The sequence below is a fragment of the Hemibagrus wyckioides genome, linkage group LG06, assembly GCF_019097595.1.
Source record: "Hemibagrus wyckioides isolate EC202008001 linkage group LG06, SWU_Hwy_1.0, whole genome shotgun sequence".
NCBI classification, from domain to species: Eukaryota; Metazoa; Chordata; class Actinopteri; order Siluriformes; family Bagridae; genus Hemibagrus; species Hemibagrus wyckioides.
In genome coordinates this window covers 31,607,543-31,749,884 of record NC_080715.1, presented here as the reverse complement: position 1 = coordinate 31,749,884, position 142,342 = coordinate 31,607,543, and the positions used below count along the sequence as shown (strand labels likewise).

Below are 142,342 nucleotides of genomic sequence, written 5' to 3'. Positions count from 1 at the left end.
AGATGAAATCCTTAACGCCATCAGCACTGTACAGCACAAAGGCGGGAGACGTGTCAACACAGGGTCAGCTCTCCAATATGTGAGAGAAAATGTCTTCACTGCCTCTGCTGGCAGTAGACATCAACAGGGTGTGCCTAATATTCTCATTCTGCTGAGGGGTTCAAGGTCAACGGATAACGTTGAACAACCGGCCTCCGCCCTGAAAGAGAGTGGGGTCATAATTTTTGGTGTTGGCCCCCGGAATTTGAGCAGTGAAATTCAGAGAATTGCAAATGGTCCGTCTTATGCTCAGACTGTTTCTGAGCTCTCCGACCTAGCCAGTGTCCAGCAGCAATTTTACACCTCCCTCAGCGGTGCGCTTCTAGACGTAACACCAGTGACACCTGCGGTGATAGGTAAGGTATATTTTAACAGCACTAATCAAATTGACTGCACAAACAGTTTTGGAATTCCACCATACCCTGTTCATGTATTTTTTTATGCATTCATTTATTTAATTATTTATTATGAATAAGCTCATTTTACAGATAATATTCCGTGGTTTTAGATTATTTTATTCCATTTTAAGATTACTGCAGTTACTTTTTTTTTTTTTTTACAAAATATCTATCGCTCATGTCCTAGATCTCAGAGGCAATCTATACAAATCTAGCCAAAGTGCAATTCTGTACTTCCTCTTGCTGTCAGGTCTCAGTTACGTAGCATGGTCGCCAAGGTGCTACTGCCAAGTTGGGTAAAAAGAAAACAGGACACGTCAGTTAAAGAAACTAGTGTACAATACAGACAATGGATAGGAGAGAGGTTACTTTTAGAATTGTCCCCCGAAGGTTTATATGACTTTTTTTTTTATGAATTTGACCTTCTGTAGTTGAACAAGGATTTGAATGGAGAGATGTCGTATTCCTCCTGGACGGTTCAGATGGCACTAAGAATTACTTCCCAGCAATGCGTGATTTCGTTCAAAGCATTGTGGAGAGATTAAATTTGTCAGAGGAGAGAGACCGTGTCTCTGTAGTCCAATTCAGCAGTGATCCAGAGGTGCATTTCTATCTTAACACATATGCAACAAAGGAGAGCATTCTAAACACCGTTAGAGGTCTGAGGCACAAAGGAGGGAGACCTCTCAACACAGGAATGGCTCTCCAGCATGTAAGAGACAGCGTTTTCAGCACCTCTTCTGGAAGCAGACGTTTACAGGGTGTTCCTCAGGTATTGATTTTGCTAAGTGGGGGGCAGTCGTTTGATAACGTTGACGTGCCAGCCGCTTCCCTGAAAGAGCTTGGAGTCTCGATCTTGTCAGTGGGAGCAGGAGGCTCAGATAGAAATGAATTGCAGAAGATCTCAAATGATCCTAGTTCCACACTCTCAGTGACAGACTTTACTTACCTCCCCAATGTACAAGAGCAGCTTCTCTCCATGATTAACACTGCACGTATGGGAACAACAAGTATCTCTCCGACAACAATAGGTAAGACGATCATTCTGGGCTACTTTTACCGCAAAAAGTTATTCTAAATTTTACTAGAGATGTCAGTAAACTCTGCCTAGCATGTGTTAGACTGTTGCTTAGCAGAAGGGGTCTGTTGTGACCTTGTTTACAATGCTGTGTATTTTTCAACCTTCATTATCCCTAGTTGAGACTCGTGTACCAAGGAGAGATGTTGTTTTCCTGCTGGATGGGTCAGACGGCAATAGAAATGGGTTCCCGTCAATGATAGACTTTGTGCATGGAGTGGTGGAGAGGTTGAACGTAGGCGAGAACAAAGACCGTGTTTCTGTGGTCCAGTTCAGCAGAGACGCCGATGTCAATTTCTATCTTAAGACATACACAGCAAAGGAGGACATTCTCGGCACAGTCAGAGGTTTGAGGTACAAAGGAGGAAGGCCCCGAAACACAGGGGCAGCGCTACAGTATGTCCGAGACAACGTATTTACTGCCTCCTCGGGTAGCAGACGACTGGAGGGTGTACCACAAATGCTGATCTTGCTGATTGCCGGAAGGTCGTTTGACAATGTCGATATCCCGGCTTCGGCGCTGAAGGATCTGGGAGTCTTGATTTTTGGAATTGGATCAAGGGACTCTGATAGCAATGAACTTGAGAGAATTTCATTTGACCCCAATTTTGCTCTGACTGTGTCAGATTTCACTGAGCTCCCAAATGTCCAAGAGCAAATTCTGACTTCTGTAGATGCTGTGACAGTTCCCATGACCAAACCCTCGCCACCTTCTCTCGGTATGACCGTCTGAGAGCAATAGATTAATTTGATTAACATGACTGTGCTTTGCATTAACTTGTGTGTCATCTTCATGAATAGATTTAACATTAGAAACTAAAACTGGTAATTTATTCAAATGGAGTTGGAAAATTATGATGAAAATATCGCTGTAGTTTGTTTTTCTGTTTCGTCAAACCCATGCATTTCACCCAAATATCTTGGTGTTAATGGATTTGTTTCTTTCTTAGTTGATTATGAGGTTCCCAGAAGGGATGTTGTCTTCCTGCTGGAGGGTTCAGATGGGACTAGGAATGGATTCCCTGCCATGCTTGACTTTGTACAAAGAATAGTAGAGAAATTTAACATTGAGCATGGCATGGACCATGTTTCAGTGGTGCAATACAGTACAAACGCTGTGGTGCATTTCCATCTGAATACCTATTCAACAAAAGATGAAATCCTTAACGCCATCAGCACTGTACAGCACAAAGGCGGGAGACGTGTCAACACAGGGTCAGCTCTCCAATATGTGAGAGAAAATGTCTTCACTGCCTCTGCTGGCAGTAGACATCAACAGGGTGTGCCTAATATTCTCATTCTGCTGAGGGGTTCAAGGTCAACGGATAACGTTGAACAACCGGCCTCCGCCCTGAAAGAGAGTGGGGTCATAATTTTTGGTGTTGGCCCCCGGAATTTGAGCAGTGAAATTCAGAGAATTGCAAATGGTCCGTCTTATGCTCAGACTGTTTCTGAGCTCTCCGACCTAGCCAGTGTCCAGCAGCAATTTTACACCTCCCTCAGCGGTGCGCTTCTAGACGTAACACCAGTGACACCTGCGGTGATAGGTAAGGTATATTTTAACAGCACTAATCAAATTGACTGCACAAACAGTTTTGGAATTCCACCATACCCTGTTCATGTATTTTTTTATGCATTCATTTATTTAATTATTTATTATGAATAAGCTCATTTTACAGATAATATTCCGTGGTTTTAGATTATTTTATTCCATTTTAAGATTACTGCAGTTACTTTTTTTTTTTTTTTACAAAATATCTATCGCTCATGTCCTAGATCTCAGAGGCAATCTATACAAATCTAGCCAAAGTGCAATTCTGTACTTCCTCTTGCTGTCAGGTCTCAGTTACGTAGCATGGTCGCCAAGGTGCTACTGCCAAGTTGGGTAAAAAGAAAACAGGACACGTCAGTTAAAGAAACTAGTGTACAATACAGACAATGGATAGGAGAGAGGTTACTTTTAGAATTGTCCACCGAAGGTTTATATGACTTTTTTTTTTATGAATTTGACCTTCTGTAGTTGAACAAGGATTTGAATGGAGAGATGTCGTATTCCTCCTGGACGGTTCAGATGGCACTAAGAATTACTTCCCAGCAATGCGTGATTTCGTTCAAAGCATTGTGGAGAGATTAAATTTGTCAGAGGAGAGAGACCGTGTCTCTGTAGTCCAATTCAGCAGTGATCCAGAGGTGCATTTCTATCTTAACACATATGCAACAAAGGAGAGCATTCTAAACACCGTTAGAGGTCTGAGGCACAAAGGAGGGAGACCTCTCAACACAGGAATGGCTCTCCAGCATGTAAGAGACAGCGTTTTCAGCACCTCTTCTGGAAGCAGACGTTTACAGGGTGTTCCTCAGGTATTGATTTTGCTAAGTGGGGGGCAGTCGTTTGATAACGTTGACGTGCCAGCCGCTTCCCTGAAAGAGCTTGGAGTCTCGATCTTGTCAGTGGGAGCAGGAGGCTCAGATAGAAATGAATTGCAGAAGATCTCAAATGATCCTAGTTCCACACTCTCAGTGACAGACTTTACTTACCTCCCCAATGTACAAGAGCAGCTTCTCTCCATGATTAACACTGCACGTATGGGAACAACAAGTATCTCTCCGACAACAATAGGTAAGACGATCATTCTGGGCTACTTTTACCGCAAAAAGTTATTCTAAATTTTACTAGAGATGTCAGTAAACTCTGCCTAGCATGTGTTAGACTGTTGCTTAGCAGAAGGGGTCTGTTGTGACCTTGTTTACAATGCTGTGTATTTTTCAACCTTCATTATCCCTAGTTGAGACTCGTGTACCAAGGAGAGATGTTGTTTTCCTGCTGGATGGGTCAGACGGCAATAGAAATGGGTTCCCGTCAATGATAGACTTTGTGCATGGAGTGGTGGAGAGGTTGAACGTAGGCGAGAACAAAGACCGTGTTTCTGTGGTCCAGTTCAGCAGAGACGCCGATGTCAATTTCTATCTTAAGACATACACAGCAAAGGAGGACATTCTCGGCACAGTCAGAGGTTTGAGGTACAAAGGAGGAAGGCCCCGAAACACAGGGGCAGCGCTACAGTATGTCCGAGACAACGTATTTACTGCCTCCTCGGGTAGCAGACGACTGGAGGGTGTACCACAAATGCTGATCTTGCTGATTGCCGGAAGGTCGTTTGACAATGTCGATATCCCGGCTTCGGCGCTGAAGGATCTGGGAGTCTTGATTTTTGGAATTGGATCAAGGGACTCTGATAGCAATGAACTTGAGAGAATTTCATTTGACCCCAATTTTGCTCTGACTGTGTCAGATTTCACTGAGCTCCCAAATGTCCAAGAGCAAATTCTGACTTCTGTAGATGCTGTGACAGTTCCCATGACCAAACCCTCGCCACCTTCTCTCGGTATGACCGTCTGAGAGCAATAGATTAATTTGATTAACATGACTGTGCTTTGCATTAACTTGTGTGTCATCTTCATGAATAGATTTAACATTAGAAACTAAAACTGGTAATTTATTCAAATGGAGTTGGAAAATTATGATGAAAATATCGCTGTAGTTTGTTTTTCTGTTTCGTCAAACCCATGCATTTCACCCAAATATCTTGGTGTTAATGGATTTGTTTCTTTCTTAGTTGATTATGAGGTTCCCAGAAGGGATGTTGTCTTCCTGCTGGAGGGTTCAGATGGGACTAGGAATGGATTCCCTGCCATGCTTGACTTTGTACAAAGAATAGTAGAGAAATTTAACATTGAGCATGGCATGGACCATGTTTCAGTGGTGCAATACAGTACAAACGCTGTGGTGCATTTCCATCTGAATACCTATTCAACAAAAGATGAAATCCTTAACGCCATCAGCACTGTACAGCACAAAGGCGGGAGACGTGTCAACACAGGGTCAGCTCTCCAATATGTGAGAGAAAATGTCTTCACTGCCTCTGCTGGCAGTAGACATCAACAGGGTGTGCCTAATATTCTCATTCTGCTGAGGGGTTCAAGGTCAACGGATAACGTTGAACAACCGGCCTCCGCCCTGAAAGAGAGTGGGGTCATAATTTTTGGTGTTGGCCCCCGGAATTTGAGCAGTGAAATTCAGAGAATTGCAAATGGTCCGTCTTATGCTCAGACTGTTTCTGAGCTCTCCGACCTAGCCAGTGTCCAGCAGCAATTTTACACCTCCCTCAGCGGTGCGCTTCTAGACGTAACACCAGTGACACCTGCGGTGATAGGTAAGGTATATTTTAACAGCACTAATCAAATTGACTGCACAAACAGTTTTGGAATTCCACCATACCCTGTTCATGTATTTTTTTATGCATTCATTTATTTAATTATTTATTATGAATAAGCTCATTTTACAGATAATATTCCGTGGTTTTAGATTATTTTATTCCATTTTAAGATTACTGCAGTTACTTTTTTTTTTTTTTACAAAATATCTATCGCTCATGTCCTAGATCTCAGAGGCAATCTATACAAATCTAGCCAAAGTGCAATTCTGTACTTCCTCTTGCTGTCAGGTCTCAGTTACGTAGCATGGTCGCCAAGGTGCTACTGCCAAGTTGGGTAAAAAGAAAACAGGACACGTCAGTTAAAGAAACTAGTGTACAATACAGACAATGGATAGGAGAGAGGTTACTTTTAGAATTGTCCACCGAAGGTTTATGTGACTTTTTTTTTTTTATGAATTTGACCTTCTGTAGTTGAACAAGGATTTGAAGGGAGAGATGTCGTATTCCTCCTGGACGGTTCAGATGGCACTAAGAATTACTTCCCAGCAATGCGTGATTTCGTTCAAAGCATTGTGGAGAGATTAAATTTGTCAGAGAAGAGAGACCGTGTCTCTGTAGTCCAATTCAGCAGTGATCCAGAGGTGCATTTCTATCTTAACACATATGCAACAAAGGAGAGCATTCTAAACACCGTTAGAGGTCTGAGGCACAAAGGAGGGAGACCTCTCAACACAGGAATGGCTCTCCAGCATGTAAGAGACAGCGTTTTCAGCACCTCTTCTGGAAGCAGACATTTACAGCGTGTTCCTCAGGTATTGATTTTGCTAAGTGCGGGGCAGTCGTTTGATAACGTTGACGTGCCAGCCTCTTCCCTGAAAGAGCTTGGAGTCTCGATCTTGTCAGTGGGAGCAGGAGGCTCAGATAGAAATGAATTGCAGAAGATCTCAAATGATCCTAGTTCCACACTCTCAGTGACAGACTTTACTTACCTCCCCAATGTACAAGAGCAGCTTCTCTCCATGATTAACACTGCACGTATGGGAACAACAAGTATCTCTCCAACAACAATAGGTAAGACGATCATTCTGGGCTACTTTTACCGCAAAAAGTTATTCTAAATTTTACTAGAGATGTCAGTAAACTCTGCCTAGCATGTGTTAGACTGTTGCTTAGCAGAAGGGGTCTTTTGTGACCTTGTTTACAATGCTGTGTATTTTTCAACCTTCATTATCCCTAGTTGAGACTCGTGTACCAAGGAGAGATGTTGTTTTCCTGCTGGATGGGTCAGACGGCAATAGAAATGGGTTCCCGTCAATGATAGACTTTGTTCATGGAGTGGTGGAGAGGTTGAACGTAGGCGAGAACAAAGACCGTGTTTCTGTGGTCCAGTTCAGCAGAGACGCCGATGTCAATTTCTATCTTAACACATACACAGCAAAGGAGGACATTCTCGGCACAGTCAGAGGTTTGAGGTACAAAGGAGGAAGGCCCCGAAACACAGGGGCAGCGCTACAGTATGTCCGAGACAACGTATTTACTGCCTCCTCGGGTAGCAGACGACTGGAGGGTGTACCACAAATGCTGATCTTGCTGATTGCCGGAAGGTCGTTTGACAATGTCGATATCCCGGCTTCGGCGCTGAAGGATCTGGGAGTCTTGATTTTTGGAATAGGATCAAGGGACTCTGATAGCAATGAACTTGAGAGAATTTCATTTGACCCCAATTTTGCTCTGACTGTGTCAGATTTCACTGAGCTCCCAAATGTCCAAGAGCAAATTCTGACTTCTGTAGATGCTGTGACAGTTCCCATGACCAAACCCTCGCCACCTTCTCTCGGTATGACCGTCTGAGAGCAATAGATTAATTTGATTAACATGACTGTGCTTTGCATTAACTTGTGTGTCATCTTCATGAATAGATTTAACATTAGAAACTAAAACTGGTAATTTATTCAAATGGAGTTGGAAAATTATGATGAAAATATCGCTGTAGTTTGTTTTTCTGTTTCGTCAAACCCATGCATTTCACCCAAATATCTTGGTGTTAATGGATTTGTTTCTTTCTTAGTTGATTATGAGGTTCCAGGAAGGGATGTTGTCTTCCTGCTGGAGGGTTCAGATGGGACTAGGAATGGATTCCCTGCCATGCTTGACTTTGTACAAAGAATAGTAGAGAAATTTAACATTGAGCATGGCATGGACCATGTTTCAGTGGTGCAATACAGTACAAACGCTGTGGTGCATTTCCATCTGAATACCTATTCAACAAAAGATGAAATCCTTAACGCCATCAGCACTGTACAGCACAAAGGCGGGAGACGTGTCAACACAGGGTCAGCTCTCCAATATGTGAGAGAAAATGTCTTCACTGCCTCTGCTGGCAGTAGACATCAACAGGGTGTGCCTAATATTCTCATTCTGCTGAGGGGTTCAAGGTCAACGGATAACGTTGATCAACCGGCCTCTGCCCTGAAAGAGAGTGGGGTCTTAATTTTTGGTGTTGGCCCCAGGAGTTTGAGCAGTGAAATTCAGAGAATTGCAAATGGTCCGTCTTATGCTCAGACTGTTTCTGAGCTCTCTGACATAGCCAGTGTCCAGCAGCAATTTTACACCTCCCTCAGCGGTGCGCTTCTAAACGTAACGCCAATGACACCTGCGGTGATAGGTAAGGTATATTTTAACAGTACAAATCAAATTAACTGCACAGTTTTGGAATTCCACCATGTTATTTATTTATTTCTTCATTTGTTTACTTATTTCTTTATTTGTTTATTCATTTTTTAATGACTTATTAGCTCATTTTATAGATCATACTCCATGTTTTTTTTTGTGGATGATTTTAGATTTGTCTCCACCTGTAATGTTCTGTAGCAAATACTGCAGAACAATTTAATATAACAATGAAAGTAAAGAAATATTGTTAAAAAATCCTGTAGATTATGGTCTCATCAAACTTCTCTCATCAATATGGCAGATCTCTTCACCAAACAGACCACTTTCTGGATGATTTCTCTTTAATACTCAAATTTGACTAAACCCGACAGACTGTTTATGAAAATACCATGTGATAAGCAATTTTAGAAATATTCATACCTTTCCTTGTTGCACCAACAATCATCACACAGTCAAAATCAAAGATAACATTTTTTTTTTGCATTCTGATGTTTGATGTAACTTGTTTACATGACTTGTTTATCCAGCACATCCCACAGATTCTCAATTGCCTTGAGATCTGGGGAATTTGGAGGACAAGTCAACACCTCTAACTGTTTGTTGTGCTCATCAAACCATTTCTGAACCATTTTTGCTTTGTGGCATGGCACATTATCCTGCTGAAACAGGCTACAGTCATCAGTGAATACTGTTTCCATGAAAGGGTATACATGGTCTGCAACAATGCTTAGGTAGGTGGTACATGTCAAAGTAACATCCACATGGATGGACCCAAGGTTTCTCAGCAGAACATTGCCCAAAGCATGACACTGCCTCCGCCGGTTCGCCTTCTTCCCGTAGTGCATCCTGGTGCTATGTGTTCCCCAGGTAAGAGACGCCCATGCACCTGGCCATCCATGTGATGTAAAAGAAAACATGATTCATCAGACCAGGTCACCTTCTTCCATTGCCCTGTGGTCCAGTTCTAATGCTCACATGCCCATTGTTGCCCATTGATGCACAGGGGTCAACATGAGCAGCCCCATACACAACAAACTGTGATACACTGTGTATTCTGACACCTTTCTATTAAAACTAGCATTAAGTTCTTCAGCAATTTGAGCAACAGTAGCTCGTCTGTTGGATCAAACCAAGCACATCAATGAGCCTTGACCTCCCATGACCCTGTTGCTGGTTTACCACTGTTCCTTGCTTGGACCACTTTTGATAGATACTGACCACTGCAGACCAGGAACACTAGCCATCACACTTTGGCCCTTGTCAAACTCGCTCAAATCCTTACGCTTGTCCATTTTTCCTGCTTCTATAACATCAACTTTGAGGACAAAATGTTCACTTGCTGCCTATTATATCCCACCCACTAACAGGTGCCATGATGAGGAGATCATCAGTGTTATTCACTAATGTTATGTTATAACGTTACGGCTGACCAGTGTATATTTAGGTGTATGTGGTATAAGGTGCATTATGAAACACCCCTGTGATGTCCTTCCCCAAACAGTCAATCTGCATAGAAATATGTTATTATTATTATTATTATTATTATTATTATTATTATTATTGTTATTATTATTATTATTATTATTATTATTAAATCACTGAGCAATAGCTTAGAAAATATAAAATTCTTCATATTTTCCTGTATATTTCCCTGTTTTTTGTCTATTTTTTTTTTCAGCATTGCCTCAGGGACCGAAAAAGGATGTTATCTTTTTGATTGATGGATCTGAAGGAGTTGGGAGAGATTTTCCCATTATCCAAGAATTTGTTCGTGGAGTTGTAGAGAACATGAATGTCGGTGAAAACAATATTCGTGTAAGTGTAGTGCAGTATGGAGACACTCCTCATGTGGACATGTATCTCAATTCCCACAAGACCAAAGAGGGGGTCTTAAATGCAATCAATGAACTCAGACAACATGGAGGTAGAAAGCGTAACCTAGGCAGGGCCATAGATTTTGTCCGTTTTAATGTCCTGGATTCAGTTCGTGGGAGCAGGAAGCAGGAGGGTGTCCCACAGTTTCTCATAGTAATCTCAGGAGGAAAAGCCACAGATAATGTAGAAACATCAGTAAATACACTGAAAGAGTCAGGAATTGTGCCTTTCAGTATAGGGACCAGAGACACTGGCCATCAAGAGCTGCATGTTGTCTCCTATGTGCCCACATTTTCTTACTTAGTGGAAGATTTGCCTGGCCTTCACACTGTCAAAGATCAATTCACCACTACACTGACAGAGTTGTCTGATGAAGAACTGAAGATAATGAAACCTTTTTTTTCCAAAGGTAATTATGTCATTAATGTACCATGTACAAAATGTTATTATTTACACTATATTTATTCGGCCTGTAGTTTACTATGAAGTCTCCTGTTACAACACTATACACAATGCATGGAACTTAGTATAATGTAACTATACACAATTTACATACCTTTGTGAACGTGCTATTTTGGTGACATATATCAGATGTAATGGTTTCACTCTTGATATATCAAATAACAATTTAATTCCATAATTCTTTTGTCCTATGTGTGTCACATAAAATAGTACCAACAGTACTAGCTGGAGAAAAGAAGGATGTGGTCTTCCTCATTGATGGAACAACTCTGATGCAGAGAGATTTCCCTGCTATACAAGACATGATTCTGAACATTGTGGAGAAGCTAGATGTTGGATTAAACAAGGTTAGGGTTTCAGTAGTACAATACAGTGAAGACTCCAAACTGGAGTTCCTCCTTAATGAGCATTCAACCAAAGAGGAGGTTCAGCAATCAGTGAGAAAAATGAGAAGTAAAGGTGGCAGAACACTTAATACTGGTCAAGCACTGGGCTGGGTCTCAAAGAACATCTACCAGCGATCAGCTGGCAGCCGAATTGAAGAGGGTGTGCCCCAGTTTCTCATCTTAGTGACTGGAGGAAAATCCAACGATGATGTATCTGGTCCTGCTAATCAGCTGAAGTTGAGTTATGTGGCTCCTATGGCAGTTGGGTCAGATAATGCTGATTCTGAGGAGCTGAAACTGATTTCTTTAAGGCCAGAACAGGCATACATCATTAGAGACTTCCAACAAAAACCAGGAGTGGAACAGCAACTTTTGTCTACAATTAACACCATGACTACAAAAGATATCGAAGAAGTTGTACTAACTACAGATATAGGTACATCAGTGTGTTTAATGTTAATTGACTATTTCATTTCAATTTAAGTTACTTTGCAGCATAATGACTTAAAAATAGCAAAATAATTGCATAAGAATTATTCTTCTTTGCCATACTAAATTAACCCATTTTGCCTTTAATTGCTAAATCGAAGTTCTATGAAGTTTAGATGTATTCAATTGTTTTTGCATTTTTTTAGGACTGCAGCTTGGAAGAAAGGACATTGTTTTCCTTATTGATGGTTCTGATAATGTTGGTCCAAATGGAATCGCTCATATCCGTGACTTTATCTTGAAGATTGTCCAACAACTCAATGTACATCCTGACCAAGTACGTGTGGCTGTGGTACAATATGCTGAGAGACCTAAGACTGAGTTCTCACTTATAAATCATGACAACAAAAAGGCAGTCACTTCAGCTATTAAGAGATTGCGTCAGATGGGTGGTCGTGGTGGAAACTTAGCTGAGGCTATTCAGTATGTGATTGATAATGAACTAAAGGAATCTGCAGGAGCTCGCCTGGACAAGGCCTCTCAGCATTTGGTGGTACTCACAGGTGGAAAGTCTACTTCTGATGTCTCTCGTTATGGACCAGTTCTCAAGAAATCTAAGGTGAAGTGCATAGGAATTGGTTCTGGGACAGCAGATTCAAGGCAACTCAGAGAGATTGCAACCACACCAGATGATGTCTTCCAAGTGTCAACCTTTCCATCACTGCCAGATTTAGAGGGCCAATTTATTGCAAGACTCAGTGGAACAGTGGTGGATACAACCACTGTGCCCCCCACACGTAAGTACAATTGTTTCTAATTATGTTGGCTACAGATATAATATATATATATATATATATATATATAACCATTTCTGTTTGTCTTTCCCTAGCTTCTGGTCCAAAGCCTAAGATTGCTGACATTGTTTTTTTGGTTGACGGTTCAATAAACCTTGGGAAGAGCAATTTTAAAGTGACCATGGAGTTCATCAGAGAGCTTATTGACCTCTTTGTCACAGACAGTGACAACCTTCAGATTGGTCTGGCACACTATGCCACAGATGTGACAGATGTTTTCTATTTTAATACATATAACAACAAGGATGACATTTTGGATGCTATCAGCAGAACAGAATACAAGGGTGGCTGGAGAATTAATACAGGCAATGCCATTAGGCATGTTCAGCAAACATACTTTGTGAAGGAGAGAGGTAGTCGGAAGGATGAGGGAGTTCCACAGATCCTGATGTTGCTGACGGGTGGACGTTCACAAGATGATGGTAAATCGGCAGCACTAGGGCTTAAAAATGCAGGTGTACGTATTTATGCCATTGGTGTGGGAGACATTGAGGAAGAGCTCAATAACTTGGGCAGTGAGACCACCACTGTGGCCCGGGCCAGTACATTCCAAGAGCTTTCTGAGCTGAATGAGCGGATTTTAGACACACTTGTAGATGATGTCATGGGAAAACTTTGTACAGGAGTGAAAGATGTAACAAAGGGTGAGACAAAAATTTATTGTTTTAATTTACCTTTCCCATCTATTTACAGTTATTTGAGACTCTTTAAATAAGTATTTGTTTATAAATTACTACTGAGAAATATGCTAAAAATCTTTTTTTTTCCCCAACAATGTTAGCTTGCAGCTTGGATGTTCTTGTGGGCTTTGATGTGTCTGCTAAGAATATATTTGCAACTCAGAGATCCTTGGAGTCTAAGGTGTCTGACATTCTGCAGCGAATAACCCAAATGCAGCCCATTAGCTGCTCTTCTGGTCAGGTTCCATCAGTTCAGGTGGGAATATCAGCATTGGACAGTGCACAGGAGCCTGTTCATCTGGACTTTACTGATAGCCACACCACACTTATTGAGTCCTTCAGGTCTCTGCATAGCCGCGGACCCTTCTTATTGAATGGCAAGACTATTGAGGCATATGGTGCACGGTTCAAGGACCGTCCTTCAGATAGAGTTAAGGTACACATGTTCTGAAAATATCTTTGAATGTAATTGATGTATGCTCTCAATTTGTTTAAAAAAAAAAAAGTAAATACAGGCTTGGTAAATTTCTTTATGATAACTAATGTAAATGTAAATGTAAATTTGCTTTTCTTAAAACTAAGGTTGTAATTCATCTCACTGATGGATTGGATGCCCAATATAATATAATGAAAGAGCGAGTTGAGCAGATGCATTCTGCAGGTAAGAATGACTAAAACAATTGTTTACAAAAATGTGAAAACAAACTAAGCCCTATATCATGCTTTGTTTATTCCTATATAAAAATAGTGTTTCTCAAACTGCACTAAGAAATTGGTATATGAATTATATTATATAAATTAATTTCAGAATGCTATAGCCTGCATCCCAAGCAAACAAAAAAGGGAATTACTCTCCCCTCAGCCAGGAGTGGTGTTTTCTTTAAGATCACTCATAAACTCTGGAAAAATAAAATGTACATCAATTATAATGTGTAAACAGCTTTTAATAATACAGTAGACATTGTCACAAACCACTTTTGCTAAAATTCAGATGTAGATGTAGAAGCAGAGGCAACAGTATCACGGAAGAACAAACTTCTTAGGAGGTGAAAATTTTTATAGTGTCTATGTTGGACCAACCACAGCAGCAGAAAGGGTCACAGACACAGAAATTCCAATCTGAGAGATGTGTCAGGATCAGGCAACACATCATGCAAAAGGAGTCAGTGTACTGCATGACAGAGAGAAAGAACAGATTATTAAACTTGCTCTTATTTAAGAGTTATTGAACTGGGTGTACAATGTGTTGTAAAAGTGGTAACTCCAAAAGATTAAAAGTTAAAAGTTTATTAAAAAATCAGACTTAATACTCTTTATTCTCTGTATAATGTTTTTAATTTAATGAAACAAAATCATAGTCATTGCTATTACACATTGCTGTTAGATTACTCAACTGCTGTGTTAAATAAGAATCCTGGATTATTTTTGTTGTTTCAGTAAGGGTGGAGATATACACTTATCTAGCATGTTTTTCTATCAAACATCTAGTGTAAAGTGAAACTAGCTCTCACTCTGTGAAATCACTGCCAAACCAGTCAAATTCAAAAAATCTGTTTATTTATTTGTTTAAATTGTGGTCCAGATATTGTTATTTGTTAATATTACTATTGGTAGTAGTAGTAGTAGAGTACAGTACCAGTGTGTGTGTGTGTGTGGTGTGGTGTAGTAAGTTCTTCATCAGCTATGTACAATTTATACATACCCTAGGAGTCAATGCTTTCATCTTGGTTGCACTGGAGAGGGTACCACAGTTTGAGAATGCAGTGTTACTGGAATTTGGACGGGGTTTTAGGACCAAACCTCTGCGTGTGAATCTGGTGGACTTGGACTATGAACTGCTAGAGGAACTGGTATGTCTGGATTGCAGACTTTGTAAAATGTATCAAACCATTTTCTAGTCATATAAAAACCATATCTAAATTTATATTTCCTATTTTGTGCAGGACAATATTGCTGAAATGGAGTGTTGCTCAGTCCCGTGCAAGTGCACTGGCCAGAGAGGCTACAGAGGAGCTGTTGGTCCTATAGGTCCAAAGGTTATTTTGTTTGTATTAACATGACAGTTCACATCTGAAATGGTTTAAACTATCTTATTTGTTAACATATTTATTTATTTATGTCAATTAAGTTTGTGGGTTTTTGTCATTTAAGGGATCACCTGGAAGCCAGGGATACAGAGGACATCCTGGTGATGAAGGTGGACCGGTATGTAGCAATAATGTTGATGCTTCACCAATTTTTGAGTCCATGAATATGCTAGCATGATTATTTACTAGTATATATTTTTCAAAACATAATCCTCCAGGGAGAAAGAGGCCACCCAGGTGTAAATGGAACTCAAGGTTTTCAAGGATGCCCAGGCCCAAGAGGTGCAAAGGTATGCTAATTGTGCTTTTTTGGAAACATAATTTGTCTAGTTGGTATTACAACCAAGCTAAAAACATGTGAAACATGTGACCCATATGTAAGACCCAGCATATTTAGCATGTTTTTGTTGTCTTTCAGGGTGCACATGGATATAATGGTGAAAAGGTAAGGAATTTGTTTCAAAAAGAGATTCAAATTATTATGTTTTATTGTATTTAGATGATATGTACATCTTTCAATGTCTAATGTACCCCAGGGAGAAATTGGAGAGATCGGTTTAGATGGCATCAATGGGGAAGAGGTATGTTGTTCTGTTATGTAAAAGCTTTAAGCTTATCTTAAAACATTGCTGGCAGGTTATCTATTGTAATGATATTATTGTTTGCTCAAATTCATTAAAATATGTAAACCTTATAGGGCACAAGTGGAGCTGCTGGATCTTCAGGTGACAGAGGCAACCCAGGGCAAAGGGTATTAAAATTTATTTTGTTTGGTTATTAAATTTGTTTTGTCATAATGACTAATAAGTTTGTCACTTTTAAAAATGAAACTGGTCTTCTATTTCACAACTTTTGTGTATCTAGGGCCCCAAAGGTGCCAAAGGCCAGGCAGGAGATATCGGTCAGACTGGCATTCGTGGAGATCCGGTAAGTAGGATGTAATTTTTTTTATTCCCAGTTTATAAGTCTGTAGAGCACATAGTATATGTTAAAATGTTTTTGGTTTGCCCCCCCACCCCCCAAAAAAAATTATAAATTCAATTTCAACATCAGTTACATGTTGTGGTGAACAAATTTGGTTTTCATCAAACTACTATGTTTTTTAACCAGAATACATGTAAAATACATTCAATTTAAGTGCAATACAATTTACAATGCTGTTGTGATTTGCTGTGTACATTTTGAAAAATCACTTCCAGTTAAACAAACCATTTAAGATATATGAATTGAAATGGTTTACACACAGACACACACACACACACACACACACACAAATATGTTAAGCTTTTGGTTTAAAAAAAATAGGAAAAGGATCAAGTAAATAATAACAATATATTTATATATCTATGTTAAATAGGGCATTGCAGGAAAGGACAATAATCAAAGAGGACCCAAAGGAGATCCAGGCGATGCTGGGCCACCGGTAAAATCTCTTATTGCTTACATGCAAATAAACTTTATTACTTCAAATACATTACTAACAAAATTAAAAACTCTATGGAGAGCTTTCTTACAGTTATATATTCAACCACCAATAAAAATAATTCTGTCTATCTGTATTTTTGTATATACACAAGAGAAAGTTTAAAATGCAAAAGATCTTCACAGTTTTTATTGCTTAAATTTTGCTCACCATTTTGTCTTTGATAGGGTGAGCCTGGAGAAGATGGTAAGAAAGGAGGTGCAGGAGAAGCAGGGGGACGGGTATGTTTTTCAATGTGCTTTTAAAGCAGGAATTGTTCGTTATTTCTTCTTCTTCTTCTTCTTCTTCTTCTTCTTCTTCTTCTTCTTCTTCTTCTCAGCTGTTCTGATATCTTGGGGAAGTTCATTCCACCACTTAGGTGCCAGAACAGAGAAGTGTCTTGAAGCATGCTTTCCTAGTGCTAGAGGATTTGAGGGAGCATGATGCAGTGCATGATGTGATAAGAGCTTTGAGGTGTGAGTGTGGCTTTTTTGGCTTTGAAGGCAAATATCAGTGTTTTAAATCTGATGCAGGGAGCTACCAGATGGCAGTACCAGTGCATGGGAATGGGTTGCTTGGGAGAACTTAGGAAGTTAAACCACTGTTCCACCACTGTCAATGTTCAAAACATGACATCATGACTGAATCTACAAATCTCTCTTGAATTCCTATGCCTAACATGGTTATGGTATTTCATGTGATTACTTATCACACTAACAATATCACAGAATCACACCTGTAAATATGCAGTCTTCTCTCTTTCCTTCCCCTTTATTCTCTTATTTTTCTTTAACTTTCCTTCTCTTTCTTTCAAACTCAACAAAACACAGATATTAAAATGAGAGAGAGAGAGAGAGAGAGAGAGAGACATAACATAAGCCAGGAGCGCCATATTAATTGCTCATTCCCCCACACTTCCACCTGCCACATGTTTCTTTCTTTCTTTCTTTCTTTCTTTCTTTCTTTCTTTCTTTCTTTCTTTCTTTCTTTCTTTCTTTCTTTCTTTCTCCTATTATTATGTTCCATTTTACATACCGTTTATTTTCTCATGGACAGTTTTTTTAATTTAATATAAAGGAATTGAATATGGTAAATGACTCATTTGTACATTTGTACATTGTACACATTTTTTTCAGGGTACTGATGGTAGAAGGGGTCCACCTGGACAAGCTGTGAGTAAAATATGTTGATGATGAAAAGAATTGTACAAGGTTCTGCAGTTTTAAAATGACACTTTTCTTTGTTTTAGGGTCCTGTTGGAAAGCCTGGAGCAGATGGTCTTGCAGGAGAGCAGGGAATTGGAGGGCCAAGAGTGAGTTTTTGTTTGCAACTCCAGCTACAGTGGTACAGGTTTCTTCAATGTCTACTTGGGTTTCCTTCTGCTTCTTCAGTTTCCACCCACTTCAGATGTTTATTATATCAGTAGCTGTGAAAGGGATTTTCGTAGTATTTGAAATGTACAAATAAGATGTAAGAATGAGAGACTGTTGTTTTTTAATAACTCAAAATGGTTTACTCTAATAATGTAATAGATTGTACTTGTGGTCTGTGTTAGCACTAGTGGGGGAACAAATACACCTCTACACCTCTACTGCCAGGACAGAGAGATTTTCTTTGGTACTCACTTATAATCCCACAGATAAAAACAGAAAAACCAAGTGGAGACTGACCGATTGTTTTGTCAGATACAAGTGCCATTGGAATAAAGGATTTCTCCTTGCCAGTGGCAAGAAACATTAACCGTGATGAACAGTGATAAAATATTATAGGTTTACAGTAATTACCAGAATAAGACATATGTGTGTATGTTTTTTTATGGCAGGGTTCTAGTGGACCAGGTGGAACCCCAGGAACCAGGGGAGAGGATGGTAATCCAGGACCAAGAGTAAGTGCCTGACATTCGTACTGCATGTGTAATATGTATGTCTATTTTTTTTATTTTTTTTATTTTAGCCATCAAATGTAAGTGTAGTAGACAGCAATGCAAATGAATGTCAATATAGTTTAATGATGATGTCAATGGTCAAAACACCATAAATGTACGGTTCAGTTTAATATTATTAAGTATAGCCATTTTTAACAATAAACACTATCACAATATAGCTTTAAAGGATACATGTCAAAGTAAATTTTGATCCCTACTGAGCAAGATGAGGATGGAAAAACACCCTGAGATGATGACAAAGACACCTTGAGTGGAACCAGACATAATAGGATTCTCTTTTTGGTAATACCAGATGTTAGAAATGTTTTTGGGCTTTTACAAATACTTCTCATACTTCTGAATGTTTCTTAATTGCTCTTACATATACACTTCTACTGGAAGAAGAAGAAGAAGAAGAAGAAGAAGAAAACAATAATAATAATAATAATAATAATAATAATAATAATAATAATAATAATAATAATTATAATAGTGCTCTGTGGACTGACCTTTGATCCAGGGTGTATTCCTGCCTCATGCCTAATGCCAAATGCTTAGGATTTCACATAGAAATATAGATTATGAAACAACCGATGTGATATGGAATTGGGTTCGCTGGGTAATGGTGTTACTTTGTCCTCCTTCCGGATGTTCTGATGATCTGGAACAGAGTTGTTAAGTGAAACACATGGTTATCTTTAATTACCTTTAGTTACCATTATTTAAAGGAGTGTTCATGTACTGAATGTTAAAAGTTAATTATTTACATCACTAATATTCTTTTCAGTTCAATTCAGTTTTATTTGTATGTAGGGCTTTATTTGTAGACATGAGGGCTAGCTGGCAAATAAAGCATCCAGCCTGTCAACAAACTTGAGTTAAATGCATGAGATTGGGGATGCAATCCAAACATCCCAGTTTACCAAAACACTCTATGCCCATGAACCCCACAGATCTGCTCCGTTACCCAAGAAAAACTATTCTTAAAAAGCTGAACTAAACAAGTGTGTTTTTTAGCCTGGACTTAAACAATGAGACTGTGTCCAAGTCCTGAACACCATTTGAAAGGCTGTTCCATTACTCTGGGGCTTTGTAAGAAAAAGCTCTGCCCCTGCTGTAGCTTTTGTTACTTGTGGTACTACCAAATAGACTGCACCTTCGTGCAGCACCTGCATTCAGTGCTTTATAAGTAAGTAATAGTATTTTATAATCAGTGTAAAATTTGACTGGGAGCCACTGCAGTGTGGCTAAGATAGGAGTGATGTGTTCATATCTTCTGGTTCTAGTTAGGACTCTAGCTGCTGCATTCTGCATTGCAGTAGTCCAGTTTCAAAATGACAAGAGACTGAACAAACATCTGAGCAGCATGTGTGGATAGAAATTGCCAAATCCTTCTGATGTTGTAGAGAAGAAACCAACATGAGTGTGTGACATTAGTAACATGGGCAGAAAAGGACAGTTGATTGTCCATGATTACTCCAAGGTTACAAGCAATTCCCACAGGGGAGATCAGCGTGTTGTGCAAAGATATCGCAAGATCCTGGCCTTTGGATGAATCACCTGGGATGACCAGCAGTTCAGTTTTGTTGGGATTGAGTTTTAGCTGATGAGCCGTCATCCACAATGATATGTTATCATGACACATATACATTACTGCACAGTGAAATTCTTTCTTCGCATATCCCATCCTTGAAGGGATAGGGTCAGAGTGCAGACTTCCAGTTTTAAGAACAAATCCAACAAAATTGTATGTTTTACGTTTGTAACTTTTCGTTGGTTATGGTATAACATTAAATGTGTAGATTTTTTTTATATCCGCAGTTTTATTATATAAAAACTGATCGATCTTACATCTGGTGATGCATTCATTCATTACCAAATGCCTTTAGGGCCCAGGAGGAGCCCCAGGACCAGCTGGGGAAAAGGGCAGACGAGGTGTTGTTGGCCGGAAGGTATGTCACATAGCTGAAAATGTGAAATGTAGCAAAGGTCATTAGATTTGTGATTGTTCATATATGACTGAATCTAAACTAATAAAATGTTTGGTATATGGTGGGGCAGAAAGTTGTCTAAAATATTCCTTTTATACTTGTTTAAGCAACCCTGCTCTCTAACTCATTTTAGGGTGAACCTGGAGACCCAGGACCTAAGGGTTCTATAGGACCGCCTGGACCCCGAGGTGAACCTGTAAGTCTAAGATGCCTTAAGTTTCTTTTTAAAACTTTTTTTTAATAAATACACTACCAGTCAAAAGTTTGGACACATCTTCTAATTCCATGGTCTTTCCTGATGTTTATTCTTTCTACATTGTAAAACAATGCTGAAGGCGGCCGAAATACACAGTAATGTCCTTTGAACAGTTGATATTGAGATATGTCTGCTACTGATGCTCTGTAAAGCCTTCATAACCGCTCTAATCTGAGGTGCTGTTAATTGGTGATTTCTGAGGCTGGTAACTCTAAATGAACTTCTCCTCTGCAGCAGAGGTCAGTTTTGGTCTTGCTTTACTGGGATGGTCTTCATGTGAGCCAGTTTCATCATGGTGCTTGATGGGTTTTGCAAATGCACTTAACAATACTGTTCTTGCAAGAACTATTCCAGAACACCTGACCTTCGTGTCTTAAAATAACAACTGACTGTTTTTTGTTGTCATTACATATGGATTACTTAAGTCCATGTGTGTTATTTCATAGTTTTGAAATCTCCAGTATTGTTCAAGAATGTAGAAAATAAATCCCTAAACAAAAAACATTGAATTAAAAGGTGTGTCCAAACTTTTGACTGGTAGTGTACATGCACTAATTGTACTCTAATTGTGAAAGATTTGTATGATGTTTAACACAGTGCCCTAAGTTAAATGTCTCTTAACAGGGAGATGATGGGCGAGATGGCTTTGGATTACCTGGTGCTAAGGGAAGAAAGGTCAGTTTTGTCTGTGCATTTGGTTTTCTACACAACCAAACTCCAAGTCTAGAGTTTACTATGTGATATTTACCTGAGAATGTTATTTGTAAAGTTTATTTATAATGTGCTTGTATATTTGTGTATACCTATACCAAATACTGTAAATCATATAATGAAAATTAAAATGAATAATTAACTATGTAGTGTTAACAACTGTCTTGCAGGGTGATGAAGGTTTCCCTGGATACCCAGGCCCAAAGGTAAGACTGGCATAGCAACAAAGCTTTACAGGTGTTTTTTCATTGTTCCTAGTGTAAGAGTAGAATAATGAAGATTCTATGTTTTGTTAATAATATTTTGTATCTATAAATGGACTTTTATTTTTACTGGGAAGATTCTAAGGGACTTTTATTTTGAGTGGAATTGGGGGAGCAGCAGTGACTTTTTGGGGGTTCAGTGTAATTAGGGAGAGAAAAGAAATAAAGAAAGAAAAAGGCTATAAATGAAGAGCTAGTCATCGTCTCCATGTTTTATTGTTGTTATTATGCCCCTTTAACACCCACAACACTGCAACTATTACACTAGCATTGGCCATTAAAAACACATCACAAAATTATAAGCAGGTGATTTTTACCTGTTTTTTCTTTGTTCACAGGGGGCAGCTGGTGAGCCTGGAACCAAGGGGGGACCTGGACCCAAAGGAAACAGTGGCCAGAGAGTGAGCTCTATGTCTACTCCTTATTTTATATATTTTTATATCTATGCTGTATATGTAACTGATTGTGATTTGTGCAATTTTTTTGCTAGGGTGTTTCAGGTGGAGCTGGTGAGCCAGGACAGAAGGGAGAGATTGGCTATCCTGGACCTTATGTAAGTACATAACATAAATTTAAATCACTGGAAATCTATAAATAAATGGAATGTATTATCAGTAAACAAATATGTCCAAACATCCTAATCAGTAGTTTTAAATTCATGCTGAAAACAAGCTTGCTAAGCCAGTTTAAACAGCCCAAAAACAGATGATGAGTCTCCTCGGATCCATTAAACTTGTTTTTGTTTCTGTTCACACAGGGACCAAAGGGACCCAGAGGACCAGGCGTATCAGTAAGGGCATGTTCTTGTTGCAGTTATTTTTTATAGCAGGAAAAAATGGGAAATCTGTGCTAACCTACTATATCCTGTTTTTACAGACTTGTGCTTTGGTCAAGAAAATCAGAGATAACTGTCGTATGTATTAGATTGCAGTATTAATCAATTTAATTCAAGGGGTGTTTTCTTGTTGTAAAAAAATAATAATAATAACTGTGCTGCCGGCAATTATATGACATTACTGATGTTTTTTTTTTTTTTGTTATTTTCTCTTTTAGCATGCTGTTATGGTAAGTGAAATATTATTTTATTTAAATATAGAACAGTAACTAATTTATTCATTTTGTGACTTGAAAATGCTTAAACCATTTCACTATCTGTTCTTCAGGTGCCCAGGAATGTCCTCTGTATCCCACTGAGCTGGCATTTGCCCTGGATGTATCGACAGGTGTATCAAGGGATAATTTTGACAGTATGAAGAACATTATACACCGCCTGGTGAATAACATTACCATCACTGAAAGCAACTGTCCACGAGGAGCACGAATGGCCCTCACGCTCTACAACAGTGAGATAACCACTGACATACGCTTTTCTGATGCATTGAAAAAACGTGCATTGTTGGAACGGGTGCAGGGCTTGCAGATTCTGAGGACCAACAAGAAGCGCAATTTGGAAACAGCCATGAACTTTTTGGCCCGAAACACTTTTAAGAGGGTGCGCAGTGGCTTCATGGTACGCAAGGTGGCTGTGTTCTTTGTGAATGAAGCTGTGGATCTCACAACAGAGTTCACAAATGCTGCTTTGCGACTCTATGATGCTGGAATCACCACTGTCTTCCTCATGCCTCGTCCAACAAGGAAGGTCCTGCAGGTGGGGGAAGTAGAACAAAGAACGCAATCAAGACAATTTAAATAAATCTGTTAAAAAAATTAACAGTGCATAGCTAGATCATTAAGCTTACCTGCAGAATACATTCTGACTGTCCAAGCTTTATTTTCACTCTTACATATATATATTTTTTTTTCAGGTAAATAACACTATATTAGCCCATTTCAAGGATCTCTCTCCAGGAAGTGCAAATTACAACACAGTTATTAAGGAGATACTTGATTGTCACATCTGTCTAGGTAAAATCACATCATATGCACCGAATTTTTTACCTAAGAAACACCCGCCATATATGCATGGTTTTTGAGCTATACATACGGTAGCTCAAAAACAGACATATGATGAAAATTACTGTTATTGAAAGATCTTTTATTTTTGCAGATGTCTGCACTCCTAATCAGCTGTGTGATTATAAGCCTTCTCTGGGCACGAGGGAAAGAAGGGCCTCCACCACAGACTTAGATGTTGATATGGCTTTCATCATCGATAGCTCTGAAAGCACTTGGCCGTCTGTGTTTACAGAAATGAAGCGGTATATTTCTCACATGGTTAACCATTTGGAAATCGCTACGGAACCAGCGACAAGCTCCCATCACGCTAGAGTTGCATTGGTTCAGCATTGCCCATATGAGTATTTGTCCAATGATAGCAATACGCCTATTAGCATGGCGTTTGGCCTGACAGACCACAATTCAGTTCAAAAAATCCAGAGCTTCTTACTGGACAAGGTGCAGCAACTAGAAGGGAGCCGTGCTCTGGCAGCAGCTCTGGAGAGTACGGTGGAGCAGGTGTTTGAGAAAGCACCACATCCACGGCAACTGAAGGTGCTCATTCTGCTTGTGACTGGTCCAGTGGAAGAGAATAAGGAGAAGCTGCTTAAGGCTGCCATTGATGCCAAATGCAAAGGATATTTCATTGTGGTGTTAGGAGTGGGTAAGCAGCTCAGTGCTGGAGATGCTCATATCCTGGCCCAGGTGGCTAGCGAGCCTTCAGATGTGTTCTACAAAAGTGTAGATGGACCTCGAGGCTTCTATGATGACCACCTTCAAAGGTTTGCCCAACTGTTGCCCAAGTACCTTAGCTGTAAGTATAAATCTTTAACAAAAGAGTATGCATTAATCAGTCACGTCATATGCTTTTTTCATTTTAATTTTCATTACATTTTTGAAACCCACTGCAGTGAAGGATGCCTTCTACTTATCTGATGAAGTCTCAAAGCATTGCCAGTGGTACCAAAGTGACCAACCAGACAGGTCACAAAACACTTACACGTAAGCCTTCTGACATTACTCCTTATACACATAATACCTCCTGCCTATAATTTTAAGAATTAAGTTATTTTTTAAGAAATTTTATTTGTGCAGAATCCATATTTTCTACTATTATAACATTTTATTCTAGGAACAACGATACGCAGAATGAGCAGCAACTGAAAGAAGATAAGGAACAAAAGCTTAAAGGTTTGGGCATTTTTAAATGAATGTATAGTTACTCATGTTCATGTAGTAACGGATATATAATATAAAGTTTGAACTCTAGCTTAATAATAATATAGTCTAAATGTCACTTCTATCAAGGCCTGGATCTATAATAAAAAAGATAACTGTTCTGTGCATGTGTGTCCCCAGAAAGCTGAACTTTTATTCAGAGAAAATTTCTAAGAAAATTCTTCCTCATCATTATGCCAGTCTTGTAAACAGTTACTGGAAACATTCAGTGTAGATTGTAAATAAACATTTGAGAAGTACTAGTTTATGTGTAGATAATCTATTTACTAGTTTGTTTGTTTTTTTTAGATAATCACAACCACTTTTTCAGACCACTTTTGTAATATCCAATGCAAAAACCTTTGTAAACCCATAGGGGTTCACAACTGTAAATGCATAATTAACTGTAATGTACTGTATTTTTTTAGATCTTCACTGTTAAATACTCACTTTAAAATATGAGAGAAAAGCTTATCAATCGCCTGATTAGTAAAAATTGTGCTGTATTTTATTGGAAGTTTGTCAGTTTAGCCACTGTTAGTTGTGGTTTATTTAGGTTATAAGAAAAAAACACAAATTACGTTATAGCAGCGTGTGCTTTTCTCATTATGTCCAGTTCATTCTTTTAGTAGCCACCTCGGTCTCAGCTAAGACAATGCTTACTCTCTCCCCCAGAAAAGTTTGATTTGTTTAATTGCTAAATCTTGATGCTTGTTAAAAGGACTATATAAAAAAAAATTGAATTCATTTTGTGTGGCCAAATTTTAGTATTGTCCTTTGAAATGCATCACAGTATCACATCCATAACACCAGTGTTCCTGAGCAGCAACAGTTTCATTATAGTTGCCTAAAGGTTTTACAGGTTCTTGAATGTGTGCTTAATACAAAATACTGCCAGACACAGACTGAAAAGTATCCCAAGTAGCAATTCATAACAATACATCAGCATGGTTAGTGTAGAATTAACATTGTATTATAAAACCTAATTTCAAAAGGTTGAACTCAGGACTTTTCATGACTTTCACCAGCTGTGTTCTGTGCTAGATGCATTACGCATACCAGAGCAGTAAGATCATTGTCCATGTGGATCAATGACACATTAGCTTATCACCACTCACCATATATTTTGTTTTATTTAACTTTGGCCAAAAGATAGGCTGACAGCTCTTAATAGCTTTGAAACCACTAACACATAATAGCAATAACCCAGACAAACTTTTAGTTTTTTAGGCTGCATGCTTTATGTCCTCTCAGTACCCACAATAAACAAGCAAAACAGAGTCTAATTAGTTTCAGGTGGTGGGTTTGCTGCATGATGCTCATAGCTCGAGCTAGTCAATAGATTTTGTTTTGCATTTTTAAGATGAGCTGAAAGTTAACACTCATTCAACATTCTGATGTTCCTTATACACTGAAGACATTCAGGTTTGAGATAAAAAAAAATGAATATGAGCTCAGTAGATCAGAATAAATCAGAATTTCAGCTCTCATGTCCTGATATCTCATCAGGATGTTTTAAACAATTTAGAATATGGCACCTTTGATGGCAGACAACTCAGTTTTGGTAAGCAAAAGTACAGAAACAGATAGTCTTAAAATAATTTAAAGTAAATTATACTTATCCCTTTTTTGCAATAACAGTAAACTGTTGCATATTTCTTTCTGATGCTTTCCCAGGCTTGTACTGCAGCTTCTTTCAATTGTTGTTTGTTTTGTTGAGGAGACTCTTCAGGAGGTGAAATGCTGTTCAGTTGGATAAAGGTCTAGTGTTTGACTTGGCCATTGTAAAACCTTTCGGTTTTTCCTCCTTTGTTTTGCTGGATGTTTGTTTTGACTCAGTTGTCTTCCTTCATGTTGAAGGTCCTCACAATTAGATTGGATGTTTCTCTCTGTAGACTTCTGGCTTAGTTCTGTACTCCAGTGTTTGTTTTTTTTTCTTTTACAGAATATTTCACATTGTTTTATTAGCTATTCTCACTGCTTGTGCAATGACTCTGATAGATTTTTCCTCATTTCTCTGCATTGTTTTCTTTTTTTTTAACAACAAATACAGTCTTTATATGCCTATTTACAAAGCTTGGTATAGGATTCATACAGAGATATTAATTGTTTAAAAGTCAATAGAACCTGGCACACCTTGTCAACAAGAAACACCAGTCAGACACGTGTTCCAATATTTTTGATAACTTTTGAAAACTCTGTGACTTTAAACCAAAGTTGTCATTTTCTAAGTTGCTTAACACATCTACATGAAGAAATGAAAGATGAAATTCTGATCTGTTGTCTCATAATCATCCTTTGATGTTAAAACTGAATATGTTCAGTGTATAGCAAAAAATCTAAATTATTACAATATGTTTCTCTTATCTATATGTAAAAAATCTGTGGAAGTATGTGGCAGTATGTCACTCCATTACTGAATGCTTACACCAGAAGTTCAAAACAATAGCAAGTACAGTTACACCAAGATAACACATAGCTAGTATTTCAGCTCATCTAAAAGGGAATTATTTGACCCATTCAGATATTTACCCTTAAATGTTCTTCATTTGCAAAACTCAGCTGCCATTACTAACATGCTCCTTTTCATAATCTAACACCTCATTTTTTGCATGTTCTAGTTAATGAGTTTGCAGACCCATGCTCACTTGACATTGACACTGGACTACCATGCAAAGACTATGAGGCTAAGTGGTACTTTGACAAAAAGAATGGATTCTGTGCCCAGTTCTGGTATGGAGGTTGTGGAGGCAATGAAAATAGGTTTGAGACTGAGGCACAATGCCTAAAACACTGCATCAATACAGGTACGTGTATTTTGCCCCACTGAACCTTGTACATGAGAGGCAACCTAGGAAGCTTTACTTAGATCTTGGATGGTATACAGTTAGAGGTACCTATGGATATGCTGTGAACCGTGAATTTAGTGTTGTGTCAAAGCAGCATAAGATAAAGATTTACTCAATCAAACGATTCTAAATAGTGCAACATTGCAATAACACTGAACAACTCAAATGGGCCATTGCAAATGTAAGAGATATTATTTAAGAAGCTGCCAAAAACATTTAAAAAATTCTTCTGGTATTTCCCGAAGCTTTTTTGGTATCGTGAAACTTAAATATTTAAGGTTTTTTTTTTCTGACTCCCACAGTGGAGCAGCAGCCATACCTGAGTGTCGACAAGATCAATTCAGAGGACCCTCCTGCTCCAGGTTAGTCTGCTCTGCTAAGCTGATTCATGATAAGCACTGACAGGGATTTTTTTTTTTCCTTTTTTTTCCAAAAAAAAAGTATTGCCCAGTTTGATTAAGGGCAATCCTTTCTCTATGATTTAAAGCTTATTACGTTTTTAAACATACTGATATAAAATGCGTAAACCTAACCCTTCTGCAGTGTCTTACTAGTCATACTTACTAGCATGTTTCACCTTTTTCACATTTATTTTGCCAACAAGAATCAGAATAGAAAGAGAAACGTTTCTAAAAATGTTTCTAAAATAATAGCTAGCCTGTTTTTGTAATTATTTTCATAGTAAGGCATGTGTGATTTTGTCACCTGGGCTTTCGGTTTTTAAATGCAGTTTCTCAGTTTCATTTTATGAGTCCCTTAGTGTATATGGAAAAGACACAAAAAATATTTTGAAACCTCAAGTGCATTTCCAATGCTTAACAATAAGCTCTCTGTGATCTTATTTATTGCGTCTGGGAAAAAATAATCTTTGTTTATAGAAAAGGGATATTTTTAGGGTATGAGATGAAGTCATCGTATGAGTAAAACCTTTTTCTTTTTCTTAGGAATATGTCAGAAGTGGTATGAATAAATTTTGTATGAGGAGGAGTAGGAGGAAAAAACATTTAGATGTCATTTCCCCATAATCTTCCTTTACCCTGAAACAGTTATTTACAGTACATATCCACAAATACAACTTTTTTAATAAGGCATGAAATTAATCCTAAAATCATTTTCAGTATCTCTAGTTATTCAGCAATAAACATGCCTGACCCTGTTACCCCCAGTATGTGGGCCGTTGTTTCCTGAATGTCTTATTAGTTTATTAGTATTTCTCACTAGTTTGCTGCTCTCTTCAAACAGCTCCCTGGCTTTCAGTGGTGGACATCTGTAAACTTCCAAAAGAAGAAGGCACCTGTGCTAAGTTTGTATTAAAATGGCATTTCGACTCCACTGAGAAGAGCTGTAAACGATTCTGGTATGGAGGCTGCGGTGGCAACCAAAATCGTTTTGACACAGAAAAGGAGTGTGAAATAGCATGTGGAAAAGCAGGTGAGACTCTGAGGGATTCCCCCAGGATTTGGGGAAATACTCCCAATGCTAAAGAATGATGAATGCACTTCATCATGTGTTAATTTATTAAGAAAGTGATATCTCTCAATCACTTAACTAATCTCATCTCATAGTCACATTTGTTTTGGATTTCCTATTAAAATATTGCAGTGAAACAAATATGATTATTAAACCTATTTCTTCTGCTTTTAACTAACTTCAAAAAATCTAACGTCGTTTCTATAAATAAATGTTCAAATGAGTCTGGAAATAAATAATTTTTTTAATATTTTTTTATTGCATGTGCTTGATTGCAAAAAATGAGAGTCGTAAATGTCATTAACATGCAACTAATATCTAATGAACTTTTCTTTTTTGTGTGTGTCTCATGCTGTCAAGTTGCATCATATTAATTTTAACAGAAAAGCAACACTTCTTTCTTCAGAAAAATAAATCAAGTGAATGGTAAATTATATAGTATAAATTATACATAAGATAATGAATGAAGAAAAGCTGAAATGTAATCAGAATTAATGCTCTGATCTTACATAATGTTGTACAATATCCCAGTATTTGCATGCTTTTTTACTTTCACAAAAGTACATAATATAATTAGGAAAATTGAGATGTAGCATTGTATTTACTTAGCAGCTTTTTCCATTGCAACTTACATTTGATCTCATTTTAAGCATTTAAACATCTCATTAAAAAGTTGAGTTGTGGGTTAAGGACCTTGCCCAGAGTCTCAGCCCAGGGATTCAAACTTATAACCTTCTAACCAGTAGTCCAAGGCCTTACCCACACTCATGTCTGCTAAGCTCAGTATAACAAACATACATCTGTATCTGCTGCATCTGCTGCCTAACAGGTGAAAATTATCACCCATAAAGCTTTCAATTGGCCCAAGACCTTAGAGTTCAAAATGAAAAAAAGACAAGTGTTTATTAATGTATTTTAATTATAAAAAGATTCATTCAGCTTTATTTGTATAGCACTTATAGACATTTTCACAAAGCAGCTTTACATGAATTTATGTAAATTCATGTAAAATGAATGCTTTATTTAATGTTGATTAAATGGGCAAGCCAGAACACAGTAGTAAGGAAAAACTCCATGAAATGTTATTAGAAAGACACCTCGAGAGGAGCCAGACTCAAAAAGGATCCCACCCTCATTTGGGCGACACTGGAGGGCAGTTGTACATAATTTCCTTTCTATAACAGTAAACTATAACCAGGCAATTTGAGCAACTCATGAATATAAAGAAATGTTTACTGATGGACACTTGAGTACAAAACTAATTGTGGAAATTGCAGTCTCCATGGTCTCAATTGGGGCTATACACAGCAGTCTCCTGGCTGTCCAAGTGGTTCATTCTCAGCAGCAGTAAGTGGCCTCCAAGTGATGAGACTCCAACCAGAAGTAGGGCATAGGATGGATCAGACAGGTCTTGTGAACAGAAGCAATTAAGAACACTGGGAGCTCGCAAATGTAACTTGCAGAGAGAGAGAGAGAGAGAGAGAGAGAGAGAGAGAGAGAGAGACAGACAGACAGACAGACAGACAGACAGAAAGGCAAGCACAGAGAGAAAGTGCGAAACACAGAATTTTAGGTATACTTGTGATCACATAATGGTTAAGGACAATGTACACTGACCACATGAGGACTTCTTGGGACATAAAGCATTCAGCCATTCAACCATCAACAAACCTGAGTGGAAGCGTGAGAGTGGAGGCGACAACATCTAAACATCCCAGTTCACCAAAACATTCCATGTCCATGATCCCTCCAGATCTGCTTCTACTATTCATAAAAGGCTTAACTAAACAAATGTGTTTTCAGCCTAGACTTAAACACTGCTGTAACCTGAACACTATTACTTGTGACACCAACCAATAGTGCTCAAAGTAGGCATGACAAAAGTTAGCTCAGACCATTACAATAATTCGTGGAGTGCCATTATATTTCTCATCTTACAAATATTTTTGAGATGAAAGAAAGATATCTACATGATCTATCTACATATTATCTATATGTGCTTTATGTAAAAGACTGTAGTCAATAATCACACCATGGTCTTTTACTCCTGCACATGATGAAACAGAAAGACCTTCCAGAGTCACGCTGCATGTGGTCCTAGTACAAGCACAGGATTAAAGAACATTAAGTTAGTGACCATCCACTGTCTAGTGTTCTTTACACATTCTTCAATCCTATTAAGCTTATGCCTCTTGTCAGGCTTTGCTTTTTTAATACCATGTTTATGGATAATTTTACCTTGAGGCAGCATATATAAGGAGAAAAGTAGAGGGCCTAAACCTTTCAGAACAACAAACTGTACTCTGGAAAAGTTTGCATTGTGATAAAAGTGATAAAGTGATAACCATCTATATAAGTCCTGAGCCAGGAGAGGGCTGTTCCCTTAACTCCAACAACATGTTCTAGCCTATCAAGTAGAATAGTAGGATCAGTGGTGTCAAAAGCTGCACTAAGCTGCAACAAAAGCAAGAAGACACAAACCTGGTCAGTGGGCAGTAAAAGGTCATTTACCTCTTTAACCAGTGCTGTCTCTGTGCTATGATTAGGCCTAAATCCTGGTTGGTACATTTCATGAACGTTATTCCTATGTATGAGTATAACAGCCTTTTCTAGGATAAAGGAGAGGATTGATTTTGGTCAGTTGGACAGCTGACAGGGTTCAAGGCCAAGTTTGCAAAAAACTGACTATTTTTGGTTTTTTAGTTGCTATTGGTATTAGAAAATGTAGGTTAGGGATTTTATGTTGTTTGACACAGTGTTGATGATTTTGAAGAAGAAATGAGTGAAATTCAGTCAGTCTCCTGAAGGGGACTGAAACAGTTTAAGGACTGATTTAAAATAGCATTGTATATAGTCAAGTTTGCTACAATATTAAATAAAAATCTAGGAATATTTTTTATCTTTGTTTAGGGTGGAGAGATACAATGATCTAGTAGCACTTATTTAGTGCTCTGGAGGCTTTTCTTCAGTGCTATTTGAAATGCTACCAATTTAGTTTACCTTCATTTATGCTGTAATTTTCTGGTGTGTTTGTTATAGGCTGCTTGTTTTTCTCTCTAATTAATTTCCTTCTAATTAGAAAATCTGAAAGATTTCTTGGGTTAAATTTCTTTGTTAGATGCAATGTAATGAAAGTGTTTGTGATACTTGACTAGGGCTGTGTAACAAATGCAGTATTAAAACACATAGTTTCCTACATTCTGTATTATTGTTGTACATAAGTGTCATACTTAAAGGACGCCAGTGAGAATAGACCAGTAGTTCTACACTTGACAAAAAGGGTTACATATGAGGATTTTACATATAATTAATGTAAACCACTCTGAGGTAGAAAGTTTAGTTATTAGTCATTATTTCAGCTTTAAAGCTGTCCATACAAACTAAATGCAAAAATTATTTGGTATGCCTGTATACAAGTATACAAGATATATATATTTGTATACAAGATGTTACATGGGCAAGTAAATGTTTTTTGTTTGTTTGTTTTTTCCTTTGACAGCTGCTGTTAAGCAGGCACCTGTGATTGCTGCAGTAAGAACATGAACGAACACTGATGATTCAAGGTTCACCTCTGAGGAGAAATTATGAAAACCAAGTTGCCTGCACTGGATTCTGCCAGAGGAAGCCTTCAATATAGTCCTTTTTTGCATTTGGGGGTTGGGGGGGCAAGCCAAACAGGTCATTGCATGATATTTTTGTACCGGTGCTTTGTATATGTTTTTTTTTTGTTGTTGTTGTTGTTGTTGTTGTTGTTTTTTGTTTGTTTCTTTGGTCATTTTTCCAAAATGCAATACAATGTCTAAATAGCTAAATTCCAGGAAAAAACTATTTGGTTATTGCTGTTTTGTCCTTGACATGTATGAACTGCTTGATGGAAAATTATAATATCTTTTGAGGGTTATAGGGATCACTACATTTTTTGTGCCTAGTTTTTAGTCATTAGTGTATGTTTTAACTCACAAAGGTACTCTCAAGTGCCCTCATTATGCTTTCACTGCTTGTTTGCACAAAGTCTCTTCCGTATTCTCTGATCAAATATTGGAATCACACTTGTTCATAAAAGATCAAAATGTTCTCAGTAAAAGAATCCGCTCTAATGATTTATGATTTATCCATTTAAAAGAATTTGGCGGACTAAATCATAAGATAATCTTATCCATTTATAAAGCCAACACAATTCAGATGTTACATGAAAAAACTTTGAATACTTTCTGGAACAGTTGTGCAAAACAGAAGTAAAAATGCTTGTGTGCGAATCAGGCAAGACTTATTTTTGGTGTGTGTGTGTGTGTGAGAGAGAGAGAGAGAGAGAGAGAGAGAGGGAGAGAGAGAGAGAGAGAAAGAAAGAAAGAAAGAAAGAGAGAGAGAGGGGTACAATGTTTTTCACCTTTGTGTTTCTTAAAGAAATCTGAAGACATTAATAAATTAGTCTTTATACTTTGGCCTAGCTTGTCTTTCTGACTATTAATTGTTGAAGGAATGGTCCAAGGAATCTGTGGCACAGCTTACCTCAGACAAGATGTGAGTGCTTTTTGCCATTACTTTGTATTTACTGGTCTGTTCAAGAACAAATCTGTTCCACAGCTTGTGTTGAGCCTGGCTTTTCAAGTAGTGACTCATTTTAGGCGGAATATCCTTTTATGGCAAAGATTACTTGGCTCTGGAACTGGCGAAAAAAAAAAGGATGGATAAGAGTTAGTCTTTACAAGGAGAATAAAATGATATGGAATAAAATCTTTTTAAAACTATGAATTTTTGTCATGACTTGGATGGTAGATTTGCTATTCTAACTCACACTGACATTTTCCAAAAGTCTCAGTTGAAAGATTTTAATATAAGTCCTGGGTCTGCTCTGGGGTCAATTTTCAGTGGGGCATGCCAGATTCAGCTCTAGCAGAAATAAAACAATGGCTCTCAATGGCTCTCCTTGATTCAGAGGAGCAGCACCATGCATACACCCTAACACAGAGGGGAAAACTACCATGTTTTTCAACTGTGGGAGTAAACTAAAGAATGCACACAAGCTCAACCAGTCCAGGAAAACTGTGAGGCTTCAACACTATCTGCTGCACAACCGTGCCACCCCTGTGAGAAAAAATAAACAAAAGTGGAACAAAATAGAAAAAGTGGAACAGAATATTTAGATCCTAGCTTAAATAAGTATGCTCGAGAAAATGTTTCGTCTCTAATTAAAGGGGAATGCACAAATCACTTGCTATTATATTCATTTACATGTTTACTGAATATAAAATGACATGAAAGTCAAAAGGCTTTTATGATCTGAACAAGGCTTTTGGGTCCTTTAGAAACTGTGCCACTTGGTTTATGTGCTTTACGTTTCAAGTTACACAAACAATTAGGCATGAGTTCTGAAGATGATATGATTAGTCTTTCCAACAGAAGAAGATATCATTAATCATAAGCTGATCAGAGCTACATGCAGCAAAAAATAAAAAGTGAGGTACAAATGCATTTTTCATAGTAAAAGAGCTTTTCTATCCAAAAACAATAAGAAATCACAAGGCAGATGCAGTTACATGGAATAATTCCCCTGTTTGTACCAAAATGGCCTTTTTCCTGCAGCGCATCTGTTCACCCAACTTCCTCCAGGCCGAGGAATCATGACTCATTGCAGAGGCATTTTGGCTCTCAAAGATCCCATAAATCCTTAAGTACTTTATTTATTTACGGTCTCCTGACAGAAGAGAAATCTACTTTTGATCACTGACATTTTACACTACTTTAAATTTTAAATGGAATAGTTTTTAAACTATTAAACAGGGCATTGGTTTCTACATTTATTAATAACATTTCTCACTCTACACCATAGTTAGCTATTTAGGGTTTATCCCCATTTTATTCATAAAGGCAATGGTGGTGAGGAAAAACTCCCTGAGATGATATGAGGAAGAAACCTTGAGAGAAACCAGACTCAGAAGGGAACCCATCTTCATTTGGGTGGTACTGCACAGTAAATAATGTAATTGTTACTAAATAATGTCCTTTCTACAACAGCAATCAAGGGTCTACTGTAACTGTTACAAACTACTGAATTTAATTTAGAACATTTTATGCAATATTTATATATTTGTGTGTCATAACTGAGAAAAAAGCTTAGCTTTTATGAAAGGTTGTTCTTTTACCAGAATTCATTTATTAAAGACTGTAAAAGAAACATATTAAAACACTAAATAAAAAACAGAAATTAATTAGAAAAGGGTGTAGAAAAAACTAGATATCTATAAACACCATATCATATTTAAACAGATGTGCAACTTGTGTTATAAAATAAAGCCAAAACACACTGCTTAAAGAGAATGCAGAATCAAGGTTTTTGAATGAATGCACTCTTGATTAAGTTAACACACAGAATCCTTGTGCGGTCCGCTGTGGTCAAGTTTGCATGTAAAACACAGATTAAACCAGTGTGACATTTTTGCTGATGCTTTGATGTTGCTTAATAACCTTGGGAACTAGTCAGTCACATTTTGCATTATGGGAATGTTGTGCTGTTTTGGTGTTCTTTGTTCAATGCTGCAAATACATTCACACACAATGTTAGACCCTTAAAGATTCTGCGTTTATCTTTAAATTGCTTTGCAGGAAACATACTAAAAAAACTAATCTTAGTGACTTTGTGGATCTGCATGCTAATGATCCACGTGCTACCTCCACTTACATTTTTATATCTTTTCTTATCTGGTGTGTGCTCAAGGCTCTGTGAGCCTCTTTTTTCGAGAAATCAACAATTTCAAGTTACTTGAAGCATATGTACACAATCTGCTTATAGTGTATAAATAAATAGAGCATGTTTGATATTAAATATCACTAAGATGATATTCTGACATGATAAAGAGGAAATCATTGATTTGAGTAGAGAAGTCCCTAGAGTAGAGTAGAAGTCCCTAGTAGAAGTCCCTAGAACAACTACAGCATGTTCTCTAAAATGCATGGAAAACCTAACAAACTACATATACTGTGTAAACACACACACACATTATGGGATATATTAGGCAGCAAGTGAACAGTCAATTTTTGAAGTTGATGTGTTGGAAGCTGGAAAAATGGTCAAGCATAAGGATCTGAGCAACTCTGGGATGAAATTGTGATGGCTAGACAGCTGTATCTCCAAAACAATAGGTCTCCTGTTATGCAGTGGTACCACAATTGATCTAAGGACAGGTAAATGGATGTCACTTTTTCACAAAACACCAATCCTCTCATGTCACTGTCTTTCCTTATAACATTATAAAGGTAAATTAAATCGTTGAACCTCGAGCTAACCACTCTGTGAGGCCTAACCCTAGACTGGGTTAGTCTCTTGATATTTTTTTTTATTTTAATTTAATTTTATTTTTTTTTAAATACAAACTCATACCCAGTAATAAAGACATTGTTGTTTCTGGTCTGAATGTTTGTACTCATTTCAGTTACAGTATTTTCTTTTGGATCTGCCAAGGAAACCCATATAGACGCAAGAAGAGCCTCAAACCCTGGACCCTGGAGCAGTGAGTCATCAGTACTACCCACTGCTCTATTAAATAGTTTTTTCCAAAGACACTTACTAATACCATGCCATTTTTTGTATAAGTTTTGAATAAGTTTATATTGTTCTGTTGTATAAAATAAGTATAATGTATAAAATAACATGCATTATAAGAAAGTAACACATACGCAAATAATTAGAATGGGTTTAGCATGCTGATTATGTTCATTATGAAGTATTGAAGGTTAATATAACTCTCCATGTAAGGCAGATGTCTTTGCTACTGTTTATATGACTGCTTCTTTTGTTTGCTTTTAGAGAGACATGACCCAAATCATGTAGGGCACCAAATGCTGTGGCGAATATTTCCCAGGCGTAGACCTAGTGCAGAGAGGAGCTTACACACTAAATAAAACCAGTCAACAGCTGGAGTCACCTGGAGGTGATTAGACATATGTCAGATCAAACACCTACAGATTTATACTAACGTACCATATAAAGTACGTGACTTCAAGAAACTAAATTAATGCATCAAGTTAGCGTGACTGTTAGGACAGGAAAAAAGAAAATGATTAACTCTCTCCATAACCAAACTTATTCAATCTCTGTTTATCCTCATTACCCAGTTCCAACTTCGGCCTGTGACTCATCTTTCCACATGGAAACATTTTCCCTCATGATGCAGTAAGGGAAGCATTTACTCATTCATTTGGAAAGGGGGTTTCAATGCTTCTCTGTATATTCAAGTAACATGCAGCATCAGCACTTTGACTGGAGTATTTTGTATAATGTGACAAACATTAACAAACTAGAAAACTGTTAAAACTTCCGCATGATGTCTGAACAAAAGATTATGTAGAGTCCCTAGATGATGTAATTTCATTTCACATGCATGAATACTTTGTTTAGATGATTTTTACCAATAGTGCAAAATTCAATACAGCTATTTAGCAATAGTTTTAACCACTGAATAATTGAGACTATGTAATAGCATTTAATTAAGACTAGGGCTGAAACGATTCCTCGAGTAACTCGAATACAAAAAATCATCGAAGCAAATTAGTTGCCTCGAAGCTTCGTTTAGTCCATTTACTGTAACTACACACAGAGAAGATTCAGGCCAGGGAAAGTTTCAAAGTTTGGGATCATTTCAAAGTAAAACAGACAGAAAACTCTCTACAGTGTAATTACTGTAAGACTGAACTGGCGTAGCATAACAGTACAAGATCCATACTTCAACATGTCAACCGCGGTGAAGTCAGTTTGATATTCGGACATTAGACATTCGGAAGCGGTATTTTAGGGACCGTCGACAAATAAAAATCAGTGAAGACATATTTTGGGATAACAAGAGCTGTACCTCGTGGGGGTTTCCAATTAGATTAATTTGGTACTAGTTTTGGATCACATGGCAAATGTATATTTAAGAAGAAATTAGAATAACTGGGGTACGTAGTCAGGTAAGTACCAAGTACCACATTTCAGTCGTACAAACATTTGTCGACGGTCCCTAAAATACCGCTTCCGAATGTATGTCCGAATATCTTCACCGCGTTAATATCTCATTAACACAGTCCCCGCTTTCAGATTAGCTTAAAACAATATGAACGTTTGCACTTAGCTTAAACCAATATGATTGCTAGTTGAAATTAAGGCTCGTAAGGATCGTAGGATTGTGGCTACATGCATTTAAGACCATAAATCAGTATGGTGGCTAGTTATGATGTCCCTAATTTAGTTAAGTTTTGTAAGAGCCTAAGCGTCATTCATTTTGATAGCCTCACTCTCTCTGTCACACACACACACACACACACACACCAGTATTTAGAGAGACATTTAAGAGGGTTTATTCTCCAAATAACTCTAATTTCATGTTAAATGTGTTAAGAAATTTTGTGTATGGACTCTTATTCTTGTTCCAAGTTACCTTCCTGTCCACTAATTTTTGCCATTAGTGTCCAGGAGGACAGTAAAGGCTTATGCTTGAGCTGTAGTTACACTGAAACGTCAAAGTTAAGTTGCACAACATAAATGCAATGTTTAGGTATTATTATTATTATTATGTTTTAGGTTTGTACTATTTTGACCTTCTTTTGAAGTAAAGTTTTTTTTTATTATTTATATATGTATTTGCATTTTGAATGTCACTTAAATGCATTAAATGGGTTTAGATATTATTTTCATTTTTCTAAATAGGAAACAACTTAGTTGTTCATTTTAAGAGACCCGTCTTATTTTCTCTTACATATTTAGTATTCCTCTTTAAAGAAAAAGTACTTCTTATTCGATTACTCGATGGAACAATCAGTAGAATATTCGATTACTAATATAATCAATAGCTGCAGCCCTAATTAAGACTATGTAAAAATATAACAAATTTTAGACTGAGTAATAATAATGAACATCTTGCAAAGGATAACATTCACAGAGTAACATGTATGCTTTGGTCTACAATAAATAATGCTGTACTGGACCAAATTTGACAAACAGCACTTGTCCATAATACCCTGCAGATCTTTTGCCTGCACATGTGTACCAGATGCGTCGGCTGTCTGTGACCCCCTGACATCTTCCAAGTTCAAAGTTTTTGTCAGCTGCTCTCTTCTTTGATCAGTGTCAGAGTTGCATTATAGTAAATTAACATTTCATTGGCATTGACTCAACAGTTGAAGACATTTATGCATCAAGACAGTTTTAGTGCTGAAGCTATGGTATGGCTTAAACTGTTAAAAGTGTTTCTAAGGTTACAAACACTGGGGTGTTGTCTTTAAGTTTACATTAGCAGGAAGATGACTACAGTTCAAACGTGCATGTATATGACACAGTGAAAATGTTCCAGATGTGCTGGAGAAAACAGCAGTCCCACTGCCCATTGCTTAATGTGATTTTTACATTACTGACTTCAGAAACAGATACAGCTTACAAATGGATCTGGATGAAACTTTTATTTCTCCATTTATCATTTGCTTCTGTTGAACCTGCAAATAAAACTCCAAGAATATAAATGCATTTGCTTTCACATGAAAACAGATCTAGATTTTGCGTGGTAATAGCTTCCTTTGCCTGCCAAAGCCAGATGTCCAAGCCACCCCAACCCCCTTCGGAAAAGAGTGATAAAACCCAACAGCTTGATGTAGCACTATTTTCATTCTACAGTCAGTTTACATCAACACAGACTTGGTTCATTTTATGTTCATGCTTATGTGCTTATTCCTAATGGAAAAAAAACAACTATCAAGAGAGTAAAACAAGAAACATGACAATCACATACATGTAACAGGTTAAAAAAAAAAAAAAAAACTTCCTCAGGAAGGATGAAGTATTCTATGAATGCTGGCCAATTACATTAAACATTAAACCTTATTTCAGTACATTCACCACTGAACACCATTAGCCTCTGTGTTCATATTCCAGTTCAAGTTTGCAAGTATGACATGCCATTTGGGGTTTTCCCAAAAGTGGACTCTCATTAAACATGCAGAGTTTTTGCTCCTACTTCATAGCATGGCATTTAAGGAAAATTGTGATTCTTAACTGTGATACATGAAAATCATTATGTTGAATTTAAACAACTGCAAAATAAAATCCAACTTCAACAAACACATGCATAGTGAAAGATTAGCATCTGGGAGAGTCCTGTAAGTCACTCTCTGTCAAAAACAGGAAGAACATACTTAAGACCTTTGAAATCACACAGTTTAACTGAGAAGATGGAAAAAGGCGGGGTGGTTAAGGGTAGGGGGATCAGTTCTCAAGGAAAGCCACGTAGTCAGTGAGTCTGGCCAGCTGCTGCTCGTTTGGAACCAAAGAGACAGGGGGAGGATCTGGAGAGAAAGAACAGCAAAAAAGGAAGCATAAGCCTGACACGGGTATATAAATTTCATAAAACCTCCCCATTCTTTACACAGCTTCGAATGCAAAGAATCCTTTAAACAGAATGTGACCAAACGCATATAGCTGAACTTTGCGCAAAATGAACCATGTTAAAATGCGCCCAATACAGCAGCGCATAAAAAAATTAAACAAGCTGCCAGGGAATAAGTGAGTGAAATGTGTGAGCAATACGTTATGTGGTTACCATGGAGAACGGTTTGTTTTTCTACATAAAAGAGGATTATAACTGGAACATTACATACAGATGATTCAGACCTACACAAGGAGTGAAAAGGAAGCCTTTTTCTTTAAACCAAAAAGAAAGAGTGCCCCCACCTGGTTTCTGTGGTAATATCATCCTGGCATTGGGATCCGCCTGCCATCCATGACTGATTACACCTTAAGAAAGCAAACAAAGACTGGATTGGTTTCTTACATGACGAATTTCACCTTTTCTGTTATAGCACGTTGTGAAACCATAACACAACAATGAACTGGTGAGAGAAAGAAAGAGAGAGAGGGAGAGATGGAGAGAGATACTGAGATTTATTCTGAAGATTTATAATTTATGACCAATGCCATGCAAGAGCCAAAACACAAGAATCTTGAAGAACACACAGTTCCTGGAATGATGGAAAGTTATTGTAGATTAATAAATTAAATCTGACTGTTATAAGGAAGAGTGTGGGTTGGGGCTCAGGGAAACACATCCAAAAATGATGATCAAAAATTTTTAACTGTTCTCACAATGACTGTCACAATGACATTTGCTCTTTGATTATAAATTGAATCTTACCCTTTACTGCTTCTTCCACAGAATATCCCACAAAGGAGGCAAAGTCCTCTGCACTGATTGAGGTGTATGCTTGGGCTACAAGGCCATATGCCCTCCTGCGGGTCGACTCTAGTTGGGGATAAAACACAACTCCTTGTGATCGTGATGATCGAACGTCAAGTGCAAAGTGTGAATCTGTAGATAATCTGAATCACACTCAATAACCAACAATCTGCAAAAATGTCTGCCCAGAGAATCTACTTGCATTTTATATATCCAAGAATGAAACAGCACCTTTCCTCCAAGAAAAATTCAGGCACCACATTTAAATCTTTCAGTAAAGCAATTTATGACGGAGGGAGAAACTTTACTGGGTCCTTTACTTTACCAGGTTCCTCTCTTTCCATGTTAGGTAACTGTCAATCTCCTCAGTTCTCTTCTCTCATTCGCCCTCCACAAGCCCACCCCAGCATTTCCAGGCCTAGCTTCAAATTCTATTATCACCACACCCAAAGTAGTTGCTTCTTTTCACAAAACAGATTCATAAACAAAAGGAGAAGATATTTTTTCTGGCAGATAGTATGTATATGTAACACATACATAGATAGATACATCTAGTCTGATATACAAGTAAAAAACACTGAAGTTTTCTCACACTTGGTTTCTCGGGTCAGTTCAGTGGGAATCTTTTTAAACCTGCATTCTGGAGATTATTTCAGCTCAAGTCACAAAGTGTTAGCAAAACATGACTCAAAGAAACTGGCTGCTTAGTAGCGCTCTTTAACTTGGAGAATGAGCAGCTGAAAAATCAGAGGGGCAGAAATAGGAGGTCAGTTTATATGTCCTACACTCACATCCTAAAAATAGGCCATGCTGTCTTTCATAAGCAAAGAAAGCTCAAAAGCTCAAGCATACAATCTGAAGACAGAGAAAAGAACGATGCTAACTTGTTTTCTTTATGCATACACTTCTTAAACATAAATAAAACTGGCTCTAGATCTCAGTGTAATGCTTTATTAAAGATTTTATTGTCATGCAGCAGAATAACCACAGAAATCACAAAAACTGACAAACTTATTATACAGTGAAAAATAAGTTTGTATGATTATCTGTTAATTTGACATCCAAGTAAATGAACAGTATGTTAATGTCTTCGCTCGACATAAGATTCACATAGAAACATACATATATAAACTATCATTATAAAAGTATAAAAATGGCAGTATTTTATCAGAATGTAGCTTTGTTATTTTCAGTACTGTTTAGCAGCACTCTGTAAAACCACTTAAAATGTGTTAAAAATACATTATTTAGCAACATATTTTAAATTGTCCTTTGCTTCTCCTTCACACACACTAACACTCCAAACACCATGTGTCCAGTTCACTCCTCTTCATCTTCCTCTGCATCTTCAAATTCTTCATCATCGTCTACCCCAAAGTCCATCTTGGAAAATAATGCCTCGATATGGTCTGTGAAAAGAGTAAAATGGTCCATTCTCTCAAAACCAGCTTCAGGTCTTTCCTCAGCAAGGGAACTCTTGGCTGCATCCTTTGTCTGTGCAATGAGACCCTTGGAGGACTGCAGGAAGTCTGCAGCACTGCTTTGTTCAAGGGCCTGAACTGCTGTATCAGTGAGCTCTGTGCATGCTTGTAGCCGGTCTCCATAACGTCTAGCTAGTTTTCGTAAGACTGCCACCTTCTCATCTTGCTCTTTGCTTATACGCTCCAAGAGGGCATTTTTTCGTTCCTCTAGAGCCACATATAGAGCATCAAATCGCTCACCAAGCTTTTGCTTAGAATGTTGGGCATTGTCCTGAACAGCTTTGCAAGCTTCCTCCATCTGGTTTAGCAGGGCCTGCAGCCGCCCATTACTTGCAACCAGAGCATCAATGGCATTGCTCATCTCACCCTTTTGGGCCTGGTAAACACTAGCAATGGGGGAAACTTCACAGTCCTTGTGCTGACCAAACACTTTACACAGTGAGCAAGTGGGAACCTGGTGGGTCACACAGTAGATGTTGATCTTTTCATCCTTGTGCTCCTCACACAGTGGTTCAGTGGAGACCTTAGGTTTTACAGGCGCCGCTGTGGTTCCAGAGCCCTCTTGCTGCTGTTTGTAAAGGTCAATAATGTTCTCTACTAGAATATTCCTTTGAAGTCCATGTACACCATGCCGATCAAGAACCACCTCAAAACGACATGTTGGACACCTGAACACCCCCCCCGAAAACCTGTAAGGGTTTCGAGAGTCATAAAGGTCACTAGCACATCCACGGCACAGGTTATGTTGGCAGGGGAGGATCACTACTGGCTTGGTAAACATATCAAGACAGATTGGACAACTAAGCTGTTTTTCCAGACTCTCCATAGAGTTAGGTGACCCCCTCAGTGAGCCAGTCCTCTGGATTTCCATGCTAGCTACCGGTGGTGTCTAATGCTTGCCGCAGTATCAGAAGTAATTATAGTAACACAGCACAAACATGTCCCATCAGCTGTCAATTCTGCGGAAGCACAGCAGCCAAAGGTTTTATACCATCCTCTTGCTGCTCGTGACGCTCAGTCAGACCAACCAATCAGGGTACATGGCTTGTTTTTAAGTCTGTTTTTGGAGAAGCAACACCCCCACTTCTCAGCCCCCATATGTCACATGGCTCGAAGAGTCCAGGACACAACTGTTAAGCCTTTCCAGCAACAAATTCTTTTCGATTAAATACTTCAGCAGTGATAAACAAGGCCCATCTGCTGAGCCATGGACACACAGTCATATGGTTATTTTATTAGTTATTACAATAACAAATATTTTATTTGTTTATTTTTCTGAATGTTCATTTTGTAGTACTGTAGCTTTGTCCTTATAAAGAGAAAGCACAGCTTAAATTTAAATTAGAAAACATTACAGAATGCAAAACAAAAATAATTTTTAATATTGTTATATTTTCTTATACCATTGTTATATGCCATCTTTTTTTAACTGTACAGCAATGGACAATGTTCTGACCAGACAGTTAATGTTAACTACATCTTTACTATAAAAAGAAATATCACTAAATTTCACTGAACATTAAAAAACCTAAAGCATTTTAGACTATACTGAAAAACAGTGTTCCTTTAGCATAACCTTATCCTCACATTATGTCAAGCTGACCAACATCCAATTGGTTCTAGAACAGAAAACATGTAAATGTCTAGAAATACATAGACACACTGCTACATGAGCAAAGAACTATTTTTAACTTCTTGCCTTGGTCTGGGCGAATCATGTGCACACGCATGGGGATCAAGTGGATAGTGTGTGTAAATGATTCCTTCACTTAGAAATAAGTTTCAGAGAAATGTTTTGCTTTTCTACCAAAGCAATTGTGTATGTCTACCTAATTTGTCAGGAAACCAAGTCTTTCCTACATCCTACATGCATTATAACAAAAGCAAGAAACTACACTCAAGTCTGAAATGAGAAATAATCTCACACACTTTATAACGCTGCACAAGTGTCTCCATATCAGCTTCAGCTTGTGAAATAATGACAGCTGAATTACATAAAGCACAGAAGGAATGAACAGCTTTACATGGTTCCCAGGAGCTCAGAACATGTATGTCATCACTGACGGATAAACAGGTATCCATATGAAATTCCCAAAGTTCAACAAAAGCACAGCAAACTAAAACAAATCCTAATTAAAGGAGCAGATGATAAGCACATGCCCAAAGCCTTGAACTGAGCTTACCACACCCCCTGCTGCTGCAAGCTGCTACGTTCAAGACTGATTAGGTTACATGACTCAGCCATACTCCCCAAGACTTCTACACAAGCTTTGTTCTCTACACTAGGCTTATCTTTCATTAAACAGTTAAGCTTATTTTGAGACTTTGATTGCTGAAAAATGCATCCAGAGGAAGCAGGAAACTGCATGTAATGAACACATATAAAGCTGCTTTTGATCTAATTTGATTAGCTTTGATAAAACCACAAAACAGTGTGCTGACTGTAACAGAAGTTCTTGACATGGTGCATATTTTATTTGCCTAAAAATACATTAATACTGAGAGATAAGAACCACATACCCTTACACATTCATGCACCTAGTCAGTCTAGTCAGCCAATCAAGTGGTAGCAGTACAGTGCATAAAATCATGCAGATACAGATCAAGAGCTTCAGTTAATGTTCACACTGAACAACAGAACGAAAAAAAGTCTGATCTCTGTGACTTTGATCGTGCCATGGTTGTTGGTACCAGGTGTATGTGATGAATGAATGACTGATGATGATATTAGGAATTTTGCTGGGTCCCAGAGTGTGCATTTCTTTTAGCCCAGTCATTAGTTCTGTATAGAAAACTTAGAAGCCTATGTTGTGTGAATGCAGACCAACAAAATATCTTTCTCTGATGCATGATCATTTCCTCTGTCCAGGCTGCCAAACAGATAAAGCTTTCAGTAAATTAGGAAAATGCCATGTTTATTAAGACTACTTTGGCATACAAAAATGCAATACATATCGAAGCTTCTACTGACCTCAATTTACACACACACACACACACACACAGGGGTTGGACAATGAAACTGAAACGCCTGGTTTTAGACCACAATAATTCATTAGTATGGTGTAGGGCCTCCTTTTGCAGCCAATACAGCATCAATTCGTCTTGGGAATGACAGATACAAGTCCTGCACAGTGGCCAGAGGGATTTTGAGCCATTCTTCTTGCAGAATAGTGGCCAGGTCACTACGTGATGCTGGTGGAGGAAAACGTTTCCTGACTCGCTCCTCCAAAACACCCCAAAGTGGCTCAATAATATTTAGATCTGGTGACTGTGCAGGCCATGGGAGATGTTCAACTTCACTTTCATGTTCATCAACCCACTCTGTCACCAGTCTTGCTGTGTGTACTGGTGCATTATCATCCTGATACACGGCACCGCCTTCAGGATACAATGTTTGAACCATTGGGTGCACATGGTCCTCCAGAATGGTTCGGTAGTCCTTGGCAGTGACGCGCCCATCTAGCACAAGTATTGGGCCTAGGGAATGCCATGATATTGCAGCCCACACCATCACTGATCCACCCCCATGCTTCACTCTGGGCATGCAACAGTCTGGGTGGTATGCTTCTTTGGGGCTTCTCCACACCGTAACCGAGAACAATACATGTTTCACATTGTCCACAGCCCAAGATTTTCACTGCTGGCACCATTGAAACCGACGTCTGGCATTGGCACGAGTGACCAAAGGTTTGGGTATAGCAGCCCGGCCATGTACATTGACCCTGTGGAGCTCCCGACGGACAGTTTTGGTGGAAACAGGAGAGATGAGGTGCACATTTAATTCTGTAGTGAGTTGGGCAGCTGTGGTTTTATGTTTTTTGGATACAATCCAGGTTAGCACCCGGACATCCCTTTCAGACGGCTTCCTCTTGTGTCCACAGTTACTCCTGTTGGATGTGGTTCGTCCTTCTTGGTGGTATGCTGACATTACCCTGGATACCGTGGCTCTTGATACATCACAAAGACTTGCTGTCTTAGTCACGGATGCGCCAGCGAGACGTGCACCAACAATTTGTTTGATATGTCAATTTGTTTGATATGTCAATTTGATATGTCACCCATAATGTTGTGTGCATTGCAATATTTTAAGCAAAACTGTGCTATTACTCTGCTAATTAAACCTTCACACTCTGCTCTTACTGGTGGAATGTGCAATCAATGAAGATTGGCCACCAGGCTGGTCAAATTTAGCCATGAAACCTCCAACACTAAATTGGCCAGTGTTTCAGTTTCATTGTCCAACCCCTGTATATGTGTATATATATATATATATATATATATATATATATGTGTGTGTGTGTGTGTGTGTGTGTGTATACCGATTGTGTTGGTTCCCCTTATGCTGTTAGAACAGCCCTGACCCGTCATGCACTGTGTATTCTGACACCTTTCTATCAGAACCAGCATTAACTTCTTCAGCAGTTTGAGCAACAGTAGCTTGTCTGTTGGATCGGATCACACGGACCAGCCTTCACTCCAAAGATCAATGATCCTTGATATATATACACTACTCACAAAAAGTTAAGGATATTCAGCTTTCGGGTGAAATTTCAGGATGCACCTAAAATGCACTATAACCTTTACAGGTGAACTTAATTTGACCTTCTCTACACTTTTGAATGCACATGTCCAACTGTTCAGTGTTTCAGTACTTTTTGCATAACTTGCTGTTCTCTAACAAGGTGCTTAACGGCAAAATTCACAACTGGTGTTTGATCCATGAATCGACCAATAAATTTTCTGGTTCAATTAGAATTGGTATTTAAACAGTTCTCTTCATCATGCTGTTCACATTTTGACATCATGAAACCAAGACCACACCTAACAGTTGATCAACAGTACCTTGCCATTGCAAGGCTTCAAACAGGATGTTCTCAGAGGGAAGTGGCCACTGAGCTTAGAGTGTCACAGAGTGTCATCAGCAGGTTGTGACAGAGATACAGAGAGACTGGAAGAGTCACAGAAAGGCATAGAAGTGGACGTCCTTTGGCCACATCCCATGTTGATGACCACTTCATTGAGAACAGTGCCCTGAGGAACCGGATGATGAATGCCACTCAACTCCAGGCACATTTAAGGGAGATGAGAGGCACCCAAGGGTACCTGACCACACCACCACCTCAGTGCTTTTCTCTGATGAAAGTCGATTCACGTTGAGCAGAAATGATGGTCGCCAACAATGTTGGAGACGTCAAGGAGAGCGCTATGCAACAGCCACTGTTGTGGTGGTGTTACAGTCTGGGCAGGTGTGTCTACTCAATACAGAACTGCCCTACATCTTGTGAATGGTACAGTGACAAACCAATACTACCTGAATAACATCATTAATCCAGTCATTGTGCCCCTGCATGAACAACACAGGCCTAATTTCATCTTCATGGACGACAATGCTCCAGATCATCGAGGTTGCATCATTAGGGAACGGCTGCTGGAGGCTGGGGTACCTCAAATGGAGTGGCCTGCACTTTCTCCAGACCTGAATCCCATAAAAAACCTATGGGATCAGCTGAGTCACCGTGTAGAGGCTCGTAACCTTGCACCCCAGAACCTCAATGACCTGAGGGCCGCCCTTCAAGAAGAGTGGAATGCCATGCCTCAGCAGACAATAAGTCGACTCATGAACAGCATGAGACGTCGTTGTCAAGCTGTAATTGATGGTCAAGGGCACATGACAAATTATTGAGACATTGACATTTTTTGTTGTGGTATACCCACCACTGTTGTTGGCTTTTGTTTCAGTAAATTGTTTGAGATGAGGAAATCACCATTACATGCTTCTACTTAAATGCCCTACTTTCATGATATTATATCACTGTAGCGTGAACTTTTTACATTTTCCATAAATTTCACCCAAAAGCCAAATATCCTTAACTTTTTGTGAGTAGTCGTTCTGGATAAAGGTGACTGCCAAATGCCCTGTGTGCACGTATGTAAGCCATCACCTTCAATAAAACAGGTGAAATCCTTTCCAGAACTGAAAGCTTTTATCAGAAATGCAAATAGTTTAAGAAGTAATACAGTAAATGTGCTACCTCCAGTTCTCATTGCCCTGTTGATCTGGTTCTAAATGAAGATGTAAAAGCCATCACAAAACTGTTCGCCATAATAATAATAAAAATAATAATAGTAATATTATTATTTTATTAATTGTGTGGAGATCTAATAAAACCGAAATTTGTATTTATACACTCCCAAAGTGAAGAAGTAGTCTCAAACAGACATGAATCTGTCAGTAGTCAGTACGTTAGATATCTCAGGTATTGTTAAGTAAATTTTGTTGTCTTTACAGTCCTTCATATCCTGCTGGCATTACTTGGCACTATATTGTTGTACAAAAAGCCATTTAAATTGTATAAACAAAGCACTACCAACATCTATAGACTGTTCATTTGCTTTGCTTATTAGTATTGAGTGAATAGACATGATATCCAACGTCCTCATAATCAACATACTCCAAATGTACATTGTCACATAGACCCAGTTTGACAAAGTACCTCTTAGAGATTCCATTACAGGAAGAATTGGTTCTGACCACTGATGGGCAGCAATCGCACTGTAGATGCCTGGGAAATCTCGCTGCCAGATACACTGTCCTACTGTCCATATAGCTGACAGTTCTGGGGTTGCCTGTGCAAATACATAACAATCTAATTAAAACAACAGATTAAGAATATATTAATATTTTAATAACAGTTGTATAAATCATTTTCATGATTCTGTTCATCTCAGTCCTAGAATTTATTTATCTATTTAGGATTTATTATATAATATTGCCCAAGCTTTTAAAATTCAGATATATCACTCGGCAGTAGACGTGCTGATTACACTTCTGAAAGAAAATGGAAATATTTCCATGTGTTATTTTTACAGTTTGTTTCTATATATGCCAACACATTAGATTCTGTTTATGTAAAAACAACTATGATGTGTTTTATGACACTAAACATAATTAACTAAAATATATGGTCAGGCTCCTGTTTTGAAGGAGCAAGTCTGGAAACATTTTCCATAGTAAACACTAACAGGTGCCATGATGAGGAGATCATCAGTCTTATTCACTTCATTACATACTAATTAGTCCCCTCTTAGTAACATCCAACACGAAAAGCCACAAAGAGCTTACAAAGCAGAACAAGATCTCATTTTTGAAAAATACAAAAACATACCAGACATTGAATACATACAACAGTGAAATGACAATAAGCAACACATGGAGAAATTATGGCACAACAGTGACACTCTACATGCGACTATAATCTCCCGAATTCTTCATATGCCTGGGCTACAGAAAAAAGCTTGAAAATATAATCCATCCCTTCTCCCAGAACCATGTGGAATAATGTGCTATGGTTTGATGAAAGTTGAACGTTTTGCCCATAAAAACACCATTCTCACATTGAAGCATGGGACTGGCAGCATCATACTTTTTAGACTGCCTTTAGTGAGGTGGAAGTGGGTGGAGGGAATAATGAATAGCTCCAAATACCAGTCAATTCTGGCACAAAACCTTAAAGGTTCTGCTAAAACCTTCCAGCATGACAATGACCTGAAGCACACACACAAAACAACAAAGGAATGGGTTCACCAAAACAAGATCAAGGTTTTGTAAGATCTAAATCCAATCCAATATCTCTGGGGTGACCTAGAGAGGGCTGTGCACAGGAGAAGGCCAAATAATTTCACAGAGTTAACATGGAGTGAAGAATTGCAAAATATTGATCAATATTCAAAGTCAAGACAAACTGATCGACTTTCACCCAAAAAAGAGTTGAATTCTGTGATGAACATCTAAAGGTGCTTCAAGTATTGAGTTTAGGGGTGTGCACACTTATGCAACCAGTTAATTGTATGTTTTTTCTTTTGATTCTTATTGTTTTTCACTTTAATATATAGCTTGCAATTTCACAATAAATGTGGAAATGGTTCTGACAGGATTTATTACAAAAACATACCATTTTAGCAGGGGTGTGTAGACTTTTCATATCCTCTGACTTTATTCACCATTTCATTAATTTTCACTGCCCCAACCTCCTTTAATTAGTTCATTCATCCAATTAATTAATTAATTTGTTTATTTACAACCAACACTGAAAAAAGTAGCTAATGATCTCATTTAAGACTATTTGAATATTACCGTTTTAATTGCTTGTGGAATCCGCTTCCAAAGATACCTGGCATTGTTCCTGCAGAGATGTAATAATATTTTTATTATTATTATTGTGATTGTTAAGAAGTAGAAGAAGAAGAAGAAGAAGAAGAAGAAGAATACTTACATGTCATTGTGCAGCAGGTAGAGGGCCAGTAACTGAGCATACACTTGTGGAGTTGCGATGCCACCTGGAGCCTGTAACAGTTACTTACAGATTAACACATCTCAAAACATTTTCTGGACAGAAACTTGGAAACAACTAAACCTACTCAATAAATATATATATATTGTTTAGACCAGCTATGTCCAGTCTTTGCAATGGCACAAAATTCACAGATAGATAAGCAATGACAAGCAAAATCCTGTTTGCACAACCTGGGTAGCTCATATGAACTTGTAAAGTGATCGATAGCTTCAAATCACAACTAGTGACTCATACTGTACGATATGACCAAAAAATAATGGTTAAAAGAGCTCTTCAATCACTTCAACTCAACATCAGTCCCAACACGGTCCAATGGACACTGGACATCTTAGCTGATTTGGAGATGCTATGGAGCTTATTATGTGTCAGTCATACATTTTACCCAGGTTAAAGACTTTTATTTATTTAATCAAATATTAGGGAGCATTTCTAAATGTATTTATTATTAAGGTACTGATAAAATCTCTTTTGATTGCAATGTCTGATGTATTTTTTTTACAAACAGAAATGGACCTTCACTTGCAATGTTTTGATTCAGAAATCTTTTACATTTTTCTTACTTTCTCAATTTTTTTTCCCAGAAATCCTGAGAACCAAACGGATTTAAATCAGGAAGCCAGTCCTGTGAATCACATCAAATCCTGTGTCTGTATCACACTTTAACAAATACATGATTACATGATTTTCAAGGATTTTCTCCTTTCACTGACAGGACAGAAATGTTTATGACAGACAAATCTCGATTTCTGTGCTGATGTCTGAAAATCTCTGAATCAGCAAAAATATTACTCCATCTGTAATACGTCTGTTTTCCTCACTGTTGTACTAGGTGATGTTTTCCTGTCACTGAGAACATGTACACTGAACTGTGCAGGAGGAAGAACTGCAGTTACCATCAGTTAGGATTACTCTCATCCTTCCCACACACTCCTACCTGGAAGAAGGCCACGGCTCATCCAGGACCAAGTACGGAAGATTCATGAATATTGACTATTGGGCTAAACAAAAGCACCTGGTGAATATTCCATTACGTTTCACTACTATCAACAGTACTTTGTAGTAAACTGTACCTGTTGGAGTGTGACAGTATAGTTTCTGTAGGTTACTGTGTTTTTACTGTATTTATATTGTATGTATTTAATGTGTGTCACTGTGTTGCTCATCCTCTCACCTGTCTGTGATGAGTGGACAATCAGTCCTGACTGAGTGGACAATCAGTCCTGACTGAGTGGACAATCAGTCCTGACTGAGTGGACAATCAGTCCTGACTGAGTGGACATTAAAAAAAATGTAGGATCTCTGTTTTGTAGCATCTTTGCATGAGTGAAAACTGCCTGCTCACTGCATTAAAATACTGACAAGTGTGTATGCTCTTCTCCATATTAGCACGGTTACAGTGAGTAGCTCACCCAGTGTCTTCTCCAGAGTCAGCACAAGCTACATGCATTTTATCCACCTGGTAGGTTTATTTCTTAATAGCATAAAAGCTCATCTCATCTGTGTCGCTGTACTGACAGTGAAGCTTCACTCTGTAAATGTGTACAGGTTAACTGATCTCAACTCAAAGCTAAGCTGTTTCTCCAGGAACCGGACCCCAGTCTTCTAAGCGCTCAGTCTTACCTCCAGCTCCTGAGTTTCACATTGTTCCAGAAGCTTCTCGTAATGCTCTCCCAGCATGACCGCCACTGGCATCTTCAGGAAACTGTATACAAAACACAACGGTAATATTTCTGCCAACCGGGAAGGAGAACGCGCAGTGCTAAAGGATGTTCTGTTTTCTTCTTTGTTTTGCTAACACAGTCCTGTCAACGAACATCGCCACCTATTGACCAGATCCATTTGGACAGTAACTGGACTGTTTCCTCGTCTGCTCATCCCCAATGCTGGAGCAATACTGACACCTGCTGGTCTGGAGTGAGGAGGTCTTTCCATGGTCAACATATATAACAACAAGAGAATTACAAGGTAACTTATATAAATGCCATCGATACATAAGATTACAATTAAAATAAATTTTATATAGAATATAAAGAGAACACAAAAAAAAACACAAAGAAAACAGAAAGAAAAAGAAAAAAAGAGACCGGTACAGTTTACCTGTCATTTCAAATTTGCAGATAATATTAGAAGTCCTGATAGCTTTTTTTGTGCTTTACATTTATATACCAAATTGCAGTAAATTTATTGATAAAATGAAAGAAATTTGGCTTACCCCCTGACCACTTCATTTTGTGTATATGAAACTTCCCCATTACAACTAATAATTGAATAATATATGCTTTATCCTTTTCTATCACATAGTCATTAATATATATCATTATATCAGACCCACCCAATTTAACAACTCTATTAAGTTTTCTTGTAATGAAATTCTCGACATCAGCCCAAAATATCTTTGTATAAATGCAATGAAAAAGTAAATGAAAAATTGTTTCTTTTTCATTACTACAAAATACACGAGAAGTCAATATTCAATTTAAAACGTTCCAATACATGTTTCACTGGATAAATTCTATGCAATATTTTATACGAAACTTCCTTTATTTTATTATTAACCAAGAATTTATCAACCATTTTCCAGGCCTTATGCCAATTTAAATCTCCAAATATTGATGACCAGAACAATCTAACTGGAGGATATGTAACATCATTTACTAATTTTCTAATGTATATATTTGGTATGTTGTTTTTTTAAACCATTAATATTACCAATAAAAATTGTATTAATTGTATCGACCAATTTAGGGCTTTCATTGCATTCATTTTTACGAAGATATAATACCTTACTAGGTATAGTATGTGTATGATAATCAGACCAGAGACCTTCATCATTTTCAGTGAGAGCTGGTGACGTGAGAGACAACAACCTTTGGCGATTAGTTGTGGGCGTATCCACTGACGCAAAAAAAAAAAAAGTTGAGAAAAGTTTAACTTCATGCAAATATGGTGTGTAGAGAGCACACTCCTTTATCTCCTGATATGATGCTGATACACTGCTGAATTTTATACATGAATGCCAAATTTCCCTCCAGAATGTTTCATTTTAGTTTACTTTCGTGTGAAACTCTGGTCACTGATGAACATTAGTACCCAGTAACAGGAGCCTACTGATGATTTCGGAGCACAGCGACTGGTGATTTGTGGTGATAAAATCGGTGCATGTGTGAATGCAGCTTCAAGCATACACTTACAGTTCTAGTGAGTTAAATTCATTCATTTATCCTAAATGTTTATCCTAGACAGTGTCACGGTACATCCAGACCCCATACCCGGAACACTAAGGGTACTCATTTCAGGTTTCAGGACTCTTTCCTGAGGGACAGTATTTACCTTGACAGAAAGCAAGGGTAGGGGAGATCACATGAGATCACATGAGAGCACTGGGCTTCCAGGCAGTGTTGGATTGTAGCTGAGAGTTCAAAACTATCAATCATCTCCCTTCAGTCAAATGTCTTCAGTCAGTCTCTGTGTCAGCTGCAAAACTCAGAGTTCTAAGCTCCATTTGTGAACCATGTCAGCAATCCTCTATTCTTGACACTTGACACAAGCTTAAGTTATTTATTTAAGCCAGGTTGAGAATAAAATGAATAGGAGCTACTCTACACAGTTAGACTTTACATGGGTGCTTAACGTATTTGGAATGCATTTAATCTCCCACAGTAAACCCTGAGGGGGGTCACACTGTTGGAAGGTCTACTGTCAAATTGTTTGAGTGTAGCTTTGATGATGACAAACAAAAAGCTATTTTTAATCAGGTCATTTTGTAGGGAGCAGATGTATTATCCTAATCACTCGTAGATACCAGTTAAAATGCAGCAGGTAGGTTTTTTTTTAATGTAATATCTTAAAATCAAAACCTATAAAGAAGAATAAAGGCTGGGGTGGTTTAACCTGTTTACAAATGACTTCAAATGAAGATTTATTAATCTGAAGCAAATCAGATGCTAAACAGGGTCTACAATTTCCTGCTTGTGTAGCACTATAAGTTCTTTTTTATGCCCATAGCTTTTGTTCAGTCCTAGGTAGTTAAAAAAACAAAAAAACAACAACATCAGTGACACAGACTTGTTTCTTTGCTTCTTGTGGCTCTGTTTCAGAAAATTATCGCTCTCCTTTTACTATCACTGGACTGACTAACAGTGACAATGAAAGAGTTCATATTTGCTTTATGTGCACCTACATCTGAGGTGATGATTTGGCCAGATATTAAATTTGTTCTGACACTGCACATACAGAGAAGAGAGAACGATTCATAAATAGCAACATTTTTCTACAATACAGACATCTTCTGTTTCATCCACACTCCTCTGTTTAAAAGCTAATATGACCTTATCAAGATAATGAATAAAAGGCACTGACTGCCCTCTGTCACCTTACTGGGAAATCATGTCACCTTACTGGGAAATCACTTAAACCATCACTGACTAATTAAGGGTATAGTCAATTTAGATTATAAAGTTACCTAATCTCATTAGCAGTAAATAACATATAGACTAGTTTACGTATTTATATAGTGCTATTTATATGAGTCTCACCTCAGTAGATAAACATTTATTGCTTTTGTCAGTTTATCATACTGTATGTCATTACATTTCACTTACCCAGAGCGTTGCATTGTCTAATCATGTTACGCTTGGTAAGGAGTAGCATCAGAATCAAAGCCATGTCTCCTGGTGTTAACATTTTTGTTTGTGTTGCTAGCTAGGTCATTCAACTTCCTGATAAAAGTTATAGTGCTAGGAACATGATATTCTGCTCTTACCCATTTATGAGAACAAATGAGTACATTTATTTTAGTTAGTTTTTTTATTTTATAATGCGCATATTAAGCAGAGTTGAAGATTATATGCACCTTATACATTTACAATCAGCAGATTGCAGCACTTGTGTAGAATAAACCAGACCAGGGATATTTTAAGACATCTGCTCAGCTGACACTCCGCTTGCTCTATTCTTAGCTGCATGTCTGGAGAATGAAAACAAACCTTCACAATGTTAAAACCATTTCAGTCATAGTATTATTTAACTAATGTTTAAGTATTAATGGTACTATAAAGTATAGATGTAAAATAATGTCCAGAATAACGGTGGATTACCCGCTTCACTCGGACATTGTACAGACATTGAAAGGTGCCCAGGAAAAGAAGGACTTCAAAAGTGTGGAACGCCTCCTCAAAGATCTGACCAAAGAAAACCCAGATGCTGTTATTGAGTTGTCCAATGATGACTGGCTAAAAGACCCCACAGTTCAGCTTCCACCAGCTGTGTTGGTCGGTGAGTCCTAGCATACCTCTGACACATAATTTTGATTATTACTTATTTTTAGTTCCCTGTTTAAAGTAAAGCAAATGTGGAATATTGTCCCTGTTAACTGCTTTAACCATTGATTATTATCCATTTCATAGCTCATGTTAAGTTGATACTCCAATGGATTTGATGTAGCATGAACCATTAGGTTTTACAAACTAGTAGAATCCATGGCAGCTCAAATACACTGTGGTTATAGCAAGTGGGGGAAAAAACAAATACTAAAAAATTCTGAAAATCATTCAGGTTACTGCAGATAATATCAGTAAATTATTAGTAATAGTAGTTTTTTTTATTACACAAGCCTCCAGTTAGACAGAGACTGGAGTCCTCCAGTATTAAATGCACCAAAGACTAACAAAAGAGAGTTTCAAAATAAATAAATAAATAAATCAGATAAATAATGACAAAATGTAAAATGATAAAACAATGACTTTGAACACTTAACCACCTTTGGTGGAATATGAACATTATTAAGAAATGAGGGTCATAGTGTATCAGTGTCTTTCATTTAAAAAAGCATTGTACAATCACACACTTACATATAAATTTTACAGTGCTCTCTCTCTCTGTCTCTCTCTCTCTCTCAGTAGCTTGTGTTGGTGCAGTGTATTTGCAGTCTAGGTTAAGTGTACACCTCCTATTTCTAAGAGTATAATATGAATATAATATAAAAGGGGGATGTGGTAGCTTTGTGGTAGAAGGTTGTGAGTTCAAATCCCAGATCCAGCAAGCTACCATCACTGGCTCCTCTGAGACACTTAACCCTCAGTTGTATAAATTGAGAGATAAATTGTAAGTGGCTCTAGATAAGAGCACCTGCCAAATAGCCGAAATGTAAATGTAAATTATGCAAGTTGCAGTGTCTGTGATTCTGTGTACATTTCTTACACTTGTAGGCAAGAGAAGGTTGTGAATCTCTCAAAATAAAACTCCATGATGATGATGATGATGATGATGTGGCTTGGGAAGACAATTGTCAGCCAGTCAGTCAAATTTTGCTCAGAAGTGGTATTGATTTAAGTCTTTTGGTTGCAGTGTCAAGATAGGCTGCCCTGGTATTTTGTCTGATTGGTCCAGCTTATCGTGCTTATGTTGGGCCTCAACAGTTGACCATTAACTGTAACATCCATGCAGCCCATGTAGAAATCAGAGATGAGAGAGAAATTAGAATGGACACCAAAGGAAATATGAGAACTCCAGAGGCTCCAAATTCCCCAAAGATTTATTGAGGCCCAGCTGCATGAGGGGAGAGAGAGAGAGAGAGAGAGAGAGAGAGAGAGTGAAATAGAATAATGCTTGGTATCACATAATGCTTGAGGATAATTGTGTGCAGACTGATGGAAGACATCACCAAAACATCCTAGGTCACCAACACCCTGCTGTAGGAGAACTTCGGCGGGCTGAAAACAAGTCGTGGAGCAGCATTTAGGAGCAGAGGTCAAATTGCGTTCAGAGGTAGACCTGCAAGCAGAGAGTTGTAATAGTCCAGTCTCGAAATGACAAGAAACTGAACAGGTACCTGAGGGGCCTGTATGGAAAAAAAAAATCCAAATCCTTCTAATGTTGTAAAGAAGAAACTGACATGAGCATATCAATTTAGCAATATACAAGGAAACGGACAGACATAGAAACACATGTATGTATGTATGTATGTATGTTTGTGCACTTAAGCCCTAAATTATCCATACCCAGGCCAAATTTTGAGTGAATAACTGAATTACAGTTTCATTTTAAGTGTGCTTGCCCCAGCCCAACCCCCCAACACACACACACACCCCTTTTTCAACTTGCTTTGGGGGAGTTTTTCAGGCAGTGGGCCAGGCAACCTTGTAACAGTAAATAGCATTATGAAAAAAGAAGACTACGTAAATATTCTGTAGCATAATGTCAGACAGTCTGCAGAAGAAAGGGGACCTTCTAACAAGATAACAGAAGTGGTCAAGAAATGGTTTACAGAGGAGTGGCCATTCCTGTGAAGTGGCCAAGCCAGAGTCTAGACCTGAATCCAATTGAGAATTTGTGGCAATAACTGAAGATGGCAGGAAGGCATATTCCTTTAACTCAATATCTGGCCCGGGTGTATATACTGAGCTGTTAAGGGCTGTTCCCTTAACTCCAACAACATTTTCCTTTATCAAGTAGAATATTATCATCAGTGGTGTCAAAACCTGCACTGAGGTCAAGCAGCACCAGCAAGGAGACACAACCCTGATCAGAGGACAGTAGTAGGTAATTTACCCCTTTAATCAATGCTGTCTCTGTGCTTGGAAAAGGGAAGGTTTGGTATTGGCCTGTAGGATGGCTGACAGGGTTTGAAGGTCAGTTTTTTTTTTTATCTTGGGTACATCACTTCTGGTACAGCGTTAATTTTGACAGGAAATTTTGATTTAGTTTTAGTCATAGTCTTTTGCCTAAAATGTAATTAGTTTTAGTGTTAATTTAGTCATCTAAATTACTTTAGATTAGAAATGGTATTGAAGTTTTAAAGTACAATACACATACAGTCTTCAAATCTGACTAAGTCAACCATCAATAATTTTGTATACATCTTCAATTATTTTAACAGCTGAAATTCTGAAAAGCAACTCAGAGAAAAAGTGCATAGGCTGTACTGCCTGCAGGCCTGCTCCACCTGAATAATTAGTGTAACCATTAGTTGTGTTGTTCCCTGTTATTTATTTCAGCCTAAATTCAGCTCAAATATACTGTATTCAAAGAAAAAGATCTATAATACCATCAGGGATTTAAACTTAATATAAAGAAAAATAATAATATATTAAAATGCCAAGCATTACTAGCAGAAAGTGCAAGTATTCCTTTTATTTAGAAGTACTTTTATTTTTAAGTATTTCCAAGTATTCCTGCAACATCAAAATAATAACTGCTAAGCTACAGTTCTACTCGTACATTATATGGCCGAACATACCTGGACATCTGACCATAACCCCCATATGTGTGCATCCCCAAACTTTAATCCCTGAAAACAAAGCAAGGTCACAGAATGCACAGAATCCTGACCCCAAACCCCACTGACTACATTTTAGATTAACTGAAACTCTGACTGCATAACAGGCCTGACATCAGTTTCTGACCACACTAATGCTCTTGTAGCTAAATGGGCAAATCGCCCAAGCCACACTTTGACATGTAATGGAATATACAGGGGTTGGACAATGAAACTGAAACACTGGCCAATTTAGTGTTGGAGGTTTCATGGCTAAATTTGACCAGCCTGGTGGCCAATCTTCATTGATTGCACATTCCACCAGCAAGAGCAGAGTGTGAAGGTTTAATTAGCAGAGTAATAGCACAGTTTTGCTTAAAATATTGCAATGCACACAACATTATGGGTGACATATCAAAGTTCAAAAGAGGACAAATTGTTGGTGCACGTCTCGCTGGTGCATCTGTGACTAAGACAGCAAGTCTTTGTGATGTATCAAGAGCCACGGTATCCAGGGTAATGTCAGAATACCACCAAGAAGGACGAACCACATCCAACAGGAGTAACGCAAGAGGAAGCTGTCTGAAAGGGATGTCCGGGTGCTAACCTGGATTGTATCCAAAAAACAAAACCACAGCTGCCCAACTCACTACAGAATTAAATGTGCACCTCATCTCTCCTGTTTCCACCAAAACTGTCCGTCGGGAGCTCCACAGGGTCAATGTACATGGCCGGGCTGCTATAGCCAGGTATAGCAAAGGTATAGCCAAACCTTTGGTCACTCGTGCCAATGCCAAATGTCGGTTTCAATGGTGCCAGCAGCGAAAATCTTGGGCTGTGGACAATGTGAAACGTATTGTTCTCTGATGAGTCCACCTTCACTGTCCTTCCCACATCCAGGAGAGGTACGGTGTGGAGAAGCCCCAAAGAAGCGTACCACCCAGACTGTTGCATGCCCAGAGTGAAGCATGGGGGTGGATCAGTGATGGTTTGGGCTGCAATATCATGGCATTCCCTAGGCCCAATACTTGTGCTAGATGGGCGCGTCACTGCCAAGGACTACCGAACCATTCTGGAGGACCATGTGCACCCAATGGTTCAAACATTGTATCCTGAAGGCGGTGCCGTGTATCAGGATGATAATGCACCAGTACACACAGCAAGACTGGTGACAGAGTGGGTTGATGAACATGAAAGTGAAGTTGAACATCTCCCATGGCCTGCACAGTCACCGGATCTAAATATTATTGAGCCACTTTGGGGTGTCAGGAAACAGGAGGAGCGAGTCAGGAAACGTTTTCCTCCACCAGCATCACGTAGTGACCTGGCCACTATTCTGCAAGAAGAATGGCTCAAAATCCCTCTGGCCACTGTGCAGGACTTGTATCTGTCATTCCCAAGACAAATTGATGCTGTATTGGCTGCAAAAGGAGGCCCTACACCATGCTAATGTTTTATTGTGGTCTAAAACCAGGCGTTTCAGTTTCATTGTCCAACCCCTGTATATGGAATAGGATGTTCAAAAAGCCCATATGGTGTATTATAATGTACCTTAATCTGCTTATTAAAATATCATATTTTAATATACCATTATTAATAGGTGGTTAAAATTCTCAGTCACTCCTATTATAAAAAATGTTCAAAGTGGCAAGAAAGGTCTTATTTCTTTAAGTGGGAAAATTTAAAAAATGCAGGATAAAAATAGAATATGCTGGAATTTTTATAGCCCTGTCTATCCATGCATTGGGTGATGATTTACTGTAATCCAACCTCTGTGTAAAACACAACATTTGTTAATGGTTTGTTTTGTGCATATCTTAAGTCAATTAAAGTCAAATATTTGCTTTCACTTTTCACTGGAATGTGATGTTGACTATTTTTAAGGCTGTTAAATGAGGGGTCAGAATGTTGCATATGTGCTAGGATCACGGTCCAGATTCTTCAGCAGCTAGTTGACCAATATGATTGGAGGACATTTCTGTCCCTCTGGTATTTTTTTACTTGTCTGTTACTATTTATAGAGGAATGCAGGGGTGATATCAGCGCTAATGCACCCCTCTCAACCTTAGATGTTTACAACGATGCCCTGCTGTTTTTTATATTGTTTCCAATACAAAGCACTGAGGGATAAAAATGATCGCCTGTGTCTGTCACTGGAATTGTTTGACCTTCCTACAATCACGTCATGTAATCTAAAAATACATGATGTAGGACAACAATGGGAATATAAATAGCCATGTTGACAAGTCGGTAACGATCACACAGACTGAAAAACTTTCTCTTTAGTAATTATGATCTCACAGGATGGAGAGTCGTATATTATGAGTCATGTTGCTGCATCTGCATGCCTCAAAGACACAAAATGGTGTGCTTTAACGCCTACAAAGACTAAAAGTAGCAAAGAGAAGAAAAGCAGTAAGCAGCCAGGGATGGACTTTTTGTGTCCCCCCGTGCTGCTCGACATGCTCCGTCATCACTGGAGGGACATACAGGATGGCTTCTCTGACCCTGCTGAGCTCAATAAGATTCTAGTGTTTCAGAGTGATGAGCTGAGGTGGACTGCACAGAAACGTGGTGAGTTTGAGCTGGAAGACGAAGTTGTTGATAATGTATAATAATTATATAAATCAAGTTTGAAAACACTTGGTATAAACAGATGAGTATCAAAGAATGTATGTAGGTGAGTATGAGAAAAGAAGGAAGGAGAAGTAGTAGTTTGGGAGCAAGACTTCCAGACTAGAGGTAGCATTTTATACAGAAACAACTTGCATAAATTTGCTTTTCCACACCATAAATCAAACTTGTCTTATCTTATGCAAAACTTCATGCTGAACTGCAATCAATATTTGGTAGCAAATGGCCTGTGATGCAAATGCATTTGTGATATATAGCATAAACTCATGTCCCCATGAGATCTACTTCATTGTCATGATTATGTCATTATTTTTGTACATACTGTTATGCAGGGTAATATTTCAACACTGCTGCATAATCGAGCTCACTCGAGCACAGTCCTTCATGCTTCCAGACTGTTGTGCAGTGCCTCTGGAACTAAATACTCTAGCATTTGGTTATCCCAAAAAAAGAAAGAAAGAAAATAAAGAAAAAGAACAAATAAACAAATGGAATAATAAATAAATAAATAAATAAATAAATAAATAAATAAATAAATACATTTTGAAGTCAATATGAACACGCAGGCGTTTCTTGGGACATACGTATATACTGTACACTAGATGGCAGTATACACTTCAGAACTAAGCAAGTTAGTGTGAGTTGTCTATTAGTAACTCATGAAAAAATGGGAAGAGCACTTTAAAAAAAAACTGCACAAAGGCATATCATTTCTAACGACTGATGAAAGTTCCAGAATCAGATTAGAATCTCCAAGTATGAGGCAAACAAGGACAAATCCAAAATCAGAATCAAAATCAGGCAAAGATTTGGGAGATCTTCCAAAAATTCCCAGACTAATCTAGAACAGACTAAGCAATATCCAACTAGACCAGGCTATGGGTCAAAGCACATGAATAACAGATCAAATGCTTGGAATCACACATACAAGAATGCTTATGAGAAATCAGTTTTTTTTAAACATTTGGTTGTTGAAATAAGTATTGTCTCTGCCTCCACTATACTATCGATCCATTGGCCTCCAAAAGTATAGCCACCCTTCTGTCCACTCACCTCAAAAGTATAGCCACCCTGTCAATAAATAAGCAATAAATCCAATAGGCAGAACAAACAGTCCTACACAACGGCAAACAATCCATTGTTTGGATTGAGGGGAAGCTGTGGGTGATGTAACAGAAATTACAGTGTGAAGCATTGTGGTCTCAACAAGTTTCAAACTCAATCTTGACCAGCATGAGAAACTTACCTGCATCAAGTGTATGTAATGTACCAAAATAAGTGGATACTTAATTTCAAGGCTATCTGTTGTAATAAGATAACATCACATAGTCTGGAATGAGACGGATGCTACGATTTCTGTACATGAATTACAATAGCATCTAACTGATGATTAATGAACAGACATTATGACACCTATTATAGGCCTCTGGTCTTTGGAATACAAGCAGGAGCTGACAAGTCCACTGTGCATTGCTGCAGCACAGGGTTTTACTGACTGCTTACTGTACCTGCTTGAGCATGGAGCACATCCTAATCTCAGTGCAGGAGGAAAGGCGTCGCTTCACGAGGCATGCAGCAATGGCAACACTGAGTGTGCAGAACTACTTCTAGAGCATGGAGCCAATCCCAATCAGCTCACAGAGGATGGTCTGGCACCTTTACATTTGTGCAGGACACCCCAATCACTCCGGTATGACTTCTTTCATTTAAAAATGATTATTATTTATTCAAAAATATAAATTCCAATCTGTTTAATGTTTGATATTCTGCTATGGCCCTTTTATTGTTCATTTACTAGAGTTCACCAATCAAACTACAATATAACAGAATAGAACATTTTTGGTGATTTTTATTATACCTCTTATGTTGATCAACATGATCAAACTGATATTCTAGTAATCAATTGCCACAACAGCTGTGCCAAGGCCCTGGTGCGTCATGGTGCCAATGTAGACCTTCCTACTGAGGAAGAAGAGGATACTCCATTACTTATTGCTGCAAGGCATGGCCTGCCACACCATGCGCAACTGTTCCTGCGATATGGAGCAAACATCAACCACACCAGCAGCTCAGGAGAAACGGCATTAGGTGCTGCTTGTTTGGAAGCTCAGCAACAGCTGGGAGAAGATCAGAATGAGGGACACCTTCAGGTCTGCAGGCTTCTGTTGAGTTATGGAGCTAGTGTGAATCTAGCTGACAATGAACACCGCACCCCTCTTCATAAGGCAGCCCGCAATGTCCAGATCAGCTTGGTACAGCTTCTTCTGGATCATGGGGCAGATATCAATGCCATTGATTATAATGGCTGTTCACCACTGTCCAACGTGCTACAAAACGCTATATTACGTCAGGAATGGCAGCCAGACATTGTGGTTCAGACCCTATTAAACCACGGCTCCATTAAAGTCTGGCCACAGGCATTGCTCAAGGTTGGTAACCTGTAATTGAGAATGTATTTAATTTTTGCTAATCTAATACTTTATTTGCAAATAAAGATTCTCTTCCTTTCTCAAACTTTAAAAATAGTTTGCACAATGATAGTTAAAATATCAAGCCATGTTTTGTTTATCTTCATTTTTGAAGGTATTAGCAGCCTGTGCAGCTGCTCCGAAAACTGTGGAGATTCTTTTCAACTCCTACACTCTTGTTCCTGTAACATATAAATGGGTTGAAGCTATACCTGAAGACATTTTCAAAGTAGGTACTTCAGAGAATTGGAAAACTCTACAGTATGCACTATAGAGTTGTTTATGTCACTACCTAAAACACTTTTATTAATTTCTCTAGCTTCACAGGTCATTTTATGACTCTCTTTTTGCTCTGGAATATAAACCACGCTCCCTGCAGCACTTGTGTAGATCTGCACTAAGAAAGGTCTTTGGGAAATACTGTTACTTATTTATCCCCCGGCTTCCTGTCCCAAAGATGCTACAAGACTATCTCCTTCTGAAACCTGAAGGCTACATCAACTAGAAGCGTGGAGGTTGACACTTTAAATAACACAACAAAATACTGAAATTGATCTGAAATTGCATTTTTTTCATTGTAAAGCTGTTAACATTAATCCACCAAACAAGAATCTAGCAATTGTTTGATTTTTGTGTTTTTTTGACCATGTGTACATAATAGAGAGTTTGGTTCTTTAGTGGATGTGTGGTGTTAATGTTTGTGATCTGCTGGAGGTGTCTTTTTAGAGCCACATATTGTTGACTGGTAAACAGTTTTGCTAAAACTATCTGGGATTTTCCTCTAACACTGCATGTCATTTATAAAAAGCAATATCAGATTCTTGGGTTTTGTATTTGTGTGTGTGTGTGTGTGTGTAAGATACTGCACTTTTTTCACATTTTTTATTAAGTACTACAGTCAGCAACTGTACACATACAAAGTCCAGTAGGCGTGCCAAACAACACGGCTAGATTTACTGATGAAATCATAACCACTGACTATTTGTATTCTTATTAAAATAGAATAGTAATTTTCCCCTGAGTATTTGCCCCTTTATATTCGATTATCACAGACAAAAATTTTGTCATGTTTAAAAAAGAATGGAAAGTTTTGGCACACTTAATAACTTCATGATGACTTCGGTTAAGTGAATTTCAAATAAAATGTAAAATGTGCCTGAAAATGCAAACCCTTTAGTCTATAGCCATGGACTTAAGAATTTATCTATGGATGTCTTCTCTTGCCTATCCAGAAATAAATCCCTTTTCCACAGTTGACAGTGTTTGAGGTGCTCTGTGCATATAGCAGATTTATCATGGATTTATTTGTACAGCTATTGCAAATGGACTCTCTAGGACTACTTTAAGATTTATGTGGTCTCAGGGAAAACTGCTCACCCCATTAAATGCTAAAGCTGATAAAATCTACAAACACACAGGAAGAGAGAGAGAAAGATGACAACATTGGAAATGTCTTGTGTCTGTGTGTTGTAATCTTGACACCCTTGTTCTAAATATTGAGATTTAAAATGGTTGTTGTTAAAGGAACAGCACTTTCCTGAGCTGAGATCTTATTTGACTGATCGTTATCAGGTTTTAAATGTTAATACTGGCTTCTCTCTGCATACAGAAGTTTGGTACAGGGAATATTTAATTAGAAAACCATTATTAGCTTCCACTTTTATGCCAATGACACATCTGTAACTGTCATTTCGATCATATAGCTAGTGCAGTACACAGTGATATGAAACGATATATATATATATAAACATATATAGCTGGTGCAGTACACAGTGATATGAAACGACATTCCTCCAGGCCCCTGGTGCTACATAAAGACACAGAGCTACACAATACAACACAGAACTAAAGGCTAAAGAGTACAAAGAAAAAAGATGCTGACTTTCCTTCACCTACATAATTCCAGCAAGACAGAAGTACTTCTACTAGGACCACATCAGTTACATAATGTGCAGCAGTGAGCTGTGTAAGATCTTGGTGTCATTAAAGCTGGAAACTGTAGACTGAGAAGGTGACCAGAATATTATACCCAGTGTCACATGAGCCATCAGATTTAAATAAACAAATATAATATTCTATCATCCCCTAGTGGAGATCACCAAGTTTGAGATTTTTTTTATATTTCCACAGCAGAGTTGATGTCTGACGTGTTCATTCGAAGGCTTATCATCATTTTGCTGAAACACATATTCAGCAATACCTTTGAGTGTTCATGCCTGTAGGTCAGTCTTGCTGATACAATCTACAAACATATAGAAATAAAATACCAGGGTAATAACTTTAATTAGAAAATAAAACAGCACCATATTTAAGTGCATGGTTAAAATGAGTGGCGTGTATGCAAATGTAATGAAATGTCAGTAAATATTATAAATTTTATTTAGATCAATTAGGTAGAGAGAGAGAGAGAGAGAGAGAGAGAGAGAGAGAGACGCCACAGCTATCCCAAAGAGGACAAAAAAGAAAACAAATAAATTAAATAAGCACAAGAAATCTGAACGGAACTGAGTCGTAATTTTTTGACCACGTTTAACCTCCAGATGGCGTCAGCAGGTGGTCAGCGGAGCAGCGCGCGCCCTGGGCTTGCTCAGATACAGGGTAGGCGATGTCCAAACTGCATCTTAACCTGAACGTTTCGCTTATATAGGATCCAATTCACGAGGTACAGCGTGAACTGTTTCACCGGGGAAAGTTGCGGGAAAGTTTCAGATTTGTGAGGGAATAAACCCAAGAGAATCGTGCTCCACAAAGGCCAGAAATGTTTGCATCTGAAATGGAGAGGATTTCAACCGAGCGCGCAGATCCTGGAGTACTGACCGCTGGGTAAGAGTTACAGCGCAGCAGCCTGGAGTGTTCATGTAAAACAACAGGATGTGTGATGTGAATAATAATAATAATAATAATAATAATAATAATAATAATAATCACAGGTGTGATGTGAACAGTTTCTTTTCGTTTGTGGTCAAGTCACCAGAAATGAATTACAGCAGGATGGCCATTTCTGTTTCCCTCTTGAACAGACTGTGTATCTCTTATGTACAGTTAAAGATGCTTTTTGGATCATTTCTTATTTCCGCTTTATGCTTTAGTGGTCATAACATTATTCTTGATCCGTTTTTCTTGTTTTTGTGTTATGTCATATTCACAAGAGTCTCACAGAGTTGGTGTGTATATGTCTGTCTGTCTGTCTCCAGGGAAGACTACAGTCCAGAGTCATCTGCAAGCAGTAAGTAAATCTCTCTCTTTGTCTCTGTCTATCAGAGCTTCGTGGGTGTTGCACCTCTGTTTACATGACCTTACCCTAATTCTCTTTAAGGTTTATTATGTGTTTCCCAGTGGAGGGGATTATATCCAATATTAGCCCTTTAATCTGCAACTGTACAAGGTTGCTCATAAAGACACACACACACACTTATATGAACACAAGAACACATGTACATTTTTTAATGCTCTCTTATATGAACAGTGCTGAGTGAAGGAAGGGAAGAAAGCAAATGCTGTCATGGGGAAATGAAAGTACAGCCTCCTTCAGTTCTGTCTTTTTATTTATCAGGCTCTTCATCAACTTCTATACACAAACAAATAACCCTATGTGACAATAACAAACAAACAATAACTTAATTAATAAATATCAGAAACCAGATGGGGCAAAATAAGTACACTCTGTAATTAAGTAACATGTTGAACCACTTTTAGCAACAATAACTGGAATTAAACCTTTTCTGTAGGAGTTTATCAGCCTCTCTCAACATCTTGGAGAAAGATTGGCTTCAGTTCATTGATGTTTGAGGACATATGTAATCAATAAACATTTAATGTGCTTACAGAGGCTCTTGTTGAATTTTTCATTAAATCTCTGAGCATGAAATAGTCTGACCTTGGATTGAATTTGCTTGAAGGCTCACTCTATGGGGATTTACTGCTGTCTTGAAGACAATCCTTTCATGGTAGAATGGTAAATTTTAAAATGTTTGGAGATGTTGGATATGTTAGGCCAGGGGTGACAAACCGTATCCACAAAGGGCCGGTGTGGGTGCAGGTCTTCATTCCAACCGAGCAGAAGCCACACCTGAGTCTACTGAAAGCCAAGATCAGTTCATTAAACAGGTGGAATCAGGTGTGGCTTCTGCTCGGTTGGAATGAAAACCTGCACCCACACCGGCCCTTTGTGGATACGGTTGGACACCTATGTGTTAGGCCTTATAACCCTTCCCAGATTACTGAGCAGCAACAAGTGCTGAGGCCTTGGCTGAGGTCCATTCCCCTTGTTATGGTGTAGACATTACCAGAATATTTTGATGATGAACCAATCTTATGTATTTCATTAGTAACACCTGACTGTTAATTACTGTCTTAATGATGTAAAAGTATGATGGCTGCAAGTATTTTTCCCCACCTTTTTTCTGAATGTTATTTTACTTTTTGGGAATACATATTAAAATCTGTTGTGTGTTTTTGTTGTCACTTGGGCTGATTTGTTTCTTTTGATTTGTTTCTTGAACTCTCTTATGGCTGTAAGATATGAGAACTAGTAAAGATAATTAAAAATGGTACTGCAGTGAAAAGGATACTTTTTACTTGTTTCCAGCTTCACCTGAAGGATGGTTTTCTCCTTCTCCTTTTAACTCATTTTCTCTTCAATAGATTAGATCTACATTTTAGAGAAGTTCTCTTTGTACAAATGTATTTGCGGAATCCACAAAACACAACCAGTAAACTGACTGCAGTGCAAGACAAAACAATCCTGCAGATAGAAATGTGATCTCTGTGATTGTGGCATGGGTGTTGCTGGTTTGATTAAGTATTTAAAACAATAAAAAAAAACTTATTTTATATATATATATATATATATATATATATATATATATATATATATATATATATATATATATATATATATATATATAATTGTACATTTTATTAAAGGACATATTTGTCACAACCTTGGATATAGTCCATCATAAAGTGGGACATTAAGTCCTTAATATTCTTGCAGTTTATATGGAACTGTTATTGAACTCTGGCCATAAAACTATGTTACCTTTTCCTGTTATGAAGTATTGTTTATTTAAATAGTCTGCTCTGGGTCTCTGTTCACCTTCAGACTACTAAATAAAAGCAGTGGAAGTGGAAGGACAGACAACTCAGGAAATGGAAAGTGTCATTGTAAATTTCTCACAACTTTGTTATAATAAGCACTTAATAAATATTTCAGGCTTTTTCTTTTTGTTTAATCGCCAGCTTTGTCTCATCAGACTTACATTAACATATTTAACCTGATCTTGCCAGGAAGCCAGATAACTATATTTTCTTGTCTATTTTCCATCCCATGGCAAAAGAGTACAGCGGGGGGCTGCAGAGCAACAGATGGGCTATATTCAGTAATATTTAGTATTTGTTCAGTAATTATTTATTAATTATAAAGCAACAAAGTGACCTGTATTTAAAGTTGACCTAATTAAAGGTCCAGTGATTGTAGCTACTAAGTAGGTGTACCTACACTGAGCACTGTCTAAATGTCCAGAGGTTGAAAACTTCAAATGTCTGAAGACAAAAATTAAATGTTTTTACACATTCCTCTGAATTTCTCCTCTCTTTTCACCTCTTTTCACCTCTCTCAGTGTTAATTCAGTGCAGGTAAGGCAACCCAGTTGTGTCAGTAACAGTGCTGAGGTCTGAGTTTGTGTATGGGGGGTGTTCTGTTTGTGTGTGTAAGTTTGTAAGAGCACAGCGTTCCCTCGCCCCATCATGACCTCAACCTTGAACAACAAACAAAGTAGGACAAGTCCCCTGAGTGAGGAGGGCGCAAAAAAAAGAATGAGTTAGAGAAAAGGGGAATGAGGAAAAGGTGTAAGTAATCCCATGTACTGTACTCATCAGTGCACAAGAAATCATTTAAAGCAGAATTTTAACTACTTTTCTTATTTTATAATAAAGAAGTAAATCATGATATATATATATATATATATATATATATATATATATATATATATATATATATATATATATATATATATATATACATATATATATATATACATATATATATATATATACATATATATATATATATATATATATATATATATATATATATATATATATATGTGTGTGTGTGTGTGTGTGTGTGTGTGTGTGCTTTGGAATTTGTTAATGCAAAAAGCAAGAAACATGGCATATAGAAAAATACATTCACTCAGTTTTTTTGTTTCCAAAGGAAAGAATATTTGTGCAAGTAAAAGTGGGAACAGATAATTAACTCCTTTTCACTGCAGAAATATTTTCAGGTTTTTTTTTTGTTTGTATGTTTTTTGCTCTTTTAAATGATTCATTCAAGAAGAAGACTGGGGAAGAAACAGACAGTGTTTTTCCAATTTTTACCTGTAAATCTGTAGTTTTGGCAAGCCTGTACATCCATTTCAGGTTCTGGCTAATTAGAGGGAAACCTAATGGGATGTGTTGTGTTCTGAGATACCTTTCTGCTCACCATTGCTGTAAACATTACCATATCATTCCTGTCTGCTGAAACCAGTCTGGTCATTCTCTTCTGAACTCTCTCTTCAACACAACATTTCTGCCCTTCAGCACTCCTGCTAACTGGATGTTTTTGCACAGTTCTATGTAAACTCTAGAGACTGGTCACTGAAATCATATTTTTTCCCATTCTGATGATTGATGTGAACATTTATTCTTATATACACTCTCACTATCACTTGTGATCCTGCTGATTCATTCAGTTATTTAATCAGCCAATCATTTGATCACAGCACAATACATAAAACTCATTGTTTTTTTGTTTTGTTTTTTTGCACCGCTCTATATAAAGTCTAGAAACTGTCGTGTGTGAAATTCCCGGACGCTCAGCAGATTCTGAAATACTTAAAGTATAATTTACGCAAATGTGATCTCTGTGACTTTAACAGTGACAAGCATGCCACCGTTAAAGTCACAGAGACGACATTTTTCTTCATTCTGATGTTTGATGTGAACATTAACAGAAGCTCCTGACTTGTATCTGTAAGATGTTATCCTCTGTGCTGCTGCCACATAATTGGCTGATAAGATCCATAAATGTGTGCATGTGTTCTTATTAAATTGGCCTGTGTGTGTGTATCTTTATATACTATATTGCCAAAAGTATTCTCTCACCCATCCAAATAATCAGAATCAGGTGTTCCAATCACTTCCATGGCCACAGGTGTATAAAATCAAGCACCTAGGCATGCAGACTGTTTTTACAAACATTTGTGAGAGAATGGGTCGCTCTCAGGAGCTCAGTGAATTCCAGCATGGAACTGTGATAGGATGCCACCTGTGCAACAAATCCAGTCGTGAAATTTCCTCGCTCCTAAATATTCCACAGTCAACTGTCAGCTGTATTATAAGAACGTGGAAGTGTTTGGGAACGACAGCAACTCAGCCACGAAGTGGTAGGCCACGTAAACTGACGGAGCGGGGTCAGCGGATGCTGAGGCGCATAGTGCGAAGAGGTCACCAACTTTCTGCAGAGTCAATCGCTACAGACCTCCAAACTTCATGTGGCCTTCAGATTAGCTCAAGAACAGTGCGCAGAGAGCTTCATGGAATGGGTTTCCATGGCCGAGCAGCTGCATCCAAGCCGTACATCACCAAGTGTAATGCAAAGCGTCGGATGCAGTGGTGTAAAGCACGCCGCCACTGGACTCTAGAGCAGTGGAGACGCGTTCTCTGGAGTGACGAATCACGCTTCTCCATCTGGCAATCTGATGGAGTCAGATCGAGTCTGGGTTTGGCGGTTGCCAGGAGAACGGTACTTGTCTGACTGCATTGTGCCAAGTGTAAAGTTTGGTGGAGGGGGGATTATGGTGTGGGGTTGTTTTTCAGGAGCTGGGCTTGGCCCCTTAGTTCCAGTGAAAGGAACTCTGAATGCTTCAGCATACCAAGACATTTTGGACAATTCCATGCTCCCAACTTTGTGGGAACAGTTTGGAGCTGGCCCCTTCCTCTTCCAACATGACTGTGCACCAGTGCACAAAGCAAGGTCCATAAAGACATGGATGACAGAGTCTGGTGTGGATGAACTTGATTGGCCTGCACAGAGTCCTGACCTCAACCCGATAGAACACCTTTGGGATGAATTAGAGTGGAGACTGAGAGCCAGGCCTTCTCGTCCAACATCAGTGTGTGACCTCACAAATGCGCTTCTGGAAGAATGGTCAAAAATTCCCATAAACACACTCCTAAACCTTGTGGACAGCCTTCCCAGAAGAGTTGAAGCTGTTATAGCTGCAAAGGGTGGACCGACGTTATATTGAACCCTATGGATTAGGAATGGGATGTCACTTAAGTTCATATGCGAGTCAAGGCAGGTGAGCGAATACTTTTGGCAATATAGTGTATGTCCATCAGAATGTAAACAAACGACCCCATAATATGAGGACTGGGGGGATCAATATAGTTTTCAAATTATTTACAAATGCTGAATGTCAAAGATTTCAGAAGGACCTCTTGCTGTAAAACCTCTAAATTGTGATGGAAAGCCTAAATTCTTTTGTTAAGCCAAATCAGAACATTTCTGAGGGTGGTACTGGCCTGCAGGCCATGTCTTTGACACCCTAACCTATGGGAATGTAAAGTTTTCCCTGAAAGCATTGTTTTATTGTTTTAATGTTTTGTTTTTCTAAAATCTGTCTATTTGTCTATTTGTCTATGGGAGACCTCCTGCAAGATCCCTTCCTCGTTTCTATTCACATCATAACAGATCCAGGTGAGGCGAAAACACTCCAAAGTGCTGCTGACCGACTCCTCTCCCTCCTCCATCCACAACTGACCCTCTTCAGAGTGTCAGAGCGAGCAGAAGGGCCCCAGCTGAAGCCCCAGTGCCCCACAGACCTCCCTCTATCCCTTTGTCCATGCCTATCTGTCATCCTCTTCCTGCAAGATTATGGAGGGGAAGAGAGCCATGAGCAGCAGCTGAGGCGACCTCCATGGCGTTACCACCACTCAGAGCAAGTACAAGGCTTAGCTTTTTCCCCAGCAAGGCAGGATTTCTTTATGCTAGCCCCTGGTACACCACTCTGGGCTCTGCGGAAAGTACGTTATGGAAAGGAGATTGTACGATTCACAATATATTGTCGATATGAGACCTACAGTGATCAGGTGCGGCTCTACAGACTGCTACTGCGTCGCCCTTTTGCAAAGAGGAACCGGCATTATAGCTTCTGTGTGGTCTACTCCAATGACCATATGGAGATTCAGCTATCATTTAAGCGGTCACCAGAAGGACAGGATCCTACCCCCACAGAATGCACTTTTATGGAGATACGGGTGAGAAATATGGGTGGGCTCATACCACTTCTGCCCCATCCCTGTAGACCAATCAGTGACATACGTTGGCAAACCAAGGATTACGATGGGAATAAGATATTGCTGCAGGTGAGAGTCTGTGAGTTGTGTACCTATTATACTGATGTTTGTGGGGTATCAATATAATTTTGCAGAATAATTTACAGTTAAAAAAAAAAAGAAGTAGAAGTAGCCCTTTTGTTATGAAACCTTTAAATTGGTGTGTGTGTTCCATATGACAGCAGGGCATATAACCAAGACCATTGGGAAATAAGGGTGTGGACATGGAATGGTCTAGTAGATATTAAGTTATCAGGTTTGATTGGCTGGAAATTTCAAATGAGCGTGTCATATGCCGGCTCAGATATATCCACCATTGCAAATTTCTGAAATTACTTAACAGAGCTGCAAGTATCATAACAGAGAAATCTTTTCCTTTCAACTGTCTTTAAGCCAAATAGCTTGCAATAATCTGTCTCAGAGACACACAGACCCCAAAAGACAACATTTTAAACATTTCAAAAAACAAAATTTTGCACAGACCTGGATGAAAACATATTAACAGCATTTCTCCTTCACTTTAACTTAGCGTATATGTCCCAAAGTCTTTAAAACCTCGCTGACTTCCGAAAGCTATACACAAATGAAAAATACTGTGTTGTTTATACCTGTTTAATGTTAGGAGGTTATTAGTACCTATTAGGTGAGGGAGCAGAAGAGGAGGAGCTGGACATTACAGGAAAAGTAAAAGAAGTTATGAAGATGATAAAGGAAAGAGCAAATATGAGGTCCAGTTATAATAAAACATAACTGGTGATCCTGATTAATAATTAGGGAGATGGAGAGGTGCTGATGGAGAGGATGGCAGTTAGATGTGTGTAACATCCGGGAATAAGACATGGGGCGAATAAACCATAACATGAGCATGGAAACCTATGGCATGACAGCACCTGAACAAACGAACAAATAAACAAACAAACACCAAACAAACAAATGGCTAGACAGACGAACGGACAAACAATGACTGATGAAGACAAAACAAAAGGGCTCATATAAATATATATACAGGTCAGAACATTAGGGTAAATTGGGAACAGGTGACATGGTGGAAAAGCAGAACAATAGGAGGGGCGTGGCACAAAACACGTGGGGAATAAACAAACAACAAGGCAGGCTATAATGAATCACCTGCCAGCACACCCTCTGGTGGTCTGATAGGGAAATGTCCCAGTGGCAACGGGGGGGAAAAAAAAACTGAGAAGGAGATAGGGAGAAGTAGAGGTGGGGGGTGGGATTTAAAAGGTCCTACAGAAAAAGGACAGCAAATTCCCAGCTCTCAGTGCAGCGAGGTGTGGAGTAGAAAAACAGTGGACTTTTGTCACATTCTAACATCCCTCCCTACCTACTGCTACTCCAAAAAACACACATGCGCACACACACACTCTTTAGTCTGATAGAAAACAGCAGTCAGAATAAACGTTGTTTTAAATTTAATAAGTGTGACCTGTCAAATAAAAATGTATGAGAGTAAAATATGTTTAAGATGATGAGAATTCAAGACCTACACTTTTCAGTTGTGTCCAAACGTCCAAGCACTGTAACCACATTTATACACTGGGACTGAATACTAAATTTAAAATTTAATCCTAAATGCCTAAAAAAGATTATACATTACCCAAATATACAAAAAGAGGATCTGTACAAGGACAAGTTTGGTATGTACAGTTACTTTACAAACACCAGTGATCAGGAAAAAGTCTCACTACTAAATTGATTCAGCTTAGATAGTCACATTTGGAGAAATTCAGAATGTATTAGATTAGATTAGATTAGATTAGATTAGATTAGATTAGATTATTTTATTGTCATTGTGCAGATTACATGTATAGGGCCAATGAAATGTAGTACAGTAATCCCCCTCTATATCACGGTCCTGGTATATCACAGATTTTTATTTGGAACATAACTAATTTTTTTGTGGATTTTCCCGGTATATCGTGGTATCCGCAAACCTTATAGTGAATTGTTTTTATGTTGAAATAAGGTAATTTATTAATAAAAATATAATTATTAATTACAAAATATAAACATTATCTAAAATAAAGTAAAATGTTAATAATATATAAAATACTGTACAGCATAGCGTTGTTTAGGAAAGCACGGTGCGGGGATGCTGAAAATCAAAATACATTGCCGCTGGAGGAACCAGTCTGGCCAATCGGAATGCCCCATTTATTTAATGCATGCAGCTGGGGAAAGGGAAGCAGAATTCTCCAGCATCCCAGTTCTTTGCATGTCACTGTCCCGAGTATTTCGTGTTGTTCAGTGTACGCTGTATTTTTACGTTTTTTCTGCAAGCCCTATTATGTCACCCAAACCCTCTGCACCTTCTAAGGCTTCTGGCAAGGAAAATACATACATACAGTACTCACTATACATGTGATATTTCTATGAATTTACCCAAAATTCATCTCACTATATGCTTGCAAATGTTTTCTGTGTGTGTTTGAAGAGTGTGGGAAGGTCATTTATGGCTTAAACAGTAAAAAAAAAAGCATTAAAAAGGATCAGTTTAAAACACAGGTAATGGACTTCCGTGTCCCCAAGTGTAAGGAAGTGTAAATGTTCTAAGGCTTAGGTGCAGATCTTTATCAGCTCACTAGTCCATACCAAAACAAACAATTGAACAAGGCATGGTGAAGATGAGTCTTGTTGGACAGGCATGTTATTCAAAGACAGTTAGATTTTTTTAGGTTATTGCAGAACTCTAAAACAGGATGTGATTTTACTCATGATTGTAGTCTACTTTTCAGTATTTTAAATACAGACCATATTATACATAAAACATATATTTCTTTCTTTGCTGTCCACAGTGAATGGCAGACAAGTACAAAAACTATGTAAAAAATAAATAAATAAAATAAAATAAACACACACACGTAAATGTACACACAAACATAATAAACAATAAAACTATATAAAACTATGCAGTAGATATATAGTATGTAAATATAGGAATATAGAATATGTATATCTGTTTGTCTGTATGTGAACATGTACTTATGTTGCAAAAAATATTCAATTATGTGCAAAACAATGTTACAGTAACGTGCAAATTGAATACAACTGTAGATAATAATAATAATAGCAGCAGTAACATTAACAAATGTGCAATATAATAAGGAGCAATTTAGTCCAACTAATCTATGAGATAGTTGAACCTAGTCTAAGTCCTCTGGCTACCTGTTTAAAAGGCTAATGGCTGAGGGAAAGAAGGAGTCCCTTAATCTGGAGGTCCTGCATTTCACACTCCTGTACCTCCGTCCTGAGGGTAGGAGTGTGAACAGTCCATGGTGGGGATGGGTGGGGTCTTTAAGGATGGAGGCCGCTCTCCTGTGGACTGTACGGTGGTAAATCGTCTGCAGAGAGGGCAGTGGAGTCCTGATGATCTTCTCAGTAGTCTTCTAAGTAGTCTTCTAAGTAGTCCCTCACAGTAGTGCTGCTATACCACACAGTGATGTAGTTGGTCAAGATACTCTCAATAACACAGCTGTAGAAGTTGTTGAAGATATTAAGTGACATGCCAAACATCCTCAGCCTCCTCATGAAGTACAGCCACTGTTGTACATCCCTCCTGTAGACCGCTTCATCCCCGCCAGTGATCCGTCCTATCACTGCAGTGTTGACAGCACACTAGTTCTTATAGGACTCAAGTTCATGTGTAAGGCAGAACAGAATGGCACAATCATCAAACAAAACATGACAAAGAAAATAATCAATAATTAAAAGTTTGCATACCTTTAGTTCTTAATGCTGCGTTTTGCCCCCTTTAGCATAAATGATGGCATGCAGTCTTTTGTAACAATTGTGTATGAGGTCCTTAATTCTCTCAGGTGGTATAGCTGCCCATTCTTCTTGGCAAAAATGCCCCCAGTTCCTGTAAATTCTTTGGTTGTCTTGCACAAACTGCATGTTTGAGATCTCTCCAAAATAGCTCAATGACATTGAGGTCAGGAGACTGCTTCCTTCAGCTTTTTTTTGCTATAGCCATTGGAGGGTCAATTTGGCCTTGTGCTTTGGGTCATTGTCATGTTGGAACATCCAAGAGCGTCTCATGTGCAGCTTTCGTGCTGTAGAATGCAAATTGTCTGCCAGTATTTTCTGATAACATGCTGTATTCATCTTGCCATCAATTTTCCATCAACTTCCCTGTGCCACTGGAGCTCACACAGCACCAAAACATAAGAGATCCACCAGCATGCTTTACAGTAGGGATGGTGTATTTTTCACTGAAGGCATTGTTGACTCCTCTCCAAACATAGCGTTTATGTTTGTGACTATAAAGTTCAATTTTGGTCTCATCACTCCAAATGGCATGGACACAGTAACAGCTTTCTCCTGGCAACTCGACCATGCAGGTCATTTGTGTTCAAGTACCTCCTTATTGTGCTCCTTGAAACTGCAAGACCACTTTTTTCCTGAGCAGCCTGTATTTCTCTCGAAGTTGTTTGTGGGTTTTTCTTTGCGTCCCGAACAATTCTTCTGGCAGTAGTGGGTGAAATCTATCTATTGTGAAGAGTGATTTTGCTTTGCATGACTAATTATGCTATCCATCCATCCATCCATCCATCCCTGCCATTACAATGTTTTTATAAAATAGGTTGTGAAGAGTGATTTTGCTTTGCATGACTAATTATGCTATTTATGAAATCTCATTTGTTTCTGAATAGCTAAACTACATTTTTAAGTAACCACTCATCTGATTTAAAATTAAACAAGGTTGCAGGTGAGTTATACAAAGGTTTTCACATATTCCACAGGGCTTGCTTTAATTATTTATCTGATTCCTATATATTGGATTAAATGAAAGAAAACTTTTACAAGTATTTTATGTGCCTTGTTTTCCATATACAAATATATACACAGTGGAGATTGAAATTAAAGAACAATTTATAAACACTTTATTTTTTTATGAAATATTGTTAATCTTTTGTCATGGGTAACCATGACACTTTCAGCATGTTGTGTGGACAGAGGAAAACTGGTCCAAAATTCATTTTAGTGATGAGAGCAAGTCTTATTTTTTTTTAGGTCCACTGTTTAGCTCCAATGGGAAACATCGTTACCTCATATACCTCATCAGTTCAGGATTTTTACTAGATTTTTACTAGAGGGTGGAACTCGATAATAAAACAGCAATAAGATCCCTTATATAGCATGTTATTGTCAGTCACCATGACTTTTAACAAAGTGTTAACTTTTCTGTGTGCTGTTTTACTTCAGGTACATGGCTCAAAGGAAATCACTCTGTCCTCTCCATCCTCAGACACACCCTCTTTTGCAACATCGAATGGTCATGGCCCTGATGTCTATCGGAAGTGTTGCTGCCAAAGTACCTCCCACTCTCATACTCAGAATCCACTCAGGCAGTCTTCTCAGATTCCCCTAGCACTGCAGCGTAAGCAGGAAGATATAGAGAGTGTTCAGTGTAGCCAGGAAATTGTATGTGCTGGATGGACAGACCTCCACACTCACTCTCTAATCTCAATGGCAACCGAAGCATTTCATTCAGTAAGCAGCTATCCTTCCACCTCCCATCCATGCAGGTCCTTCTCTCTGACAATGCCAAGGTTTCGGATAAATGTAGACACACTAGTGGGAGCTGAAGAGACAGATGTCGACACAGGTCAAGCAGTAATCAGCAGATCTGTAGATCTTTCGGTGGTCTCAGCTTATATGCTCCCACAGAGACAAATTCATTCAAAAGCTATAGTCCCACAGCCTCTATCTGAGCATCTAATCTCAAATAAAATGACGTCACTTCCAAGAGGTGTGTGCTCTCTTCAGGCCAATTCAAAGTGGAGTAGAGGGGTGCATAGAAGGAATGGCTCAGATAGAATTAAAGACATCGCTTTGGAGGACAAACAGGAGTTCTTCATCTGATGTACAGTCACTCGATTATGAAACTTTTATTCATCTTCAATAACTGCTTTATCCTACACGTCATGCAGACTAATTCACTGGAGTCATGCACCATCTAATTATGTTGTAATGATGTAAAATTACCTAAGTGAGCATGTGCTATTTGAAAAGAAAATAATTACATTTGCAAGTTTACCAAAGGATGAATATATATATTTTTTAAAACTTTTTCTGAAATGCCTGATGACACTGGACCTATTTTCAGCCCTAAGCCAGCAGATGTGGTGTTGTGAGTACTGATCATCTAGAGCTCTGCTCCTTAAAATATTTTGTAAATAAGTCTTTTGTATATACACAAGTGGACAAAATTGTTAGTACCCTTCTATTAAAGAAAGAAAAACCCAGAATGGTCAGTGAAATAACCTGAAACTGACAAAAGTAATAATAAATAAAAAATTGACTGCTGAAAATCAGACATTGCTTTGAAATGTGGTTCAACAGAAGCATTTAAAAAACACAAACTAATGAAACTGGCCTGGACAAAAATGATGGTATTCTTAACTTAATATTTTGTTGCACAAACCTTTGAGATTGAATCACTGCAATCAAGTGCAGAAGTCTCACTGAGAGTTACAGAAATCGCACGACACATTTCAAAGCAATGTCTGATTTTCATTAGTCAATTTTCAGTAATTTTTTTATTTATTATTACTTTTGTCAGTTTCAGGTTATTTCACTGACCATTGTGGGTTTTTCTCTCTTTAACGGAGGGACACAAACCATTTTACCCATGTGTGTATTTATGCAATATGCTGCATATATTTAGCAAAGTTATTTAACACAAAGTTTTTTTGTTTGTAGTCGAAGCATTTGTTCTAAATGTTCTCAAATTTGCTAAGATATTTATTTATACCCACAAGATTTATGATGATTTTGTAATATGTGGTGGTGATATATAACTGATAAACGGTTGTTTGGCTAAAAGAAATAAACTCTGTACTGCCTTTTTTATAAGATCATTTACAAGACAATTTTGTGTTTGTTTGTTTTTTGGCTGCCGGCACTCTGTAGTGCCTATAACTGAAAGAAAATAAAGTTGAACTAGTTGAGAGTGTTTTTGGATGCTAATCAAAGCAAAATTTGAAAACCGTACAGGCGCCTAAGTATTAAACAATTTTAACCAAACTTATCCTGGGTTAGGTTTAAACATTTCCATTGTGAAATAAATATCAGTAAAGCTAAGCAGATAAAACAGGAGTAGTCAGAATAAATGACCTAAGACTGGTCAGGAAACATTTTGCGTTTTTATGTATTTATTTCTTTATGTTATGTATTTTTAATTTTTTGTATTTTTATATATGGCCTCTACCTGTATGTGGGACCTTTTTGGGACCGTTTTCCCTTTATTTTCTTATTTACGTGCATATTTTAGGTGGCACATTTTGCAGCATTGCCTGGTTCAAACCTGATTTTAGGATAAATCTAACAGATATTGTCAAATAGAAAGAAAAAAAAACAACTAATAAGTGTCACTTTTATTTTGTATAATTCTGCTTTTATGGTATAACCATGTGTTTATTGTGATTACTTGTTTTACCATATTAAACTTTATATGCAAGAAAAAGTACTAACACTGAAAGACAAAAAAAAAATGATTTACTGTCAAATTTTTTACTGCAAAATAAGGTACAGTGAAAACTTGAATTTTTTTTATATAGAACTTTTCACAAAAGATATTCTCATAAAGCAGCTTTACAGAAACCCAGATTCATATTCCTAATTATCAAACCAGTGTGGATAGTGTCAAGGAATATAGATGTAGGAATTTAAACGAGAGGAACAATTAAAACCCATCCTGCACTGAATGACACCAGATTGTAAATCATTACTTTGCACAAGCATAGAAGAGTTAAGACACTAAGGGGGTGTTTTTGTTTGCTTTTTAACAGCATCCAAACAACCCTGTTTAGCCGTGCTCTCAGTGTCCATGAACTCCCCAGATCAGTGCTTTTATCTAAGACAAAGGCCAATAACAATGAACAATTAGTCTTGGTAAACAAATAGGTTTCCAGTCTAGAATAAACTTAAATATTGAGAGTATGGGTTGTGGGCCCAAACAGATCAAATAAAGGGCACACTGTCCAGCAAATGTCAAGATACACTCAACAATCATGTTGTGGGTAGAGCCACCTTTTTGCAAAACAGCCTCAATTCTTCATGGCAAAAGTGTTGCACTGGATTTAGATGGAGTGACCGAGGAAGCCACTGAAGAACATTAAGGACTCATTGTCATGGTCATGAAACCAGTTTGATATGTTTGCTTCATGACATAATCCAGTATTATGCTGGAAGTAACCATCAAAAGATCAACAGTAGCCATCAGCAGCAATACTCAAGTAATCTCTGGCATTCAGATGATTAATTGATTAGTATTAAAGGAACAAAACCCCACAGCATTAAACCACCATCAGACTGGACTGCTGACACAAGGTAGGTTAGGTCCATGCTTTTGGTGCCACAATTCATCAGAAAAGTCCAAGTTCTGTGAACCACAAATGTACAGAGTGATTATTTGAGTTACTGTAGCAGTTCGGTCAGCTCAAAACTCATCTCAACAAAAGATTACTGTTTGCAGAACTAACGCTCTCTGGTTGTTTTTCCTTAAGTGCAGCATTCCAAATAAACTCTACAGAACGTTGTGTGTGTGAAATTCCCAGATCAGCAGTTATAAATCAGCCCATCTGGCACCAACATTAATGCCACAGTTAAAACGGCAGCAGTTTCATTTCACTGCTGCCACACAGTTGGCTGATTTGATGAATGAATGGATGAGATGATGTACCGGTGTTCCTAATAAAATGTTCTGTGAGTCCCCAATGCAAAACCCACCCCCCACACTCCCATTTACCCATGAAGCAGTGTGCCTAATGAAGAACCAGGCTTTTATCTCTAGGTTAAAACAGTATACTTGGATCTGCTATAAAAGTTGTCTTTGTAACATATACACATTAATGCACGGTGAAATTCTTTCTTCGCATATCCCATCCTTGGAGGTTGGGGTCAGAGCGCAGGGTCAGCCATAATGCAGCGCCACTGGAGCAGGGTGGGTTGAGGGCCTTGCTCAAGGGCCCAACAGTGGCAACTTGGCAGTGCTGGGGCTTGAACCCAGATCTTCCAGTCACTGATCCAGAGCCATTGAAGCCATGGGTCAGTAGAGTAAGAGCAGTGGGCCACTGACCAGATGAAACAGCTTGCAGCAGTGTGAACAGACATGTTTTGCTGAAATATTGAATTCTACCAAGAGTGATGAATTATATAAGCACATTAGGCACTATTACGTTTCAGAAGTACAATTAAATGACATTTTAGGAGAAGCCAGGCTTCTCCTGTAATTTTGAAGCTTCACCTGAGGTTTAAAATATCTATAATGAAATATTGGTTTTATTTTTTATTTCATTTATAAATATGAAAATATTGTATAAAATAACCCTTTCTAACAGCATGGCTAATAGAAGAGGGTCTCAGCTATTTGGCAAATCTTCCATTAATGGAAGCAATGCTCTACTTCCTCCAGCTCAACAACTCAAATCTGAGATTAAAGCTACAAGTAATATGCATTAAAATAATTTCTGCATTGTTGGTGGGCGGGGTTGTAAGGAGAAAATAAAAAAAAAAACACAAAGAAAGACAAAACTCAGTGTTCAACCTTTAATATTGGCAAAAAGCAGAAAATGTTGAATTCACAATGCTGTAAAAAGCCGAATTTCCAGAAATCTATACAGAGTAAAAACACACAAAATGTACTGTTTAAGATTATCCAGATTTGTTGCTGCTTAATTCATCTGTGTAAATTAATCAAATCTGCAGTGCTAGGGCTTTCACCACACAGCCCAATGAATCCCCTGCAGTTTGCTTGGAAAAAAACAGCAGGAAGTCAGGATATTAAGTCTAATCATTTAGCATCATTTTCATAACAGCTGGTTTAAACAAATGCCTATCCAACACATCGGAAAACACATCAATCCAGTCACTGGCTATTCTCTGTATGAAGTGCCTGACCACCCTTCTCATATCTTTAGGAAGGTCTATTCCATCATTAGTGCTGTATTAACGTATTGGGGAAAAAAAACAAAACAAAACAAAACAAAACAAAACTCTTCTGACCTTTGGTCATGCCTTGGTCACATTTCTAATAATGAGACATTCATTACTCCACAAAAAAAACAAACAAACAAACAAACAAACAAACAAACAAACAAACAAACAAAAAACCATATACTTAAAGAATAAAGAATAGATCTACAGCTCTCCACAGTCTTCAATTGTTATCTTTTTGCTTGTTTCACCTTTCTTGGAGCCCAGCTGTCCCATTTGCTCCACCACGTCCATGCCGTCTTTGACGATGCCAAAAACAACATGTTTGTAGTCCAAATGCTCAGTTTTTTTTAACGTGATGAAAAACTGAGAGTTGTTTGTGTTTTTGCCACGATTGGCCATGGACAATATACCTGGTACTGTATGTAGAAACTCAAAGCTCTCGTCCTCAAACTTGTCACCGTAGATACTCTTTCCCCCCGTACCATCATGATTAGTAATATCACCACCCTAAACACAAAACATAGATGAAATGATCTTAAGGATTAGTCAGTTTACTCAAAACGTTCAGCAACTTCAATAAAAAGGACTAAAACTATATACACTTACTCTTCATCAGAACAGAACCATATGTATTTTAGCAAAAGTTCAATAAAACAAAAATGTTGCAGACTAAATTCAAAACACATGGTAGAAGAGTTAGTCTTTGTTTCTACTGGCCAAAGTTACCACATTTTGTCAATAGCAGCATTCAGTCCTGAAAAATCTGCCTGTAAAATTTGTCTTGTTTACATGCATACATCACTTTACATTGATCTTTTTTACATGTGTCCCTTGTGTCAACTCTTTGCACTCACTGTCAACATTATTCTTCTGCACAGAGTCTGCGTTATGTCCTGTTTGTCTGCACGGTCTTGTCTTGTCATCCTGTGCACTTCTAAAGAATTGCACCTTAAGTATAGTTTAGCTCTATGTTTGTCTGCATCACCTGTACTTTGTTTTTGTTCTGTGTAGCACCTCTGGTCTTGGAGGAACGTTGTTTCACTTCACTGTGTACTGCATCAGCTATATATGGTTGAAGTGACAATAAAGCTTCTTTGACAAAAATGTCTCTTTTTTTCAACAGAACTAATTTAGGGGTTTCACAGTGAAGGCCGTGAATACTCGTGTATTTTTTCTTGTTAAAAAAATATATAACTATATTTCCCCTCTTTTCTCTCCTATTTAGTCCTGGTCACTTTTCGCCAGCCAGTTCTCCCACGTCACATGACAGCTTGCTAGCAGGGGGAGAGAAGGCCATCATGTGCTTCCTCTGAGAGACAAGCTGGTGTAACAGGTCTAAAAGCTGGTGTAAAAGGGCTACCTGCCCTCTTCCTGAAAGATAGTGCTCTTGTGATAAACAGGGAAGCTGAAGGACATTTGACGTCTACATGATGATTTTTTCCTCTCTTGGACTCCCACCAGTGAAAAGGCTGTGCCATTGTTGGAATTCAAACTCGCAACCTCTGGAAAATAAGGTGATTGCTTTTCTGTTGTTCCACTTTGGGAGCCCTTTATTGTTTTTTTTATTTTTCAGGTGAATGTTTATAAAAAATAACACTCAAGTAAAGTTATTCATGTTATACTGGTCTACCAATCTGATTATTCTGGTTCCGACCCAGCTGGCACTTGAGTCATGTGTCCCTAAAATGAGCTTGACCGCCCTGACCTAACCGAATAATAGAACATAAATGAAAGGTTACCTGACACATGAAATCAGGGATGATCCTGTGGAATATGGAATTCCGGTAGCCAAATCCTTTCTCTCCAGTGCACAAAGCTCTGAAATTTTCTGCAGTTCTTGGGACGATGTTGGCAAAAAGCTCTATTGTGATCTTGCCGATTAGCTCATTGTCAGCAGCTATAGTGAGATATACTACTGGGTTGCCTGCTTTAGAATGTTCCTTGACTTTAGAAGACTGGGCTGTGTCCACTTGGGATATGCACCTTTGACAATCTGTAAAGGTTTTTCTGAAGGATTCTGCGACTTCAGGTGTCTTAAACTTGGCAGCAAGCTGCTCCACCTTGGCATTACCCTCTAAAAAAAAAAAAAAAAATATTCAATCTTTTTCAACACACTGAAGAAAAATAAAGGTGAATAACAGAACAAATACATTCAAGTGTTCTAACCTGCATAGTCGTTAGCCGTCCAAACCATTGCGTTAGCAGAGGCGTTCATGGGTTTTAGCTCGATATCCGCGGTGATGGTGTGGTTAGCGCAAACTTTTAAAACCTGTTCACGCCTCATCAGGACACGGTAGTACTTTTTCACTGGGTGGAAGAGGATCTTCAGATCACCAACTCCACGCTCTTTCCATTGGCTCAAATCACGATCGAATCTGTACAGTTTTGCCCTCTGCTTGAAAAGAATTTCCTCCTCTTCTTCACCAGACTTCACCTCCACCTGAGAATAGAAGAAAACATGTTAACAGCTTACTGATTTTAGTTGTGTACTTAGTTAGTATTCTTTTAAATATATAGTGATAGCTAAACTCAATCATTTCAAACTTATTTAGAATGGTTTTTGGCATGTTTATTTGACTTCAGCAGGACAAATTTGATTTACTATTTATTATGTTAAAAGGTCCTTCCTGATTCTTCCTGACTCTGAGTATGTTGGCCTTGTTGAACATTTAAGGACACCACACATTCAGGTGACAATGACATGAATGCACAATTGCATGTGCATTCACTCCTGCTCAAACTACGCATAAACAAACAGGACTTGTACTAGTTGAGCATTTGTCCTAGCTTAAAAAAACCATGCAGCTTATCTGTTTCAGATACTTTTCAGCTGATCCAAAATACAAATAATTTTGGGCTTTAATCCATGAAACTACTTGAATATTACCACCATACCTCAGGTAATGAAACAATGGGCTCAAAATGAATGTCATTGTTAGAAACATCTTCGTCGCTTCTCTCATCATCTTCCTCATTTTGAGGAGCTGTTGCAGTGGTGCTAAAGAGTGGTGTCCCAGCATTGGCCCAGGAGAAATTGGAGTCTTAAAAATAAATAAATAAGAGTTTCTCAGTTAAAGATTTGCTTTATTCTGTAAATTATGTGAATTTATTCAAATGTTACCCCAGGAGCAGAAGATGACAAATGTCACAACTATAATAGAGACTTTAAAGGCATTACAATAGCCAAAACTAATCATATTCAAGACTTGGATATAACAGTGTCCCATTTTTTTCTGTACATCATTTGAGAGATTTAAAGTGTTTTTCAGTCTGGTCCATGAACATACTCCTCATGCTGTCAAGAAGCAGCTTATTTAAAACATGATTTGATTCAAATGAATAAATGATAAAGATTTCTGCTCTATTATTATTTTTTTTTTTGTGAAAATGTTTTTTAAATTGTGTAAATGTCCCAACATTCCTAACAGGTCACAAAAGGTAAGGAAACTAGTTAAAGCAAACCTTTTTTTCCAAAGACAAATTCCCCAGAATTCTTTGCCAAGTCTGCAAATGTAAATGTACTTTGAGAATCAAATCTGAAAGCTGAATGGGCGTCTGTGGGCAGAGGAAAAGACACATTAGGAGAAACATCAAAGATGCACAGGTATACTGGTGAAATATTATACTATAGCTATACTGGTAAATAATAAACCTGTATCCTCCCTAAAATCTCAGTGACTGGAATAGGATTTCTGAGTGAAACAAACACCATTCCAAAACAAACATGGACTACAAGGACTACTGATTATTAAACAATCATTCAAGTAAAGATTTATTAGTCCTTTATTAAACTCTTTTGTTACTTTCCCTACAAGTCATTAGGTCAATAAAAGGAGTAATTTATATCTAGTAGAAAAACTACGTGTCAAGAACATGAGAGTGTGAGAGAGACAGACTTCAAAATACAGGTATATTTCACTTCTGTATTAGGTTTAATCATTATGTGTTACAAGTAAATGATGATGCAAATGTTATGACATTACTTAAGACTATTAAGGTATTAATGAGAAAAAAAAATGTTTTGTTTTTTTTTAATTAAAATAATAATAAAAGGTCAGTACTTTTATTCCTAACAAAGTTTACCTTGAGTGGTATTTGAGTCGGTTAGCGTTTCAGTGTCCTGGATCTTTGTAGACAGGTCAATGGGACGACCATTATCAGCTGTATCGGGCTGTTCAGAGCAGATCTCGCTGGTTTTCTCTTGCCCGATTTCTCTTTCCCTTGCTTCACTCTGAAACAAAAGACTTTTATAAAGCCTACGGAGCAACATGAAATACTAACATAACTGTGAAAGGAAATTGCAATGTCTGTGTGCTATAGCATTACAATTTTCCTTTCACTGAAACTCTGAAACTAGGAGACCCGGACACTGTTCCAGCATGACAATTCCCCCATGTACAAAGCAATTAACTTTACAGTAATTAACTTTGTCAACATTATTTTTATTGTGTAAAAAGTATCCACTATTCCAAACACAATTTCATCATTGTCAGTGTACAACAGTCATTCCAGTGTCAAGCATCAGCTGCAAGAGAGTTCTTCACAATGAGCAGGGCATGGCAGTATGACTGAAGCTGCTTAATGTGTGCCAAACATTTAACCCCATTACATTTACATGACTAAAAGAAGAGTACAAGTAGTGTACTCTAAATGCACCTTTTATTTTCAATCATTTGGCTAATTGCAGTCACCTTCATTTTCAGGACAAATCAGACCTTCATAACAGGCTCTGAGGGGAGCACCTGGCTGCCTGCCTGAGGGTCTCCATCAATGGACTGAGCCCCAGGGAATTAAACTACAAAAGGGTTTCAGAACCATACCTCAAAGCCCAGGCAAGTTAAACTGTTAAAACTGCCACAGCGCCATTCATATCTATACAACCAATGTGTTTATGATTAAATTACTACTAGAACACAAAATTGTTTACAAAGGCACAAAGTTTTTCATAGATCTGGCTTCTTAATTTTTGCAACAGATAGACACATTTAACTTCATAATGTACAATATATTCTTTTGGGCACCATGCTCCCAGAACCCCTACCACCACAGTCACACAGCAGAGTACCCTGTGTATTATAACTACAAAGCAGAGCACAGCAGAGTACCCTGTGTATTATAACTACAAACGGGAAAAATCTGGCATAGGTGAGGACATGAAGGTCAGGACATACTTTTGGCAATACAGTTTTCGTTTATAATTAATTAAATAGTAATACCTTAAACATTTAAACAGTAACAGGCATTTAAAATAACTTACATTAAGCATAGTTTCTCGAGCATATAAGAAAGTACATGCGAGAATGCTCTAAAGGAAACAAACACCACAAAGTCTGCTTTACAGTTCTGCTCATGACACTCACCTGAGCTTGCTGGACCTTTTGTAGCTCTGTTCCAAAGTCCTCTGGCCTGTCAGGCTCAGAGTCTACATCAGCACTACCATCACAGAAGAAGGTAAGAGGCAGCTGAAGACTCTTGGCCTTTCTCTCCTCCTCCAGTGTTGGTTTTTTCTCCCACACAAGCACACACTCCTCTGCATCTCTACTAGCTTGAGCTGTGAGACACAAGACATCCAAGACTCATTAGACACCCAAACCTACTGTACTCTGTAGAGAGCATTCAGAGATCTTCGGTTTTACACTTCATAGTAGAAAAGATTTTTTTTTTTTTTTTAATAAAATGATTTGTCCATTAATAAAAACTAGTTTTGTAGAAATTTCTGATTGGACAGGATTTAGAAAGGCACCTTCCTGTGTGTATACGGCCCCACAATTTACACTGCATGTCAGACCAAGTCATTCAGTCCAAGCAACTCTCTGCAGACTATACTGTGATGCATGGTATGGGATTTGTTAATCAGCATTTGAATAATAATAAAAAGGAACTTGTCAAAGATGGCAAGAGGGAAAGATGTTCGTTCCTTCCTTTAGAGTCCACACAAGAGCGCTCAGACTGAAGTGAAAGTTCAAAACAACTTGTTTTTCTTTGCCAATGTGCTACAGTGTGTAAACTGATGGTACAAAATTAACACTTAATATATTTTTGAAAATGCAAACGATAACACCGTGTGCACTCTGAGGGAGTCTGAATACTGTCATGATGTTTTACTGTTTTTATATTAGCTCTGGTTTTATTGTTCTTTTACTGTTATTGCTCCTGTGTGTGCTATGGTGCATTGTGATGCGAGAAACCTAGAAAGACTGTAACAGTACAGAATAAACTGCGGCTGAACTTTACTTTTAATCTACATGTTAAATGGATTTATTGAAAGAGTTGATCAATATAACTTACCAGGGCCGGGTGTGGCAGAATCAGGATACAGATTTCCCTTCAGATTTCTTACAGCCGTCTCATAATCTTCATCTGCATGACAGATGCATGTTGCGGTCATTAAAATGTAGCTATGACTGATGCAGTAATTAACACCGAATCATAAAACAGATCTTTGTCTCCAGTGGCCTTTACATGAATACAGTTGTGTGTTAAGGAAACTGGCCCAATGAACAAAACTGGCCCTATGTCAATTTGCTACCTAAAGCCTACAAGCCTACTGATGTGCCCATAGAGAAAGTTTGAGGACTTTATCCAGGTAGTGAAACAACACTAATCTAACAGGCAGTCTTCTGCAAGTACTAAACATTGCTGTATTAAATCTTTATACTAGAATTTTTAAACAATATAGTTCATGGCATGGGCTAACAATTTGTTTTGCACAACTTGTTTTTCACTTAAGTGATAGATTTCTAACCAACAATAAGGAAACGCTTACCATCGCTATCATCACTCACATATCCTGGTTTATTTTTGTACATAAAAAAGGTTGGGGGCAGCATTAGCTTTCGTGCGAGTTCTGCCTGCTCCTTAGTTGGCTGTTGTTCAAACACAATTTCAATATCAGAGTCACCACTGTCGGCAGCACTCCTTACATCCTCATGGGTCTTAGAAGAAACTAAAATGGGACACAAAACAAGAATTAAAACTAATACTCTATGACAAAGCAAGTAAAAGCATTAAAGCAGCTTCTGGCCAAAGAACATAAAAACAAAACAGATGCTAAATTGTTTTCTATAGAACCAGTACAGACTTGAATAAATATACGGCAATTTGCAGTCATGCAATGTAGAATGATTCCATAAGCATCAGTTTGTCAGAAAAATAAAATATTTAGCTAATATATCATATGACAAAAGCTCCTGTCCACTAATTATGGAACCTATGTGTACACACACACACAAACTTTCATGCACTTCACTAGAAAGGTGATGATTTGGTGTGAGCAGGCGTGAAACCCCAGTCAGGATAATTTTACTTTTTAATGTCTTTCAGTATTTCTGAGCGTGTCTTTTCTAATTTAGCTGAAACTAAATTCTGGTAGGTCTGGAAATTTCTCATCAATATATAATCCTTAAACAATAATATGAAATAACAGGCCCATTTTTAAGATAATTCCAGTACATGCATGTAGCATGTACTTACACAATAATCCAGATTCACATGTAGCAAATTAACTGCATTATGAAATAAACGTATCCCAACTGGGGCTTTACGACAAAGCAGTGGTTCTCCACAGGGGTAAAGGGCTACTTCCTGATGGATTTAAATCACAAAATGCTTGTACACTCTCTTGGGTGTTATTTAAAAGAATGACCATTTTGTTTCAGGAAACATGTACCCGATAAGAAAACAAGAGATGGCAGATTCTGCATCGAGCATCAACAAATTACGTGCAGGAAAATTTCCTACATCTGTAAATTTGCTTAAAACTCTATAATATAATATATTATATTAATATATAATGTATATATATGCAATATAATAGTCATGTAACTACTTAGCCCTACTTGAGCATTAGTGATAAATGCTGCTTTGCACGTACACGTCGGTGAACTATGCCAATAGCATTTGTTAATGTGTGTTTTATAGGTAGATAAATATCATACCTGACTAAATCTGAAGGATGCAAAGACTAACAAAAATTAAAACATGAAACCAGCAGCATGATTAGGAAGTATGTCATATCAGTCAGACATCAAAAGGCATGCTTGTTATTTTAAACACATTTTCTGGTTGTTGTTATTGTTTTTGTTTATCCAGGGTTAGGTAGGTCAGCACAGACTCATTGGTGACAGCAGTGTCCCACGTCTCAAAGAACACAACGTGCGGTGAAAAAGTACCTTGAGGTTCAAACTGGGTAGCTGATGTACACGCCCAAAAAGCCATAGGGTTATCTTTAAAAAGCCTAAAATCCAAGCCTAAAAGAGTGGGTGGTAGGTGAGATGGCTTTAAGTGAGGAAATGAGATATCTGGGACAGAGTTTGGTAGTTTTAAAACAAACAAACAAACAAACAAAAAACAAAGATATCCTTCATCTTGTGCAGGTCAACCACAGTTGGTTCTTTTTGTGTGTGTCTCCCCGTGCTAATGTGGAAAAAAAGTAGGGCAAAAAAGGACAACCTAAAAGCCCTGCAGAAGATGAGTAAACAAGACAGAAAAAATGTTTCCTATTTACTAAAAATAATTAAACAATGTTAAAAAAAAAAATAAATAAATAAAGTATTTATCAATATTTCTTATATTCAGGAAATATTGATTGATCAGCCTCATTATACAAAATCCTTGCAATAAATTGATGGAATTAATTTACTGTTTTCATATTTGCCTTTTCACTGTTATTTGCTTTAAAGACATTTTCATTTTATTTATTTTCAGATATTCTTCAGTGGTGCCAAAAGAAGTTAGAGTAAAGAGAACATGCAGGTTCATTTGTGCCTGTTCTCTGGAAGTGTGCCGTAATGAAGCTGACTATATGGTTGAAGAGCCTTAACCTTTTAACAGATAATGGTAAACAACCAAAAGCGAAGCATTCTCAAAATGTCAGGAGAATATATACATGGGACTTCAAGTCAACAACAGCTCACATGTTAATGTGGCACTTTGGTGGACACTGAGCACCTCACACAGAGAAACTGCACTGGTTTTATTAAAAGTGAATAAGTACAAGGTGCACTCCAGATGCAGTGTTAGAAAAGAGCAGAAGGGCAAGTGTCCAGAGGAAGTGAATGGTCTGCATAACACTAGGAAGTACACAACCAGTCCTCCTTTTACACAGCGGCACATAGCATAACTAAATGCTTAAATTATGGATTCATTTCTATCTTGCCTTCTTTTACTTTTCCTAAGTAAACTTTTTTACTTTACCCTATTTAATATTCCTTTAGTTACTTTAAACTTAACTGTGCAATTCGTATACAGTGCAGCACATTAACTAATTAATTAATAATTAATTAGTTAATTAAGTAAGTGGTTAACAAGATTATGGGATTTTCATAAATACCTATTTTTTGTATAAATGTTATCATAAACAGTTTACATATAAACTGTTCATATCCAGCTTGATAAATGAGACCCAACTCTTTACAACTATAATCAGTGGATTAGACCTTTTGGTTTCCTTTTGGTTCTTGTTGTACATACAGATGGATGTGCTATTTTATTCTGCATTATTTTTTCACAAATGACTCGTGTGATTTTAAATATTCACGGATAGGGCCTGAAAGAGCAAGAAAAAAAAAATTGTCTTAGAAATGGTGAAAGGTCCCAAAAGAAAAAGAATAAGAGAAAAAGAGAACAGACAGAGCATTGTGTAGAATCAAGACGAATTCAAGTCATTTGCAAATATCTCCCCTTTTGAGTATACTTCACCAGAACTCATTTTTAAGTATCAATCACAATTAATCAGTTTAAAAAAAAAAAAGTCATAGAAACGGCATGAGGTTTAACCATAGCAAAAATCTCACCTCTTTCTGGCAATTTGAATGGAGTTACTGTCTGTCTTTCAGCTGCTCTGGAGCTTGAAGCACTGCCTGATGCCTGATCCTCAGGACTTGCAGCTGGACTAGGCATCTGTTTAGAGGACACTGGGCTTCCAAATATTTTCTGCACAGAATCTGTCCCAAAGACAAACTTGGGGGGAGAGACCACTGTTTTCGCCGTGCTGTGTGGACTGAGAGACACTGTAGGTTCATTACTGCTTTCAGAAGGTTGTTCAGTCTTTTCTGTAGTCGTTTCTTCAAGCACCGCAATTGCAGCTTTACCACACTGGGACCTGGGGGAGGTCAAGATTTCTCTAGGAGAAGCAGGCACAAGAAGGACTTGCTTTTCCTGGGCATCTTTGGCTTGCTCAAAAAATTCTTTAAAAGAATTTGCAGTCTCTGTCAATTTAAAGCGCACAGCCAACTGTTCAACTTTTCCTTCTCCTTCAGCAAAGTCAAAAGCACTCCAGATCCATGCCTTTTCTGTTCCTTTCATCAGATCAAGTTTCATATCTGAGGTTATCCAGTGGTTGGCACATAATTTAAGAACCTGGTCACGTCTCATCACAAGCCTGGTGCGCTTTGTATCAAAGTTTTGCAAAATTTTGATGTCCCCTATTCCCCTTTCTTTCCACTGGCTGAGCTCTTTATCATAGCGATACAGCTTTGCTCGGTGACTGAACACTACCTGCTCATTCTCTTCTCCATTTAAAAGCTCAACCACGTCAGGCATTGGTACGACTGGTTCAAAGTACTGGCCATCTCTTTCCTCTTCTTGACTGACTTCTTGTTCATCGTCCGTTCCCACAGATGCCACACTTTGATTCAGCTTAGCTGGGGATTTCGATGGACTAGGAATAGGCTGGAAGCTGAAACTAAACCTAGTAGATGGTTCTCCGAAACGGAACAAATTTTTTTGCAACGGGCTGCTTGCTAGTGGAGAAGCATATATAGACGTGTCAGCACTGTCATCATGAACATCATCTTGCAAATCATAATTATCCCATTCCAAGGTGGGTTTGAGTGCTGAGCTATTGTTTGCTGTTGTAACACTGCTTTCCTCATTCTTGCCTTTCGTTCCGTCATAAGTCAAGAATGATTTGAGGTCCATAAGACCATATTTCATTTCCTCGGCTTTCTGTATGAGATTTGCTGTTCGGTCTGAATTAGTCAGCTTATGAGGAGTCTGTAAAGGAATGTCCAAAAGGAGCCGTTGATACTCCTCAAACTTTCGCTTAAACTCTTCTGCAAGTTCTGGGGTTTTAAACTTAGCAGCCAACTGTTCCAACTTGGGATCTCCATCTGAAGAGTCATTTGCTAACCATACCCAGGCACGATCCGAGCCAGAAAGGGGCTTCAAGTTCATTGTAGTAGTGATCCAGTGATTAGCACACACCTTCAGCACTTGCTCTCGCCTCATTAGAACTCGAAGCCTTCCATTTTGATTATTTTTAAGAAATTTTAGGTTTCCGACCCCTCGTTCTTTCCACTGATGAGTTTCATTATCGAACCTGAAAAGCTTAACACGTACTGTGTACAGACATTCCTCATCCTCTTCCCCCGTAACAAGGTCAACTTTCTCAGGCATCTTAACCACAGGTTCAAACTGAATATCGTCATTTTCTTCAGTTTTATACATATCTTCCTCTTCATGATCAACAGAGGTTTCTGCTTTTTGGTTTTGCAGAAATGAGGTAAAAAGTTGCTCTCCAGCTCCTTCAAAGCCTTTAAAACTAGGATCCTTCTGGCCAAATTGAAAGGTACCATGTGAAGACTCTGCCAAGTCTGCAAAACTGAATGCATTCTGCTTTCCTGTAATCAGTGGGCAGTCATTACTCAATGACTTGACAGATGAGGATACATCTTTTTCTTTTTCTCTGTGTTGTTCGGCAATGTTTTTCAGTAGGAATGCAGCAGATGCACTGTCAGATGGTTTTGATTCAGGTCCCTTTAGACCAAATTTGAATTCACTAGTTAACTCTGGTGGCACTGAAAAAGAGAATTTTGAACTGCTTGAAGACTTTTCAACTAACGTAACCCCTGTACTTGCAGGATGGTTAGCCTGATGGTCAGTACCAAACTTAAATGAGGAGGGTGCTGCTGCTACTGTGACCTTAGTGGTGTCTACATTTGGATTAGGTTTCTGGCAGGACACACAATGACCAGATGTGCCTTCATTTTTGACAAGACAGGCATCACAAATCCACTGTGCTTCATTATTTCTGCTGCTACATGGTGCTTTACAAGAAACACAGTTTGTTGCAGCTGGCTCATTCCTGACCAAACAGGTATCACAATCCCACGGACCCACTTTTTTGGCAAACTTATCAAGTTCAGAGGTAAATGAGCTGACAGAGCTAACAGACTGTTTGGGCCCAAAGGGAAAACTTGGAATACTTGAAGAGCTGTTCAGTTTTTGGTTAGAGAAATTTGAACTTTGCTGAGATTTTGAATCACCTTGACTTTCAAATTTAAAGGAGAAGGGAATTTGGGATTCAAATCCCTTGAAGCTAGCATCCTTAGCACTTTCAACAAGTCCAAATTTAAAGGGTCCTGCTTGGGGAGCAGCAGTATTTTTCAATCCCTCGGCTGGTTTCATTGCAGGTTTTGAATCACCACAAGGATTGGGACTGCTACAAGCAACACATTCTTTAGATGAGGACTTATTTCTTACACAGCAGACGTTACAATCCCATTCACCTTCCTTCTTTGCAAAAAGGGTTTTCAGATCAGCATTTTTGTTCGAATCACTTTCCTTTAATTTACTTGGAAAAGCCATAGACAGAGTGGTAGATTCTGGAGCAGCCGTGTTTTTCGGATTTAAGGTTTGACATGCAACACAAATGCTTGTGGAAGCCTCATTCCTCACTGCACATGTGGAACAATTCCACTGTCCTGGTTTCATACCAAACTGAGCACTCCATTCAGGACTAAATGAAAATCCTTGAACACCGGTAGAGCTACTAGGTTTCTGGACAGCGGAATCTGAACTCTGCACAGACATAGGACGATCGGCTGAAGCTTCTAAATGACCAGACTTTGTGTCACCCTGGCTGGACGGAGTAACAGTTGGCTGTGTTTCAAATTTAAAGGAAAAGAGACTCTGCGGTCCAAATGCCTTGAAGCTGGCACCATCACTGTCATCCTTAGAACTAAGTCCAAACTGAAACGGTCCTGCTTGGGGAGCAGCAGTACTTTTAAATCCTTCAGCTGATTTACTTTGAGATTTTGAATCAACAGAAGGATTAGGATTGCTACAAGCAACACATTCTTTAGATGAAGCGTTATTTCTTATACAGCAGACATTGCAATCCCATTCACCTTCCTTCTTTGCAAAAAGGGTTTTCAGATCAACTTTTTTTCTAGAGTCCTCAAAGACAGAAGGCTTGGAGTCATGTTCCTTCATTTGACTTTGAATTTTTGGATGTTTAAGTATAGCTCTCTGAGCTTCCTCAAATCTTTGTTTGAATAATGCTGCTTCATCTGCAGTCTTAAAGCGAATAGCCAGTTGTTCAGTCTTTGGCATTTCATCAGCATAGTCCATAGCATGCCACACCCATGATTTATCGGACCCAGCATTTGGTTTCAGAACCATGTCTGCAGTGATGTAGTGATTTGCACATATTTTCAGAACTTGTTCTCTCCTCATCAACAATCGATATTTACCTGATGTTTTGTGCTTCAGGATTTTGATAGAACCAATGCCTCTTTCTTTCCATTCTTTTGTTTCTGTCTCAAAGCGGAAGAGTTTTGCTCTGTTGCAGAACATTTCTTCTTCTTCCTCCTCCCCAGTTTTTACATCAATTTTATTGGGCAGAGGAACAATGGGTTCAAAATGGGGACCATCCTCATCCTCTTCAACATGGGTACTGTCATCGCTTTCGACACATTTCTCATCACTTTCCTCCTGAGTCACTGGCTTGCTCACATTTGCCAAGTCAAATGCTTGGTCAGATTTTCCAGTTGTTTTACCCTGTGCCCCATCAACAAATGTAAAACCATTTTTACTCCTAAAAGTAAAGACCTCAGAATGACTTGATGCTGGGTCTTGCGACTGAGACAGTAGGGCTGAATGGCCTTCGGTTCGGGGAGGAATATCTGAGGTTAGAAGTCCCAAAAGGCTTTCACTTCTTTTCACCTCTGCAGATGAGAAAGTAAAGTCACCATCATTAGATTTGAAATTCGAATTGAACTTGAAAGCAGCTGCTGCTGGAGTTTGGGAGGCAGCTCCAGGGCCAACCTTAGAAGTTTCAGCTGTAATTTGCGGACCAAAGTTCATCTTTAAGTCCACTGACTTGCCTTCACCGCTCTTACAGGACTGAGCAGGTATTACAGGTGGCTTAGTGAAGTACCCAGGCTCTGGCAACGACGGATTGGTAGATGGTTGAGAAACATTATGACTGCTGTATTCTTCATTGTATGGGGACAGCAAGCTTGTAGCTGGCGACTCAAACCTAAGCGGGGTACCAAAAACCTGATCTTGAGGGTACATGCATGCTGCTGTTTGAGGAGGTGGTGTGTGTGTTGGCTGCTGGTAGGCATACATATGTGGCTGAGGGAGACGATTCATTGCATAGACAGGGGCCTATTGGAAAGATATGTTAGAAATTTTGTAGGCAAGTTAAAAAACTGAAGCATTCATGAGAGATTAATACACATAATTGTCAAAATATCTTGTACATCCATTATTAGCTTTGAAAGAATAACTCGGAAATTAAATCTTACTTTACTGTATTTAACTACAAAGCTTGTTTCACATAAGGCAGTTGTTGGGTCAGTAATAAACTTAAGAGATCCACTTTAAAGGACTGTTTTATTTTTTTGTTTTTACAGGGAAACATATCTAAATTATTGCTGATGGTAAGTTTTAAAACAGTGTTGTCATCAGTGATTCAGCTGCAGTCCTGGTCCGTGTTACCTACCTTGGATGGTGTTACATTAGCAGCAGTGCGAAGAAGATACTGTGAATTATATGCTGGGGATTGGTTGTAGTATACTGAAGGCCCTGTAGTGGCAACTGAAAAAAAAAAGGAAATGTGAAGGGCAAAAAATAAAAAAATAAAGGGGAAAAAATTATTTTAAGTAATCTTGTTAGACTGACCAGTAAGTGGCACTCCGTGAAATGACTGTGCCGTTGAAAAGGGCTCCTGAAACGCCTCCGCTGTGTAATTCCCTTCATACACTCGATGAAATGGGGACTCTGAACTCGATGAAGTGTGCCTCAGATCATGAACCTCATTCTGCAAACAGATGTGTTGTGTATGACCTCTTGGATATTTTCTCAGTTAAGGTTTATAATTGTCTCCATGTACTGAAATATATAATTTTCTACCTTCCATGTTTACCAGACCTTAAGCAAAAAACTAGGCGATATACAAGAGATATTTCACAGAATTTACAGTATAACTGTGGTGGTGGCTTGGCACAGTAAAATCCACCATCCCTGTATGGCATCTTACTCAGATGTCATGCATCTAAGATGTATGACATCTTAATATTTGCTTTTTAGAATTATTCAATGGACTGAATTTACGAATTGTAAACTGACCTTCAAGGCCTCGACTTGTTGACAGAGCATCTGCAAAAGTGACTTCTGATCCTCCGCCCAGTGAGGTGGAGTTTTGGGAGAAAACTATTACAAAAAAAAAGAACATCTTAATAATGTAAACAACAAAGCATGCACCTTGGGGAAAATAAAAAGACAAAAGCATTAACCTACCACTGATCTCTTAGAGGGGGAGAGTACACTTTTGGCTGGAGAGGACATTGAGAATTTATTAGAAGCAGCCACAGCAGGTTCTCTTCGTGATCGTGGGCTTGAAGTCATTGGAAGTCTTTCATCAATTCCATCCACAGCATCTCCACACTCTCCAAGCTGCTGATTGACATCATTGAGCAAGTCCATAATTTCCTCTAGTGACACAGGCAGCTGTAATAAAATGTGATTGAATCATGAATCAATCTTGTGTAAAGCCTGATCAATAAAGACAAACGAATGTTGATTGGAATTAGATCCTGTACCTTCTCCATGTCATCTGCACTGGCATGGTAGACCTTTGACAAGTACTTCTTAAACTGCTGGAGAAAGTTGATGCACATGTCTTGCGTTTCCTCAATTCCATTTCCTGCCTCTTCAGAAAGTCTCTGATAGATCTGTGATTAATCAAAAAAGAAAAATGCATGGATGTACATGAATTACCTAGATAAATACTACTGACTATACTATTGGACAAAAATAGGGTTTATGAAATTCCCCTTAATGGAAGCAGCCATAACAATCATTTAAAGCTTCCTACATTGTGAGCTATCAAAAAATGAACTAGATTACCCGAGCAAGATGCCAGTAGGAAGAGATGCAGTTGAGCTTCTCAAGCTTCAAGATCGCCTGATCTGTTTTGCCTTCAATGTCAAGAAGAGTAGCGAATGCAATCATAGCCCCCTCTTCATAGCTTTTAATTTCAGAAACCTAACAAAAAGAGAAAGGGAAAACTCACATTGTTCAACCAGTTCAAGTTAAAGCTAAATCAGAAATGCAAGCAGAAGAAAGTGTGTTCAACTTACCTGTATGTCCTTACTAGTAAAATGCATGAATAACGGATCAAGAGGTTCAGGAATTCTGCGTCTCTTTTCAATTTTCTCGAGCAAGGGGAGTACGACATTCCAGTAATGCACACTACGGGACAGATATTCTTTTTGGTCATAGTAGGAGTTCACACCATCACCCTGCAGGGAATTTTGTCATGTTAAATAATTACTAACAGTGGCTTTAATCAGTCCCAGCTAACAACAAATAGGTGTGATCAAAATACATTTCATTTGGCTTTTTTATTTGCCTAACAAATTTAGGGGGAATGTTTAAGCATAAGATAATTATTTAGTACTGCCCTGAAAAAGCTACTTTACATTGCAGATGGTGACCTACATTTACACAAATGATCCAGTAGAAATTAACATTTCTGCAGACAGGAACAAGTAAACTTAAGACCTCTAACTGTATCTATAATCGTATATTTAAAACAAAACATGTAATAAAAACAAAAAAGTTAAATGGTTACCATTACACTAAGATGTTGGGCCCAGTGGATGAGCAGTGCAGGCTGAAGACCATGCTTCTCTCTTGCTCGCAGTGTGCTCAGACCATGTTGGACAATCATTCGCAGTTTGGCAGATGTATTGGGTCTATAATGAAGACAAAAAAAATTAAAAAATAAAACAAGATCTAAATAAACATACTGCAACAAAAACTATTCTTCATAATAGTGATTTTATTTACATACCTTAATGAACTTAACTAAACCTTGTTAGGCTAACATTGAGCTAACTTATATACACAATATAAACTCAACAGATACACTGATCATCCATAACATTATGACCAATAACACTGAGGACAAAATGTTCACTCGTTGCCTAATATATCCCATTCACTAACATGTGCCATGATGAGCAGATCATCAAAGTTGATGTGTTAGAAGCAGGAAAAATGGACAAGCGTAAGAATTTGAGCGAGTTTGACGAAGGGCCAAATTGTGATGGCTAGACCACTGGATCAGAGCATCTCCAAAACTGCAGCTCTTGTGGGGTATTCCCGGTCTGCAGTGGTCAGTATCTATCAAAAGTGGTCCAAGGAAAAAACAGGGGTGAACCAGTGACAGGGTCATAGGCGGTCAAGGTTCACTGTTGCACGAGGGGAGCGAAGGCTGCCCCGTGTGATCTGATCCAACAGACGAGCCACTGTTGCTCAAATTGCTAAAGAAGTTAATGCTGGTTCTGACAGAAAGGTTTCAGAATACACAGTGCAGGACAGGTCAGGGCGGACCAACACAATATTAGGCAGGTGGTCATAATGTTATGCCTGACCAGTGTAGTTAGTTACAACCTTTTTTTTTTTTTAAAGCCAACTTTAAGCCTTAGCATTTAGATAGATTCATTTGATCAATCTAGATCAAATCTATTTTTTGCAGTGAAGAGTGTAATAAAATTGTTAAATCAAAATGTGACAAGCTGCTCAGACTCTTACCCAAAAAAGTGTTAAAGCACATTTTGTATGTAATACAGTCCTCAAAGTATTAATAACATCTACTGTAAAATCCCTGTACAAAAAAAGTTTTCATAAAATAGGATCCACTGTAGCGTCTTTTGCTGACTCACATTGCTTTTTTATAAATGAGGCTGTAGACTGCATCCCACCACTCTCGCTGTCTCTCTGAAGACAAGAGTTTCATAAGCTGCAATGGTAAACATCTTGGCTCATGCAGCTGTGAAGACGCAGAAATCTTTGCCATTTCTTGCAGTTGAGTGTGACTTGTGAACACCACACCACACAGAAACACCTGAAATGATTAAAAGTAGAGGTAAATCCTTACTGAATGACAAATTCAACTCAGTATACACACAAGGAGCAACACACAAGATTGTGCTGTTCTACAAAAATAATGCCCACTGTGGGGGTTAATGTGGGATTGATTTTCCAACAATTACAATGTTTATTAATGAATGAGGACAGTGTAATCAAGACTTCGAGCTCTTGCAACCAAAACCCATAAATGTTCAATAAGTCTCAAACTTCCACATAAATTAAAATTACTTTGTTAAAGAATACAATTTATTTATTTTATTATCATATATTATTAGTAATATCATTTATTATTATTTGTAGCATGTTATTTGGTGAGTTTGCTGTAAGTTCAAGCAACACAACATGTCTATCACTGGAATAAACCAGTTAGCAAAGTTTCCACTGCCATGAAATACCTGCAATTACTTAGACGTACACTTTTTAACCAATACATAAATGAAAACGTGAATGAATAAATTAAACTGGACTTCACCTCAAGGTCAAGCAGACAGATTGACTCTGGAGTGTTGGTGTCCAGTTTGAAAGTCTCCAGAGTGAGACGAGGAAAGATTTGCTTGAGCCAGTCTTTCACTGCAGGTTTCTGGCCCATCATTGACCACTGCAATCCAAGCCATGTTAGGTGTTGTAAATCCCCACAGTGCAAGATGGAACCTAAGAACATAAATATGGAAAAGCTCATGCTGAAGATTAATTTTTTGCATTTGCCTGGTACTGACAAACCGGTTTGTAACGGCAACTGCAGCTATAATGATTGAACAATGAAAATTTATCAACCTATGTGACATGTACACAAACTGTCATGTGACCGATTTAACGAAATAACTCCATCATTCAGTGATCTCTAGGCAGCCCACTTCCAAATCTTGCTCTTTTTCACTGTGTTTTCATTAAGCTTAGACTGGATTGTGTGACCAGCTCAACCAGAGGGAAAATCTCCTTTAAAACGCTGGGCACAGTGATGATTGAGACGCTGTTTTTCTGTGGGATCCTATGGTAGATTCAAGTAAAATGTTTTCTACTGGGACAAAAAAAATTTATGCTCATTAAACAAGCAATAATTATGCAATTTAGTGACCCACCCAATTTTTTTTTTTTTTACATATGTTCACAACGTTAAACTTACAACAGTTGTGTTGTGCTATCTATTGTTGTGTACTGTCACTTTATGTCATCTACATATTGTCAGGTGAGTTCACAATCAGAAACATCGCACAAAGATCTTGGTAAATGCCATTTCATAATACTGTACTACGCATATGGCACATCTAATATGTAATGTGTGTCATTACTTGCTGGCTGGTCATGAGTCTTGAATGTGAAAGAGACCTAAATATAAGTGGTGTTTTTCATTTCAATTCCACTCAACATATGATTTCTTAACTCCAGTGTTTACTGTGTGCCTGTAGGTTGCATACCACAGTCCCACTTCGCCAGCTCTTGTATGTCCGGTGACTGTGTGCTGATGGAGGAGATGTTGTCATTGCCAATGAACGAGAGATCCACAGGGGATTGTGTACTGAAAAGTCTCTCAAACAGGGTGTCGTGTCCGCTTCTGTTCCCGAACACCTCCACCACCTCCTTCAAAAATGGCTCCAACTCCTGCTTCAGATTCAGCAGCATGTGACCTGCTTGGCTTTGACGATAACAAGCTAAAGACTCTAGAGGTTTCAGTGATGCACGTTCACCTTTCTCAGGCTTTATCTTTGGTCTTGGAACCTAAAGGGGAGAGGCAGAAAAATTAAGACTCGTGAACTAAAACACTAAGTTTAATCTTCTACTGACTACAACGTTCCTGGAAAAATGTGACATGCAGTAATTAATAATACAATCGAAACTCTTCTGGTTTCTACAATCAACTGCATTGTTCTGTCTGAACAGGTCTGCCTTGCAGGAGAACAAAGCACATGCTTAAACATTTTCTAATTATTATTAGCATTAATATTATTTGTAAAAATGTTAAATACTACCACTTCTTTTCAGACTTTTATATGGAGCTGACCAAAAGGCTACAGTAATAACCATTACTTCAGATAATCACTCTGTACATTTGTAGTGAGCTAAAAAGCAACTCAGAATGCACAACACATTGAACGTCGACACAGATGGGGTACAACAGCAGACTGAACACGTCAAGTTCCACTTATGTCAGCTAAGATCAGAAAGCTAAGGTTGCAGTGGACACAATCACCAAATCTAGAGAGCTAAATACAATAAAAACATAGCCTGGTCTGATAAATCGCAAATCTCAATGAGGCACACAAGCTGAAAGGAAAACAGTTAGCCCCCACTGACTGCCCCATAGCATGGTTACTGTGAGCTCAACTTTCCAACAAATGGTTTAAAAAAAAAAATACAGCAGTTCACACTGGTTGCTCCTTTAACATGGCTTTTTAAGCAGAGTTTAGATTGTGACTGAATCAACTAAAAATTAAAACCTAACACATTCAGGCAATGCTGCTGTGTCAAAATTATATCATATTCATTTACCAGAGTAGTGTACCATATTGAATTGTGTGGGTTATTAACAAGCATCCTCCTTCCTCGACAATTACTGCATGCACCTCCTTAACAGCCTTATATTAACTTTCCTTTTTTACCTGATAAGCCAGAAGATAACAGAGGGCTGCTAAATCAACGACAGCTCGCCACTGCTGTTCTTTTTCCACAGCCATTTTCAGCAGCAGGGTTCCAGCATAAAGATACAGATGAGCTCTCATTTCTGTGAACACCTCCAGGAGCTCATCCATAGCTTTTGTTGCAGTGTTCTTTAAAGACTGCATAGCTTGGTCAAAACTAGAAACACAAAAGATCATTTACATAATTTTAGCACAGAGGTGTGTAAATTTGTACCTTTCCTGGTTATACACCGATCAGGCATAACATTATGAGCAGTGACCGGTGAAGTGAACAAGACTGACAATCTCCCCATCATGACACCTGTTAGTGGGGGGGTATATTGGGCAGCAAGTACAAATTTGTCCTCAAAGTTGATGTGTTAAGCAGGAAAAAAGGACAAGCGATTTGAGAGAATTTTAAAAGGGCCAAGTTGTGATGACGACTGGATTGTGATCTCCAAAACTGCAGCTCTTTTGGAGTGTTCCCGGTCTGCAGTGGCAAATATCTATCAAAAGTATGCTTTAAGCCCATTCAGCCCCCCAACTTACAGGACTTAAAGGATCTGCTGCTAACATATTGGTGCCAGATAGCACAGCACACCTTCAGGGATGTAGTGGAGTCCATGCCTTGACGAGTTAGGGCTGTTTTGGCAGCAAAAGGGGGACCAACAAAATATTAGGCAGTGGGTCATAATGTTATGCCTGTATACTCACTGTGATAATGTTATACTTGAACCAATAACAAACAGAAGAAATCGGTAAGAATTAAGAACTGCAGCAGGTTTTTTGCAACACCAACAAGCAGGAAACAAAATAAATATAACTTACATCTGAAGTGCAGTCACACCTTCCTTGCAATCTTTTTCAGAAAGTGTAAGCCTCAGCAGATTACTGTGAGCCAGTAAGAGCTCCTTTTGGAACTTGCGATAGGTCTTCTCATTAGAAGACACACTGGGTTGAGTCACATATTCCTGTGGAGCAATTATTCAAATACATTTCTCACTGAAGTGGAATTAGACTGCTGTCAGCCATCTACTTCGACCATTCTATGATTCAACACCAAATTTTGAATCTGGTGTTAAATGGGTCTTAAAATGATTACTTGGCTTTTAAGAAATTCACCAGAGTAGGAAGAAACTTCACCAACCTTAAGAGTGTGGACAACAGTGGTGTACCAGTCTAGACTGTGTCTTAAGACACCAGCACTTTCCACAGCTAGACAGTGCTTAGCCGCTTCTTCCAAACGTCCATCCAGGCAGTAGAGCTGCACCAGTCTCCGGTTAACGTGGGCATCAGAAGGGCGCAGCTGGAGCTCAGACTGCAGTAGATCAAAAAGCTGATTCCAGCCTTTCTGCCCCTGTGCGCTCAGCAATTTCTCCTAGACACACAAAAAACATCTACAATAAGCAAAAGACAGAACTTCATTGTGTTAAATCATTTTACTTCTCTGAGGTGTTTCGGGACCGTTCTTTTAAATATTCCTTATGACATCTACATTTTCAGGTAGGTAAAGTGGATGTTTCTATAAATTCTGTATTTAAGAAAGTGCAAATGAAGGAGTCCTTAAAGTGAACTTGACATCGTTTGGGAAATCCAGTGTTCCTCACAAGTGCTCACTGTCACAGTTGTATAAATGACCGCTTCCTTCTACACGAGGGAAGCAGAGCGTCACGATGTCTTTGTTTTCAGGAGAACCATTTAAAAGAAACACAATATACGCATCTCCCAGAAATGCTGTACAATCCAAACAACCAGATGGTGACTTCAAAACTTCTGCTTCCAATTTTGTGCATCATATGCATGAGATATTCAGTTAAAGGTCTGTGGGTGTGGCCTCTGAGGCTAAGACTACCTGCCTGTTTAATAGCCCAAAAGGTTAAGCTAATCAGTAGAATGTATTATGGCACATGTTTCAAACATAAGGCCAATATCTTCATTTATTTATATATATAAAAAAATACCCAGATTTCAGTGTGGCTGTCTGATGGCAAGTAATAAACCGAGTTATGTGAACAACAGTTTCTATTGTGTTCAACTACACCACAATCTGAAATAAAGGTCAAAAATTAACTCCTGCATGCTAAACTGTCACACCTACATCTAAACTCATCACGGGTTATGTGGCATAACCAGAACTTAAATACACACACAAAAAATCATGATTGCTTCCTGATTGTATAATGAAAATGGTAAGCATGACACACTTGTGTGTTTCAGGTGGATGTCTATATTTGCCTATTCCACATTGCAGTAGTTAGGCAGCAAGTGAAATTCTACCCAATAATAAGAACTGCAAAATTACAAAAATTGAATGTTGTTTTTAAGCAAAACAGCAGTTACACAAAACTTTAAAAAATAAATAAATAAAATAAAATAGTTCTACAGAACTAAAGTTTTAACATTAAATTTTTACATGGAAAAGCAAAATGAGCTTCACTTTATCAATTAAAAAGTTTGCTTGTGGCTAAAACTAAATCTGGCCTTAGTTCACTAAAAATCTTCTCGTAATCCCCAACAGAAGGTCCTAAAGGAGCTGAAACGATAAGTGTCCATGAATTAAAATATACGTCAAATGTTGGACTATAAGCAAAGCGGCCATAAAGGAGGATCTTCCCAGTTAACGAAACCTCTGTCTGGAGTGGCTTATTCGTCAATAAGGAGTAGAAACAATGATTTCATTACAACCAACAACTGATGTAATAAAGTTAATCTCAGCTACACGGGCTTGTTTTGTAAGTGAATGTAAATGTAATAAAGCTGCTCGTTTGCGTAAGCATGGGATATCTGAAGCATTACACTCTTCCTCCCATTCTTTAACCTGAATTATGGCCCTGGCCAGTTACACTAAAGACTTGATGTACAAACCTTTAGGTCAAAGACCGCAGGGTGACCAGGCAAAAGTTTTGCCGCCTTCTCGACCCAGAATTCTGCCCTGCTGTCAAACTCCGGCTTACTGCACAGCAGCTCAGCTATTTTCAGAACCAGGTCACGCTGGGCTGGGTTCAGATCCACCGAGCGCTGAAGAGAGGGCGGGATTTAGAAAAAAAATTTTCATTGATTGACATAGAATACAGAGACATCCAAGCTACACACTTAAATTCATATTCAATATGACAATGATAATAATGTACTACTACCACAATACACACACCTTGTAACAACCAACAGCTTTTTCAATTTCACCATCTAGTTCATAAAGTTGACCAAGGAATCGATGAGCTTTGGGGTCTCTGACCTGAACTGTTAAATACGCTGATACATGTCTACAGGAAGGATATACAACAAAGAGACATAAAACGGATGACACTGATAAAAGTCATCAAACATTTCTCACAAAGAAAAAACATGAATTCATTTTAATATTCATTTTACCTTTTAGCAAGTTCATACTCCTTGGCTTCAAAATATAATTTGGCAAATAAAAATCCCTTCGTTGGTTTCTACAAAGAAAGAAAAAAATATATTTAGCACAAAATAAATAAACAAATAAATAAAAATGGTTGTATGATACCCAGGTTGTATTCAACACATGCAAAATACAGGTAGCATAAGAGTTCCGCCCATAAGTCTGCCTGCTGGTCATCTTGTTCATGATATTAACAGTGGGACAGACATGGAAACAGATCAACATGTGCCTTATCTACGTATTTTATACATTTATACTGCATTAATATAATTATAATCAGTGTTCAGGCTGTGGAGTGACATCCAACAGCTTACACACACACACTTTACTTCGATTCTCATATAACATTTAGAAAAGGTGTGCAAGACATTCACTCAGTGCCCTGGACGTGTGTCCACCAGCACTTATCGGACAGCTGAACTTTTAAATCAAAGCATCAACAACCGGCAGGTTTACAGACGCAAAGTGAGACAACAAACGCATGAGCAGTATTATCTGACTAAACAGCTGTCCAATTATTAAACACTGATGGACAGTGAATGACTTAAAGACCTAGGATTTCTGGAGAAGAAAAAAAATACAAATGAACAGAAATCAGCATGAGCATTGTGTGTAGATGTTCTCACAGTGTGCAGGGGGAAAAAAACAAAGATGAGAGCATTGTTTTTCTGTGGAATAGATAAAATGACTAAGGTAAAGGCTTCTTAGCCGCCTTGTTTTGCAAACATGTGACTTGTGCTGCTTTGCATGGTTTTTCCAAGCAATGACACAATAAACTGCACTGAAGGATCACTCGTGGGTAGGATGTGAAATAAACAACAGTCCAAAGTCTTTGTATTTACAACAAAAATAAAAAACAATGAATTTGGAGCCTGCAATTAAATAGACACAAATGTACTGAATATGAAAGGGATATGTCCAAATCGGTGATATTTAACGTAGTGACAAACACATCTTTCTAGTGGGTCTGGAGCGTCCTTCACTGCGCAGGCTCCGGGATGCTGATCTCTGAGGATCAACACGCAGATTACTCTTGCATTTTCAGGGTTTCAAATCCGCCCAAAAGAAATCCGAAGAAGAAATCCAAACGTCTGACCACAGATTTTAAGAAAAAGCTTTGAAAGCAAGTCCTTAATAAACAGAGTGAGCATGAACTCCAAGAACTATACAACTCGAAACTTCTGCAGCTCCTCACATACAAAAACTATGGAAAGTGTTATGGAAATGGGGAAAAGACTGAGCTCACACCTGGTTCAATGACCCTGACGGCTATACTGCGTTGTTTTTGTTTATATACTGGTCGCAGAAACCACACCGAATTTCCACTGCACACAGTTGTGCTTGAACATCAATAAATATCTGATTTCTTGTTTATAAAGCAGTTGGTATTTCATCACAGTTGATGTATTTGGTTTATAATGCACAGAATATAAGCTGTGTGTCCAGCACAGAAGTCGGATGTTAATTATAGCTCCACATTAAGTAATAATTGTTCTTAAAAGAAATGTGGGAAATGTGACCGTGCCTGTTGGTTACACCCTGCTCCTGTCAATCACTCCCTACTGATGTAGCACAGCTACAGCTTTCTGCCATTAGCTCTGGTGTTATTTTATTTTATTTTTTTTTTAGCTCTATGTTGTTTTATGTAGCACCATGATCCTGGAGAAACGTTTCACCGTGTACTCAGTCAGTTACATGTGGTTGAAATGACAGTTCTACTTCCGCTCTCTACATTTTAGCTAACTAGCCACTTGAGTAATAATAATCTCAAATCTTGAAGCGTCTCACAACCAACACGAGGTGAGGAAACGTGGACCAACATGTACACCAAACAGGCAGGCAGGAACACACACACGCGCACACACACACACAGAGAGAGTTACCGCGTTTTTCACGACCAAGTGTCAACAAGGCAGACAGCTAGCTGATGAAGCACACTGTACTAGTTACTGCAGCATCACGCCGATAATGACTAACCCGTCACCCTGTACTGTGTGTGTGTGTGTGTGTTAATCAGTTCACTTTGTTCGGCTGCTAGTCATATTTCCCCACACAGCGGCCTACTCCAGCTAAACACTCCGCCTGCTAGCTCGCACATTTTCTACCCGGTATGGCGTACCTCTTTTTGAGAAGGAGAGAGACTCTCGACTGAAGAAATGTAGCGCTCCACGTCCGCCTTACTTCGCCTCATGGCTGCGAAAGAACCGCCACCGTGTTATAAACGTCTGCTAATATCAGTCCAGCACTTATTCTACAGATCAACATTAACTTTCACATTTACTACAAGCCCCTAGCGCCAGGCGCGTCACAGAGGGCCAGTTATCGCGAGATTCGCGGAAACGCTCTGTGATTGGCTGCACCGTCAAGCCGCAAGAGTTCCTGTTCAGTTTGGTGCTCTGGCCCTTGCGCACGTGAGCTGGGGCGGAAAGATAACGAGCATGAGCTGAAGAATGACGTCCGTGTGTTTAGTAGTGCATGTTAATTTACAAATTAATAGAAGGTGGAAAAAACCTGTTAAATGTATCCAGACAGACACGCAGAAGACAGATTTTATGCAGTATGTTTTATTTTAAGTATATTCTATCATTTATGTTTTTGGGTTGTTGCTTTTTTTTGATGATGATGATGATGATGATGATGATGAATCAGCTTGTCTGGTCTAATGTGCGTCACAGTGTTCCTGGCCCTTAGCCACAGGACTGCAGAGAGCCCACACGGGTGTGGTGTCCTAAACAAACAACACAAATAAACAGAAACTAACAAGCTGGTGGAGGACCTACACATCATTCATTTATAGCATTTGATAAACACCATTATCCAGAGGGACATGCAAACACTATAGTTAATATTTCTAAGTAACAACAAATACAAAATCTAACAAAAACGTTACAGAAAAAAGGAATACCACACAGGCTCACACACATGCAAATTAGTGGCCTCTAATAATGTTCCTCATTAAGCTGTACTCAGCTGTGCTCATTAAGGGTCACCAGAGCAGAACACTTTTGCTTGTGTACAATTTTGTTTTTGTGTTTTTTTCCAAACATGGCACTATGAATGGTGTAGCTTGTGCAACCAGTGGTTGGCTTGGTTCCCTGCCTGACAATCGAACCCGGATCACAGGTGTAAGAACATAAGGTCCTAGCTGCTAGACCACCATGGACCACGTTTACTGTGTATCTTCCAGAAGTGTGTATATAGTGTACTTTTCATTCTCAAAAGCTAATTAAATGTCCAGTTGTGGTCCTTCAGGTTCAATAATGTATCATAAATAATTATTAATGTCACATCATTTTTATGATGTAAAAGATACAAGAGATGCAAAAGATGTACCACCCCACTGACAAGGAAAGGTAGAGTTTAGTACTGTTTTTCACTGTGTATTAGTTGATCCTGACTATAACAATTAGCCTTAACATGAATACCACCTTCCTAATTTTGTGAAGGAGTGTACCTGGTCTGCAATGTTTAGGTAGGTGATACGTGTCAAAGTAACATTCATGTGAGTGCCAGGACCAAAGGTTTCTCATCAGAACACTGCCCAGAGCATCACACTGCAGTTACACAGCCCCATACACAGGAAGCTGTGACACTCTGTGTGTTCTCACACCTTTCTAGCAGATCCAGCATGAACTTTTTTTTTTTAGCAATATGTGCTACAGTATCACTTCTGTCTTCACCCCTACACACATCACTGAGCCTTGAGTGACCATGACCCTGTCATCAGTTCACCTGTTTATCACATTCTTACTACCCACTGTAAAGCTTCTGTAAAACCGGAAGAAAAAAAAAACACTAAATCTTCTGTAAAACCTTCTGTAAAGCTGCTTTGAGACTATGTCCATTGTTAAAAGTGCTATACAAATAAATTGAATTGAATTGAAAACTGTATACCAGGAACACCACACAAGAGCTGCCATTTCAGAGATGCTCCGCCCCAGTCGTCTACACATCACAACTTTGCCATAGCTTCATGCTTTTAGCATTTTCCTTAACTAGAATTTTAAATTGCATTTGAAAAGCAGTGTACTATCAGCACTTAGTAACTTTTCAACATTACTTACTTGAGCCATTTTTTCCACCAAGAAGAACTGGAGATGGAAGAGTCATTCAATTTGGAGAATTGTGCACAGCTTCATTACCAGCAAGTGGCACTGTGGTGCAGTGGGCAGTGTTGCCAGCTCACAGATCCAGGTTGATCCTGAGCTTTATTTACAGTCTGTGTGAAGATTCACATGACTCACTGGGGTGGTTCCCTCACAAAAACATGCTGATATTGTAGATTATTTGCACTTAGCTGTGAATGTGTGTGGTGCAACATAACTATAATTAATTGCACAATGCGGGGACGGTCCTAAGTTTACAGTCTGAAAAGGAATCCAGGGAATGAGTGCAGTGTAGCGGTGATAAAACTGCAGAATAGTACACAAACTTTCCAGAGCAAAAGATGTTTCTGTCTGCAGCTGCACAAAGTGTATTGGTAGCTGTAGAAGGTGTAATCAGTAAATAAATGGTTTGTGATATAATAGGTGTCAGGAGACATGTCAAGAGCAAAGTTAAAACAAGGTGGTTGCATCACAATGTGTATTTAATTCTTAAATGTGTTTTCACTCAGCATTATCCCCGGACACATAATCCAACTTTTCTAATGTTAGACTCATTATATAAATGTGTACATTAATATTCCAGCGCTTTGTTCCTTAAATTTTCACTCACAAAACACATTATGTCCAAGTCCACAATATTTGTAGGCAAACTTGTTTTTCAGCAATGAAAGTTTATATGAAATCCATTTAATTAAAATATGTATAAGGAAGATCTGAATGAAAAATATAATAATTTTGAAATGGTGCTTTGGGTTTTTTAACATTTTATTTCCATTTAGAAACCTGCAATAGTGGATATAAAAGATCTACATGGCTGTGTTAAAGCTTCTAAACATCAATGTGCCATCAGGTTACTGTCATTTTTTCTCTCTCCCTTTTCACTAAATCTTGGTTAAATTTTTTACATCACAATTTTTTTTTTTTTTTTTTTTTTTTTTTTACAAGAAATACTGTATCATTATGGTGCCTGGGATTATATGGTGCATACATGTCAAAGGTTATATAGCAGAACACTAAAAATACTCCCACTTATTCATGCAACTGCACTTTTCAGATATAAGTTTCAGCAGGAACATGTACACAAATTAGACCTGGGAAAAATGAAGTTCTTGAGATTGCATAAATATCCACACTTGGTACACTTCCATATGAGGATTTCACTATGCCTAAAAAAAGAAAAGTTTTTTGTTTGCATGTTAATGGATAATGATTCACTTTTTAAAAGGATTAGAAATCTTGAAATCAATATAAATGATGTGAAAGGAAAAAGAAAATAACCAGTTAAATGGAGAACTTCACAGACAGATACCCATCTTCTTTCGTCTGTCTTTGGATTCATGTTCACGCTTAGCTAGACGGTACTTCAGTTGAGTTGGCATCCTCTCATAGCACTGTTTGCATACGGGCTTCAGATCGAGCTCCACAAACTTGTCCCTATGTGATTTTAAATGCCACAAAAAGCCAAGGTAAAGTCAGAAGCAATGAAGAAGAATGATGAAAATGCTAGAGATTTATCTCAAAATCTCTTTAGGTATTACACTCTAGCTGAGGAATCTCATTCATAATCATAGTTTCCAGTTGATGATGATGATGATGATGATGGTGATTATAAGTACCTTACAATAATTTGACATGAGAGATGCATGCAATGCTTAAGCATGGGCTTCTCCAAAAAAATATGGTGTCAGTGTGTGAGATGGTATCACACTCAAAACTGGAAACTTGATTCTACTCGAAAATAGAAACTTACTTCAGGGTCAGCTTTGAACTGCAGGTGGAACAAGCAAAGCAGTTGATGCACCAGGCTTTATTCAGTGCTGAAATGACTTAAATGAAGAGTTAAACAGACCCTGTGTATCTGCAGGTTTGTGTAGCGTTTGGTTTATATAACAATAAACATTTACGCAAATGTTTAATTTAATCACGCGGTATATGGAGCATAAAACAACACAATGTCAGCGTTTATCTTCATTTACCTTCTCCCTCAATGACATGATTGCAGTGGTGACAGACATCTCCAAAGAGCTAAAAAAAAAAAAAAAAAAAAAAAAGTTTCTTTAATTCTTTCATTGTAAACATAAATCTGTTAAATGGAGGCATGTGTCTTGTGTTTGTACCATATTGTAGTGAGTCTCACAATATGCCAGGCCTTTACGTTCATAATGCTGATGACCCAAGAAAGGTTTTTCACACTTGGCACACACAAAATGCTACAAAACACACACACACACACACAAAGAGAGAGACAGAATATTTCATATGAACAGCAATTCAAAATATAGTACGTCCCAAGACAGTTACACTTCAGTAAAAAAAATTCTGGTCATATTTCTTATATGATTATTAGATTTTTTAATTCAGCTAAATCAGTCCTTTCAGGGGTTTCAGAGATGTTTGCTTTAGCTGTAGCTTTTGCACAAAAAATAAGTAAAAAAAATTGTGATGGTCATAAGAGTCCTTCAAAAAGTCCTTCAGTGAAGACACATATGTAATGGCACTACAAGGCTTTTCCCAAATGTGCAGGAAATCTGCAGTCATTTTGAAAAATGACTCCACTACATATATCAGCAGAGTTTGCTAAATTTTGCGTTAATTCCGTGATTGCAAAAGTCACAAAATGCTGGAGGGCTGCTAAATGTAAAGTAGTACAGAATTTCAACATTTGCAACTCTAAATGTAATTTCAATTTCATTTTGTTGATTATTGAAATGTTTCATACACCAAAAGGCACAACTTCTCCTTGCTATGAATAATGATATGTTGTGAATGGTGATACTGTGTGATTACCTCAATGTGCCATTGCTTTCCCACTGCGTTCACCACTCTGCCCTCTATCGGCCTTCTGCATGCCCCACAGATTGGCACACCCATCTTGTCATGGCATGGCAAGCAATACAGCTCATTCTTTAGCTCCCTGGCATCCGCAGTGAGTTCCTTACTGGAAATGTGAAATCTTCAGATGTGATCCTTAGAGTGACTACATAAAAATACCAGTGTTTAAAATGCTCAGGGCTCAGTTTCTTCCATTCTGCCAAATCGGACAATTATTTAAATATTAATATTAAATATTAAAAAAAGAATATTTAAACTTTTTTATGTGCATCATAGGTTGGAACATTGCTTTTTATGTAAATGCTACTGTAGTACTACTACTACTACTAATAATCATAACAAATCTAGATTTTTCCCAGGGATCTGAAACCTTTGGGAAGTATCTTCTTCAGTAGGACACAGGGTAGAAGCACGATTTGTTTTCTGCTGACTGTTGAATCATGCCCTCAAACTGGTCTTAACATACAGATTTTCACTAGTTCAGGTGCTGTAGGCTGAAATGAAAGTTCTATTGCTTGGTAGAACCCACAGGCTGATACAAGTTCTCACTCAAATGAGAAATGCGGAGAATTTTATGCACCAGAGAAAAGCAAAATGCTGCAACTCACCCACAGTTGCTGCAGTTGAAGTGATCAGGGTGGTAGGGATCATTCCTATAGATGAGCGGCTGTTCATCGATGATGGTGTGACACTTCTGGCAAATATACTTGCCAAAGCCACAAGCTCTCTCACGGATGTGGCATGGACGACACAGGTGTCTGTAAAAGGTTAAACACAAATTTCACAACCTTCCATTCTAATTCAATTAATTGTTGTGTGTGTGTGTGTGTGAGAGAGAGAGAGAGACATTGGGCAAAACAAAACAGATAAAAAAAGATGTGATTATAGACTAAATAAATTTTATTTCATATTCTCTCATTTCAAAATGTTTCACATGCAGTAATAAGGTACTTTTATGCTTAGCTTTTCTTTTTCTCAGAAATGTGCTGTGGGTTTTGGTGTACCTGAACATTTTATTGTTATTTTCCTATCTTCATTACATGAATTATTGCCAGTAATCAAGTATAAATCAATGTTGGTGACCAGGAGACTTTGAACTGCTTGTGAGATCTGACTGTATGCAGTTACAGTTAAGGTGGGATATGACATCATATCTCATATGTGCAAATTTACCCAAAACAGCCAAAGTATAATTTCTCATTACTGTAACACTGTACACGTCCCATTGGATTGTACGTGTAACAAGTTACAAAATCAATGTGTAGTTTAAGATTTTTCAGTTTTTATTCAGAGAAATAAACATACACTCATTTGGCAGATTTACCATTCTGTCATTCGTTTACCTGCTTGCGCTCTTTGCAAAGCCAACATCAGCCAGCACAGTGTGGCAGATATCACAGCAAAAACACTCTGGGTGCCAACTGTTGTTCATGGCCTTAATGACACGACCAATGATGAACTCTCCTGTACAAATCATACAAAGACAAGCACAGATTAAAAAACATACAGCCCTTTTTTTTCTTTACTCCAAATGGCCATTAGTAATATTCTGCTACTTTAAGCCTACATTTCGTAAGTTCCACATTCACAGTTTATAAATACTGTAAAGAGTTGTGGTATGTGTACAATAAGTGACTATAAACAAAAGAAAACTTTCTTGCACTAACAGTCTGTTGAACTGTACATTTTTTGTGAACTGTAAAAATTGTATGAATGCTTAGGTTAATCAAGCAGATATGTTCTGACACATCCCTCTACATCTCTGACTTTACATTCAGTAGTATTGTGAAATACTAGAAGACTGGTATACAAAACAGTCCTTTCAGTTGGCTCTTGGAATTTTTAACTGTTAAAGGTTTGTAAAATTCAAACACTAATTGTAATTGGAAAACCAGTTAGAGCTCAGTAACAGTCGAGAGTAGATGCGAGACAGAAAGCCACTTTGTTTAGCTGAGACAGTCGGAAGGGGAAATGATTTATTTCTGTTGTTGAATCCCTACAAGAATACTGTATGTGAAGTTAGTAAGAATACACTCTTTATTTAAATGTATATAATAACTCACCACACTGATTACAACAAGGAGCAAAGAGCATGTGGAAATCATGCTCACAGTATTTTCGGTCGTCAAACTGCGAAAAAGAAAATAACAAACTGCAGTTTTCTTTTGGTTACGAGACACATATTTAGCTGATTGGACCAGCTGTAGAAAAAAGTGATAAATGAATTCTTAGCTAATTATTGTTTGCAAGTGACTACTGACTTAACTTCGCAGTTTAGCACACACTGAGGCGCAGCTTATTTGCTAACACTAAACACATAATTGACCTATATGTAAAGCTTGCTCATAGTAATTATTCCAAAAGTAATTACATTTACATTTTTTCATTAAAATGCAGCTGTGTTCTGTTTATTCAGCTCTGACTCTATAATGTGACTCGATGTAAGATACACATTAGTTACATGTACGTTATAAGGCTAAATTGCTAGATTTATTCCACTTTGCTGTTATAATAAGCTCCTCTTCTGGGAAGGCTTTCCACTAGTTGGAGTGTGATTATGGGGATTTGTGTTCATTCTGATACAAGAGCTTCAGTGAGGTCAGACACTGATGTCAGATGAGGAGGTCTGGGGTTCAGTCGGTGTTCCAGTTCATTGTGCAGGACCCCAATCTTAACACACCTTGTCTTTATGGAGCCCAGAGGCTTTGTGCACAGGAGCATTGTCATGCTGGAAGAGTATTTGGGCCTCTTAGTTCCACTGAAGGGAAAATTGTAATGCTACGGCACACAGAGACATTCTATACAACTGTGAGCTGAGTCCACAAACTTTTGGAATAATGAAAAAACCCAAAGCTATAACACCAGCATGAACTGAAATCTTGCTATGACAGTCATGAGTCCATGAATGTGCATGAGACTGTGTTTAATCTTCTAATTTGCCAAGACGCACACAAACTAGCAGCCTAAATTAAACCACTGTCATGAGTATAAACCACTGTCATGATTTGTTGCCCATCTATCATCAAGCCCGTGCCAGCCAGTATTGCTTCTGTCACTCTCTCAGTTGTAATAAATCATTAACTCAAGGCAAGAAGAGAAAAAGAGCAAACATACCTCATAATATAACCCTTCTGAAAATTGCTGGAAACACTGTGCGCACACGAAGCACTGCTCATGGTACAACTCCCCATTACTGTTTACAATTTTTTCAGCAGCAGTGAAGCCGGCTTTGCAAAGTTCACAACTAGCATTAGCAAGGGCATTTGCCATGTTACTGTGGGGGAAAAAAAACAGACACTATAATGAAACCAATATAGTTTTGGAACTGGCTTGTATTCTCTTGAAAAAATGAACACAATATGTAACATGACTGATCTAAGGCTGCATTTTTTTAAACGATTAAAAATCATTTCTCTTTTATAAACACAAATTGTGATGTCTTGTAGTTATAAACTGCAGGAAAACCTCTCATTTCTTTGTATCCTCAGGCAGTTTTAAGGCTCTATGTTTATGCTGTTTTAATGATTGTCTAGCCATTCATCAATATCAGTATCTGGCCACAGGACACGCGTAATGCATTGGTTGGACGTTGGCTGGATATTTCTGGTTACTCGGCTCTTATACCAGCAGTGATGCAGAAGTGTTGAAAAATGCCAGCAATGCAGCTGCATCTGTCACTCCTACCAGTGCAAAACACACACACATATACACACACACACTACCATGTCTGGTCAGTGTCTGGTTTGTGGTGGTCTTTAGGTGACCTAAAATGCAAGCTGTACACCTACGAGTAACCTAAATAATAAGTGGTCACCAGCGAGTGTAGATATGAAGATGTACCTGCACATGTAGGTTCAAAGTGAACACAAGGAACAGAATCTTTCACACATTTTATGACATGAAAGTAAGATTTAAAATTGTCAGATATTTCACAGATGTTTTCATTACTCGCCTAAGGTTAAGGTCATTCAGGACCAAACTGTCTGAGCTGTAGAGGAAAAATATTGTGTTTGTGTTTGTTTAAGGGGGTTCCCTTTTGACCAGGATCATTGATGTAATGCAATTTTACTTCATGAACTTTTATGCAGTGCTTTCACAGGTTCAGTTGTCCAGTTATTAAGGATACCGAATCTTATCACAGTGATGATTACTCCCCAAAAAAACTCACTTTATAATCTTTTTTTTATGTTAAGGAAGACAATGTTCTGACTTTTAGTAAAAATTCATAGCTTTATACTCTGCTATATATAAAAGAATTCTCAGCCTGTGAGAATTACTTTGAGTTAAAAAAAAAATCCGTAAAAAAAACATAATCTTTTCATGAAAACAATCATTAATGAGTGCACGAACTAACTGTGAAACTTACAATCGAGCATAGAAGTCACAAAACTCCTTATAGACCTTCACATCACTGCGTCTTCTCTGAGATTTGGAGAGAGGCACTTCGGCTTCTCCACCGTTCTGCCTGTCCTGGACCCCGTTTATCTGCACCTCTATGAGTTCTTCATTCTCAGGAATTAAAGCTGGAATTCTTCGGTTCTGTGCATCCATGTTGGTTACAGTACAAACGTCAGTCAGGTTGTTTGAAGTCATCCAAAAGGATTGGGCTCATCTGTGGGACTACAAGAAAACAGAGCAGCCTTGTTTAAAGTCTGAAAATAGGCAGATCACCTCCCTCTGGGCTTCACTACAAATAGACTGATGCTATCATCACCAAAATAGGTACTAGCAGCTGTTATGTGTTTTCATAGAGGCGAATGAAGGTGTGAGGGGGAGGGAGTTCATTCCTCCAACAGTTTATTACTCCACCAGTTAGCCATACCACATTCTTATCTTCTTCACCTATGCAATGCTAATGCTAGCATGAGAAACCCTTTAATGGACCAACTATTAAAATCATTGCGGCCAATTAATTTTTGTTGTAGAATAATGATGACAAAAACCTAATATGAAGAAGACCACCACACATACATGACAGCACAGTGGAATTCTTTGCTTCACAAGAAAGTTAGAGTCAGAGTGCAGGGACAGGTATGATGACACAAAATGGGGGATTTGAATCCCATTTCCTGCATTTACACACATTTAGGGACTATGGTGATACAAAATCCAGTAAATAATTAAGTTGATTATAAAGATAAATTCTGCCAAAAAGAATAGTAGGCTACTAAACTATGTATATAAAAAGATGTCTTACCTTCTTTATTGTTTAATAGGGGCCGATCACCAAGACTCGAGAGAATCATTTTATAAAGTCAAAAATGTTCACCATTAATGTTTTGTGTGAATTAAATTTAAATAATGTGTGATGGGAGTTTAGAATAGAAAAAGCAAAAAGCTTTTATGAACTGTGTGTGTTGAATCACTATCAATTGCAGATAGACAGCAGCAACATCAATATTTAATTGTGTTCATTATCCATGTCCATTATACATGTTACCAGCTGAAAATATTAGCCTCAGTGGACACAGAATCTAGCAGCATGTGTAATCGCCTCTAAACTGTCTCTAATTGGCACCAAGGGCCTACTACAGTAGGCACAATGGACTAGAGTGTTGCTTCATATCATTGTGTATGTTCTTTATACCCGGTGGTGCTGTTGAGCTTAGTTCTGCAAAAAATCCAAAAGAATCAGATTAATGACATTTGTTAGCCTCATTATCTGATATGGTTGCTATAAACAAAATGTTAAATATGTAGATAACTGCTATTAAAATTTCATGATATTAAACAGAGCCGCAAGCATTGAATGTGCTACAAGTTATTTATCTAAAAATAAAACAACCAACCAACCAAACAAACAAACAAACAACTCACCTTTTTTCAAAAAGTGTTTGTCCTCTGGACCCTTTCACTTCTCCTTGTCAATCTTTTGCCATTATCAGTTTGCATACTTGCTTTCCCATTGTCACCTTCTCTTGTTTCTGAACTTTTCTGTATTCATGACTGCAAAGACAGAATATCCATGGAATATTACGCAACTGTGAAATAAACCTTGCATAATTAAAGAAGATCTATATTCAATCTCTACCTAAAATTTACAACAGATTAAACATATCTTCCTCTAGGCCAATTAACTCATTTTTGACAATATATGATATGATACTGCCATAACATCCTAACCATTCAAATGAAGAAAACATTAATTCCAAGGAATTTTCTTTCGCTGGAGCAGTAATGTCATTTCTAACCAGTAGGTGGCATCAATATCATTTGAAACATGGAACTCATTGTGTGTGTGTGTGTGTGTGTTATTGAAAATAAAATGAGTTATAGGCTTTTCAGTCATATTCCTGTGTACTGTGGAAATCTCAGTGTGAAGCATAGCAGACAGTGCAGGTTAACAGGACCAGGCCTCACAAATTAATTCAACTCTATAAACACACAAGCCAAGACAGATAAATAAAAGGTATAAAATACTGCAGTAGCTTGGCAAACTGCAGATTATTGTAACAGCATAATGATACACACCTTGTGAAAAGGTTTAGAACATGTTAAAAGTTGAACTAAAAACACTGTTTGGCAAAATGAATGAGGTAGTGAGTGTTGAGGGTGGAGTTCCTAGTTGGAAGTTCTACAGGTGATGTCAAATCAATCTGACGCCCAGCATTAACAAGAAACAAAGCAGCACTGAACATTAAACAGGGTAAAGGTGTTCTGGGCGCTTGAGGTCAGGGTTGTGTGCAGGCCGCTTCTTGGCATTGCCACTAACGCCAGTTCTGGCAACCATGACACACCATGTCTTCATGTATGCTACAAAGACATTCTGTTCAGTTGTGTGATTCCAACTGTGTGTAGCAGTCTGGGGAAGAAACACGTGAGTGTGATGGTTATTGTCATATATAGTGAATATCACTCGTTTTCTCACTGCTATCACATTTAGGTTCTCTTCGGATGTGCCACGTGTTTGACTCCGATGGCCTTCCATACAGTATGTGCCTCTCCACCCAGCGCTCACGCATTCCTTTGACGAAAGCGGAAATGAAGCCGCTCTCTGGTTACTGTGTTGCGTTTATGTGAAGCTTAGTGTTTGATAAATATATTTGTGTGTGTGTGTGTGTGTGTGTGTGTGTGTGTGTGTGTGTAGGTGAATGTTTGTTGTTTCAAAGATTGATCATTAGACTGTGATAGATTAACGCCTGGGCTGTCGATATGGAGGTGAGTAGGCATCTTTCTGTACGTGAATTAACCTCTGTTATTAAAATGTCTCTATTCTAGGGCTGTATAAAACTTGACCAGTGTGATCATTTTGTTAAAGTGTGTTGTGTTGAATGTGTTAAATCGATCTGAACAAATGGTTGCTGAAGTGTATTGCTGTAATGCTGAATAAGTGTCATGATTTTGTTAATGGAAGAGAAACACTTAGTTATAAGTAAAGAATATGGTGAGTTTGTGTGACTGTAGACTGTACAGAAGGAACCGGATGCGGAGTGTGGCAGTTCCTCGTGTATGGGCAATGGGAAATCTAAGGTAATTTATAAAACCTTTTAAATGTGTAAAAAAAAAAAAAAAAACTACTGAGACCTCAGTGTGACTACAGTATCATTACATGTTGTTTACTTTCCTCCAAACGTCAAGCTGGACACATTGTCCAAAGATGATCTCATTAAATTTGCAAAAAAGCAGATGGCTGCGATGCAGAAGTTAAAGTCGAAGTGTTCAGGTAAATACTCACAAGATCTTCTCGGTGTTTGGATTCACATCATTTTTCGTTTCTTTCTTTTATCCCTGTTTGTCCATTCACGTATACATGCGAGGATGTTTTATTTTAAGATTTAGAAGAGAAGGTTGAAGCGCTGAAGGCTGGTCAAGGGGATTCCGTAATACAGGTAAGCGTCCAGTGTTTTAGTGGAAATGGAATAGTGTAATGATGAACTGTACTAGCTAACATGTTAATGGTCATCTAGACACAGGCACAGTTGCATTAGAATAACCGTTATATGTTCCAATAATGCTCGAAGAAATTCTCTTCGGAAACAGGAGCTGACTGAGAGAATGGATGCGGTATTGCTCGAGAAAGCAGAGACTCAACAGATGCTTGTGTTGCTGCGCAAAGAAAATGAAACACTGAGAAACCAAAGTGAAGTAAGTTGGACAGAGCTGTCTATGACCGCTCTCACTGTATTCTATGGTGCCATACTGACTAATTTTCCCAGACAACACTTAAGAAGCCTTAAGGGCTAACACCATGGTTCAAACAGATAAAACCCAATGGATTCTTCTGGGAACTTCTTTAATGTGATTAAAGATGACTCCAACTTCTCCTAGTTCCTAGTTTCTTGAGTCAGGACCCAACTACAAATTTATGAATCATATACTTAAGAGTTTGATTAAATCACTCCAGCAGAACATCTGTCTGCACCTGGTAGATTGATTTAACTGACAGTTGAAGCATGAGGTAATGTGTGTGTGTGTGTGTGTGTGTGTGTCTTACTGCCTAGAGAAGTAGACAGTGAGATGGACCAGTGTTTTGCCCTGCCACTGTATCATGAGGAGATACACTCTACCACCTTTCTTTAATTATTAAGGAAAGTCTAGAAGAGGGTAGCTCCTCTTTGTACCTGCTAATTACTGATAACTCTGTACTTGGTTGAACGCATGCACGCTGTGATTTTATAAAATTGAGTACATGCTTGGGTATGTAATTTGCCTACTTTTTTTTTTGACAGTTGCGATGAAAATTATTTAAAATTATCCCATTAAGCACCTTTATCTGTCATTGCAGGCAGCATACTTTTTAATAGCAACTAAAAGCTTCAGTGCCATCTTAATGTAGAATTCAGTAACGTAAAGGCAACAGTGGAGCACTAAATTCCTGTTGTGTCATGACGGTTATATATGAGAGGCTTGTTTTTCAGTAAAGCCTGCACTTTACCATTCGCCATGTTTAAAATTTTGAAACGATAAAATTATTAATTTTTTTTATTACTTTTAACATTTATTAACAGGAGTCAATGGAGACACTGGCTGCTCTCCAGCAGAAACTAGAGCATTCTGAAAAGGACGACACTGAAAAGATAAAGCTTATGGAAGAACAGATTGAAAGCACAGAAAAAAAATACAGAGAGGAATTGGAGTTTTTTAAAAAAACAGCGAAAGAAAATGAAGAAATCCAGAGACATAGACTTCAGGAAGACTTCAATTCTCAAATCGAGGCAATTCGTAAAGAATATGAGAGCAAGATATCTGATTTGGAGCGGAATCTGGAACTGGCTAAAAAAGAATGGATAACTGAGAAGGAGACTCTTGAGGAAACTCACCAGAAAACTCTCCAAAAATCCCAAGAAGATCTTGAGAATTGTCAGGAGATGATTTCAGGGCTGAACAAACAGCATGAAGATGAGGTCAGGTATCTGGAAGAACAGCTTGAAATCAATGCTACAGAGTTTGATATGGAGAGGGAGAGGCTGTTGTTGGTCCAGGAAGAGCTTTCAGAGCAAATAGCACTTAAAGAATGCTACCTCCAGGATGTTCAAGAGGAAGAAGAAGACCTCAACAGAAGGACCCAAAAGCCATCAGAATTGATTAAAGCATTGGATTCCTCAATGGCAGAAGACCCAGAGAGTGAAACGGACAAATTGAGATTAGCTCTGCAGGATTTACAGTCACAAAACACGATGCTTAAAGAGGAACTCACGTTTCTCACCAATGTTAAGACTGAGCTTGAGGGTGATCTGCAACATTTAAAGGAGGAGTTCAGTGTGGAAAGGGAAGAACTGGAGTTCAAGATTAATGAAATGCAAATGACTAAAGAAGAAGGTGAGATTTGCCCTGAAAAGGAGGTTCATTTTCTAAACGCAGCAGAGAATATACGTCTTGAAGAACATGATCGGATTCTTCACGAATTAAAAGAGTCGCACAAAGCAGAAATGAAAGAACTAGAGGCTTTTCTCATTTCCAATAATGAGCGTGAAAAAGAAGCTATTGTTCAATCTTCCCATGATCTGCAAAACACATGCAAGAGGCTTTCTGAGGAGAACAACGCTATTGTCAGTGAATATGAACACACACAAGAAATTCTGAGAAACATTGAGATGGAGCTTGGAGACAGAACATCTGACTTTGTGAAGAAATACAATGCCATGAAAGAGCAGGCAGCAGTTTCAATTCAGGAGTTAGAGGAAAAGCTCAAGGAGAAGGATAGTATAATAGAGAAACTAAAGTGCTTAGAGCAAACCCAGGATAAATCCTGCAATACTTCAGCCAAGGACTTGCCTGTGTCAAATGAGGAAATGGCTGAACTGCAAAAAGATCACCAAGCTGCATTAGAAGACTGGGATGCTCTCAGAAAAGATCTGGAGACTAATGAAGAAAAACTTCTTGAGGTACGGAAGCAAGTCTGTTATATACTTGCTCAGATCTACTCTGTGAAAATCGATGAAGACAAAGACATCTCTGGATTGCTGCACCATCTTCTATCCAGAGCTGAAGAAGATAAATCAATTTCTACTGTGTTAAATGAGGAAAAGGCCAAATTACAAGAAGAGCTGCAAGCTGTGTCTGATGAGAGGAATGATCTAAAGAAGCTTATTGACACTAATGAAAGAAAACATTATGATATACAACAGCAAGTTTGTGAAATACTGGAGCAGAACTACTCTGTGAAAATAATCGGGGAGGAAGACATATCTGTACTGCTGAACAATCTTCTGTCTAGCGTTCAGGAAGAAAAAAGGAGTTGTATTGTGTTAAATGAGGAAAAAAATAAACAACAAAAAGACCTGGTGACCGTGGTTCAAGAAAGGGATGATCTGAAGAGACGTACGGAAAACCTTGAAAGAGAGCTTTCTGATGCACAGAACAATGTCTGTAAAATGCTGGAACAAAACTACTCTGTGAACATAGACAAAGAAGAGGACATCTCTGTCCTGCTGAAGCATCTCCTGTCAAGAGTCGAAGAAGAAAAACTGACATTAACACAGCAGTTGGAGGAAAAAGAAGTACAGTTGTCGCAGCAAAAGCAGCAGGCCGAACTCAGTGATGAGGCGTGCCTACAGAAGACCAGACCGAGTGGAGTTCACTCAGATACTGAAAATTTGCAAGAGGACCAAACGCAGCAAGGTGAAATAACAGGGAATGTGATGGGCCAAGAACATGAAGAGGAACCTGCAGGCGAAAGTGGTGCTCAAGAAACAGATGACATGAAAAGGCTCCAACAGAAGCTAAGTGAAAAAGAGGCCACAATAGCCCATCTAAGGGAAGAAATTTCCCATTTACAGGTTTGTAGTAGCTATGTGTAGCATTCATCTGATATATATTCATCTGAGATATATGATATTGCTGTATCAACACATGTCTAGTGTCAGCACAAATCTACATATACATGACATGGTGTCAGGTTTGTCTAGACAGACTCAAAATGTACTGACTTTACTTTCAGGAATCCAAGCTATCTACACTGAATGAAAACATGAAGCAAATAGGTATGTTTTTTTTCTTCTATTTAATCTACCAGTTTTTGAGATCACATATAATTCAAGTATGCTAGTCTCTTTAAGAGATGATGTTACATTTGTCTAGACAATTTATTTTTTTTGTAGTTGTTTGTTTGGCTTATAAAATGAATGTTATATTTACGTTGTTGCTTTCACATTAGATGACATGTTTGAAAAAAATTACATAATTAATTTTTCCTCTTGTCTCTACGCGTACATTTTGCATAACAGACAATTGTTCTTTATCTCAGACTATTTTCTTTGGAGTATTATCTTTGTATCACAGCACTGGCACAGGGGCTCAGCTGTCTCATAACTATGAGCCTCATTTCTTTCATATTCTGTAGAATGTCTGGAAAAAGAAAGCAAAGAGAAAGAAGAACGGTTGAATAAATTCAAAGCTGTAGCTGTGAAAGCAAAGAAGGAACTGGACAACAGCAAAAAAGAGGTTTATAAATGTTTCTGCTTGTCTTTATGCATTTGTCTTGGCTGCACTTTACCGCTCATTTGCCATTTAAGAGGTTGGTTTTGTGTTCTGCTAAGTAAGTAGTATTTTTACATGGTACTTACTTTGTGGTCGTGGCAGCTGGCAGAAGTGGATATCAGCATCAGACCTTCAGTTGTGTTGTCAAAAATGATTTTTTATTGTTATGTATTTTGTAAATGTAACACATCTCGCCCATTCTAATAAAGGCATCTAGACTAAAAGAAGAATTGGAGGCTTTGAGGACTGAAAGAGATAAAATGTCAGACTCCATGAAGGCCATAATCCATGGTGCAGAGGCCTATAAGGTACAGTATAAGGCAATCATGGATTAAGTATTTCCATACATTACCCTGTCCTTATTTACTTATTTTACATGTATTCAGTAAGAATAGGCAGTAAGAATAATATTGATTGTGTAAATTTCCCTCTGGGATTAATAAAGAGATCTATCTATCTATCTATCTATCTATCTATCTATCTATCTATCTATCTATCTATCTATCTATCTATCTATCTATCTATCTATCTGTCTATCTATCTATCTATCTATCTAATAATATTACTACAACTACTATTACTAATGATAATACAGTGTTATAATATCAGATTAGTTAAAATAAACTGATCTACTATTTACTAGAGTTAATAGTAGAACTAGTCAATATTTACTACAAATTCACATATCTGTAGCAAGAAAAATTATCTACAGGCTGAGCTGTGAGTAAATCCTGATTTCCTGGTAAAAGTATCAGCTAATTCATAAAACAGGAAGGAATTTAAATCTACTCTGTTATTAGGTATGTCCTTTAAAATATCAGGGTCAAAATTAACTGAAAACATAAGCAGTGACCATTATAGCCAGCACTCTGTACTGTGATGCTTTTGGAAACAATATTGAAATACATCATGCTCATAATGCTTGTTTTTCGTTGATGACTGTCTTGGAGTGGTTTGTTGCAGATATAATGATTGTCTATGTTTATAATGTGTGTATATCTATTTACAGAATCTTATGATTGAGTATGACAAGCAAACTGAGCTGTTGGATAAAGAAAAAGAGAAACTGGAGGCAGCAGAAAAAATAGTTGGGGACTTGACCAAACGTCTGCATGTAGCTGTTGAGCAGGTATTTGTATTTTTGAAATACATTACTAATTGCTTACAAATATTGTCATTTTCTAAATCAACAGTAGTTGGTGGAACTAGAGAAACATATCTGAATATGTGAATCTCAGTTAGTAATGAATGCAATTTCTCAATTACAAAATCTTTAGACTAACTACAAAGTTCAAGGTATTAATATACAGAGATAAACCTTTCCACATATTTATGTGGATAGGTTAAATGTAGTGAAGATCTTTTCCTGTTAAACCTAGCAGTACATTTCATGTGGTGAATTAGTGGCTCAAAAGGTTAAGGATCTGGGTTAATAACTGGAAGGTTGTGGTTCAAGCCCCAGCACCACCCAGCAGTGATGAAAAGAATTTCATTCTGCTGTAATGTAGATGTGACACACAACATTTCAAGTGGTTTTAAAAGATTGTAAAAAGCAGTCAGCAGGAAAAGTAGTCATTTACAGACCCATTTTCTGTCCCTGAGATGATATGAGGAAGAAACCTTGAAAGGAACCAGACTCATCAGGGAATCTGTTAATCATTTAGGTGACACTGGACAGGAAATAATATATTAATTATTGCCATTCTGTTTTCTTTTAAGCATAAGCAACTTTCTTCTGAGAGAGATGACCTGATGGCCCATAACGAAAGTCTCCAAAGTAATGTTCGAGAGCTGGAGGCACAGGCTCTTGAGATGCACAAACACAAATCTTCAATCGAGAGAGACCTGGAGGCAGAAAGGCTTTTAAAAGAGCTAAAAACAAAGGTAGCTTTCTATATATCTACAGTGCAGTCAACAGTCACAGTTGTTATTAAACCCATTCACGTATTCTTACATGTACTCATTTGGGTTTATGATGTAACATATTTAAAGTAGCTTGTTCGTATCAGATTGCAGATAAAGTGGATGTAGTCTATTGGTGTGTAATTTTAATCATTGGTGTACAATAGAGCTCTGTGAAGTAGCATGAGCAGCAGCTCAAAAAGATGCAGTGGCTGACTTGAAGTGCATTGAAGTAAACACCTTCCTTCAGCTGCATTAACTGGTAGCCATCATGTGATTGGGATTTTTGGGGAATTGGCATGTTACCAATTTTGGAGAAAATTGGGTTTAAACATGGACAAAAACATTTATCTTAAGGAGATAAACATTTCCATATAATATAAAGAAATATCCAAGAAATCACTTATATAGAACATGTTTTAGTGGGATGAAATATCCTACATAAATTATGGATACATATTCAGTTACATCTGCATTGGTTTGATTTGTGAGCATTTTATTGGCTCTTTTTCAGACTTTTTTTCATGGCACACTTACAGTTCTGTTATTGACCTGTATATGTATGGGCTTGATTGTGTTTTAAGGAGCATGCATGTGCTGTAAAGGAAGTTGAGGAGCTCCAGATATTGCAACAGAAACAGAAACAACAGTTTCAGCAGACAGAGCAAGAGTTGGAGCAGCTTAGAAAGGTATGTTCACAAATGCATCCTATAAGCTTGAGCTCTTGTAATGTCTAGTTAAAGTTAAAGAAATACACCAGGAGTCCTCAGGATTTGTTGGTCATTAATGCTATGAGTAAAATATTTTTAACTGTTTCCTTTTTTTATTGGTAAACTTTTATAAAGAAATAGTACACCTAAAATCAAAGTCATCACCACCATCAGGTTGGTTCTGGCTTCTATTGTGGGTCAGTGTACAATAAACCTCTAATTTTGTTACTTCAAAGTGGTCAAAAATGGTCAATTTCACTTTTTGTCTCTGAGCTCAATGATCTATTTCAGTAAAATATCTTATTGCAGTTACTGCAAGAGTTTCTTTTTGGTGTCATCTGGACATTGTGTTTGCTCCTTTAGTGAAACTATATGAAGGGAAAACAGAAAAGTTGCATTTGCTGCGTGTGTATGTAGGTTTCTATAGAGCTCTGTATATGTGCTTTTGTAAGCCGCCTGACCTATACAGTCTTAAATGAAACTGAGAACCCCCCTGTGACAATGGGAGAATAAACTGTACTCTGGCTGTCACACAAAAGACTTGTGGACTAATAAATAGCAATTTGTCTTCTTTGTGAGGTGTGCTGTTACACCATGGTCATGACAAAGAGCTTTAAGCGAATTAGGGAAGTACAACAGAACAAGGATTAAAAAAAAAAAGATGGATGCATATATTATATAATATATAGATCTGGTTGTGTATATAGTAGTTTTACTATGATTGATAGTATTTTGCCTGTAATATCCTGCTTTGAACATGCATTCTTTTATTGTTTATGTATATTATATTGTTTTTCTTGGTGCCTTTTTCTTATTTAGGATGCCCAGCAGAGCACATTGTTGGACATGGAGATGGCAGATTATGAGCGGCTGGTCAAAGATCTCAATCTGCAGCTTTCAGACAAGGATAGACAGCTGAAAGAGCATGAAAGACAAACACAGGCTCAGAATGAGAGGGAGGAGAGACTGAACAAGGAAATAGGCAAGTGTTTGTTTTAACAAAACTGTCTGTGCAGCCTATATTGCAAACACAAACATGGACAACCTGTTTTCAGCAGATTCGGAAGGGATGTGACAGATGATTGCAGTTTTGATGAAAACTGAATGAGTAAAGTAACACACGGATTTTCAGTCGAGTCGTCCTTTCTGCTTTTCATATTTGTTACTGTGTTTTGCTGCTTAGCACCAGATCCACACAGCCTCACTACAAAAGTAGAACAAAAGTAGGGACCTGATAAACAAGTTTTAAGAGTGTCTAATCAGCCCATGCCAAAACACCACATCCGTGTGTAACATGATAACTCATGCTCTGCATATAGTATTATAATTCTCTTCCCATTATTAAACAGGACCGAAGGTTATAACAGCAAGTTTTACTGTTGTAACTTCAGGTACCAAATCCTAGGTTTAAAAAAAAAAAACCTGTAGGTTTAATCAGGAAATGCAATGAGGTTTTGTCATGTTGTGTATAAAACGTTTTTTCTGTAATCTATAAATAATTTAACATACTCATTATCTTAAGTTACTTCTCTTGTAAGTTACTTGCCCCCATCTTAATGGGTCATGTTGTATGTTGGATCATGTAGTCCTTTATACTTTATACTAAGTCTTGAAATATCTATATCTAAATCTATATCTATATAAATATCTAAATATATATGAAGGGAACACTTAAATCACACATTGGATGTGGATGAGCAGTATATTCATTTTGAAAATTTTTACATTGTGTAATTCCTTGAACACAAAATGATGTAAGAATTGTCGATGGAAACCAATATTCATCATCCCATTGAGCGCTGGATGCCAAATCGCGCCGAAATTCAAATGAATAAAAAATGGAAATTACAGTCGATCCAACTTACATTATATTAGGAGCTGCCATGATGAAATGCATGCAAGTCAGTCATGTGTATGGCCCCCACATGCCTGTGTACACTCTTAATAACATCTTGGCAAGCTTGTGATGAGATGTTCCTCATAACCTTTCAAGAATATTTCTCTACTCTAGATGAAATTGGAACATTTGCATCTGGGGATAAAATTAAATGTACAAAATTCCTAATGTGCAATAGTAGAATACGCTTTCTAGAACTTTTGATAATGCATTAGCTCTGTCCAGTTGGAGAAACTAAACATTTTTTTAAATTCTAGAATCATTAAAGTCACTTGTGGACATCGGAGAGGAGAAGACCACAAAGGTTAAACAGCTGCTGGTGAAAACTAAGAAGGATTTGGCAGATGCCAAGAAAGCAGTGAGTACCAGGAGCTTTACCACACTGTAAACTGCATGTTCACTACATGATTTGTTTTCCATTTTCACCTGATCACATTTATTTTTAGTTCAGTTTCACCTCAGCATACAGTAATTAAATAAAAAAGGCCTGTACAAAGTATTAGATTTTAATTATTTGGTACTGCTTATAGTAAAAACTTCAATTTTGAAATAAGTCCTGTTTGATTTCCTTGTAAATCTATATATTGGTTCAGTAGGCAGTTAGTCTTTTGGGTGTCAGAAGACATTCATATTAAAACGTATTAAATTTATTGTTCAAATCAGTAAAGTTTTATTTGTCTAGCACTATTAGCACAAAGCAGCTTTTCCAAACAGTGAACAGGCCGAGGTGAAAGTGGAGAGTAAAAACTCACTGAGATGGCGTGAGGAAGAATCTGGGAGAGGAACCAGGCTTACTAAACTAAACTAAACCTGGGTGGCACCAGAGAGTTTGATTCTATTGCTGCATTCAACTTCTCATACAATAGTCGACACAAGGTGTATAAGATGCCTGATCGGATTGAGATCTGGGAAATTTGGAGGCCAAGTCAAGGTGTTGGTGCTGTTCTGTTCAGTGTATCAGGGAGCATTATCCTGCTGACAGAGGCCACTGCCTTTAGGGAACATCATTACCATGAAGGGGTGTACTTGGTCTGCATCAGTGTTTAGGGAGGTGGTATGTGTCAAACTAACATCCACAAGAATGCTAGGACAAAAAAGGATTCCCAGCAGAACATTGCCCAGAGCATCACGCTGACTCTGCTGGCTTTTCTTTCAAAATAGATCATCTTGGTGCCATCTTTTCCCCAGATAAACGACACATACGCACCCATCCATCCACACAACATGATTCATCAGACCAGGCCATCTTTTTCCATTTGTTTCATGGTCTAGTTTTAATCCTCATGTGCCCATCATAGCCATTTTTGGCGGTGGACAGGGTTGAGCATCGGGACTCTGACCGGTCTGCAAGCTGTGATGCATTGTGTGTTCTGACATCTTTCTGTCAGAGCCAGCATGACATTTTTTAGCAGATTGTGCTATAGTAGCTTTTCTGTGGGATTGGGCCCTATGTGCTTCACAGAGCCTTGCGTGCCCAATACCCTGTTACCGGTTCACCAGTTGTCCTTCTGAGGACTACTCTTAGTAGGTCCTGACTACTTCATACTGGGAAAAGCCCATAAAACCTACTGTTTTAGAGATGCTCAGACCCAGTCATCTAGCTATAACCATTTGACCCTTGTCAAAGTTGCTCAGATGCTAACTGCTTCACACATCAACTTCGAGAACTGACTGTTCACTGGTGCAACAAAATGTAAAAAAGCAAATATTTAAAACAAATGCATGATTACAGTGGTCACACTTTAATAGCAAAGGTTTGGAATGAATCTGTGGAGTTCTATCCAATTTTAAAACATGGGCACGGTGCAGTAAAAACAATCTATATTCTTTTTCAAAATTCCACCAAAAGATGAAAAAATTTCTAGTCATGGTAAATAGGCAAAATGTTGTGCAAGAACTTATAATGGTAACTATATTAATTCAATCATGAAGAACTATAATCAGTAATTAAGGTAATTATATTTTAATTCCCTTATTCATGCCTACAGCATTATAGGATGACGGCACACTGATCAGTTTAATTAGCTTATTCGCAGGGTGTTTATATCATCAGTCAGTGCATTTGTTAAGGGCAAGCGTTTAGAAATCCATTGAGATTTATTTTTATTCATGTCAGTAAGTAAATTCCTAGCATCCTTTATTTAGCAAGATATTCATCAATGACAGAGTGATGGCTGGTGGCAAAGCATCTTTTCACTTTAGATATTTACTTCATTTATAGTGAGGTAATATTCACTTTTGTTTTAGTTGATGACTGTTTTCTTTTCAGGAAGCATCTCAGATGATCCAGCAGTCTTCTCTGAAAGGGGAATTGGAGGCAATTCAACAGCAGCTGGAGACGTACAAGGTAAAAATATATATTTAGTCTTCTAGCATATTTGAGAAAAATAAGGGGAAAATACAGCTAATGTCTCTAGTGGCACAGCCCTAATTAGCATTAATTAACATTCTTCTGCAAAATTGTGTCCCATAAGGTCCTGTTTTAAGCCTCATGCTGCTGTCTTTTTGGTTTGACACTAAATTTGCATGTAATTGTGACATTTAAAAGTTAAGTTATTATCTAGAACGAAATATAGCAAAATAAAAAACATTTGTTAGTAAAGTAGCATTTTGGTCGTTTTCATCTCTTAGCCCGTGTATGAGGAATAGAAGGGTGCATACAGTCGAGGCCCAAAAGCTGACTTACATGAAAAGACATTCCAGCTCAATTTAATTTCCTATGTTAAGTTAATTAGGGCATTGAATTTATTTCTATAAGGGGTCATATTAAAAAAAATACATAAAGAGACAGATTTTATTTATTATATAAGTTTTTCAGTGGGTCAAATGTTTATATAACATGTTTTTTGGTTTCATTGCCCCACATGGATACACTAAATATAGATCTTCCAGTATGATATCTACCAAATACCACAATAAATGCAATCCAAGCCAATAAAGGAATGGATTTAGAAGAAGCTCAATAAGGAATGGGCCAGTCAGTTCAGATCAAAATCCTATCAGAAGACGGCTGTGCAAAGGAGATCCATGATTTGATTAAACTAAAGCGTTTTTGCAAGAGTGGAATAGTTTTATCTCATATTAAAGTGGAACAGATATCTGACATGTTTAAACTTGGTTTCATTTTTTTGTGTCCCAGAAACCTGCAGTTTTAACAGGAGTATTCAGGAGTTCTATTCAGTCAGTGAGTTTGTGTATGTCTTATGTTTTAGATTCAATGTAGTGAACTGACTGCAGATCAGCACAGGCTTCAGGAGCAGCTAAAGTCAGTGAGCGATCAGCATCAGAAATCTGTCACTTCCTACCAGCACCAAGTGACCACTTTACAGAATGATCTGACCTCCACAAAGGTATCTAACCCCTTCATTCATTTTATGCAAACAGCTGCAATAGAGGGCTATTCTATAAAATGTTTTTCAACCAAGGGCTTTGGAACAATTTGGAGTGCCTTCATAAGCTGTATAGAGTTTCTTTATTAAATATTTACTCTGCATGCTTAACTTTAAATATGGCCCAAATAATGCATTGAACAATACAGTTGGATATAATACCGGGAATAACAATGCAATAAAGGATAGAGGTCTTTTGTAATTATAGATCTGATTATGTATTTTTGTGATGTGTATAAGACTTTAATGATTGTATTTATATGTAATGTAATGTAATTTGCAGGCTGAATTTGAGTCCACAAAGTCAGAGTTTGAAAGTTACAAGGTGCGAGTACACAATGTGCTTAAGCAGCAGAGAAATAAGAGCAATACTCAAAGCGATGGTGATTTTTCCAAGGAAAACAGGTGAGATTTTCTTCTGTTATTATACTGTTTATTCTGTTTTTGTTCTTGATGAGAAATCCTAGTCTTTAAGATGTCTCTTCTTTTGTGCACAGTAAAATGCAAGATAATGCATATACTGCACATTCAGTCATACAGCACCATGATTAAGGTTTATTTTACTGCAGTTATGCAGTGCACTGTTAGAAACATTTAGTTTCTTTGCCTTACGAAAACATTCCGCAAAAGCAAGAGTTTGAGTCATTACCTGTCTCTATTGTAAAACAGTCCTAATGGTTTTGTAGCATTTGACTGAATTTGAGCAAGCTCTTTACTGATAGAAGTAGCAGGATCTATTCTGAAATGTAGTCACATCAATAAAAACCAGTTATCCAGGTCAGTTGCAGCCATACACGCCCAAGCCACAACACTGCCTCCATGTTTGACAGATGATGTGGCATGCTTTGGATTATGAGCGCTTCCTTTTCTTCTTCATACTTCTCTTCTCATTATTCTGGTATGAGTTCATTTTGGTTGCATCTGTCCAAAGAATCTTGTTTCAAAACTGGACAGGCTTTTTAGATGCTTTCTAGCGAAGTCTAATCTGGCCTTTCTGTTCTTGAATGTTAAGTAAATCCCCCTTGAGGTAAATCCTCTGACTTTGACAATTTCTTAAATGTTGTGAAGAGGCATTTCTTCACTGAAGAAAAAATTCTGCAATCATCCACTGTAGTCAACTTCTGTGGTCTTCCAGGCTTTTGGTGTTGCTGAGCTTGCCAGTGTAAACTGTTGACTTGGCCACTCTTAAAGAGTCTGCTATCCCTCTATATCATGTTGTCATGATGTAATGAGGAAACCGGCCACACCTGGCCTTGAAACTGCTTATCAGTCAATTGGACTATGTTTGTGCATGTGAGAATGGAGGAACTGTGTAATAAATGATAAACTTTTATAATTCCTAAAAGTTTAATGACTGAATTTAAGGTGAAAGTTTACACTGCAGTTACATCGTGATTGCATCGATTCAAATCCATTATATTGTGCTGTACAGATGCAAAATTATGAAAATTGTGTGACTTTTTAAACACTTATGGACTAGACTGTATGGGTGCATTTGACACAATGTATATATGTAATTCACTAACAGATTAAAATGTTTTGTTCCTGTTTATTGGAAGCAGATGTGATGATTCACAACACACCAAGCACTAATTGAAATTCTGTGTGTGTTTTGCACTGAGCAGGGAGAACATGGAGACCATGCTGGACCAGTTAAGGTCCAAGCTGCAAGAAAGTCAACTTAATGCAAAGAGCTGCAATGCAGAGCTACAGCAGCTTCAAGCGGAATATGACACACTTTTGGAGCGTCACAACAAAATGTTGCAGCAGACTATAACTAAGGAGGCAGAACTGAGAGAGAGGTAAACACTGGCTTGGTTTTATTGACTCATTCAAGATGTATATTCTATCAGTACTATCTAGTCATGTATATTCTATCAGTACTATTCTATCTTTCAGAACTATGCAGTTAAAAAAATTTGTTCGGTTGAACTGAGCAGTAGATCTAATGAAATCATAGCAGATAATTACAATTAATATCCTAGAGGTTCTGCCTCACTTGTAAAAACACTATGAATGTATTCAGATTATCCAGAATGTGAGGTTCAAGAATATTTACATTGATAATGGGTGAAGCTCTGCATAGCACTGCATTTGATTTGCTACCCAAAGAGGAAATTAAAGTATGTAGGTTTTAATAACCTAGCAATAAGAATTAACAATAGCCACTGAATTGACAAAACTAAAACAGGGCAAAGTTGCACTATTGTGTTAAGGACACTGATCAGTAAAGCTGCCCCTATATATTATTGCAATTATGTTAACAGCGTAACTAATCCAAAGCAAACATAAGGCATTATAGCGGATGTTTATATAGCACACATTTCCAAGCAGTTTGAATCAGCCGATGATGGTTTATCTGACAGGTGCCTGTTATATGTAGTAATTAAGGGTTTCTTTTTTAATACCCCGATCTCAGGTTACTGTCACTGCATTCAGAGAATGTAGCACTAAAATCAGAGCACAGCCAGTCAGTAGCGCAGCTAACGGCACAAACAGAAACATTACGTGGTAGCTTCCGTGAGCAGCTGCACCACTTGCAGGCTGAACATCGCAGCACGGTAGAGACCCTGCAGCACCAAATCAGCAACCTGGAGACCCAGCTGTTCCAGCTGCAAAAAGATCCTGCTACTTCAGGTAAGAACACTACCGGTTTTTATTCCAAGTTTTAGTTTGGCAGTGGTCAAATTTCCCAAATATCTTTGTATACCTCAGTTTTTGACTCATACTGAAATATGGGTATGTTGCTCAGAGGAGTTAAGGATTATGGAAACAGCAATTATTTATTTAGTTAGTTAGTTATTTGAATATATGCTGTTCAGTACATTATGGATTTTAAGTTTTTTCAAGCTTAAAATGGATACAACAAAGATGTTCCATATATAATTATCAAAATCTGTAATAAATAGAAAAGCTACAATTAGCAGTTAGGTTGGGGGCATGCATTTTTTACCCCTACACTTTATTGATGGTGGAACATCAGAGGACCTCAGCACTTGATCCGTACTTGTGGTAGTTTATGCCAAGTTCACACTGCACGATTTTAGCCCTGATTTTCAGTCACCGACAAATTCCCCAAATCAAGGCAATCGGAGCTTGTGTGAGTGAGTGACAATCGCGCAGTGTAAATGACCAAAGGCGCAATCTTACATCGAAAAATACATCGGCGATGACCTACAGCCAATGAGAGAGCAAGATACAGGACAGCGAGCAGTGGGAAATTCGGGGAGGAGTTATAGACCACAATATCAACTAGCATGGCTTCGGTTGGAGCACAATATTATAGTTTTATAGAGTTTATAGGTTTTTATTAGAAAAAAATGTCTTACATATAGTTATATCAGAATAAATAAGCTTTACAATTACATCAAACAGAAATAAAGCAGAAACATTTGCTTGACCAGCCACATCAGCCGCAGCACATTGCAAAATTATTAATTTGTTCAGTTATGCAGAAAGCACAATCCTAGTGCCCCGCACTGACCATTTGGATCATGAATTTTTTACGTGGTTCCATTTCCAGTCTCACACGAGAACTCTGATCTCACATGTGATCTTGCATTATTTCCTTATTAATTCTCACGTACGTTTGGTTGTGAAACGCAGTTTGCGGACCAGACAGAGTTGTCGCCGGTTCTTCCTATTGTGAAGTGTGAAAGCTTTATATTTTTCAACATATCTGACAAGTTTGATGATGCAGACTGATGCAGCACACCAAATGTTATACACTGATCAGCCATAATATTATGACCACCTGCCTAATATTTTGCTGCCAAAACAGCCCTGACTACTCAAGGCATGGTGTGCTGTGGTATCTGGCACCAAAATGTTAGCAGCAGATCCATTAAGTCCTGTAAGTAAGCCTCCATGGGCCACACCTTGCAATTTATAGGACTTAAGGGATAGTTCTGATGGATACTGACCACTGCAGACCGGGAACACTCCACAAGAGCTGCAGTTTTGGAGAGGCTCTGATCCAGTCGTCTAGCCATCACAATTTGGCCCTTCGTCAAACTCGCTCAAATCCTTACGCTTGTCCATTTTTCCTGCTTCTAACACATCAACTTTGAGGACAAAAAGTTCACTTGCAGCCTAATATATCCCACCCACTAACAGGTGCCATGATGAGGAGATCATCAGTGTTATTCACTTCACCTGGCACTGATCACAATGTTATGGCTGATCGCTGTACATGTATGCACAAATAATACCTTCCCAATGTTCTTCCCAATAAGGGAATAATCTCTTTTCCCGCTTTAGTTTCTCAGCAGCAGAGCAAGAAGCCTCAGTCAGACAAGAAGGTTACGGATCTTCCATTGTTTGAGATGAACATGGCTCGAGAGGAAGGTGAGGGAATGGAGACAACAGAAACGGAGTCTCTCTCCACACCAGGGACTCCTCCTCCCAGTCTCGAGCAGCTCCTCACGTCACCTGATCCCAAACATGGTAATGTTTATTCTACTGATATACCTTAGTTTTTTTTTCCCAGTATATTAATTTTCACTGCAGGTTTTAATTGATAACTTGAACTAATCACAGCTGTCTAAAATAAATTACTTGATACTGGGTTAGGGCTAACTTAAAATCAAATTGCTCCTGTCTATTACAATACTTATTTAAGTCCTTTGTTAGTTTATATAGGCATACAGAAATATAAAGACATATAAAAGAAAATAAATCAAAATAAAGCTCTGCATTAATAGTGTTGAGCATATCTGGATTCAACTAACGTCTTTCATTTAAATGTAGGTCTTACTGTAATATTAATATGCATAGAAACTATGTCAAATTGCATATGTAAGTATTTCTTATGATTGTGTGTTGTGTGCGTATATGTGTGTGTGTGCGCCTGTGCCTGCAGAACCGTTTGTGTGGCAGGTGGAGCCCACAAAGGAGGAGCTAACAAACCAACTGAATACAGCCACACGTAGCATGGAGCACATGAACAGCCTGTTACATGAGAGTGAAGCCACCAACGCCATCCTCATGGAGCAGATCAACGTAAGCAACATGTTGTCACTGTGGCCATGCCATAATAGTGTCACTCCCACGTCATAATGGCGTCAATAGTCTATTATAGTGTCATAATAGTGTTGTATGTGTGGAACATTATGGGGCAGCACTAGGGTGCTTGCAAAGTAAAGGATGTACATGCATTCAACTTTGACATGTTCAGCATCCACCACTTAGACTTAATTGTTCGACTAAATATTTTCTGTGTAGCTCCTAAAAAGTGAGATGCGTCGACTGGAGCGAAATCAGGAGCGAGAGAAATCCGTTGCAAACCTGGAGTATCTGAAAAATGTGTTGCTGCAGTTTATCTTCCTTCGTGCTGGCAGTGAGAAGCAGGCGCTGCTGCCTGTCATACACACAATGCTGCAACTCAGCCCAGAAGAGAAGAGTAAACTTTCTGCCATTGCACACGGTAGGTCAATTTAGTGACTGTATCTAAAATCGACTTTTATTTTCCTTACTTTAATGTTGATTACAATATCAAAATGCAAAATATTCATTTATATAAAATGCTGGGACTTTAAGTGAACAACATGTTTGAAATTACGGTGATCTTAAACACCGCCCAGGAGGGTTAACCAGGATCTTTGAATCTCTTTGATCAAGTATCTTCCTCTTAGCCCAAATAAGCTAACAGCTAGCTAAACAGATACTGAAAACTAATTTGTGTAGGCTACTCTTAAATTAAATGTTGTGATTACCAGTTATTTATTTTTCATTGCTATATATTGTCTAGGTTGCATGCCAGTGTATCTGTAACCTTTTACAGCCCATCTCTTTGGTGTTTTAAGAACAACACTCTCCACGATTATGACTGCGTAAACATGGCAGGTCTTCATCATCGAAGACGAACAGTGGCCGAAAATCACAACTTAATGATAGGGACTGTCAAACATAATGCACCTATGACTGTAAAAGGGCCGAACTTTAAAGCCATTGCCATTTTGTCCTTGATTTCACTGGAAAATCTAAGCAACTGTGACAAGACCAAAAGAATGTGGACCTTCACATATCTGGTCTTTTTTTTAAGGAGCAAACGATTGTATGCAAAAATATCTTGTGAACCATGGAGATGGCAGCATCATGTTATTTTGCTTGAAAAGGGACTGGTGATCTTGATTTTTAGCTCATAATGGGTGGCATCATGAGGAAGGAGAATTGGCTACAAATACTGAATCTAGAAACCTCGAAAGTGTAGCAAAATGGCTTAAAGACAACAAAGTGAATGTAAAAGTGGCCATCACAAAGCCCTGACCTGAATCCCACAGAAAATATGGTGACTGATCGGAGTAGGATGATCCACAAAACTTCTGTCAGGAGGAATGGGCATAAATTCTTGTATTGTGAAGAGCTTGTGGAAGGCTGCATCAAGAGTTTGATTCAAGTTCAAGCAAATATATGGAAGTGGCGCTAAATAAAGTTAATTCAGTGGCACTACCAAAGTGTATATAAAATTTTGACCCACAATACTTATCGAAAGATAATACCTAATTGACAAGAATGGGTCTGAATGTCTTTAGCCCACATGTTTAAACTTTGCTGTAACTGTGTGTCAGATTTCCATTAAAATTTATGGTAGTAGATCAAGAATAAAAAAAATTCTTTCTGTGCACTTTTTACAAATACTAACACCACGTTTGGCTCAGGTGAAGAAGAGGCTGCAGCGTCCAGAGGATCCGGTTGGACTTCATATCTCCACAGTTGGTCTGGGATCAGATAAGAACGCAAAGCCTTAAGTATGCACAGTTTCCATAAATGTCTGTATGATTCTATATTAAAAAATAGGAAAGTATACCTATATTTTTTAATGATTCGTTTTTTATATATATGCTTGTGAAGAGGGTATGCAGTTGACTTATGTCGCGAATCCATAGCTCACACTTTTTGCACACATCTTTTAATCAGCTTTCCCTGTGATATGTGAAGATAATCCAAGTGATTAATATGTAGTATCTCAAGCCACAATGATTATAATCAAAAATATCAAAAGAGGTTAAAGAAATTTACTGAAATGTTGAAATTTTATTTTACCTGTCCTGCTTCTACCTGTCAATCTACTGTATCATCTTGTAACTGAAATGAAAAATAAATTGTTCTGTGTAAAGGATCTTTTTTTTTTTATTACCTAAATATTACTAGCATAAACAAATACATTCCAACAAACCCTTGTGTCAGACTGAGAACATCTCAGTGATTTTCATGCTTTCATGCAGACTGACATAATATCATCCTGAGGCATAATGCATGTTGCATCTATAGATTAACAGAGTAGTTATGATTCATTCATTCCATCTACTAATTTATGTTCATTCTGTAAGACATCACGGTGGCTTGTTTGCAATGTGCAACTTCTTAATATCCCCTTGTGTTAACAAACCTGTAGTGGAAATTGTCTA

General features: G+C 38.1%; 8 protein-coding genes across 12 annotated transcripts in view; 4 read left to right on the top strand and 4 right to left on the bottom strand.

Annotated features, from left to right (window-relative positions):
- The window catches only part of col6a3 (collagen, type VI, alpha 3), a 52,894-nt gene extending 18,889 nt beyond the window's left edge, over positions 1 to 34,005 (top strand). Inside the window, exons 23-69 of the mRNA XM_058390895.1 lie at positions 1 to 395; positions 869 to 1,468; positions 1,635 to 2,234; positions 2,466 to 3,062; positions 3,536 to 4,135; positions 4,302 to 4,901; positions 5,133 to 5,729; positions 6,204 to 6,803; positions 6,970 to 7,569; positions 7,801 to 8,511; positions 10,084 to 10,689; positions 10,953 to 11,564; positions 11,764 to 12,354; positions 12,447 to 13,055; positions 13,193 to 13,527; positions 13,674 to 13,752; positions 14,799 to 14,941; positions 15,035 to 15,127; positions 15,243 to 15,296; positions 15,397 to 15,468; positions 15,597 to 15,623; positions 15,715 to 15,759; positions 15,876 to 15,929; positions 16,043 to 16,105; positions 16,536 to 16,601; positions 16,829 to 16,882; positions 17,777 to 17,812; positions 17,890 to 17,952; positions 18,463 to 18,525; positions 20,454 to 20,516; positions 20,689 to 20,751; positions 21,436 to 21,486; positions 21,693 to 21,728; positions 22,124 to 22,186; positions 22,276 to 22,338; positions 22,543 to 22,575; positions 22,662 to 22,698; positions 22,839 to 22,850; positions 22,949 to 23,433; positions 23,591 to 23,690; positions 23,833 to 24,534; positions 24,632 to 24,722; positions 24,853 to 24,911; positions 27,560 to 27,745; positions 28,090 to 28,149; positions 29,030 to 29,218; positions 32,757 to 34,005. The exon at positions 1 to 395 is cut by the window's left edge and continues 202 nt beyond it. Coding sequence (XP_058246878.1) covers positions 1 to 395; positions 869 to 1,468; positions 1,635 to 2,234; positions 2,466 to 3,062; positions 3,536 to 4,135; positions 4,302 to 4,901; positions 5,133 to 5,729; positions 6,204 to 6,803; positions 6,970 to 7,569; positions 7,801 to 8,511; positions 10,084 to 10,689; positions 10,953 to 11,564; positions 11,764 to 12,354; positions 12,447 to 13,055; positions 13,193 to 13,527; positions 13,674 to 13,752; positions 14,799 to 14,941; positions 15,035 to 15,127; positions 15,243 to 15,296; positions 15,397 to 15,468; positions 15,597 to 15,623; positions 15,715 to 15,759; positions 15,876 to 15,929; positions 16,043 to 16,105; positions 16,536 to 16,601; positions 16,829 to 16,882; positions 17,777 to 17,812; positions 17,890 to 17,952; positions 18,463 to 18,525; positions 20,454 to 20,516; positions 20,689 to 20,751; positions 21,436 to 21,486; positions 21,693 to 21,728; positions 22,124 to 22,186; positions 22,276 to 22,338; positions 22,543 to 22,575; positions 22,662 to 22,698; positions 22,839 to 22,850; positions 22,949 to 23,433; positions 23,591 to 23,690; positions 23,833 to 24,534; positions 24,632 to 24,722; positions 24,853 to 24,911; positions 27,560 to 27,745; positions 28,090 to 28,149; positions 29,030 to 29,218; positions 32,757 to 32,800 — 11,902 coding nt within the window. The 3' untranslated portion in view covers positions 32,801 to 34,005. The remainder of the gene's footprint in view (positions 396 to 868; positions 1,469 to 1,634; positions 2,235 to 2,465; positions 3,063 to 3,535; positions 4,136 to 4,301; positions 4,902 to 5,132; positions 5,730 to 6,203; positions 6,804 to 6,969; positions 7,570 to 7,800; positions 8,512 to 10,083; positions 10,690 to 10,952; positions 11,565 to 11,763; positions 12,355 to 12,446; positions 13,056 to 13,192; positions 13,528 to 13,673; positions 13,753 to 14,798; positions 14,942 to 15,034; positions 15,128 to 15,242; positions 15,297 to 15,396; positions 15,469 to 15,596; positions 15,624 to 15,714; positions 15,760 to 15,875; positions 15,930 to 16,042; positions 16,106 to 16,535; positions 16,602 to 16,828; positions 16,883 to 17,776; positions 17,813 to 17,889; positions 17,953 to 18,462; positions 18,526 to 20,453; positions 20,517 to 20,688; positions 20,752 to 21,435; positions 21,487 to 21,692; positions 21,729 to 22,123; positions 22,187 to 22,275; positions 22,339 to 22,542; positions 22,576 to 22,661; positions 22,699 to 22,838; positions 22,851 to 22,948; positions 23,434 to 23,590; positions 23,691 to 23,832; positions 24,535 to 24,631; positions 24,723 to 24,852; positions 24,912 to 27,559; positions 27,746 to 28,089; positions 28,150 to 29,029; positions 29,219 to 32,756) is intronic.
- A 5,668-nt stretch (positions 34,006 to 39,673) lies between these two features.
- On the bottom strand, positions 39,674 to 53,092 carry cops8 (COP9 signalosome subunit 8). The gene is made up of 7 exons (XM_058392978.1): positions 52,910 to 53,092; positions 51,209 to 51,279; positions 51,070 to 51,118; positions 49,430 to 49,562; positions 41,413 to 41,520; positions 40,953 to 41,015; positions 39,674 to 40,567 (listed from the first exon to the last, which is right to left on the bottom strand). Exons 1-7 carry the CDS (start codon positions 52,979 to 52,981, stop codon positions 40,488 to 40,490), a joined length of 576 nt encoding a protein of 191 aa, XP_058248961.1. The 5' UTR covers positions 52,982 to 53,092; the 3' UTR covers positions 39,674 to 40,487.
- On the bottom strand, positions 42,392 to 47,177 carry trim63b (tripartite motif containing 63b). Its single transcript, XM_058392977.1, has one exon. It carries the CDS (start codon positions 43,804 to 43,806, stop codon positions 42,775 to 42,777), a length of 1,032 nt encoding a protein of 343 aa, XP_058248960.1. The 5' UTR covers positions 43,807 to 47,177; the 3' UTR covers positions 42,392 to 42,774.
- Positions 53,093 to 56,244: 3,152 nt separating the features above from the next.
- On the top strand, positions 56,245 to 65,902 carry asb18 (ankyrin repeat and SOCS box containing 18). The gene is made up of 5 exons (XM_058392979.1): positions 56,245 to 56,563; positions 63,600 to 63,867; positions 64,093 to 64,606; positions 64,761 to 64,874; positions 64,965 to 65,902. Exons 1-5 carry the CDS (start codon positions 56,362 to 56,364, stop codon positions 65,148 to 65,150), a joined length of 1,284 nt encoding a protein of 427 aa, XP_058248962.1. The 5' UTR covers positions 56,245 to 56,361; the 3' UTR covers positions 65,151 to 65,902.
- A 1,325-nt stretch (positions 65,903 to 67,227) lies between these two features.
- LOC131355041 (protein FAM124A) lies at positions 67,228 to 80,282 on the top strand. Its single transcript, XM_058393225.1, has 4 exons — positions 67,228 to 67,468; positions 67,840 to 67,871; positions 73,341 to 74,059; positions 79,253 to 80,282. The coding sequence occupies exons 1-4, from the start codon at positions 67,404 to 67,406 to the stop codon at positions 79,910 to 79,912; spliced, it is 1,476 nt and encodes a 491-aa protein (XP_058249208.1). The 5' UTR covers positions 67,228 to 67,403; the 3' UTR covers positions 79,913 to 80,282.
- A 3,303-nt stretch (positions 80,283 to 83,585) lies between these two features.
- Positions 83,586 to 110,512, bottom strand: ranbp2 (RAN binding protein 2). Of its 3 annotated transcripts, XM_058393224.1 has the most exons (29): positions 110,298 to 110,512; positions 108,145 to 108,212; positions 107,924 to 108,035; positions 107,638 to 107,790; positions 105,920 to 106,150; positions 105,601 to 105,743; positions 104,755 to 104,950; positions 103,573 to 103,873; positions 102,630 to 102,808; positions 101,950 to 102,131; positions 100,854 to 100,977; positions 100,360 to 100,521; positions 100,127 to 100,264; positions 99,820 to 99,951; positions 99,518 to 99,727; positions 99,347 to 99,430; positions 98,900 to 99,038; positions 98,721 to 98,815; positions 93,784 to 98,383; positions 92,161 to 92,238; positions 90,756 to 90,935; positions 90,278 to 90,349; positions 89,350 to 89,540; positions 88,073 to 88,220; positions 87,452 to 87,544; positions 86,885 to 87,030; positions 86,156 to 86,429; positions 85,729 to 86,063; positions 83,586 to 84,496 (listed from the first exon to the last, which is right to left on the bottom strand). In XM_058393224.1, the coding sequence occupies exons 1-29, from the start codon at positions 110,367 to 110,369 to the stop codon at positions 84,191 to 84,193; spliced, it is 9,144 nt and encodes a 3,047-aa protein (XP_058249207.1). In that variant the 5' UTR covers positions 110,370 to 110,512; the 3' UTR covers positions 83,586 to 84,190. The 3 variants fall into 3 exon arrangements, with proteins under 3 accessions (XP_058249207.1, XP_058249205.1, XP_058249204.1); XM_058393222.1 differs by lacking the exon at positions 92,161 to 92,238 and having other exon boundaries at positions 100,860 to 100,977; XM_058393221.1 differs by lacking the exon at positions 92,161 to 92,238 and having other exon boundaries at positions 110,298 to 110,511.
- Positions 110,513 to 112,736: 2,224 nt separating this feature from the next.
- lims2 (LIM and senescent cell antigen-like domains 2) lies at positions 112,737 to 119,839 on the bottom strand. Of its 2 annotated transcripts, XM_058393226.1 has the most exons (11): positions 119,483 to 119,838; positions 118,231 to 118,390; positions 117,180 to 117,246; positions 116,460 to 116,580; positions 115,725 to 115,874; positions 115,072 to 115,222; positions 114,402 to 114,494; positions 114,261 to 114,309; positions 114,035 to 114,110; positions 113,563 to 113,718; positions 112,740 to 113,450 (listed from the first exon to the last, which is right to left on the bottom strand). In XM_058393226.1, exons 1-10 carry the CDS (start codon positions 119,707 to 119,709, stop codon positions 113,580 to 113,582), a joined length of 1,233 nt encoding a protein of 410 aa, XP_058249209.1. In that variant the 5' UTR covers positions 119,710 to 119,838; the 3' UTR covers positions 112,740 to 113,450; positions 113,563 to 113,579. The 2 variants fall into 2 exon arrangements, with proteins under 2 accessions (XP_058249210.1, XP_058249209.1); XM_058393227.1 differs by having other exon boundaries at positions 112,737 to 113,718; positions 119,483 to 119,839.
- Positions 119,840 to 121,817: 1,978 nt separating this feature from the next.
- Positions 121,818 to 142,046, top strand: LOC131354549 (GRIP and coiled-coil domain-containing protein 2). Of its 2 annotated transcripts, XM_058392325.1 has the most exons (24): positions 121,818 to 121,933; positions 122,204 to 122,274; positions 122,521 to 122,586; positions 122,695 to 122,779; positions 122,890 to 122,945; positions 123,097 to 123,201; positions 124,065 to 126,335; positions 126,497 to 126,539; positions 126,899 to 126,999; positions 127,245 to 127,343; positions 128,045 to 128,164; positions 128,755 to 128,919; positions 129,522 to 129,626; positions 130,467 to 130,629; positions 131,802 to 131,902; positions 133,814 to 133,891; positions 134,757 to 134,894; positions 135,217 to 135,338; positions 136,559 to 136,735; positions 137,353 to 137,570; positions 139,194 to 139,379; positions 139,795 to 139,934; positions 140,157 to 140,358; positions 141,593 to 142,046. In XM_058392325.1, the coding sequence occupies exons 2-24, from the start codon at positions 122,269 to 122,271 to the stop codon at positions 141,664 to 141,666; spliced, it is 4,821 nt and encodes a 1,606-aa protein (XP_058248308.1). In that variant the 5' UTR covers positions 121,818 to 121,933; positions 122,204 to 122,268; the 3' UTR covers positions 141,667 to 142,046. The 2 variants fall into 2 exon arrangements, with proteins under 2 accessions (XP_058248308.1, XP_058248307.1); XM_058392324.1 differs by lacking the exon at positions 121,818 to 121,933 and having other exon boundaries at positions 122,084 to 122,274.
- Positions 142,047 to 142,342: the final 296 nt, after the last annotated feature.

What these genes read in the sequence shown, in the direction of transcription:
- trim63b (XM_058392977.1), bottom strand. Translation starts at nt 43,806, where the DNA reads ATGGAAATCCAGAGGACTGGCTCACTGAGGGGGTCACCTAACTCTATG.
- cops8 (XM_058392978.1), bottom strand. Translation starts at nt 52,981, where the DNA reads ATGCCAGTGGCGGTCATGCTGGGAGAGCATTACGAGAAGCTTCTGGAA. An exon ending in TGTAATGGAATCTCTAAGAG is followed by an intron (nt 41,521 to 49,429) that starts GTACTTTGTCAA and finishes ATCCCCAACTAG; the next exon opens with AGTCGACCCGCAGGAGGGCA. An exon ending in GATATTACCACAGAAACCAG is followed by an intron (nt 40,568 to 40,952) that starts GTGGGGGCACTC and finishes CTTTCTCTCCAG; the next exon opens with ATCCTCCCCCTGTCTCTTTG.
- asb18 (XM_058392979.1), top strand. Translation starts at nt 56,362, where the DNA reads ATGTCCAGAATAACGGTGGATTACCCGCTTCACTCGGACATTGTACAG. An exon ending in GGCCACAGGCATTGCTCAAG is followed by an intron (nt 64,607 to 64,760) that starts GTTGGTAACCTG and finishes TCATTTTTGAAG; the next exon opens with GTATTAGCAGCCTGTGCAGC. An exon ending in TACCTGAAGACATTTTCAAA is followed by an intron (nt 64,875 to 64,964) that starts GTAGGTACTTCA and finishes TAATTTCTCTAG; the next exon opens with CTTCACAGGTCATTTTATGA.
- LOC131355041 (XM_058393225.1), top strand. Translation starts at nt 67,404, where the DNA reads ATGTTTGCATCTGAAATGGAGAGGATTTCAACCGAGCGCGCAGATCCT. An exon ending in CCTGGAGTACTGACCGCTGG is followed by an intron (nt 67,469 to 67,839) that starts GTAAGAGTTACA and finishes GTCTGTCTCCAG; the next exon opens with GGAAGACTACAGTCCAGAGT. An exon ending in TCCAGAGTCATCTGCAAGCA is followed by an intron (nt 67,872 to 73,340) that starts GTAAGTAAATCT and finishes TGTCTATGGGAG; the next exon opens with ACCTCCTGCAAGATCCCTTC.
- ranbp2 (XM_058393224.1), bottom strand. Translation starts at nt 110,369, where the DNA reads ATGAGGCGAAGTAAGGCGGACGTGGAGCGCTACATTTCTTCAGTCGAG. An exon ending in CCTACTGGCATCTTGCTCGG is followed by an intron (nt 99,952 to 100,126) that starts GTAATCTAGTTC and finishes GATTAATCACAG; the next exon opens with ATCTATCAGAGACTTTCTGA. An exon ending in AACAAGTCGAGGCCTTGAAG is followed by an intron (nt 99,039 to 99,346) that starts GTCAGTTTACAA and finishes ATCTGTTTGCAG; the next exon opens with AATGAGGTTCATGATCTGAG.
- lims2 (XM_058393227.1), bottom strand. Translation starts at nt 119,709, where the DNA reads ATGACTTCAAACAACCTGACTGACGTTTGTACTGTAACCAACATGGAT. An exon ending in TTTGCAAAGAGCGCAAGCAG is followed by an intron (nt 115,875 to 116,459) that starts GTAAACGAATGA and finishes AACCTTTTACAG; the next exon opens with ACACCTGTGTCGTCCATGCC. An exon ending in GAAAGCAATGGCACATTGAG is followed by an intron (nt 114,495 to 115,071) that starts GTAATCACACAG and finishes TGTGTTTTGTAG; the next exon opens with CATTTTGTGTGTGCCAAGTG.
- LOC131354549 (XM_058392325.1), top strand. An exon ending in TGCATGTAGCTGTTGAGCAG is followed by an intron (nt 128,165 to 128,754) that starts GTATTTGTATTT and finishes TTTTCTTTTAAG; the next exon opens with CATAAGCAACTTTCTTCTGA. An exon ending in ACTTTCTGCCATTGCACACG is followed by an intron (nt 140,359 to 141,592) that starts GTAGGTCAATTT and finishes CGTTTGGCTCAG; the next exon opens with GTGAAGAAGAGGCTGCAGCG.